The sequence below is a fragment of the Salmo trutta genome, chromosome 15 (genome assembly GCF_901001165.1).
Source record: "Salmo trutta chromosome 15, fSalTru1.1, whole genome shotgun sequence".
Classification (NCBI taxonomy): Eukaryota; Metazoa; Chordata; class Actinopteri; order Salmoniformes; family Salmonidae; genus Salmo; species Salmo trutta.
The window spans coordinates 25,747,399-25,856,917 of record NC_042971.1 but is presented as its reverse complement, the minus strand read 5'-3'; the positions used below and the strand labels follow the sequence as shown (position 1 = coordinate 25,856,917).

General features: G+C 41.3%; 3 protein-coding genes across 5 annotated transcripts; 2 read left to right on the top strand and 1 right to left on the bottom strand.

The window, feature by feature from the left end:
- The first annotated feature begins 692 nt into the window (after positions 1-692).
- Positions 693-9,877, top strand: LOC115148687 (vacuolar protein sorting-associated protein 26B-like). 2 transcript variants are annotated; one of them, XM_029690792.1, is made up of 7 exons: positions 693-1,453; positions 4,094-4,250; positions 6,890-7,054; positions 7,497-7,672; positions 7,956-8,098; positions 8,571-8,745; positions 9,245-9,873. In XM_029690792.1, exons 1-6 carry the CDS (start codon positions 1,231-1,233, stop codon positions 8,703-8,705), a joined length of 999 nt encoding a protein of 332 aa, XP_029546652.1. In that variant the 5' UTR covers positions 693-1,230; the 3' UTR covers positions 8,706-8,745; positions 9,245-9,873. The 2 variants fall into 2 exon arrangements, with proteins under 2 accessions (XP_029546652.1, XP_029546651.1); XM_029690791.1 differs by having other exon boundaries at positions 8,571-9,877.
- A 10,122-nt stretch (positions 9,878-19,999) lies between these two features.
- fez1 (fasciculation and elongation protein zeta 1 (zygin I)) lies at positions 20,000-44,260 on the top strand. 2 transcript variants are annotated; one of them, XM_029690790.1, is made up of 10 exons: positions 20,000-20,387; positions 26,328-26,708; positions 31,417-31,468; positions 32,639-32,725; positions 35,785-35,953; positions 40,478-40,803; positions 41,699-41,779; positions 41,900-41,975; positions 42,278-42,343; positions 43,255-44,260. In XM_029690790.1, exons 2-10 carry the CDS (start codon positions 26,371-26,373, stop codon positions 43,269-43,271), a joined length of 1,212 nt encoding a protein of 403 aa, XP_029546650.1. In that variant the 5' UTR covers positions 20,000-20,387; positions 26,328-26,370; the 3' UTR covers positions 43,272-44,260. The 2 variants fall into 2 exon arrangements, with proteins under 2 accessions (XP_029546650.1, XP_029546649.1); XM_029690789.1 differs by having other exon boundaries at positions 20,003-20,387; positions 31,369-31,468.
- A 6,259-nt stretch (positions 44,261-50,519) lies between these two features.
- Positions 50,520-109,077, bottom strand: esama (endothelial cell adhesion molecule a). Its single transcript, XM_029690788.1, has 7 exons — positions 108,564-109,077; positions 59,181-59,326; positions 57,664-57,865; positions 54,073-54,228; positions 52,952-53,074; positions 52,052-52,181; positions 50,520-51,931 (listed from the first exon to the last, which is right to left on the bottom strand). Exons 1-7 carry the CDS (start codon positions 108,628-108,630, stop codon positions 51,409-51,411), a joined length of 1,347 nt encoding a protein of 448 aa, XP_029546648.1. The 5' UTR covers positions 108,631-109,077; the 3' UTR covers positions 50,520-51,408.
- Positions 109,078-109,519: the final 442 nt, after the last annotated feature.

Below are 109,519 nucleotides of genomic sequence, written 5' to 3'. Positions count from 1 at the left end.
AATTACCTCGACACCAGTGCCCCCGCACATTGACTCTGTACCAGTACCCCATGTATATAGCCGCTCTATTGTTATTTTACTGCTGCTGTTTAATTATTTGTTATTCTTTTATTTTACTTGTTATTCTTACTTTTTTGTATTTTCTTAAAACTGCATTGTTAGTTAAGGGCTTGTAAGTAAGCATTTCACTGTAAGGTCTAGCTAGACCTGTTGTATTCAGCGCATGTGACAAATAACATTTTATTTTATTTTGGGAGAAGGTTGAAGAAGATTTTGGCCTTCATTCTGCAAATTGTCTCATCATGAAACATTTGATCTCAATACAGTTTTATGTTCCCAAAACTAGAATCTGTTATGAACTGAGTGGACTATGTTCTTTAGACTTTAGCCTTCGTCAGTTTTTAAAAATCGCGTTGTTTAGGAGTGCAAAGTTGATTGAGTTATTGCACACGTGTATTTCACAGTATGCGTTCCCTAACGGAAATATGCAAATATGCTAGAACGGACCAATAGGATCTCGCTAGCTCGTATTTGGCTCTGCCCACTTCCTTGCTTGTTCTGCCCACTATGCCTCATATGTTCCCATTGGAAACGACAGGCTGTGGTTTATCTTGAATTAGTTATAAAAAATCTGTGACCCAACTCTGCAGGCGCGGCGCGCCTGTTTTATGTCATCAGCGGTTGTTTTCGCACCAGAAATGTTCGGTTGAAATGGCGCAGAATCTGACGCTAACAGCAAAGATATTGGATAAATGAAAATGTCCCACTCAGGCCGTTTACCGTTGATTCCGCTCTACTTAAGAGGTGGCTCTCTCGATAGAAGCGGGGACTTGTCTACTAAGTGCGTTAACTGTATATGACCCAGTATATGACTATTTTAACCACTTAATCACTTCTTCGGTCTCTGCTGACAGCTTTGGCTGAAGCTGACATATCTCTTGTTTCATTTATTTAGAATATCATAATTTTCTGGAATAGGTGATTTCTCTTTTCTATCTGAATATCTGTTTTTCTAACGCACCCTGCACTTACACGCATGCGCATTTAAAGAGGACACTCAACATTGCTTCATCAACAGTTGCGCTATTTAGTTTAGGTAGTTGCATAGTACAGCACAATCTAAATTTCGGAAGAAATCACTCGCTACTGTAGCAAGGATTTGAAATACAGTAACGTAGGATTTTTGTTGTAAATGCAGAATCTACAAAGGCTCTGAAACAAGGTGCAGTGATGAGCTTTTTTAGTTTAGGTCAAAGTGCACAAATCGATATAGTTTTGAATGACGCTGAGACAAGAAAGAAAGCCGAACATAAGACCGAAGATGGGAAAAAGGACAAATATTTTCTGTTTTATGATGGCGATACAGTATCTGGAAAAGTCAACATAACAGTGAAGAATCCAGGGAAAAGACTCGATCATCAAGGCATCAAAATCGAGTTTATTGGGCAAATTGGTAAGTGTGACAGACCCATCTTTGTGTTGTCTCTACCAAACTAACTAAATAAGCTACACAATTATCCATGGTGCAAAACATTAACAAGTCTCTGTTCATGAGATTGTCATCCTAATTAATTGCCAGGCTGATCAAATTAGCCATCTGTGTCCATTGATTGAACAGTGACGCAACACGTAGCCATGCCATGCTCATTCACTGCATGCAACTTGGGCACGGGTTAAAGCATCGTGACCTGTGGTGGGCTGCGTGATATACTGTAAGTGATCAACAGAAGAACCATTGTGCCGCAGAAACTCTCCTAAAGTAGACTCCGCCTGGTCAGAAGTTCAAAAATGTGTGAGAATCATGAGGCTAACTTAACCAGTCAGAAGTTCAGATGTGCAAATCATGAGACTAACTTCACCTGTCAGTTACACTTGGTCTGTATCATGTCCTTTATAGTTAGGCCTACATTGTAATAAACTTTCTCAGTATCCGCAGACAGGAATAAAGAACTCTCCGGTGGAAATGCTATAACCAACCCCCAGCCACATCTAGCTAAGTGGATGGTCACTATTCTCTAGACATGTACACATGTTCATTAAATACAATAGATGGCCGTAATCACCCCCAGACATACCTGACTAATTTGATGGGTCATTTACTAATCCGGCCGAAGTGGAGTCTTTTGTGGTAGTGGTAATCCCGTGTGGCTCAATTGGTAGAGCATGGTGTTTGCAACGCCAGGGTTGTGGATTCGATTCCCACGGGGGACCGGTACGGAAGGAAGAAAATGTATGAAAATGTATGCACTCACTACTGTAAGTCGCTATGGATAAGAGCGTCTGCTAAATGACTAAAATGTAAACGTAATGTTTTGTTTAGACATGTAGCTAGCTAAACAATGGACCGGCATAATCCCAACTCCTTCTACTACCACCAATGCAATTATCATTGCTGTAGTATGAATCTGCAGGTAGCTAAAGCTAACAAATTAGGTTCAATGTTAGCTAGCTAACATAAGGCTATAACCAGCAATACAAATGGGTTTCTGATTCAAATAATATTACTACACAGATCATACACGTAACATTAGCTAATGAGCCAGCTAGCTAACAGTACGCTTTAACTTACAATGAAAGTGACTTTCTGACAAAATTAGTAACTTATATCTGAAACTATAGCTAGACTCTTACCCGTATACATGGATGAATGCTTCACGTCAGACTGGAACTATTTAACTCCGCTTTGTTTGTAGCTACATCTTGTTGGCCAGTGTTGTTTCAAGTCACTCTGGTTCACACTGACCGTGGCGTGTGCAGAAAGTAGCCCATCATTTTTTTTCAACTGATCTGTCAATAACGCCTGTTAAATTCAGGGCATCAATGTTGTTGAGAAGTTGCAACTTTTGTAGTTCTTGATGGCTAATGTTATATCTTTCAAAAATGGCGCGGCAGACCAATCCAAACTCATCTCCCGGCATGTCCAGCCCATCCATTATCTCAGCCAATCATGGCTAGCGGGAAGGTTCCTGTTTTTTTCCCATGGCTAAACCAACTAAACTCAGCAAAAAAAGAAACGTCCCTTTTTCAGGACCCTGTCTTTCAAAGATAATTCGTAAAAATCAAATAACTTCACAGACCTTCATTGTAAAGGGTTTAAACACTGTTTCCCATGCTTGTTCAAAGACCCATAAACAATTAATGAACATGCACCTGTGGAATGATCGTTAAGACACTAACAGCTTACAGATGGTAGGCAATTAAGGTCACAGTTATGAAAACTTAGGACACTAAATAGGCCTTTCTACTGACTCTGAAAAACACCAAAAGAAAGATGTCCAGGGTCCCTGCTCATCTGCGTGAACATGTGGCCAGGGCAATAAATTGCAATGTCTGTAGTGTGAGATGCCCAAGACAGCGCTACAGGGAGACAGGATGGACAGCTGATTGTCCTCGCAGTGGCAGACCACGTGTAACAACACCTGCACAGGATCGGTACATCCGAACATCATACCTGCGGAACAGGTACAGGATGGCAACAACAACTGCCTGAGTTACACCAGGAACACACAATCCCTTCATCAGTGCTCAGACTGTCCACAGTAGGCTGAGAGAGGCTGGACTGAGGGCTTGTAGGCCTGTTGTAAGGCAGGTCCTCACCAGACATCACCGGCAACAACATCGCCTATGGGCACAAACCCACCGTCGCTGGACCAGACAGGACTGGCAAAAAGTGCTCTTCACTGACGAGTCGTGGTTTTGTCTCACCAGGGGTGATGGTCAGATTCACGTTTATCGTCGAAGGAATGAGCGTTACACCGAGGCCTGTACTCTAGAGCGGGATCGATTTGGTCTGCGGCGGTGTGTCACAGCATCATCGGACTGAGCTTTTACTTTTAGATTTGTCTGAATTGTTAGATACTACTAGATAACTTGTTAGATAAGTATTTTGCTACACCCGCAATAACATCTGCTAAATATGTGTTTGTGACTAATAACATAAAAAATGTACACCCTTGTAAGATGCAGTAACCAGTAGTAATTTTGTTGCATTACCTTGAATCTCTTTCTATAGTACATGTAAGGCCTTTTAAAGGGATAGATTAGCAAGTAATCTGTAAACTGGTGATACCAACAACCATTTCTCTCTTGTCAGAGCTGTATTACGACAGGGGAAACAACTTTGAGTTTGTGTCTCTGGTTAAAGACTTGGCCCAACCAGGAGAGCTAATGCAGTCCCGGACCTTCGACTTTGAGTTCACAAATGTGGAGAAACCATACGAGGCCTACACGGGCCAGAATGTCAAATTACGGTAAGCAACAGTAAGCATCTGGCAAGACTAAACAAACCATGCATGAAACATTTTCACAGCACAATAGGACTGCGTTACATACATTGGCGATTTTAGAATGTAAATCTTGGTGGGGCAAAAAATAAGGTTGAATCATGATGACATCATTGATCTTCAGGTCGTAGCTCTAGAAAGAGGCTGGATTCACAGTTGGATGACCGTTCAAAATGTATTTTCCCAGTCGGAGCTTGTTTATTCCTGACTTCCCAGTTGACTTCAGAGAGTTCAAGACAAGTTTTTGCAGTTCCGAGTTAAGTTGTTTTGAGCGTGGCACAAATCATGCTTCATTGATAGCATGGCCTATGTTGAATGTTTATTATTTCAAACTTGGAAAAGTGCCCCTTAATCCCAGATTTGTGACCACAAAGCCACTGTCACTGATTCCTTCCAAACCACTCATTGTTGAATTTGCGATTTCCAATTTGTTGTGTAATGTTTATGTCCAATGGCCGATGAGCACCGATACGTTTTATCTATAATTTCTCTTCATATGAAAAGGATTTGCCAGTAGCTTGTTGACTTGATTCATGATGATGAATGCTAGCTTGCTAGCTATGATTTTGAAAGTATGATGTTGACATGATCAGTCAATGAAAGCTAGAGTAGATATAACGTGATTTTACGTCATTTTATCTGTGACCGATGACCTTCAGCCTTCTTGGATGGGCACTTCTAATGTAACTTTATGGCAGTACCCAAGGGGCTCAAATTTGAGGTCTACCCTTTGATATGGTGGTGACGTAGTGTCAGAACACTGAGCCAATCACGGCCCAATGCTCCTTATTTTCTGTTTGCTTGCCCCACACCACAGAAAGCACTGAGCTAGGCTGAAACACCAACATTTTGGAGCTGCCTTACTCAAGAAAACAAGGAGACCATGTTTGTATGCAGCTTTATTAACTCAATTATATATATTTTTAAATGGTTTGCAAACTGATGTGACACGTATTAATGCCAAAATAACATGCAAAACAGGCAAGCCCCCTAAAAATGTGGGGCTCAAAACAGGGGGGCTTGAGTTCCAAATGCGATTTCACTGTTATTTCTATCGCCTAATAATAGTGCATTCTAGTTGTTGTCTTTGGTAACAGGTAATTGTTAATTGATTGCATGCGATTCTAGGCCATTTAGTTAAATGTAACCATTTGAAGAATCGTAAAGCTGATTGTCTGTGGTAAAAATGCCTGGGTCTGAATGGATTCACCTCCAGAGTGCCATTTTAAGAGTTTTGGATTCAACAAAACAGAATTGTTGCCTTGACAAATAGAAACAGAAATAATAGAAACTGAAAATAGAGACAGACTAGACTAGAGTCTAGAGAGTTGCCACTTCCCATGTCTCCAGGACAGTGCATATCTACAGTATCTTAACTTCTGTAAATATGTTAACTCTAGAGAATCATTTGTCTTTTAAGTGAAGTGCATATTTATTCTTTTTATTTATTTGTCAGGGACCATGTACAACATTCCATTGCATCAGATTTAAATAGATGGCTCATTTTCATCTGTAGTCCCTGGGCAGAAAACAATGAACATCAATACAATGCTACAATATAACACACTATTAAAATATCTATATGTAAAAAATATACAGTGCCTTCAGAAAGTATTCAAACCCCTTGACTGAAGCTACATTTTGTTGTTGCAGCCTGAATTTAGTGTATTGATACGCCATCCAAAGCCTAATAATAACTTCACAATGCTCAAAGGGATATTCAGCGTCTGCTTTTTTATTTTGACATGTTTACTAATCGGTGACCTTTTTTGCGAGGCATTGAAAAACCTCCCTGGTCTTTTATAGTTGAATCTGTGCTAGAAATTCACTACTCTATTGAGGGACCGTACAGATAATTGTATTGTGTGGGGTACAGAGATGTGGTAGTTATTCAAAAATCATGTTAACCATTATTCTTGAACACGGAATGAGTCCATGCAACTTATTATTCGATATGTTAAGCACATTTTTACTCCTGAACTTATTTAGGCTTGCCATGACAAAGGGGTTAAATAATAATTGACTCAAGACATTTCAACTTTCATTTTTTTTTATTAAGAAAAAAAAAACATCTAAACAAAATTCCGCTTTGACATTATTTGGTATTGTGTGTAGATCAGTGACATGATCTCAAATGAATTAATTATAAATACCGGCTGTAACAACAACAACAACAACAACATTTGAAAAAAGCTATTTAACAGTCTTATGGCCAGGGGATAGAAACTGTTTTTAAAGGGATCCTAATTAGCATTGGCTCATGAAGCTATCTCTAAACTTCCTTCGTACTGGACACAGAGACATAAAAATGGTATCCACGAGTTCATATGACCCTGGGAATGTAGATAAAGGGCCTTATTGCCAAAATCCCGATGTATCCCTTTAAGAGTCTGTTGGTCTTTGCCTTGATATTACTGTATATGCATCATGGCTCAGACTTCACTTGATTTCTACTATGTCTCACCAACTATTTGTGGTCTTTATGGAGAGAATGTGACTCCTATCAGCGTTATTGGAGACCTTCTGAATAGTTTTTTGTGCATCCTGTATTATTACCCAATATATTAGTTGATATTCTGACTCTTTTTTAAATTTTTATATTGCAGCTACTTTCTGCGGGTAACTGTAAGCCGGAGACTGAACGACATCAGTAAAGAAATGGAAATTGTTGTGCACACGCTCAGTATGTGCCCAGAACTCAACTCGTCTATCAAGATGGAAGTGGGAATCAAAGACTGCCTGCACATCGAGTTTGAGTACAACAAGTCTAAGTATGACTCTGTTACCATGGTTTATCATATACATTGATTGGAAGGCTTGCGATATTCTTGTTTTTGAATGGCAGGCGAGATAGCAGAGCTTTAGTGAAACTTCAGTCTCCCTGGCTGAACTTCCCTAAACTCCCATGATAATAGCGTTTTTATATCATATGATTTGTGAGGGAAAAACCACCTGAACAAAGTAGAACATTTGAAGTAGCTTTTGTCGCAATTCTATATAAACACTGACCGGTTTGAGGGGAGTGAAACATTGTCGTAGTTCTCGTTATTATGACAACTTCTGTCAGTACTGTTTATTAGCATTTGATGGAAGTGACTAGTTAAACAAAACCAGTTTGGTTTTCAGTCTCTCCTTGTCCATAGACCACTCTCAAGGTAAGGAAACCAATACCTAAATATGTAATTTTTGCTGTAAACTGTAATTTTAACACAGGTACCACCTAAAAGATGTCATCGTGGGGAAGATTTACTTCCTGTTGGTACGGATCAAGCTCAGACACATGGAGATTAATATCATCAAGCGAGAGATGACTGGCACGGGTACAAACGTGTACCATGAGAACGACACTATAGCCAAGTACGAGATTATGGATGGAGCACCAGTGAGAGGTGAGTGGCATTGACAACCAGTGGAGGCTGGTAGAAGGGGAAATCGGAGGACGGGCTCATTGTAATGGCTGGAATGGAACTGTATGTTTTGATCATTTTCCATTCACTTCATTCCAGCTATTACAATGACCCCATCCTCCGATTTCCCCTTCTGCCAACCTGCACAGTTGACAAGGCTGGATTTACACGCTGGGCATGGGACGTGGACAGAAAGCGTCTAAACAACGTTTTGGGATTTTACAGTGAACTATCACTTTAATAATATGGGTTTTGTCTCTTTCAGGGGAGTCCATCCCTATTCGACTTTTTCTGGCTGGCTATGAGATCACTCCTACGGTGAGGGACATCAACAAGAAGTACTCTGTGCGATACTACCTCAATCTGGTGCTCATAGACGAGGAGGAGAGGTGTTACTTCAAACAGCAGGTACATGCAGACACACGATAGAGACAGTACAAACACTAGACCCGTGGTAGAGACAGAATAGAAGATGGGTAGGTATTGGTTCATAATGCTCTACGCTGTTGTTCTATTTGGTATAATTTGTGGTACATCTCAATAGTCAAGGTCAGCACATTGTTCATTTCAACTCTGTGCATGAGTGCTGTGCAACAGTACGGCTTTAACAATACATTGATTTTGTATAATGGATGTAACAAAAGGAAACCAAATAGAGGTCTTATCATACCTGTATCACACCATGCTGAATCGTAACATGAGGTGTACACCACTATATACTAGTTGGCTGTGTGTTACCTGGGATGTGTTGATTAGCGCAACAGAAAAGTAATATTGAACATTTTTACTGGACAAGTCCAGGTAGTCTCTCCCTGTTTCCTTCTGTTTTTGTCCATTTGGTGCCTCATTAACGCTACCCTGTTTTGTTGCGTTGTTTTAGGAGATCACTCTGTGGAGGAGGGGGGACGTAGTGAGGAAGAGCATGTTCCACCAAGCGGCCATCGCCTCACAGCGCTTCGAGTGCTCGTCCAGTGACGACAAAGCCCTAGCTCATGCCCAGGCTACGGAACAGTAGCTAAGCCCCAGCATAGCCTACAATCCATCGCTTCGAAAAGGTGCGTGTGTGTGTGTGTGTGTGTGTGTGTGGAGCACTATGTTTTGCACATGTCTGTGAATCTACGACTGTGAGAAAGAATGCATGTGTGTTGACTGCATCTATGAATGTGTGCGTGCTCGTCAGGTCATATCTATGACAGAGCATGTGCGTGTGTGATGTACAAAATTATGTGAACGGCAGCCATTTTAGGCATATATTTATAACCTCGCCCCTTTCAACGTCGTCATCTCATCAACAACACTGATGTCACTTTCTCCAACAACTGCAGCTGAAAAGGGATGAAAGATGTCACTTTATAATTCAATGTTTGAAGAAATAAGGTGTTCTCATGGTATATTTTATGAGCTTTTAGCCAGGTTTTTCTGCTGTACTGATTATCGTAATGTCTTTTTTCTGCCCTTTGAATTAGTGATGTTTCTTACCTCAAATCAAGGGTATAAACAGCTGCTGTTGAGAAACCTTTTAGGCATCTCTTAATGAGTGCTTGTCTTTGGCAGTTGGACTCAATGGACATGAAGACCTCTTAAGGCCTGGTTACACCTTGCATTAACATGTGGGCGTCATCCAATCAAGACGATCAGATCACTATCTGATCAAGGTTTGTGGTGTACACACATGGTATTAAAATTAGTCTCTTATCTGTCCACTGTATACGCCCAGTGTCCGCATGTTAGCGCAAGGTATAAACGTGGCTTTAAAATCAGAATGTGAAATGTCAACTTTAGATGCACACCAGCTTAGGGAAAATTACATTTGAATTGTCAAACAAATTATTTGTATAAAACATTGCATTCCATTTGAATTCCACTCTATCATCAAAAATAACATTACAAACTTTGTCATTATCAGTAGATGCAAACGTATATTTTTTATGTATTTGATATTTTATCAGCATTATACATGTTCTGGCTTTGTCTAGTTGACTTATGTCCATTAACATTGGGCGAGTTAGTTTTGCATGGCCCAGTGTGGTACACTAATGGTTTCTCGGAACTGATGGCTTCTACGGTTGCTTTAGGGTAGTTAAAGTAGTAGGTTAAGATAATTAACGTTACAGGTTAGGATAACTGATGTAACAGGTTAGGATAACTAATGTAACAGGTTAGGATAACTAATGCAACAGGTTAGGATAATTAACGTTACAGGTTAGGATAATTAACGTGGCAGGTTAGGATAATTAACGTTACAGGTTAGGATAATTAATGTGGCAGGTTAGGATAACTAATGTAACAGGTTAGGATAATTAATGTTACAGGTTAGGATAATTAATGTGGCAGGTTAGGATAATTAACGTTACGGGCTAGGATAATTAATGCGGCAGGTAGCCTAGAGGCTAAGAATGTTGGCACTGTAACTGAAAGGTCAGTGGTTCGAATCCCCGAGCGACTAGGTGAAACATCTGCCGACGTGCCCTTGAGCAAGGCATTTCACTCTAATTGCTCCTGTAAGTTGCTCTGGATAAGAGCGTCTGCTAAATTACTAAACCTAAGTGTCCTAACATTTCACATTTAAGGTTAGGAAAAGGGTTAGGCTGTGCAAAAATGCGCTACTCCATCCTACCGTAGAAACCATCAGTATCACCACACCGGTTCCCCGGGTAGGCAGAGTTTTCTCATTTTAGACCATTCCATTGGTCCTGATGAAACCACTACCCACACAAACTCCCCCCACTGCTACTGCTGTTAATACAAGAGTGGCAGATTTTGGTGTAACCTTTCCAACGTATGAACTGAATATATGATAAATTTAATATATTTTTTTTATTTGCACAAGATCCACAGTTTTCTGTCTGTAATTGGTTTGAAAAGTACCTAGAAAACATTACCAGCACTGGTTAACTTTTTTCCTTATGGTTAATTGCCAAATGGTTCTAGTTCAATTCTAGAAACATCACAGCTTATTTATTCTGTCATCGCCAACCATTTTACACCAGTTACATGACTTCCGGTGTGAATGCACTGAAGTCCTCATAACGTGTACCGGCACTGTAGTATTGAATGGAAGTAATATGAAGAAACAAAGAATGTGTTAGTCTTTTAGAATGGTGTTTTGTATTATGCTCTAACTAGACTTCAGGCTAGATTTAATCAGGTTCACGCTAGCCGACTCCCTCGTAGCTGTTGTTTTGAAGGTGTCAGAGGTGGAACTGGGTTAGAGCTGTCAAATCCACAAGGGTCTCCCGGGATTATACCTTTCGTGAACATTGGCTGCACATAGTCGCATTAGTATAAATCCCATGCAGCCGTACATTCTCATTCTGAACTTCTAGCGTGAGTAGGGTGGGTGTGGTTTCGTGACAATGAACACACGAGCAGTTGGTCACCGACTGACATATTGCTTAAATAAAAACAAAGATCTGCCTTGTGTGTACTGGTTAACGCTGAAGTGAATTCATCTAGGCCTTCATGGAGTTTACAGCCCTTTTTGGGCACCTGATAAATGAACTGAAACTGTATTGTCCATAGACATGTGGGTTCATTAAATCCTATGGGCTGCAAGTGTCTTTAAAAGTCCCATGTATTATAATTATTACTGCGGTTTCTCAATGCGGGCTTTATTTGTAGCTAGATTTACTTGATAGTGGCCCTGAGTCTGAAGGGTAAACACTATGGATGGGTCCCAAATGGCACGCTATTCCCTATGTAGTGCACTACTTTTGACCAGGGCCCATAGGACAGTGCACTATTACCTATTTAGAGTGTCATTTGGGACACATCCCTATGACTCTGTAAAGACTTTTTAAAGGGGCACTTCTCTACTTTTTATCAGCATACTGTATTCGGGTTAAAAAGTGGTGAAGTGTCCCCTTTAACCTTCCATGACCTGGCTTGTCGCTTTTGGTGTAAAACACCCATAAGAAGATATTGCAAATTATCACTGTGTATTATTTTAGAGATGAACACTTTGCTTTGCAATAGGTTCGATTTCCGAATATGCTTTATCAATGCTAAACAAATGTTCTTAAACATATTAGAGAATGGCGGATGTAATTCAAAATGACTCAAATGTACATAGATCAAACATAAATATGTTAACAAAGTCATCATACCAACCTTTTAAAAGTACAATCTGCAATTGGAAAAACTACAAAATGTCCATCCTGCCACTTATTTTAGTATACTGCCAAGCGATGGGAAAATATAACCCCACTTGAATGCATAGACAGCGCTCCAGATGCAAGGACTGACAGTTTTGAGGCTATAAATTGTTTGTTTACGATGTCATTGTTTACAAACAATTGAATACAACAAGCGCATGGGTTGTATTCTTCAAGAATCAATGCCTTCAGAAAGTGTTCACACCCCTTGACTTTCTCCACATTTTGTTGTGTTACAGCCTTCATTTTAAATTGATTAAATTGAGATGTTTTGGTCACTGGCCTACACACAATACCCCTTAATGTCAAAGTGGAATTATGTTTTTTGAAAAATGGACTAATTAAATGAAAAGCTGAAATGTCTTGAGTCTGAGTATTCAACCCGTTTGTTATGGCAAGCCTAAATAACTTCCTGGAGGAAACATTTGCTTAACAAGTCACAATATGTTGCATTGTCTCACTCTATGTGCAATAATAGTGTTGAACATTTTTGAATGACTGTCTCATCTCTATACCCCACACATACAATTATCTGTAAGGCTTCTCAGTCGAGCAGTGAATTAAAACATTTTAAAAGCAGACATTGCATATCCCTTTGAGTATGGTGAAGTTATTAATTACACTTTGGATGGTGTATCAATAGACCCAGTCACTACAAAGATACAGGTGTCCTTCCTAACTCAGTTGACGGAGAGGAAGGAGACCGGTCAGGAAGTTCACCATGAGGCCAATGGTGACTTTAAAACAGTTTGAGTTTAATGGCTGTGATAGGAGATAACTGAGGATGGATCAACTATTGTAGTTACTCCACAAAACTAACTTAATTAACCTGTACAGAATAAAATATATTCCAAAACATGTGTCCTGTTTGCAACACGGCACTAAAGTAATACTGCAAAAATTGGGGCAAAGCAATTCAGTTTTTGTACTGAATACAAAGTGTTATGTTTGGGGCAAATCCAATCCAATACATTACTGAGTACCACTCAATATTTTCAAGCATGGTGGTGGATGCATCATGTTATGGGTATGCTTGTAATCGTTAAGGACTGGGGAGTTTTTCAGGATAAAAAAATAAACAGAATGGAGTTAAGCCCAGCAAAATCCTAGAGGATAACCTGGTTCAGTCTGCTTTCCACCAGACCCCGGGACGTTAATTCACCTTTCAGCAGGAGAATAACTTAAAACCCAAGGACAAATCTACACGAGTTTCTTACCAAGAAGACAGTGAATGTTCCTGAGTGGCCGAGTTACAGCTTTGACAAAATTGTCTTGAAAATCTATGGCAAGACTTCAAAATGGCTGTCTAACAATGATCAACAACGAACTTGACAGAGCTTGAGGAATGAAAAAAAAAAAGTATAAATGTGCAAATATTGTACAATCCAGATGTACAAATCTCTTAGACTTACCCAGAATAACTCACAGCTGTAGTTGCTGCCAAAGGTGATTCTAATATGTATTGACTCAGGTGTGTGAATACTTGAGTAAATTAAATATTTCTGTATTTCATTTTCAATAAATTTTGCGAAAATGTCAAAAAACATGTTTTCACTTTGCCATTATGGGGTATTGTGTGTAGATGGGTGAGGGGAAAAAAATAGGTTTAACTCATTTTGAATTCCGGCTGTAACACAACAAAATTTAGAATAAGTCAAGGGCTGTGAATACTTTCTGAAGGGATGTCCCTATCTTGTTTAGACAACAGTGTACAAAAGAATACATTAACGCCCTATATAGTAAGTGGTTAAAAAAGCCAAAGCAAGAAGTATTGCAAGACTATATTTTAATATTATCCACAGCCAATATGACAGAGCTTGAAGAATTTTAAAAAATAATTATGGCCAAATGTTGCAAAACCCAGGTGTGGAAAGCTCTTAGAGAGAGACTCACAGCTGTAATCGCTGCCAAAGGTGGTTCTTACTGTATCTTGTCAAGCTATATTAGTATTTTTTTACAAGTGTTAGAATTTTTCTTCCACTTTGACATTACAGAGTATTTAGTGTAGATTTAAAAAATGACAATTGAATCCATTTTAATTCCACTTTGTAACACAACAAAATTTGGAAAAAGTCAAGGGATGTGAATACTTTCTGAAGGCACTGTATAATTCTTTAAAAGACAAAAAGTGGATGTACCAATCCCAGACTGTAGCTTTAAGTGTATTTACAGAAATGTAGGTATATTTTATCCTAAAATAAATGTAATGTATCTTTCATAGCAAGCTATAAGGTACTAGCCCATTTGTGAAAGGGAATGTTAGTATACAAACAAGAGCTGTAGGCTAAATGGCATACAGGATACAAGTACACAAAGTTACATTTTCCCTTTTAATAGTTGTATTTTGTGTTTCTGTATTTGAAAATAGTTTTTAATCAAATTTCTCTGATTTAAAAGAGAGACTAAAATGGTCATGTTTTTATTAAATGCCTGGCTTGCTCCTCTCATGATGTGAAGCACAAACATGATCACTAGGGGGCAAGCTTGCATGCACTCCTGGTTAGATATACCTTACTCCCATCTTTTTCTGTAATATCTTTCAACCCATTCAAACACAGAGGATGCAAGTAGTCTCGGTTGCTCCCTCTCATCTCCTTCATCTGTAATGAAAGCTAATTCCTGATAGGCATCCACAATATTTCCACCTATCCTGTGACTCCAAATGAGTGTAAAGGAGATAAGGAAAGGAAGCCACTGTAGACTATTAAGATACACCCTAAAGTAGATGCATTACACTGTAAGTGAGCGTCCTTAGTACTGACAGAGGCTGGTTGCTAGAGGAGATGGATAGTTTATTCTAAAAGGTTGCTGATAGAATGCTGCCACTGACTGACTAGTGTTCTAACTCCTCCATGCTTAGGCTATTGGTATTGATTGAGCAGCAAATGCTGCTGACTGATGTATTTTTATCAGTTGAGGAATGAAGTCATGGGGAAAAAGTGTGCTGTGTTCTTCAGTATTGATTATTTTCAGGTAAAGCCCACTTATCCACTGGGCCTGTTGAGCTACACACTATTAGACTACGTTGCACCCCAGAAACTTGAACGGCAGCCACATTGACACATTCTTAACGTTGGAAACCAACAGTGGAAGTGTATGGTCTTCCCTGTGTTTGATTTCACATTATGGTTCTCCCTATTCAATCAAAACTGCTATCCAGGTGTTGCTGGTAATGTACACAGAAAGGATTTGCTCAACTAGAAAGGCCCACAAAAAAAGGCCCATAGAAATAGTTGGCCTATTTGTTTAATCATGATGTCCTTTATGTATGTGACCTTGCATCACCTATTGGGGTCACATTAAAGGTAATGCATTTCTAGATGGTAAAGCTCCTTGAGTTTTATGGTTTGTTTGATTCTTACGTTATGCAGCTGACACATTTTAGAGGAACTGTGGCTCCCTCGTCTCGCAACCACGGCAACCACCTCTAGTGCAAAGTTCAGCTGTGCGAGCCAGGTTTCCATGGTAACGGGGGCCTCTGTCGGAAGTGCGTTTTCATTTTTGTATTTTTACTGTTGGTGCGGGGTGGGGGGGGTGTGGCTTATAATGCAGAGTTATTAGATTGTTGGTCAGTGTTGATTCCAGAAATACATTCTTACAACATGAGGACCATGAATCAAATATCATCGAAAAATGAGGTGTGTGTGAGCTGAATCCTGGACAATGAACATAGAACCATCCTATCACATCAATAATGCAACAGCTGGATATTTCATAATGACAGAAGACACTATCCACTCCACAGTTAATCCTGTAAAATCCTAATTTTACCAAAGATTGGTAATATATTGACAGTAATAGACATTTTCTCACACGAAATAGACTTATCTTGCCCCTCAAACTGATTAATGGAAAAATAACACGATTTAAACGTGTAATGAGTCTGTCTGATATCGTGCCTCATCCCTTTCTACTGCAGCAGGTGGGCACAGCGCCTCTTGAGTGATGTCATTTCTGCCATTGAGCTTGGCAGAGTTCCCACTCTCTCTCTTACACTCTGTTCTACATGATTCCAACCACTCACACCCTTTTGCGCCTTCTCTTCTTTGCTCGCTCTCTCCCCCCCCCCCCCCTCTCTCTCATGGTTCCTTTATCACACTCATTTACACTCGCAAATCCGCTCTCTTCACTCAACAGTTGTCGAGGGTTAATTTAGTGCCACTCACGCTGAGTTTCCATCTATCGAAATGGCCATCATTTTGAAACGCTAAATACAGTGGGTATCATAAGTATTCACCCACCTTGGATTTTTTCACATTTTGTTGCGTTGCAAAGTGGGATTGAAATATATGTAATTGTGATTTATTTTGTCAGTGATCTGCACTAAATACTACATAATGTCAAAGTGAAATAGTTTTTTTTACAAATTAATATATTTTTTTTATAACTAAAATATACTTGTATAAGTATTCATCCCCTTTGTTTAGGTAAGCCTAAAGTAGTTCTGGAGTAAAATGTGGCTTTACAAATCACCTAATACAGTAAGTTACATGGACTAATAGGGGTTGACATGATTTTTTTATGACTACCCTTTCCTCTGTCCCCCATACATACATCTGTAAGGTTCCTCAGTCAAGTATAACATTTCAAGCCCAGATTCAACTACAAACACCAGGGACCTTTTCGAAAGCCTCATAAATAAGGGCAGTGATTGGTAACAATAACAAATCAGACATTGAATATCTCTTTAAGCATGGTCAAGTTAATAATTATGCTGTGTGTGAAGTATTAAACCACCCATACACACCAAAGATAGTCATCCTTCTGAACTGAGCTGCAGGACAGGAAGGAAACTGCTCAGGGATGTCACCATGAAGCCATTGGTGAGTTAAATAGCTATGATGGGAGAAAACTGAGGATGGATCAACAACATTGTGGTGATTCCAAAATAATGACCTAAATGACAGAGTGAAAGGAAGAATACAGATGTACAGAATAAAAAGATTCCAAAGCATGCATCCTGTATGCAATAAAGCACTAAAGTAATACTGCAAAAAAACAAGGCAAAGGAATATACTTTTTTATCTAAATGCAAAGCCTTATGTTTGAGGCAAATACACCACATCTCTGAATAACGGCATCCTTATTTTCAAGCATGGTGGTGGCTGCATCATGGGATGGGTACAGTATGCTTGACATTGGCAAAGACTGGGGTGTTGTTCAGGATACCAAGAAATGGGAAGGAGCCCAGCACAAGCTAAATCCTAGAGGAAAACCTACTTCAGTCTGCTTTACACCAGACACTGGGGGAGGAATTCACCTTTTGAGCAGGACAATAAGCTACAACACATGTTGAAATTTACATTGGACGTGCATACCAAGAAGACAGTGAATGTTCCTGAGTGGCCAAGTTACAGTTTTGACTTAAATCTGCTTGAAAATCTATGGCAAGACTTGAAAATAGCTGTCCAGCCATGAATCCCCAACACCTTGACAGACTGAAGAATTTTGAAAAGAATAATGGGGAAATATTGCATAATCCATGTCTACAAAACTCTTAGAGATTTACCCAGAAATACTCACATCTGTAATCACTGCCAAATGTGTTTGACATTGTTTTATTTTTCCTAAATCTTTTTTGGTGAGTATTTTTCCTTCCAGACTCATATTAAGCGTCTTCAATCCAAAATGAAATCTAGAATCGGCTTCCTATTTCACATCAAAGCCTCCTTCACTAATGCTGCTAAACATACCCTCGTAAAACTGACTATCTTACCGATCCCTGACTTCAGTGATGTCATTTACAAAATAGCCTCCAACACTCTACTCAGCAAATTAGATGTAGTCTATCACAGAGCCATCCGTTTTGTCACCAAAGCCCCATATACTACCCACAACTGCGACCTGTATGCTCTCGTTGGCTGGCCCTCGCTTCATATTCGTCACCAAACCCACTGGCTCCAGGTCATCTATACGTCTTTGCTAGGTAAATCCCGCCTTATCTCAGCTCACTGGTCACCATAGCAACACCCTCCCGTAGCACGCGCTCCAGCAGGTATATTTCACTGGTCATCTCCAAAGCCAACTCCCCCTTTGGCTGCCTTTCCTTCCAGTTCTCTGCTGCCAATGACTGGAACAAATTGTAAAAGTCACTGAAGCTGGAGACTTATCTCCCTCACTAACTTTAAGCATCAGCTGTCAGAGCAGCTTACCAATCACTGCACCTGTACACAGCCCATCTGTAAATAGCCCACCAAACTACCTCATCCCCATATTGTTATTTATTTTTGCTCTTTTGCACCCCAGTATCCCTACTTGCACATCATCATCTGCACATCTATCACTCCAGTGTTAATGCTAAATTGTAATTATTTCGCCACTATGGCCTATTTATTGCCTTACCTCCCTAATCTTACTACATTTGCACACACTGTATATAGATTTTTCTATTGTGTTATTGACTGTACGTTTGTTTTATCCCATGTGTAACTCTGTGTTGTTTTTGTCGCACTGCTTTGCTTTATGTTGGCCAGGTCGCAGTTGTAAATGAGAACTTGTTCTCAACTGGCATACCTAGTTAAATAAAGGTAAAATCAAATAAATATGGTGACCACTTATCGGTTTCCGGGTCACGGAGAAGAGGAGGATGGAGGAGTCTAGGGGAGGACGGACCTTTGCCCAATTGAGAGAAGGCCATAATCTTCAGTTTAATTTTGTATTGATGCTTGGGTGTCAGTTTGGAAATCTATTTGAACTTTCCTTCTTTTTGAAACAAGAAGTATATTTATCATGTTCTGGGGTGTATTCATTATTGCACACCATAGCAAAATGTTTTGCAATGAAAATGAGTTTCTTTTAGGTCCCCTTTCGTTTCGGCCTGTTAATTTCAGTTTGGTTCCTAGTAAATACACCCCCAGTTTAGATCAGTGAAAAAACAAAGCGCATGAAATGTTGGTTTAAATTATTATAATTTTTTCTCATATTTGTCTAGTGTTACATAAGCACACTGAGTCAGTCACACAATATAAGCTCATTGTCACTTGTATGACTTTGCCACAGTGGGTAGGGGAACATTGGAACTGTGTAATCTAAGCACTGGGTGACCATAACCATGTTCTGATCGGTAAATTACGGTGATGCTGTTACGGCTTAGACACTCAGCTCCAAAACATTACATCAACAGTCATCTACAAGACACACTGCATTAGCCCCATAACAGACTGCCTCTAATCTGATATGCTAAACCAGTTAGTGCGGCTAGCAGAAGAGTATAGCCCTAATGTACCAAGGAGAGATCATGGCATGGCCATATGTGTCTGCATCACTCTGTGCACCACAGTGTTAAAATAGTGTGTAAAACCGTAACACGAGCAAATGGGTTTCAATTCCTATGAGGCTTCCAAAGGGATTTCATCTCCACCACAGAATCAGATTAAATCCAGTCAGGGATTAGGGACAGGGAACAGGCCAGGGATTGACAAGGAGCTGAGTGGGTTTATATTGTGGAAGTGTGTGTGCGGGGTGGTGGGGATGTGTTGGTGTGTGTGTATGACGTAGTGTGTGTAAAGCCATCTGTAACTCACATGGTGACAAAAACCAAGTTGACAGAAGTGCCTCTACAACAACCGTCTTTGTCTTCTGGCATGGTGGACTGCTGCCTGTTTGGCATTCTCTCAATCTTTCACTGCCTTTCTGTCTCTCTCTCTTTCACTCTCACTCACTCACAGTCACACACACTCACAGGATCACCAATATATACAGGTACAGTAAAAATAAAAGGGCAGGTTTCTTTGACGTCATCACAGATTCTTACCATACTCCCTCTGCTTACCGCTCTCATTGAGGTGGGACCAACAATTACAACCTTCTTCCTTCCCAAGCTAGCTAGCAAACTAAACTAACCGTCGACCCCCTAGTCTCAGGGCCCTTCCTTTCAGCTTTGTTTCCGCACCAGCAGCACTCTGTCCCTGTCAAAAGCATATTCACAGGCATGGTGCTAGCTGGCTCAGTTGAATTAAGCTAGCTTCCCTGCAATTCTACCCATAGAATGATAAGTAGCAGGTTCCGGGAAAATATAATAATGCAGCCATGGCAGACAGTCTGCGTGGTCTCTACAGTACACACAGGGTGCAGCTGCCTCTCCCTTCTCCTCATTAATATTGAGGGTTTGAGCCTTGGAGGAGGGAGGTGTGGACAAAGGGAGAGGGGGAGAAGGAGGAGGAGAGAGGGGGATGATGATTCCGCAGGCAGGCTGTAGAGAGCCAGCGAGCGACGCACAGGCTCTCTCTCTCCAGTAAGGTTGAGGCTGAGGTTGCGTATTGTTTGGAAAACAACGTGCAGCTGCAGCCAGCGGAGAGAGATAAGCAAGGGGGCTGTGGGCTACTGGAGGAGAACGGACAGACAGAACAGCACCGGCCATTGTCTTTTTTTTTCTTTCTTTCTCTCTGTTTCTTTTCTCTCCAGTCTCTGGAATGACTGTGATTGCTGTTGGTTGGCCAGTGTTGGGATTTACAGAGGAAGGTGGCGTATTGCAGATCTGCCTTGCCTAGGAGGGACTGTCTCTCTGTTTCTAAGCCATATTACAGGAGGCACGGTTACTGCAGGTAATCTATCGTTCTATCTATCCTTCTCTACCTCCACCTCCCCCCTCCGTCTCCCTCATATGTAACCATGGTCTTGTCTTCCATCTCTTCGTCCTCTCATCCTCTCCTTCTCTCCCTCCCCCTCCTGTTTTTCACCCTAAGAAGCACTGATGACATATACAGTCAGTGCTTGGTGTCCATTTTTATTATAGCAGTATGCCTGCTGAACACGCATTGATTTTTGTTATATCAATGCAAAAGATGCTGTGTAAATTATATGCCGGTATGAATGTTGGAATAAAGTAGCTTTCAATTTTGTTATACATCTTAGCCAAAACCATCTTCTTCCACAATGGGACTGACAAGGATGTTCTCATGAAGCCAATGGTAGTAAAAGATGTAAACATATTCATGTTCACCCCAGGAGAGGCTTCGGTAGGCAGCCACACAGCCATATGAATATGAATAGCAAAGGACATGGGTTTGTATTGTTCTGAGATAAATGCAACCATATGATCCACCCATCACTGTTTCAATTTAATTCAAATCACCCAAATATGTTTAAAAAAATCAACAATATAAAAAATGGGCTTGATTTATTTTATTCAATTATGGCAATAGATTTGGCATAGCAACAAATATTGATTTGTTGTCCAGTCAGTGGGCTGGCAGTTATTTTTTTCCAGTATATTATGGGGACAGCCATTTATTTCTCTTTGTAACTTTTTGGGCGACCAGACCCAATTCATATAGAAATGTGAGTTATAAATCTGTCATTATCTTTGAAAGCAAGTCTAAGAAGTGGTAGATCCATTCTATGTGCTCTATTTCTATGTGTCCAGTTCTTAAGTTTCGTTTTTGCGTCTTTTACTTTCGGTTTTGTACACCAGCTTCAAACAGCTAAAAATACAATATTTTTGTTTCTGGAAAAAATATTTCACAGCGGTCTAGATTGTACAATGATTCTCTACACTATACTTGCTTGTTTTGTTACATAAACTGAAATTAACTATTATTATTAAACTATTATTATTTTTTGCAATCAGGAAATGGCGGAGCAATTTCTGCATAGTGTATCTTTAAATTACCTCTGATGAGGTTCTATGATTGGTTGTTTTTTGTGTTTTTGGCCTCTGGCAGGGAGCGAAACAGTTGGAGGGTAACACAGCCATACACCTGGGTCCATTGGTTAAGGTGAAGGTCAAACGTCACACACATGAGTGCATACACTCATGCACATACAGTACATTCACATACACACACACACACACACACACACACACACACACACACACACACACATCCATATTGTCACTCAGCCTGCTGTCATGATTTCACTTGTTTACTAGAACAAAAGGATGTTCTCCTGTTTTCAGTATTTTCTTTGTATCCACCTGCAAGATGTCCGTTAGCATATGGTCTAGGAACAAACAAAAGCTAAAAGCTTCTTATGTAGCCATAAAAAGCTGCAAATATCTTTAACAACATGACTAAGATTACATTGACACTTAATTTTAGTTGCCTAATAATTAATTTGAAGGAACAATAATACACATGCAATGTGCCAGAGCGCATGTCACATTGCCATACATGCATTGTATGTTTTCAAATGCCAGTTGTCAGTCACATAATGGAGACGGGATGATTCATCGTCGTCTCTGTTGGAAGGGATTGTGGGACTTGTAGTCATTTCCTGGACTGTGCATTTCATGTCAATTAGACATGATCAGCGCCCATTTTTACAAAGCATCTCAGAGGAGGAGTGCTGAGGATCGGATCCCCTCTGTCCATATAATCTCATTCATTATGATATAAAAGGCCAAACTGATCCTATATCAGCACTCATACTCTGGGATGCTATATGAATACAAACCCAGAGGCTTCTCTGCAGAAAATAAGGGCGGGTATGATGGAAATAAGAGACAAATAGAGAGAGAGGAGAGGCTGAAGAATAATATCTGGCTTTTGATGAAGCGGCACTTTGCTGAGTAATGTGATGGAGAGAGAGGAAGACGCTTACACAAGCTTGTTTTAAATTGGTTTCTCTCCACTCCACTCCCTGGATACAGGCGAAGATCCAGGAAAAGCGTTAGTACATCTAGCCCTCACTCTTGTAATTGCACTGCGTCAGAACTTGGACTCAAACACAACTTTTATCCAACAGTTCTTGCTTCATTATCTATTATCTACAAGAATTCATTATATACAGGAATCAATAGTTCTTGGCAATTTCATACAGATCACTCTGTACTTTCCAGAATAGTTATTAAGAACAAGAATTACATAGAGTAATTCACCATTGGGGATGACTGATTTATTATTGCAACAGTCAGTGGTGTAAATTACGTAAGTAAAAATACTTTAAACTACTACTTAAGTAGTTTTTTTGGGTATCTGTACTTTACTTTACTACTTATATTTTTGACAACTTTTACTTCATCACATTCCTAATGAGAATGTACTTTTTACTCCTTACATTTTCCCTGACTCCCAAAAGTACTAGATACATTTTGAATCAAATCAAATTGTATTGGTCACACACACATGGTTAGTAGATGTTAATGCGAGTGTAGCGAAATGCTTGTGCTTCTAGTTCCGAAAATACAGTAATATCTAACAAGCAATCTAACAAATTCACAACATCTACCTTATACACACAAATGTAAAGGGATGAATAAGAATATGTACATATAAATATATGGATGAGCGATGGCCGTGCGGGATAGGCAAGATGCAGTAGATGGTATAGAATACAGTATATATATATGAGATGAGTAATGTAGGATATGTAAACATTATTAACGTGGCGTTATTTAAAGTGACTAGTGATACCTTTATTAAGTCAATTTATTAAAGTGGCCAGAGATGTGAGTCTGTATGTTGGCAGCAGCCACTCTATGTTCGTTTTTTATTTGATTTATTTTTATTTCACCTTTATTTAACCAGGTAGGCTAGTTGAGAACAAGTTCTCATTTGCAACTGCGACCTGGCCAAGATAAAGCAAAGCAGTTCGACACATACAACAACACAGAGTTACACATGGAATAAACAAACATACAATCAATAATACAGTAGAAAAATCTATATACAGCATACAGTGATGGCTGTTTAACAGTCTGATGGTCTTGAGATAGAAGCTGTTTTTCAGTCTCGGTCCCAGCTTTGATGCACCTGTACTGACCTCGCCTTCTGGATGATAGTGGGGTGAACAGGCAGTGGCTCGGTTGGTTGTTGTCCTTGATAATCTTTTTGGCCTGCCTGTGACATCGGGTGCTGTAGGTGTCCTGGAGGGCACGTAGTTTGCCCCCGGGGATGCGTTGTGCAGACCGCACTACCCTCTGGAGAGTCTTGCGGTTGAGGGCGGTGCAGTTGCCGTACCAGGCGGTGATACAGCCCGACAGGATGCTCTCAATTGTGCATCTGTAAAAGTTTGAGTATTTTAGGTGACAAGCCAAATTTCTTCAGCCTCCTGAAGTTGAAGAGGCGCTGTTGCGCCTTCTTCACCACGCTGTCTGTGTGGGTGGACCATTTCAGTTTGTCCGTGATGTGTATGCTGAGGAACTTAAAACTTTCCACCTTCTCCACTACTGTCCCATTGATGTGGATAGGGGGGTGCTTCCTCTGCTGTTTCCTGAAGTCCACGATCATCTCCTTTGTTTTGTTGACGTTGAGTGAGGTTATTTTCTTGACACCACACTCCAAGGGCCCTCACCTCCTCCCTGTAGGCCGTCTTGTCGTTGTTGGTAATCAAGCCTATCACTGTAGTGTCGTCTGCAAACTTGATGATTGAGTTAGAAGCGTGCATGGCCACGCAGTCATGGGTGAACAGGGAGTAGTGTTGAGGATCAGCAGGGTGGATATGTTGTTTCCAGCTGGTCTGTGCATGCTCTGAGGATGCGGCTAGGGATGCCGTCTGGGCCGGCAGCCTTGTGAGGGTTAACACGTTTAAATGTTTTACTCACTTTGGCTACGGAGAAGGAGAGCCCGCAGGCTTTGGTAGCGGGCTGTGTCAGTGGCACTGTATTGTCCTCAAAGCGAGCAAAGAAGTTGTTTAAAATGTCTGGGAACAAGACGTCGATGTCCGCGACGGGGCTGGTTTTCTTTTTGTAATCCGTGATTGACTGTAGACATACCTCTCGTGTCTGAGCCGTTGAATTGCGACTCTACTTTGTCTCTATACTGACGTTTTGCTTGTTTGATTGCCTTGTGGAGGGAATAGCTGCACTGTTTGTATTCGGTCATGTTCCCAGTGGCCTTGCCATGATTAAAAGCTGTGGTTCGCGCTTTCAGTTTTGTGCGAATGCTGCCGTCAATCCACGGTTTCTGGTTAGGAAAGGTTTAAATAGTCACAGTGAGTACGACATCTCCAATACACTTGCTAATAAACTCGCTCACCGAGTTAGAGTATACATCCATATTATTGTCTGAGGCTATCTGGAACATATCCCAGTCCACCTGATCGAAGCAATCTTGAAGCGTGGAATCCTCTTGGTCAGACCAGCGTTGGATAGACCTGAGCATGGGCGTTTCCTGTTTTAGTTTCTGTCTATAGGCTGGGAGCAACAAAATAGAGTCATGGTCAGATTTGACAAAGGCAGGGCGGGAGGGCTTTGTATGCATCACGGAATCCAGAATGCAACCAGCTCGTGTCGCGCATTCGATATGCTGATAGAATTTAGGAAGTCTTGTTCTCAGGTTAGCTTTGTTAAAATCCCTTAGCTACAATAAATGCAGCCTCAGGATGTATGCTTAGCAGGACAGGAAAATTGTCTAATTCACACATCAAGAGAACATCCCTGGCCATCCCTACTGCCTCTAATTTGGCAGACTCACTAAACACAAATGCTTCATTTGTAAATTATGTCTAAGTGTTGAAGTGTGCCCCTGGCTATCCGTACATTTAAAAAACATTAAAATCATGCCGTCTGGTTTGCTTAATATAAGGAATTTGTAATTATTTATACTTGTACTTTTACTTTTGGTACTTAAGTATATTTTAGCGATTACATTTACTTTTGATACTTAAGTACATTTTAAACCACATACTTTTAGACTTTTACTTAAGTAGTATTTTACTGGGTGACTTTCACTTTTACTTGAGTCATTTTCTATTATGGTATATTTACTTTGTATGACAATTGGGTACTTTTTCCACCACTGGCTACAGTATATGACCTCATATAGGTTTAAGTTTTTAGGATTTGTGCTAAATTTGGTAAGTGTCCGACTTGAACAATGTTCACCAAGTTTGATGGTGCTTAGTACCATTTTGTTGTGACACAGAATTTGCCACAGAGATAAATCTATAATTAGCACATTATCAAAATGTAGGGCTAGCTAAGCTATTTCTTTTGTTGAGTGTCGAGACAAGTTAGAAAACATAATGGGTGGCCACAGTACTGTCTTTATAATGACTGTCTGTCCCTGAATCCCTTTCCTCATCAATTAAATCCCACCAGTATTGCTTAGTTAACTACAGTTAACCAGGAATCTCAACTACCATTTTGTCTTCCTGTGGGACTGGTTCTTTCCTCTTTTTTGGGAGGGACTTTGCCATTATAGAGTTGCTGCCACATAAATGTCAAATTGAAATTACTCAAGATACCTGAGATGCCATAAAAATATATTATGTGTAAATTTAGCATGTAATCAAGTATTTTTACTCTAGCCCAGAACCTGATTCAACTAATCACCAAGCCTTTGTTTTTTTTAATCACGTGCGAGTGCTGATGTAGCAGATACCCGAATTAGCATCACTACTGCCTTCCTGAAACCTGAAATACTGGTGCCTGGGCTGGGACCCAGACATGCTTTGTCTTTTCTGGGTCACTGGTATTGACAGTGTTTAATGTGTACCTCTTTGGGATGGATGACAAAACCCTGATCTAATGACGTGAATTGAAAAAAGCAGCCCCCTGTAAAGTCCATGTTTTCTAATTTTCCTTCCCTTCCCTCTCTTAGGGCTCCTTTCTCTGTCGTTGACTTGTGACTGGAAACACCCACCATGGAGGCTCCCCTTGTGTGCCTGGATGAGGAGTTCGAAGACCTCCGGCCCTGCCGGGTAGAGGACATGGATCGGGCTGTGCCCCTCAGCCGACCCCCTTACAGCACCATCCCCCTGGCCCCAATGGCCCCCCTGGCTCCCATCACCCGCGAGGACTTCTCCGAACTGGAGAACTTCTCGGAGATGATGAGCTTCAAGTCCATGGAGGACCTGGTCAATGAGTTTGACGAGAAGCTGAATGTCTGTTTCCACAACTACAACACCAAGACGGAGGGCCTGGCCCCTGTGCGCAACCAGTCCCACACCGAGGAGGACGAGGAGCGGCTGCAGGATGAGGAGTGAGTGTCGGCCACCACCTTTGTGTTTTTGAAGCTTAAGTCTGACTTCAGCATAAAGAGTGTGCTTTTGAGATACGAGCTAAAGATACAAACGGTGTATCACACGGGAGTGATTATTTTTTTCTTCAGCTGCTTTCCTTTTGGGTTGTACAATGCACCCCTGTATTATTTTTGATAACATGGCACATCCATTGCAGCAATCTTCTGAGCAAATTGCATACTTTTGTGGCTATACAGTCCCATTCGTAAGGCACACCATTTACTGCAATCAGAGCATGTAAATTCTGGGTTTGGTGTGAAACGAGCAGCTATGAACACTACACCTATGCATTCATAGCAGTTCAGATAGAATCCCACAAGGCATCACAGCTATCAGTTAAACAGAGCATTGGCTGATACTACAGTGAGCTCAGAAAGTATTGGGACAGTGACACATTTTTTGTTGTTTTGGTTCTGTACTACAACACTTTTGGGTTTGAAATGATACAATGACTATGCGGTTAGAGTGCAGACTTAATTTGAGGGTATTTTCATCCATATCGGGTGAACCATTTAGAAATTACAGCACATTTTGTACATAGTCCCTGAATTTTACGGGACCAAAAGTAATGGTACAAATTCACTTATGTGTATTAAAGTAGTCAAAAGATTAGTATTTGTTCCCATATTCCTAGCACACAATCATTACATCAAGGTTGTCACTCTACAAACTTGTTGGATGCATTTGCTGTTTGTTTTGGTTGTGTTTCAGATTTCAGAATTTTGTGCCACTAGAAATTTGTGGTAAATAATACACTGCTCAAAAAAATAAAGGGAACATTTAAACAACACAATGTAACTCCAAGTCAATCACACTTCTGTGAAATCAAACTGTCCACTTAGGAAGCAACACTGATTGACAATAAATTTCACATGCTGTTGTGCAAATGGAATAGACAACAGGTGGAAATTATAGGCAATTAGCAAGACACCCCCAATAAAGGAGTGGTTCTGCAGGTGGGGACCGCAGACCACTTCTCAGTTCCTATGCTTCCTGGCTGATGTTTTGGTCACTTTTGAATGCCGGCGGTGCTTTCACTGTAGTGGTAGCATGAGACGGAGTCTACAACCCACACAAGTGGCTCAGGTAGTGCAGCTCATCCAGGATGGCACATCAATGCGAGCTGTGGCAAGAAGGTTTGCTGTGTCTGTCAGCGTAGTGTCCAGAGCATGGAGGCGCTACCAGGAGACAGGCCAGTACATCAGGAGACGTGGAGGAGGCCGTAGGAGGGCAACAACCCAGCAGCAGGACCGCTACCTCCGCCTTTGTACAAGGAGGAGCAGGAGAAGCACTGCCAGAGCCCTGCAAAATGACCTCCAGCAAGCCACAAATGTGCATGTGTCTGCTCAAACGTTCTGAAACAGACTCCATGAGGGTGGTATGAGGGCCCGACGTCCACAGGTGGGGGTTGTGCTTACAGCCCAACACCGTGCAGGACGTTTGGCATTTGCCAGAGAACACCAAGATTTGCAAATTCGCCACTGGCGCCCTGTGCTCTTCACAGATGAAAGCAGGTTCACACAGAGCACGTGACAGACGTGACAGCGTCTGGAGACGCCGTGGAGAACGTTCTGCTGCCTGCATCATCCTCCAGCATGACCGGTTTGGCGGTGGGTCAGCCATGGTGTGGGGTGACATTTCTTTGGGGGGCCGCACAGCCCTCCATGTGCTCGCCAGAGGTAGCCTGACTGCCATTAGGTACCGAGATGAGATCCTCAGACCCCTTGTGAGACCATATGCTGGTGCGGTTGGCCCTGGGTTCCTCCTAATGCAAGACAATGCTAGACCTCATGTGGCTGGAGTGTGTCAGCAGTTCCTGCAAGAGGAAGGCATTGATGCTATGGACTGGCCCGCCCGTTCCCCAGACCTGAATCCAATTGAGCACATCTGGGACATCATGTCTCGCTCCATCCACCAACGCCACGTTGCACCACAGACTGTCCAGGAGTTGGCGGATGCTTTAGTCCAGGTCTGGGAGGAGATCCCTCAGGAGACCATCCGCCACCTCATCAGGAGCATGCCCAGGCATTGTAGGGAGGTCATACAGGCACATGGAGGCCACACACACTACTGAGCCTCATTTTGACTTGTTTTAAGGACATTACATCAAAGTTGGATCAGCCTGTAGTGTGGTTTTCCACTTTAATTTTGAGTGTGACTCTAAATCCAGACCTCCATGGGTTGATAAATTGGATTTCCACTCATTATTTTTGTGTGATTTTGTTGTCAGAACATTCAACTATGTAAAGAAAAAACTATTTAATAAGATTATTTCTTTCATTCAGATCTAGGATGTGTTGTTTAAGTGTTCCCTTTATTTTTTTGAGCAGTATACATTAATGTGAATTCTACCATGATTATGGATAGTCCTGAATGAATCGTGAATAATGATGAATGAGAAAGTTAGACGCACAAATCTCTCACCATTACAGTAATAGAGGAGGTTATCATTTTTTGTGGGGGTATGATATTTGAGTGTCTAACTTTCTCACTCATCATTATTCACAATTCATTCAGGACTATCCATAATCATGGTAGAATTCACATGAATGTAGAAGTGTTTAGGAACATATGTTATTCTTATTTACAATAAAAATTATTCCAAATGACACAATACATTATTTACCATTAATTTGTATGGGACACAAAATTATTTATTATCAAGTTTTATAGAGTCACATACGTGATGCAGTCATTGCGTGCTAAGAATATGGAACCAAATACTTAACTTTTGACTACTTTAATACACATATAAGTGAATTTGTCCCAACACCTTTGGTCGCCTAAAATGGGAAGACTATGTACAAACAGTGCTGTAATTTCTAAAGGGTTCAACCAATATGGATGAAAATACCCTCAAATTAAAGCGGAGAGTCTGCACCTCAACCTCTTTGTGTCATTTCAAATCCAGTGTGTCACCAATACCTTCGGAGCTCACTGTATGTCATTATTTAACATTGCTCAAACAATACCACTGCATATCTCATGACCCAACTCTCAGATCCTATGATGACCAACGGTGAAGCTGTTACTCAGCCTACCTCACAGCGACCAAATCGCCCACCAGCAAAATCCACAACGCACCCCAGCAGTCCACAGTCGGGATAGGCCTTGAATTATTCAATGTATTTTTGTACTCTCTTGTTCCTCTGTTGGTCTGTCTACTGCCTCTACCAGCAGGCAACCAGAACTCCCATTCGCCAACAGCCTCTGAAGAGAAAACGCAGATATTCTCACATCGGGTGGAAATAAACCCTCTTGCTAAGAATAGCTTTGTTATATGTGACCTTGGCTATGCCTATTGATTCATATTCAGAAATCATTATGATATAATATTACAATGGCATACAAAGATGCATGTTGGGGATGCTATTGTTAGCATGTGGGTGTACCTGAATGGCGTTTTACTTATCTATTCTACAGTACACCACAGAGTTAGAAACCGCATCATATGATGTTTCTGATTTGAATGTTTTGAAATTGGTTACCCCATCACTATCCATGTAGTGACGCAAGGAACATGGACACATTTATCTGTTGTAAGCTTGATAGATCCTTTATGTTATGCGACACAGTTGGTGGAATGATTGGTTAAATCTAAATTCCAGATTAACTAAAGGTTTGCAAAATATACGGGACGGTGCTGTACCAGTTAGTTCCTGTTTGGCAGATGGAGAGGTGTGTATGTGTGTGTGTTGTGGACAACACAACAGGCATGACCTGTGAGGTCATGAGTCCCGATGAATGGCTGCTTGTTTCCTGTTTGGCGCATGGCTGGGCAGTGCCACTAAGAGGAGGGTAGGGTGTGGGTGCCATGCCAAGCTGCTGGGAAAACAAAGAAAGCGGAAACAAAGGGAGAGTTCTACTCTGGTCATTTTCACAAGGCTGCAGCCTTGATTGGACCAAGGTGCTTATAGTTCGAGGAGGACCTGCACAATGCTGTAAGGGGCTGTTTTTATCTATACTTCTTCACATTGGACACCTTTAAAAAATGTGTAAACTGTGGGCTTTTCTTTAATTGTTAGTTGACAGTGTGCATTGCAGCCTGGAGTGCAATACAGAGGATTATGATGTGCATTTTGATGTTATTTATTATGTTGGCAAGATGAGGGACAGAATTGGGAACAAAGCACAATTATGTCATGTGAACATCTCTTCCTCTGAATTCACTGTCTGCAAATGGTCAACGGAACACTAATAGAAGGAAATGGCTGCAGATATACAATTGATCATTTCTATCAAATATGACTTGGGTAGAGGAGGGTCATCTAGAGAGGAAGAGAAGGATGGTCCTCTTATGTAATCCATCCTCCTCCTCAATTCTTTAAATCACAAACCGGCACTGGATTTGGGATTAGGCTGCTGTGCCAAACAAAAAGCCTATTTCCAAATAGTTTCAGCCTTGAGGACTGATAGTGTATTGTGCTTTGTTGTGAATGTCCTGATCATTCCAGCGTTGGTGGCTGTGTGTTCGTCTTGTGTTGCAGTGTATGAGATGACCTGTTACAATGTTGGTGGTTGTGCGTTTGCATCTGTTTTTTGTTTTTTTGTTGCATTTTTACTGTGTACTTCTGTTGTGTTGCAGTGACTGAATGTGTGTTTGTGTTGTCCATGTTTCAGTGTGTGGGATGCGCTGACGGATAACTACGTCCCTTCCTCTGTCTCCAGCTGGGACGACCCCAACTCAGAGGGATTCAACGGCAACCTCTCCGATCAGGAGGTAACACTTTCTAATATACTTCATTAACATGTAAGGTCATGGGAAGAATCATCTTTCTCTCCCTTCTCACCTGGAAAGACCTGAAACATTTTGAGACAAGAGTTTGAAAGGCTATCTTGGAATTGCATTTTTCTTTAAGACTTTTAGGCTTATTTGAATGGATTTCAGAACAATTGGATTTCAGATTTGTATTATCAATTGGATTCTAGTGCAAGGAATGGGCTTTTCTGCTCAAAACCTCACCTCTTTCATGTGTGACTGACTAGTGTGTTCTGTAGGGAGGCAATGTGGGAGGACGTGCTGTAACTGAGCAACGTCTTAGAAAGAATGCTAGCTAGAGTGTGCTGGCTGGCTGGCTGGCTGACTGGCTGGCTGGCTGGATGTCATTCATGCCTTGTGGTTGTGGCGCTGACGTCACCTGACCTGACACCAAAAATCAAGGCTGAGCTGCCTTGACTGCCTGCTACTCAGTATCAGTCAACCACCCTCCTCCTCCTACACCCTCTCGCCCTCTCCTCCCCTAATCTGCTCTCACATGCAACTGCAGGCACTCAAAGAGTCAGGGCCAAGGCTCAGGGCTGGGTCAGGGCCAATACGCAGACACACAGTCTCCAGCAGAAGCTATAAGAGACTCTACAGACAGTGAAAAAGCAGTCCATCAGCATTTAGTCTTCTATGCCCCTGGTTTAGTTTATTGCTGATTGATATCCTTGCAGGGATTAACTTGGTTGAGGCCAATGGCATAAGAACAATGAGTATCAAAAGCAATATTTTTTTTAGAGGGAAGTAGAAAATAAACAGTCAATAGATAGAATTATGGCAATTTGAATGCGACTAAGTACAACCCAAACACTTTCAAGATGGCTTCCAAACTCGAGGGGCAGAAATGGTCTTTTCAGATGAAGAGCAGAGAAGGGAATGATGGGGTCAAATTTGGGGAATGTTCATTAGCTCCCCAAACGCCAATGCTAATATGCTAAAGCTAAATTCAATATGGGTGAATGGCTTTTCTGTAATCGTATTTTTCTAATGCTAAGATGCTAACGCTAACACCAGTGGAGGTAAACCTTGTTTCCATGGTTTCTATTTCTAATACTAAGAAGCTAAGATTCCACTAATGTGGCTGAAGGGGTTTCCATGGTTTCATTCGTTGTCTCTCGCATTCTCCAGATTCATGAAAAAGAGGAGGAGGAGATGAACGAGAAGAATGACAATGCCAATTGCCTAAGTGAGGAGCCTCTTATCACTGCTGATCAGGTGACTAAAGACACACGTACTTTCTGTTATACAAACAACTTGGTAGTACTTCCAGATACAGTGCCTTCAGAAAGTATTGACACCCCTTGACTTTTTCCACATTTTGTTGTGTTACAGTCTGGCCTTCACACAATATCCCATAATGTTCAAGTGGAATAATGTTTTTAACAAATTATTATAAATGTATAAAAAATGAAACACTATATTGTAAAAATCTGCTTAACTAGTTACATACGTTTCATGGACTCGCTCTGTGTGCATTAATAGTGTTTAACATGATTTTTGAATGACTACCTCATCTCTGTACTCCACACATACAAATATCTGAACGGTCTCTCAGCTGAGCAGTGAATTTCAAACACAGATTTAACCACAAAGACCAGGGAGGTTTTACAATGCCTCGCAAAGAAGGACACCTATTGGTAGATGGGTAAAAAAACAAAAAGCAGACATTGAATATCCCTTTGAGCATGGTGAAGTTATTAATTACACTTTGGATGGTGTATCAATACACCCAGTCACTGCAAAGATACAGGCCTAACTCAGTTGCCAGAGAGGAAGGAAACCACTCAGGGATTTCACCATGAGGCCAATGGTGACTTTAAAACAGTTAGAGAGTTGAATGGCTGTGATAGGAGAAAACTGAGGATGGATCAACAACACTGTAGTTACTCCACAATACTAACCTAAATGACAGAGTGAAAAGAAGGAAGCCTGTACAGAATACAAATATTCCAAAACATGCATCCTGTTTGCAATAAGGCACTAAAGTAAAACTGCAAAAATATGGCAAAGAAATTACATTTATGTCCTGAGTACAAAGCGTTATGTTTGGGGCAAATCTAACACAACACATCACTGAGTACCACTCTTCATATTTTCAAGCATGGTGGTGGCTGCTTCATGTTAGGGGTACGCTTATCATCTTCATTTTTGGGGGGGCTAAAAAGAAACAGAATAGAGCTAAGCATAGGCAAAATCCTAGAGGAAAACCTGGTTCTGTCTGCTTTCCAACAGACACTGGCAGCAAATTCACCTTTCAGCAGGACAATAACCTAAAACACAATGCCAAATCTACACTGGAGTTGCTTACCAAGACAACATTGAATGTTCCTGAGTGGCCTAGTTACAGTTTTGACATAAATCGGCTTGAAAATCTATGGCAAGATTTGAAAATGGCTGTCTAGCAATGATCAACAATCAACTTGACAGAGCTTAAAGAATTATTTAAATAGTAAATGTGCAACTATGGTACAATCCAGGTGTGCAAATCTCTTAGAGACTTCCCCAGAAAGACTCACAGATGTAATCACTGCTAAAGGTGATTCTAATATGTATTGACTCAGGTGTGTGAATACTTATGTAAATGAGATATTTCCATATTTCATTTTCAATAAATTTGCTTACATTTCTAAAAAACATGTTTTCATTATGGTGTAGTGTGTAGATGGGTGAGAGAGAACCTATATTTAATCAATTTTGAATTCAGGCTGTAACACAACAAAATGTGGAATAAGTCAAGGGATATGAATACTTTCTGAAGGGCTGTATGTATATTCCTAGCTTATTTAGACAGTTTAAAAAATATATACGAAAGTAGAATACATTAAAGCCCCATATAATAACAGTGGTTAAAAAAGCCAAGGCGAAAAGTATTGCAAGACTATACTCTATATATTCAAAAGTACGTGGACACCCCTTCAAATTAGTGGATTCGGCTATTTCAGCCACACCCGTTGCTGACAAATCGAACACACAGCCATGCAATCTCCATAGACAAACATTGGCAGTAGAATGGCTTTCAACGTGGCACCGTCATAGGATGCCACCTTTCCAACAAGTCAGTTCGTCAAATTTCTGCTCTGCTAGAACTGCCCTGGTCAACTGTACGTGCTGTTATTGTGAAGTGGAAACATCTAGGAGCAACAATGGTTCAGCCGCGAAGTGGTAGGCCACACAAGCTCACAGAACGGGACCACTGAACGGGACCACGGGAGTGCTGAAGTGTGTAGCGGGTAAAAAACGTCTGTCCTCGATTGCAACACTCATTACTGAGTTCCAACCTGCCTCTGGAAGCAACGTCAGCACAATAACTTTTCGCCGGGAGCTTCAAGAAATGAGTTTCCATGGCCAAGCAGCCACACACAAACCTAAAATTAACATCCACAATGCCAAGCGTTGGCTGGAGGGGTGTAAATCTCACTGCCATTGGACTCTGGTGCAGTGGAAACACGTTCTCTAGATTGATGAGTCATGCTTCAATATCTGGCAGTCCGACGGACGAATCTGGGTTTGGCGGATACCAGAAGAACGCTACCTGCCCCAATGCATAGTGCCAACTGTAAAGTTTGGTGGAGAAGGAATAATGGTCTGTGGCTGTTTTTCATGGTTCGGGCTAGGCCCCTTAGTTCCAGTGAAGGGAAGTCTTAATGCTACACCATTCAATGACATTCTAGACGATTCTGTGCTTCCAATTTTGTGGCAACAGTTTGGGGAAGGCCCTTTCCTGTTTCAGCATGACAATGCCCCTGTGCACAATGCGAGGTTGATACAGAAATGGTTTGTCGAGATCGATATGGAAGAACTTGACTGGCCTGTGCAGAGCCCTGACCTCAACCCCATCAAACACCTTTGGGATAAATTGAAACACCGACTGCGAGCCAGGTGTAATCGCCCAACATCAGTGCCCGACCTCACTAATGCTCTTGTGTCTGAATCGAAGCAAGTAACCGTAGCAATGTTCCAACATCTAGTGAAAGCCTTCCCAGAAGAGTGGAGGCTGTTATAGCAGCAAAAGGGGGACCAAAACCATATTAATGCGAATTATTTTGGAATTAGATGTTTGACTAGCAGGTGTCCACATACTTTTGATCATGTAGTGTATGTCAAGTAGCTCCATTCTGCATTACCTCATGGACTACTGCACATGAATAATGAATGTCTGAAGACCATGAATGTTTACCTATTGGTGATGCATAGATTCTTTAAGTGCTATTTGTGAAAGTGTATGTATTCATCTACCTTCCCTCAATCCCTTACTCGATCACTCTCTCTCCAAGGTCATTGAGGAGATAGTTGAGATGATGGAGAACTCTCCGGACCCTGGTGAGACCGAGGAGGAGGACGAGGAAGAGAGTGGACACTCCTCATCCAAGACCAGCCCATCCCTTCTGGAGGAGATTAGACAGCTGTCAGAGGCCTCCAATAACAACATGCCCTCCTATGAAGGTAAGTGTACAGAAACTAATGTTGCCTGAACGGTTAAACACCAAGTCACATAAACCAAGGAGTTGGATAAACAGAAGAGTGCCAATTTAAGCAATTCAACATCCAATTAACATTGTCATTGGCGACACCTTTTCCCAAAATCTATTTCCTGTCCATACAATACTGTGTACAAATAAAGTGACCTTTGATCTCATAGTGGTTAAGTATGTGCTCATATAGCAGAGCTGGCTCTATGAGCATTGATTGTGAAATAAATAACCTTGTAAGAGACATATGTAAACTTGTTTGAGTTCATGCCTAGGCTTTAGCTCAGCAGGCTATTGCACTGCTTGTAGGACTTTGATTGTGTGAGGGGTCATAGATCAGACAATATGGAAGTGTTGTCAGTTTACCTGAGTAAACATCTGGATATTTCATCAGTCTTCAGCCTCTATGGTGAATGTAGTGCAAAAAGGATAAATAACTGGATAAAGCTGCAGCAGGCATTTTTTTAAATGAGTCTCATCGTTTCAGAGGGCCAAGGCACGCACTCAATATGGTTCCCTGTGGAAAGACATATGGTGTGACCATGTGGCTCCCCTGCATGAGAGACACGTTTCCTGCTTAGTGTGTGTGTGTGTGTGTTTATGGAAGCACATTTGGGTATATGTCTGTGAATCCATATGTCTGTGTGTAGATGCACTGCATGTGTTTGAGTATTTCTTTGTATTTGGAATTGGGTGTGTCATCTTAAATATGTTTTACGCAAAGTCGGTTTACTTCCAAAAATATAAGTAATATTAGACAGCATCCACAGTCACAGAAACAGTCAAAGGCTAGTTACTCTACTCAGAATTTAATATCAAGGTAATGAAAAATGTAAATGGATGATGTACAAGTGATATCATCCCACTTATGTCATCTATCCCTATATTGTATGTACTGTATACAGCAGGACTATTTAATTCCTGCCCCTTGAGGCCTGAAGTGGTACTTGGCCAATATTCATAAAGTATCTCAAAGAAGGAGTGATGATCTAGGATCCATATTGCCTTTAAAAAAATTAAAAAATAATTCACCAAGTACTGTGCATTCAGAATGTATTCCGACCTCTTCACTTTTTTTCACATTGTGCTACGTTACAGCGTTATTCTAAAATGGATTTGAAACACACAATACCCCATAATGACAAAGCAAAAACAGGTTTTTATAAATTAGTGCAAATTTATAAAAATAAAAAAACAGAAATATTACATTTACATACGTATTCAGACCCTTTACTCAGTACTTTGTTGAAGCACCTTTGGCAGTGATTACAGCCTTTAGTCTTCTTGGGTATGACGCTACAAGCTTGGCACACCTGTATTTGGGGAGTTTCTCCCATTCTTCTCTGCAGATCCTCTCAAGCTCTGTCAGGTTGGATAGGGATCGTTGCTGCACACCTATTTTCAGGTCTCTCCAGAGATGTTCAATCGGGTTCAAGTCCGGGCTGTGACTGGGCCACTCAAGGACATTCAGAGACTTGTCCCAAATCCACTCCTACGTTGTCTTGGCTGTGTGCTTAGGGTTGTTGTCCTGTTCGCCCCAGTCTGAGGTCCTGAGCGCTCTGGAGCAGGTTTTCATCAAGGATCTCTCTGCACTTTGCTTCGTTCATCTTTCCCTCGATCCTGACTAGTCTCCCAGTCCCTGCCACGGATAAACATCCCAACAGCATGAGGCTGCCACCAACATGCTTCACCGTAGGGATGGTATTGGCCAGGTGATGAGCAGTGCCAGGTTTCCTCCAGAGGTGACGCTTGGCATTCAGTTCAATCTTGGTTTCATCAGACTGGAAAATCTTGTTTCTCATGGTCTGAGAGTCCTTTAGGTGCCTTTTGGCAAACTCCAAGCGGCCTGTCATGTGCCTTTTACTGAGGAGTGGCTTCCGTCTGGCCACTACCATAAAGGCCTGATTGGTGGAGTGCTGCAGAGATGGTTGGCTTTCTGGAAGGTTCTCCCATCTCCACAGAGTAGCTCTGGAGATCTGTCAGAGTGACCATTGGGTTCTTGGTCACCTCCCTGACCAAGGCCCTTCTCCCCTGATTGCTCAGTTTGGCCGGGCGGCCAGGTCTAGGAAGAGTCTTGGTGGTTCCAAACTTCTTCCATTTAAGAATGATGAAGGCCACTGTGTTCTTGGGGACATTCAATGCTGCAGAACTGTTTTGGTACCCTTCCGAAGATCTGTGCCTCGACACAATTCTGCCTCGGAGGTCCAAGGACAATTCCTTCAACCTCATAGCTTTGTTTTTGTTTTCAAATGCACTGTCAACTGTGGGACCTTATATAGATAGGTGTGCACCTTTCCAAATCATGTCCAATCATTTGAATTTACCACAGGTGGACTCTAAGTTGTAGAAACATCTCCGGGATGATCGTATGGAAACAGGATGCACCTGAGCTCAATTTCGAGTCTCATAGCAAAGGGTCTGAATACTTTTGTAAATAAGTTATTTATGCTTTTTTAATATGTGAAAAAATGTCTATGGTCATTATGGGGTATTGTGTGTAGATTGATGATATTTTTTTATTTATTTAATCCATTTTAGAATAAGGCTGTTACGTAACAAAATGTGGAAAAAGTGAAGGGGTCTGAATAGTTTCCAAATGCACTATGGTATATTTTCACAACGCTTAGTACAAGACTCAAAACCGATAATCAAAAAGGCAGTTGTTTCAAAACTCTAAGCATATGTTTAATTAAGTACAACATACACAATCATAAAGTCACTTTTTCACCAAACTTAATCATTGTTTCATCTAGAAATACATGTTTCACATTGCTCATGTTCATATGAAGTTATTGCTTTTCACAATACAGTGCTCACATTACTTTTGACATAATTGTCTTCTCATTTGTTAAAATACATTTTACTCTTACTTAATTGATAACAACTTAACCGTTTAGTAAACCTATAGGTTTTAAACTGGTTTGTCTACTACAGGTCTACTACAAAGAACTACATAATGAACATGTATGTTTGTAAAGTATAAAACTTGATATACTGTAATGTACTATAATTTTGATTTGACTTTACAGTAAGTTTTAGAGATGTACTGTATGTAACAAATGCATCCCCTAAATAGCTAAAAAGATGAAGCTGCTGGGGTCTTTTTAATGGGGGATTATCACACTGCTTTACAACAATTGCATTGGCCAATACAGTACTGTAATATCGTAATATATGCCATTTAATATACATGGGAATAGAATCCATAACTCTGGTGTTGCTAGTGCCATGCTCTTACTAACTAAGCCACAAAGGACCACTACAATACATAAGTACAATACAATACTGTAAAATACAATACATTATGAAAATACAAGTCAAAGGTGTATGATTGTATCACCATGAGTGTACCATCCTCCTTCAGGCTATAGATGAGGCATGCAATGACATCAATCCAGACCTATTTCAGCCTTGGATTTGTCATGCCAAACGTTTTTTCCCCAGGTGCATGAACAATGAAGACCTTTGCTGTGATGTCGATGAGAACCTACCAACTGTTCAAGACAGGCTTGATGCAAACTAGTTCCTGCTAAACATTGTTTCTTTCATTCATTTCATTTGATTACAGTACACCTACAGTGTAATTATATCTGAACAATACATGTCTTTTTTGCGTCAATGATTGTGGAACATTTCTTCAATAATTCCAACTTTAATCACACATGGGATACAGATTATGGAAATGTGAGTTTCAGTAAATTTTGATGGGTAGTGCAGGTGTATTGCCTAATGTGAAAACAATGTTATGTACTGTAATTTACAGTACTGTATCATACAACATTCAAAGTTTTGAAAGCTGTATCTTGCATTTTTTTTGCTATTGGATTAACAGTTGTTTTTTTATAACTACTGTTCATGCAGAAAATACTCTCATTAGGTTTTGGTGATTAAATCGATTTTCGCTTGCTGTTTCACAGTAAACATATATTTTTGATCAATGGTTGTGTGGTGAAAGATGTCTCCAAACCAAATGAATGCACAATGAAAGGTTTTGAATATAAGACTTACAAGTGTTACCAGTTCGGAGAATTGTACTAAGAGTTTAGAAAATTCACCACATACAGTACTTGTGAAAATAGCACCAAAGCGATTGAAAAGAAAACTGTGATTTCTGATCTTTCTGATCTTAAATCAACACTCCTACTCCTATCAGCACTCCAGCACTCCTGCTTTATGAATACGGGACCAGGTTTTATTTTTTACCTTGAAGTTTGTCATTGTTTGGCGAGAGAGTGCACTTCGTCCTGATGCACCAGGTCTGAGTCAATCCCTGATAATAATGATAACCAGCAATGCTTTGGCCCTCGAGGGAAGCAATTTGATACAGTATATAATATTATGAATATTGAATCTCGGTTCACCTCTATGTACAGTTAGCCTGGTCCCAGATCTGTTAGTGACAACGACTGTAGGAGTTGGCTATACAGGACAAACAGATCTGGGCTCCAGGCTAAGGTATAGTAGCTCCATACCAGACCATGCCTCTCTCTCTCTCCAGGCCTAAGTCTGATGCCCAGCTCAGCCCTGGTGGAGCTGCTGTGCCGGGTGGAGTCGGCCATCATGGAGTACTCCGAGGAGCTGGTCACCCAGCTGGCGCGCCGTGACGAGCTGGAGTTTGAGAAGGAGGTGAAGAACACGTTCATCACGGCCCTCATGGATGTGCAGAACCGCCAGAAGGAGCAACGGGACACGGGCAAGCGCCGGCGCCGGAGCGATAAGGGCCTGAGTCTGCAGGGTAACGCGGTAACCACGACCGTGGTTGGTGGTACTACTACTACAACCAATGCCCCGACGGACTCCAAGCCCGCCTCTATGCCTATGAAGGTAAGCACTGAGGGAGGGAGATACATGAGCGGGGGGGTATGTTTGTATGGGAAATGGTATTAGTGTATAGGCTGATGGTGGTGTGTGTGTCTGTCTGTCACACACATACACGCACGCACACACCCACACACACACAAGCATGAGTGTCTGTGTGTTAATGTCCATACGGATGCATTTCCAAGCCAGACAGCGCTCTTTCACTCTCTCTGCCTCACACATCGTCATGGATAATGGACATAGAGGCCATTAGGCCCTAACTAACTGCACAATTATTATTTTTTGTTATTATAAACTGCACTTACGGGAAGAAAAACCAACAGAGTACTCACAGAGGAATTGACCATAGGTTCTTATACAGTAAAAGCATAGACCAGCCTGTCCATATCCAGGAACAAATTAACAACACTTAACAGCCCCTCTTTACTCATAGCAAAGGACACGCTTGTGTTTACCTGTCCAATACCATGGTAGTTTTATCTGTTTAGTAATGACAATGCAGGAATGGAGTCAATTACTGTAGCCCTGATCATGATGTACAACCAGTCTATATACAATTGACGTGGTCATGTCTGATTGTAATGTCACAAGCACAAGTGTACAGCACTTTGAGATATCAGCTGATGTACGAAGGGCTATATAAATAAATTTGATTTGATTCATAACAGCTCCTTTTAAATTAACAGCCTTTATAAATGCTGTTAGGTTACATGCATTATAAAACACACTGTTATGCATACTATATTCATAAAAGCTCCTCATAAGCTTTAGAAATGCATAGATAACTGATAACTGCATTTAGAATGCATCACAAGACAGCTGTCTCATAGAAAGTGTTACTGTGTTGTGGTGACAGAGGGTCGTTGTCACTCACAGCTGGTGATTGTCTGTGTTCCAGCGTTTTAGCATGGAGGGCCTCTCCAACATCCTGCAGACGGGCATCAGACAGACGTTTGGCAGCACAGGGACAGACAAACAGGTGAGACACTTAAGCATTTATAGCTCCTATCCACCAAGTATGTTCAATGTGTTAAATCTACAATGATTCAACACTGCTACGTCGCTTCCCTAACTGTCTCTCGTTGTCTTCGTTGTTCAGTATCTAAACACGGTAATTCCATATGAGAAGAAAGCAACTCCTCCAACTGTGGACGACCTTCAGATGATCACCAATAGTAAGTAGGCGGGATAATGTAATTGAATGCTAAGCTAATGGGTCGTTGTCCTAGTTTGGGTTAGCTGATCATACAACCACATCCCCAAATGTTCAACTCCGTTTACATTTTCATTGGATAGACACACAAATTGACCCTCAAAATGTTGTTTTGCTCAGTTAGCCCGGCACAAACATCATTTTCAATTTGATTAGTCTCTGTCCCACATAACAGCTATACAAGTAGCATAGCTCAGAAATGTGCCAATGCCCAGTACTACACTCAGTGCTAAGAACCGCCTTGTTTTGATTTTCTCCCCACAGTTCTTTACGCCATGAAGGAGGACAGTGAGAAGGTGCCTACACTGCTAACTGACTACATATTAAAAGGTAACTGATGCTTGATTAGGTTTAGAAACACTTAACATTACATAGGTATTACTCCAAGTGTAAGGGAATAACTAATTGAATACAATTATATTATCCAAGTAAAGATAACAAAAGTGGAAAGTACAGCATCTACTTACTAGCCTGATACATGGTACCTAAAGGGGCTATTCCACTGGTATAATAGTTAAGTGAAGCCTGTTCCGATGGGAAACTCGAGTGTTTGCATATCGAATGTTTCATAGAATCAGCTGAGATTGCACCAATCGGATTCAAACAACACGTCCTACCCTAATATGGCTATTTAAATTGACCAGATCTGCACACACATCATCTGCTGCTGCGTTGCGGCTCCACTATAATAATAGAAATATATGCCATTTTTAGCAGCCGCTTTTATCCAAAGTGACTTAGTCAAGCATGCATACATTTTACGTATGAGTGGTCCCAGGAATCAAACCCACTACCCTGGCATTTCCTGCGCCATGCTATACCAAAGGACCAAGCTAAGCTGTATGCTTGGCATGTCTTTGCTGCTTAATGTTGCTGCTGCAACTATTGCTGCCACCTGCTATGCGTTGTCTGTTTTCTGCTAGTCCACCACCACCCCAGCCTCCACCCGTTTGGTTTTGTTACCATCAGGGGCATTGGAATATCTCTCTCACTGCCTGTAGTTTATTATAATGGTAATGAGTTGTCTTCTATTTTCTAATAAATGGTTAGATAAATGGGAATTTCCTGTCTGAACTTATTTAATTTGAAATGTGCCTGTAAGAAAAAAAAGGCTCATTATAATGTTTTTTTAGCTAATTTGATTAGCACAGTTGACGAAGACTAGGTGATGACATTATGATGATAATTATTATAACGATGATTGAAGTATTCCTAATTATCAATCTATTTTTCTTCTCCAGTGCTGTGTCCTACTTAAAGAATTCAAGCCATGGGCTGCTCTCTGACGGAGACTTCGGAGAGGGCTCTCCAATCTGGTAACCCTCCACCCCTCCTCCAGTCCAAGCTGCATGAGCTCCCCCCTGTTTCATAATCAGCCATGGATCATTACCATCTAAATCATTGTACCTAACTCATGTAATAAAACTACTGCCTTTTGCTGAGCTCACCTTGTCCTTCCTGCACACTAAGATCCGTCCAGAGCCAAAATGGCAGCCGCCTGAATACTAGTGTATGGGGCCACTGTACCCCCGTTGAAGAACTGACTTACTGATCTCTTTTCAGAGCATGATAAGCTAATACTGACCACACAGTTATACAGGGATTCGTTTTTAGTTTTATTTTCTATTTTTTACAGAGATTATTTGATATCAGCTATTCACATGGCTATGTTTTACTTCACTGTACCTCAGGCCTAAAAGGGGTTTGGTTCTTATGCCATTTTGTCTGTCTACCCATATGTCACCTTGTACAGATTATTGAGGATTGATGGGTTCAACTTAAATGTAGGAAATCTGGACTGAACATTTCTCTCATTATTCGAGGACAATAACCTGTAAACTTAACAAATTTGAATAAAAAAGCCATTTACCTTTTCTGCCATGCTAGTACTGTAGCTTAATATTACGGGTGCAGTATATTTGAATGTTTTTGTTATTGCAACCAATAATGTTTGAATATTCAGTGCTCTTCAGACTTTTGATAATTTCTTTTTACTGTGATCTAATATTTCATATAGGCCATCATGTACTGTTGTTTTGTTTATTTTATACTTTTATTTAATGAATAATCAGAGTATGTGTCACCCCATTCTGTCCCATGGAGTTTTATCATTGAGTTTTCATTGTCACTGATGACATGGGCTCATTTGAATACGGTATAGGCCTACTTATTTATGAATTCCTGTGAGCCACGTAGGAGAATACTACATTGCTAATCGCAAGTTCAAATAAACATGCTACCCTAAAACTGTGTGCCAGACGTGTTTTTTTGCCCCTTCTCTCTCTGCTGACTGAATCAAGGCAACACAACCCACTGGGAACAACCTCAACGTTGTTTTAACATAATTTGTCAACGTATTGTGACATGGAATCTACGTGGAAAAGACATTGGATTTGAAAAAAGTAATCAACATAAACGGTTGTTTTAAGGGTGAAATCTCAACCACAGGACTAGGTCGACATGGTAACTAAATTTCAACATCGAGAAACCTTGTTAAAAATATGTTGAACTTGTATCTTTAAAACAACATCAGATCTTCAACGTTATATCCACTATCAGAAAGTGTGGGCAGCACTTCCTACTGGAGAATTGAACTATCTACAGCTCCCCTTTGGTCTACCATCCAGGGTTTTAACCAAGTCCAGCGCTGTTTAGCTATGATATTTGTCACTGACTATTACCAATGTGCTATTGTGAGAATGATTGCTGAAAGACCTCTACCTAAAAACGAAATAGATTCACTGTTGATAATTCATTCCAAAGAGCAAATGAAATGTGACACATTTATCATCAATTAGGCTTTTAAGCCTATATAGCATTTGCAGTCATCAACAGTTGTTTAAATTCAACCCAGAATTCAACTAAAAATAGACAATACAATAGGCCTAGGGTTTCAAGCTCGTTGATTTCAAATGTAATGATATTTAGTGACATTGAATTGTGTTCAGTGACATTGACATTAGTGACATAGTCAACGTAGTGTGTGTGTGCACCTATCAGTTACACATACATTTTAGTACTTACAACAAATAGGTCACATGGGGTAAAGGTGTAGTTACTTGAGGTGTAGCTTTATTTGTTTTTTGAAACAAGGTTTGCTGTTCACTTGCGCTATATAAGATGGGAGTTCCATGCACTCATGACGGTATAATACCCTACGTTTCCTTGAATTTGTTCTGGACATGGGGACGGTGAAAAGACCCCTGGTGGCAGGTCTGGTGGGGCGTGTGTGTCAGTGCTGTATGTAAGTTGGCTTAACTTGGCTATGCAAACAATTTGGAATTTCCAACAATGTTTCTTATAAAAACAAGACGTGGAAACGTGTTCAATAACCAGCCTCCTGTGATCTCTAGTGAAGAGCAACATTGTATCAAATCAATCAACTGGGTCCGGCCTGAAGCTGTCTCTAGAAAACTTGCAACTGTATCAACGAGCCTATTCTGGGCTGTCAAGTCCCCCACCAGTGAGCTTGAGGCAGACAGCTGTTTTGTGTAACGTTTCCACTGGATATCTGGGATCATCACTCATATTTTGCAATTTCACACCGAGGCTTGGTGATTGGCGAAGTCGGGAGAGTGTCAGATTATTTTTTTTTTAAACTGTGAGGAACTACTGTGAGGAACTATTATCATTCGCAATAGATGTTAAAAAAAAACAGAGTTCATTGCCTTACTGTGTGAGACAAAGAAAAAATGACTGAGGAGCTCAGTTTATTGGTGATAGACATGGTGAGTTAAGACAATCAGAAATCAGACTTCTCCAAATGGACACTTTCCTACATTTGCCTGCAGCAGACCAGGTACTTGTATGTGTGCGTACTCCCTCAAAATGACTAGGACAGAGAACCCAGACGACAGGGCCAAACAGGCAGGATATAACCCCGCCCACTTTGCCAAAGCACAGCCCCCACACCACTAGAGGGATATCTTCAACCACCAACTTACCATCCTGAGACAAGGCCGAGTATAGCCCACGAAGATCTCCACCACGGCACAACCCAAGGGGGGGCGCCAACCCGGACAGGAAGATCACGTCACTGACTCAACCCACTCAAGTGACGCACCCCTCCTAGGGATGGCATGGAAGAGCACCAGTAAGCCAGTGACTCAGCCCCTGTAATAGGGTTAGAGGCAGAGAATCCCAGTGGAGAGAGGGGAACCGGCCAGGCAGAGACAGAAAGGGCGGTTCGTTGCTCCAGTGCTTTTCCATTTATCTTCACACTCCTGGGCCAGACTACGCTCAATCATAGGACCTACTGAAGGGATGTCTTCAATAAAGACTTAAAGGTTGAGTCCGAGGCTGCGTCTCTCACATGGATAGGCAGACCATTCCATAAAAATTGAGCTCTATAGGTGAAAGCCCTGCCTCCAGCTGTTTGCTTAGAAATTCTAGGGTCAATAAGGAGGCCTGCGTCTTGTGACCGTATCGTATGTGTAGGTATGTACGGCAGGACCAAATCGGAAAGATAGGTAGGAGAAAGCCCATGTAATGCTTTGTAGGTTAGCAGTAAAACCTTGAAATCAGCCCTTGCCTTAACAGGAAACCAGTGTAGAGAGGCTAGCACGGGAGTAATATGATCAAATATGATCAAAGACAAGAGTAATTATATCAATTTGGTAAAACATCAATTTACTTCAGGGAAAGCCAGCATCTGAACCGTGGACTCGCCCACTTTCCTTTCCAATTTGCAAATGGCTGAAACCAGAGATCTGTATATAATGACGAGATGCTCATGTCTCTGCCCGAACAATGGGAGTAGTTGCCCCGAAGGCGGGAAGTCAGGCGACAAGTTTAGGTCTGCGTATTAAGCCCATAGAAATGCATTGGGCTTATTCTGGACAGATTTTGGCTAGTGAGCCCTCTGTCACCTCTTTCTCTCTGCTGAAACTCTCTCACCGGAGAAAGCATCTGAGCGAGTAATACATGGCTCCTCTGTTTTACTATATCTAGCCCATGGATCTGATGCTGTCTGGACAGAAATAGTATGAGATGCCATATTTTTTTTGTCCAGACAGCATCAGATACATGGTCTACCCATGCTGAGACAGAGTGGAGCGGTTTCTATCGCTCCGATGCTTTATCTGAGATTTATGAGTGTCGGCACACGTCTCGCTCAAATAAATGATCAACATTTCAATACCTTATTTGGATGGGCAAGGTTTTGGTAGGGCGAGCCAGGCCCCCTAAATCCCATCCGTAACGCAGACCTGGCCGCAGGTTTGTGGAGAACTTCACAATTGCGGTAATAATCTGCGCAGAATGTCATTGAGCACTTGCACCATGTACTTTCATGTAATCTCAACTGCAATGCAGGTCATTTGATGAAGTACAGTGATGACACATTTATCTGCTGTATAAACAAACATCTGACATCGTATTCCCATTTGAATTTTGCTGTGCTTTAAAATGGTTGAAGGCACAGGGATAGACATTTGGGTGACAATTAAACCAAAACTATGACATTGTTTTTTTCAATTGGAATTTAGTTCTGCGTTTAGATGGTTGAAAGCATTGCTATAACACTTTGAAAATTCAACAAACTTTTGTCTTTCTTTTGGAGTGGGTGAATATAGGTTGTAATGTTATTGATCAACGTCTCAATATTACCTAAATATCCACATTGAAATGACTTGGTGTGCCCAGTGAGAAGGGTCAGTCTCCCAGACAGATTAGTCCTGGACTAGAAAACTCTTCCAACTGAGAAAACTGGTCTTGAGTGTTATATTTGGATCCATTTCAGCACATTTTCATATCTTGTAATTCCGCACTTAATCTTGGAATCCATATACTGCATGTCTTTCCCCCATTTTTGTATGCAATAATCTTCACAACCCATAGACGGCAGGAGTGAATGCAAACTGCAATGTTATATTTAGGCCACAGGGTGGTGACAAATCTAAACCTTTTTCTTCTCTTTCCATGAACAAAATCATGCACTGATGACAAGTTCATTTAAGATATGGCTCATAATGTTGTAGGCCTTCACACATTCATTGTTACTCATCCGGTCTGAGATATTGGATCATACAGGTGTAATGCTTTCTCCAGGTGGTAAAATAAATAATACACCTTTACAACCATTCATCTTTTAATTAAAAATATTGATAGAGTATTTTCAATATACATACAAGTTGAAGAAACTTAAACACTGTACATAGTTGTCTATGGTTGAGCATATATACATACATTTGCACAACAGCCATCAGTGTGTGTCTTCTTACGTTCCATTATCAGTTATAACTAATCGATTACTAGTATTTATAAGATGTTCTGTGATATTCAATGTTATCATTTTGTGTTTCTGTTTTGTAATTCTATCCCTGTACTACATAATGCATATACATTACAGTATCACAAAAGGCCAGTCTTGAACATTGTTTCATATTTTTCTATCTTTAAAAAACAGCAAAAGCATTTGCCATTGAATACCACTACACATACAAGTATGTCACATACTATATGTTATTTTGAGTCTGAGCTAGTCTCCATACAACAAAAAATTGTCACACATCCTCTGCGATGTCGTGGCTAATCCTTTTTAGCATTTGGCTTTTCTTCCGGTCTGACCTTCTGTGCGCATAAAAACGGACATAAGACGGTGTCTTACATCAAATCAAATAACATTTTATTGGTCGCATTCACATGTTTATCAGATGTTATTGCAGGTGTAGCGAAATGCTTGTGTTCCTAGCTCCAACAGTGTCTCTCTGCTCCAGTGTACTGGCAATAGCTATTCTCCAGTGATAGAGGTTGAGGATCGGCTTAGAAGGAAAACCTACATGCTTCATTTAAGCTGTTCTATTCATTTAACTCCAGCCATTAATATGAACCAGTCCTCGGATTTAAAGTGACACAAACCTCCACTTCAGATTTAATGGATAGTCTTGTGTGCCACGCTTTGTTTCTTGGATCTACTACAAGTATCTTGTTCATAACCTAGTGGAACAATATTACCTTGCTACACACAGACATGTCTGAATAGAGCAATCAAGACTAAGGGTAAAAATTGGACAGTAGAGTTTTGCCAAAGTAAATGCTATCAAAGAAGTCCAGATTGACTCAAGGGTAGTTTGATCAGTGACATAGCCAATATCACTTTGAAATTGTTTTATGCCTTGTATCTTTTATGCCTCATCTTAGGCTCATTTGATGTGACACCTTTTGGGTCTATTAACCATTAATATATTTGTCATCAGCTTGGGATGTTGACAAGTTGAAACCTCTTTGGTTTTGTATCCAGTCCGTCACATACGATTCAACGAATAGCCTCAAATACAATCGAAAGAAAAATAGTAAATATCTTATTTACAATTTCCTTGTGGAGAGCAACCAAAAATTATTACAACTCAATGGTGGAACCATATATAACCACTATCTTAGTCGATAAATTCAAATGTAAATTGACAAAATGTGTCAAATTGCATTTTATACTATAAGCTATTCCTATGCAGTAAAATAGTAACGTTTTAAGCGCTGTGTCTAAAGAGCATTGGCATGAAGTTTTATACAAGGTACATGAAAAGGCAACGATTACCTAGGATTTAGAAAATGTTGCAGAAAAAGTCATTCTAGTATGCCCAGTCTTTTTTTTCCTTTCTTAACTGCATGTGGCTAGACAGGTATTCAGCAGTAGTCCAATCTAGAAAAAAGAAACGCACACCTATAAAGGCGAGGTGCTGGCCAGCGGAGCAGAAAACTAGAAAATAAGGGAAAGCCGCACACTAAGAGCTCAGATGCAAAAATGTGATAACCTAATAACCAACGTTTCGACAGCAAAGCTGTCTTCATCAGGGTATCATCACAAACACTGCGAGATGAGTCATTTATATAGTGTCAGAAGACACACAGGTGTCTGCAATCATGGCCAAACGTGGCCTAATATCATTGGCCAACCCAAATATTTAAAAAAATGGCATACAAAGAACATACAAAAAGACAAACAAATGGATAGCATACGATCATAGCATTTGTAGTCTAAAATGTATCTAACAAACAATTACAATGGCAAAATTACAAGAATGGCTTCAGATCAAAGTCCACGTTGAGACCGCGTTATATTGGCATCGAACATGTCACCCTCCCTAGGAGAGGGGGTGACCTTGATAATTTTTTGTTAAAACGAGAGGCTGCCTGGATCTTTAATTTGGGGACCCTTGCTCCCTTCGGTCTCAACGTAGACTTTGATCTGAAGCCATTCTTGTAATTTTGCCATTGTAATTGTTTGTTAGATACATTTTAGACTACAAATGCTATGATCGTATGCTATCCATTTGTTTGTCTTTTTGTATGCCATTTTTTTTAATATTTGGGTTGGCCAATGATATTAGGCCACGTTTGGCCATGATTGCAGACACCTGTGTGTCTTCTGACACTATATAAATGACTCATCTCGCAGTGTTTGTGATGATACCCTGATGAAGACAGCTTTGCTGTCTAAACGTTGGTTATTAGGTTATCACATTTTTGCATCTGAGCTCTTAGAGTGTGCGGCTTTCCCTTATTTTCTAGTATTCAGCAGTAGTCCACCATATTTGAAAATAAAATTAATAATATATGCAAATTTGGTTTGAAGCACAGGGCAGCAGGTAGCCTAGCGCTTAAAGCGTTTGAATACCCCAGCCAACAAGGTAAAAATCTGTCAATGTGCCCTTGAGCAAGGCACATAACCCTAATTTGCTCCAGGGGTGCAGCACTACTATTACTGACTCTGTAAAACACATTTCACTGCACCTATCCGTGTATGTGACAATTAAACATATATATTTATTTTATTTGGTCCTAATCTACAGTTGTCATACATACATCGATACAATCTGCACGGAATGCATAAAGTAAAACATCAGTGGGATCCACGCATTGACTGTTCTTGCTGTAATACACAGGCACACACACACACATACGCATTGACCAGTGGGTGTCATGACATCTTGTCCCCATTTTTAAAGTGATGTCATAGAATGGCCTTCATAGGACATGGTAGATAGAGTAAATACAATCTCGAAAAAAGTTGCATTGGAAAACTTTGTAAAAAATACATTGATTGATAGTACAATAATAATTTAAAAAAAAGATACTGCACAAATGTATGAAATCCAGATCTATGCATCCTTAGCACACAAACTGAGTATAAAAAGTGTAAAAAAAAAAGTACTTCCATATACTTAAATAAAACTGCCTTATGTAGCAACACAGTCCATCTCTTTTAATAAGGTCTTACGACTGATGTCACTGCATTTTGACCGGGTCAAATGCCCCAGCTTCTCGAAGGCCAATTCAAGCTTTAATGCTCGAGTTAGACATATCTTACTGGCAGTTGAATCTTTTCCTTTTGAAAATCTACGTGAGTAAGTACAGCGTTGAAGGGTAAAGGGACAACGCACGATGGCAGACTGGCGTTACACCAGCGAGCCAGCCTGGTTCTGAGCTGGCACCATGATGGGCACCCCTCCCATGCGGGAGATGTTGGACGCAGTCACAACGGTGGGCAGAGGTGGTGGGCGCGGGGAAGCAGGTACTGCCTGTGGCTGGGTATAGGACTGTGGGTGCTTGGTTCTGGGCATGGGGCTACCGTTGGCACTGGATGCTGCAGAATTAGCCAGTTGACCGCGGGGCAGGGGTGTAGCCATGTTGTAGCCGTAGTCCGGCACGGCGTGGGTGGAGGCTCCATGGCGTGGTCCAGCTCGGTAGCCAGAGACGCTGCCTGTGGCTGTGATGATGGAGGCTGTGTCAGAGGGAGGGCGTTGGGGATAATGCTGGAGGTGGTGGTTGTGGTGGTGGTGCTGGGACGAGGGCTCCCTCTGGTGGGGCCTGTTGGCAGTGGTGGTGATGGAGGAGAGTGTGCCGTTCTTGGAGACCACGTCCGATCCTGAGCCGGCGCTCTTGGCCCACGAGATGCGCTTGGGCGCCTGAGCATCTTCCCTGGGGATGAAGAGGGGGGAAAGAGAGAGGGAGCAAGGGAGAAGGGGTGAGAGACTGGCTGACACGCATTTGGGGACGTGAACGCATGCAACACATCAATATTGTGAAAGGGAGTCTAACTTGATGTCGTTGGCCCGGTCCTCTTCATAGTCTCTCTTTCGCCTCAGAAGGTAGATGAGGAAGAGGATGATGAATATGAAGACCAACACAGAGCCCACCGTGGCTCCAGCAATCATCCCTGCATTAGTCGCTGGGGAAACACACATACACATTTGCACCAGAGATCTGTGGAATAGTACCTTCACTCTCCAGGGTAAATAACAACTTCAGCCGGATCAAGAGCCTTTGTGGTTGAAACGATAATCAAACTACGGTAGTGTCGTGTTTTTGTACATTAGTCCTGTTTTTACATGAACTCTACTCAGCTCTCTTCCCCCAACAGTGCAGAACAGCAGCCTGTGACTGTTCGGTGTTTTTAAAGGACTAGGCAGAGTTGACTTTTTTGTGGACGCGTAAAGACACAAAGAACGTACATACAAAAAAGGCTATTAAACCTCATTAAATTTCGATGAATTTATTTAAACAGAACAGCATCCCTGCATGGCCTTTCCACCAAATTGATGTTTCCTTTAAAAAAAAGCTTTCTTGCATCTAATTTAGAGTCTACCAGACCACGTTTTGAGGAAATAAACTTTAGTGGGTCCTAGATGAGAGAGAGAGATGACTTAGCTACCTAGTGCAGGAATTTCAACAAAACAAATTAATATATAAAACATTTTTTTTTAAATAAACGTGAAATGTGCATTACACCCTTTTTAGAGGAATGCACATTTAAGTGAAGGGCAGTGCATCAGTCCCGATTAAAATTCATTCTTAATTACTTGCTCTGGATATCTGCATGCTCTGGTTTTCTAAGCCATTTCACGTACCAGGAGTTAACAATATTAGGAAGCACATTTCTCTACATTCTGACTGGTCCATATAGTGTATAGTGAGTCATGTGGGTACTTCAGTACGTACAGGTAATGACCTCCAGGTTGATGTAGCAGCTGTCATTGCCAGCTGTGTTGCTGGCCGTACAAACGTACTTCCCAGACATGCTGCTGCTCAAGTTGCTCAGCTTCAGCGTGCCTGTTTTTTCATCTGTAACGCACACACACACACACACACACACACACACACACACACACACACACACACACACACACACACACATAAACTTATACAGTGTCCATATTAGGACAGCATTGTCAGTCCTACTGAGGCCGTGGCTGTCCTTATATGGACACCGCGTATTCGTCATATGAAATTCCTCATCATTAAATCCCTACTAACCAGAAAATAAAATGTACCAAACAACGTGGGATACCTATCTAATTATTGCATACCATAAAGAAGAGGAAATAATTGATCTAACTATGGGAACACTGACTATGCGTTTGGAAGAGAGGTTCAAACGAGTGCATTTGAGGCGAGTCAAATGAGGATTCAACCTCATCTGTGCTTTAATCTTGTTCCAAACAGCCGCTAAATCTCCAAGTCAAAACCAAAACGGAACAGAACAATGACACAGGCATACCAAAAGAAAGTCAGATGTGTTTATTCACCATCCTTGTGATTGCCTGTGCCATTTTACATTGTGTCCTTAAATCCACATAGATACATGGTAGCCACATACGCATGTAGTGCATTACTAAGTACAGATTGAAATAACACTCACAATTGTTATACCTGGATGTGGTTACACTGTCATTACCTAGCGCCTGTAACTTTAGGACACATCATGTAAAGTGAGACCTGATTGTCTCAATTCACATTTCACTTTCCAAAACCCTTTGCCACTGGCAAAGTTATACCCTCTGCTTTGTCATTACATGTGCTTATTGTAGATACAGTACGTTTCTAATCCAGAGCAACTCACATTAGGTGCTTACAACAACTTGGCTGAACTACATACTATTACAGTACTCTCAATGTTCTTATTCTCATCAAATTGTAGAAATAGAGCACGCTCTAGCTGAAATATAGGACAACTACAATAAATACACTATTTCATAGTAAGACCCCAAAAATTATTAGGATGTTGGTTAATAAAGCTAGGCCACCATGTTCCAGATGTCACACAGCAGGTAGTTACTCACTGAGCATGGGAGAAAAGAAGACCTCGGACGGGGGGCTGGTCTTCTTCCACTTGTACATTGGGATGGGCTTTCCTGACTTGGACTTGCAGCTCAGTGTGACGTTGCCCTTCAGAACAGGCTTCCCTGACAGAGAGCACTCTGGGACAGCAGGAGGGACTGAGACATAGGAGAGAGGTTTAAGAGATAGTTAGTTGACCATTTGTGATGAGATGCTGAGTTAGAGACAGTATTTGAATAACAACTGATAAAATAATGTTTAGGATTTAGGGTAGTGGCAAACTGACAAACTATTGTATTAAGATACCTGTACACACGTTCCTGTATGTGGTGCGCATGTACTATATATGTGGGTATAACTGCAAGTACAGCACATCTGTAAGTGTGCGTGCACCTGTGTGCACCCCTTCCCTTTTCCACATGTTACAGCCTTATTCTAAAATAGAAAGAAGAAAAAAAAATACATTTCTCAATCTACATACACACTATCCCAAAATCGTAAAGTTAAACAGGTTTTTCGAGAAAACCCACCCAGAAATACCTTATTTACATACAGTACCGGTCAAAATTTGGACACACCTACTCATTCCAGGGTTTTTCTTTATGCTTTACTATTGTCTACATTGTAGAATAATAGTGACGACATCAAAACTATGAAATAACACATATGGAATCATGAAGTAACCAATCATGTAGTAATCAAAATATATTTTATATTTGCGATACTTAAAAAGTAGCCACCCTTTGCCTTGATGACATCTTTGCACACTCTTGACATTCTCTCAACCAGCTTCATTAGGTAGTCACCTGGAATGCATTTCAATTAGCAGGTGTGCCTTGTTAAAAGTTAATTTGCGGAATTTCTTTCCTTCTTAATGCGTTTGAGCAAATCAGTTGTGTTGTGACAAAGTAGGGGGGTATACAGAAGATAGACCTATTTGGTAAAAGACCAACTCCATATTATGGCAAGAACAGCTCAAATAAGCAGAGAAACGACAGTCCATTATTTTAAGACATGAAGGTCAGTCAATCAGGAAAATGTCAAGAATTTTGAAAGTTTCTTCACATGCAGATGCAAAAAACATCATGCGCTATGATGAAACTGTCTCATGAGGACCGCCACAGGAAAGGATGACCCAGAGTTACCTCTGCTGCAGAGGATAAGTTCATTAGAGTTACCAGCCTCAGAAATTGCAGCCAAAGTAAATGCTTACCAGAGTACAAGTAACAGACACATCAACTGTTCAGAGGAGACTGTGTGAATCAGGCCTACATGGTCGAATTGTTGCAAAGAAACCACTACTAAAGGACACCAATTAGAAGAAGAGACTTGCTTGGGCCAAGAATCATGAGCAATGGACATTAGACCGGTGGAAATCTCTCCTTTGGTCTGATGAGTCTAAACTTGAGATTTTTGTTTCCAACCACCGGTTTGTGAGAGGCAAAGTATATTAACAGATATTCTCCTCATGTGTGGTTCCCACCGTGAAACATGGGGAAGGAAGTGTGATGGTGTGGGGGTGCTTTGCTGGTGACACTGTCTGATTTATTTAGAATTCAAGGCCCACTTGGCTACCAAAGCATTCTGCAGCAACACGCCATCCCATCTGGTTTGCGCTTAGTGGGACTATCATTTGTTTTTCAACAGGACAATGACCCAAAACACACCCCCAGGCTGAGTAAGTGCCATTTGACCAAGGAGGAGAGTTATGGAGTGCTGCATCAGATGACCTGGCCTCCACAATCACCCAACCTCAACCCAATTGAGATGGTTTGGGATAAGATGGACTGCAGAGTGAAGGATAAGCAGCCAACAAGTGCTTAACATTTGTGAGAACTCCTTGACTGTTGGAAAAGCATAAGCTGGTTGAGAGAATGCCAAGTGTCTGCAAATATATTTTGGTTACTACATGATTCAAAATGTGTTATTTCATAGTTTGGATGTCTTCCACTATTATTCTACAACGTAGAAATTAGTCAAAATAACGAAAAACAGCTGAATGAGTAGGTGTCCAAACTTTTGACTGGTACTTTAAGTATTCAGACACTGCTATGAAACTCAAAATTGAGCTCAGGTGCATCCTGTTTCCATTGATCATTCTTGAGATGTTTCTCAAACTTGGAGTCCACCTTTGGTAAATTCAATTGATTGAACATGATTTGGAAAGGCACACACCTGTCTATATATGGTCCCACAGTTGACAGTGCATGTCAAAGTAAAAACCACAAAATGAGGTCGAAAGAACTGTCTGTAGAGCTCCGAGACAGGATTGTGGAGAAGCACCGATCTGGGGAAGGGTACCAATAAAATGTCTGCAGCATTGAAGGTCCTCAGGAACAAAGTGGCCTCCATCATTCTTAAATGGAAGAAGCTTGTAACCACCAAGACTCTTCCTAGAGCTGGCCGCCAGGCCAAACTGAGCAATCGGGGAGAAGGGCTTTGGTCATGGAGGTGACCAAGAACCCGGTGGTGACTGACAGAGCTCCAGAGTTCCTCTGTGGAGATGGGATAACTTTCCAGAAGGACAACCATCCCTGCAGCACTCCACCAATCAGGCCATTATGGTATAGTGGCCAGACGGAACCGACTCCTGAGTAAAAGGTACGACAGCGTGCTTCGAGTGTGCCAAAATGCACTTAAAATACTCTGACCATGAGAAACAAGATTCTCTGGTCTGATGAAACCAAAATGTAAATCTTTGGCCTGAATTCCAAGCGTCACATCTGGAGGAAACCTGGCACCATCCCTATGGTGAAGCATGGTGGTGGATGTTTTTCAGTGGTAGGGACTGGGAGACTAGTCAGGATAGAGAGAAAGATGGACGGAAAAAAGTACAGAGGGATCCTTGATGAAGTCCTGAGCACTCTGGAGCAGGTTTTCAGACTGACTTGACGGTTCACCTTCCAACAGGACAACAACCCGTAGCACACAGCCAAGACAATGCAGGAGTGGCTTTGGGACAAGTCTCTGAATGTCCTTGAGTGGCCCAGCCCTTTGGCAGTGATTACAGCCACAAGTCTTCTTGGGTATGACGCTACAAGCTTGGTACACCTCTATTTGGGGAGTTTCCCCCATTCTTCTCTCACAGAACCTGATGAAACATCTTTGGAGAGACCTGAAAATAGCTGTGTAGCGACGCTCCCATTCAACCTGACAGAGCTTGAGAGGATCTGCAGAGAAGAATGGGAGAAACTCCCCAAATACAGGTGTGGTAAGCTTGTAGCGTCATACTCAAGGCTGTAATCGCTGCTGTAAGGTGCTTCAACAAAGTACTGAGTAAAGGGTCTGAATACTTAAATAAAGTGAAATATCACATTTACATATTTCGCAAAAAAGTCTAAAAAAACAGTTTTTGCTATGTCATTATGGGGTATTGTGTGTAGATTGATGATGTTTTTATTTAATCCATTTTAGAGTAAGGCTGTAACTTAACAAAATGTGGAAAAAGTACAACGGTCTGAATACTTTCAGAATGCACTGTATGTACATGATTGCCTCATTCTTCATATACAGCTCTTATAAGAATACACAGATGGCATGCTGTATGACTACATAAACTACAAGAACTGCATAAGGGGTCTCCTTGTCCTTACCATTGACGTTGAGGCTAAGTTCTCCAGTCAGGCCCATTGCCCCGGGAATGATGACCTGGCAGAGGTAGCGTCCTGAGTCCGACTCCAACGTGTTGTTGATGTACAGGGACAGGTTGGTTGAGGGCATGGTGGCCGTGAAGCCCACACGCTCCCCGAACTGGGGGCTGCCAAAACTGATCGAGTCTGGGGTGTACGAGATGATCTGTGTGGGGTGGATGGTGGGGACAAGAGCCATGAAGATTGTTGCAAAGCTCCCTCGAAAATACTGTCCTTTTCTTAATTTTACACCATCTGCCATTGCCAAGATGTTCTCTTAGCTTATGTTATGTTCTTAATAGAGCCATGAAAAGTACATTGAGTAGGAATATAATTAGAGTACTTTAAAATATGACAAAGAGATTAGAAGATAATAACAAAACCACATTCTTTCAACTCATATAGACCTTTATGCAAACAAGTGAAACAGAGTTGAGATAAGGGTTCTCTAGTTATGTCAGACTACCACCCCATGACTGGGCCTTTAGCCAAAGCAGCTTGCCATCTCAAGGCCAACAACTGCAATCTCCCAATCAACTGCTGGTGAATGCTACTGTAGTGGACTTGTTGTGTTTGCTTGATCCCCTTTGGGACTTGGTCCGTCTGTATACTATGGTAGGATAATCTGGAATAAGCAAACATACAGTATAAACCCACATAGGTCATTAGATAACATTGTCTGTGGATGTAAGTTTTGGGGAAAAAGTCATGACAGTTATGGCCCACTTACACCAGCTTAATTTGTTTTTGTTTTGTAAAGGGTTAAACCCAACCTTACCCCAAAATCACAACTCTGTTCAGTGGTTTAGCGTTGTTTCACTTGATGGCCTAATTTTCAGAAATGTTACATTTTAAATTTATGCATTTTCAAGCAAGGGTAAAATACAGTGGATAGATGCAATGTTAAGGCTTTTATTTGATTCATTTAGGAGGGTTTCCAAAGGAAGAGCGTTGCCAGATTAACAGTAGTCAAACATCCTTCATGATAATAATCCTCCACGTTACAGCCACAGATGGCCAAGCAAGTCAGATTTTCAGTTTTCATTGGAAGCTTTTGAGCAAAAACTGAACAGAACATAAACATATTTTTCTGAATACTCAGACAAATTATGTGAAGCGTCACAGAAGTCAGAGTTTAACATTAAAACAAAACCTAACAAAATAGAATACATTCATCATTTCAAGTTGACTTAAAAAAAAGGCAATATTACAGATGAGTTTAATTTTTACACCAAAAAACCTTTCCATGTACAAAGTACTTCTGACAGGGAAGTATGTAACTTGTATGCAGAGCTAATGCAGGTACATTTTATTGTAGAATTATGATATGTCACAGCAAATATGCCTTTGCCTTAATGTTTGGTGCAAAAGTTCAAGTTACTGTACGCATCTCAAGTGAGGACAGCCCTTAAATCGTCAGACGATCAGCACAGATGCTAAAGGCGCCACACACAACAAAACAGATCCGAAAACACACTCACCAGTTGGGTGTTATTGGCCACAAAGTTCCAGAGAACGGTGTTCTTGCCAGTGAGGGAGCTGGTGCTGTACCAAGCCTGCAGCACCACTTTCTGACCCTCGATCACTTCCATGGTCTTCTGCGGCATCTGGATCTGGGCCAGCACACCTGGAGTTGGGAGAGGGGTACTTTACTTATACTTTGGATATCACTTTTCAACAAAGAGTTATAAAATAATTATATTATTCATACACATATACATGCATGCATACAGTTGAAGTCAGAAGTATACATACACTTTAGCCAAATACATTTAAACTCAGTTTCACAATTCCTCAGTTTCACAAATCCTAGTAAAAATTCCCTCTTAGGTCAGTTAGGATCACCACTTTATTTTAAGAATGTGGAATGTCAGAATAATAGTACAGAATGATTTATTTGAGCTTTTATTTCTTAAATCACATTCCCAGTGGGTCAGACGTTTACATACAGTCAATTAGTATTTGGTAGCAATTTGGTAGCATTGCCTTCAAATTGTTTAACTTGGGTCAAACATTTGGGGTAGCCCATTCCTTCTGACAGAGCTGGTGTAACTAAATCAGGTTTGTAGGCCTCCTTGCTCGCACACGCTTTTCAGTTCTGCCCACAAATTTTCTATGGGATTGAGGTCAGGGCTGTGTGATGGCCACTCCAATACCTTGACAGTGTTTTCCTTAAGCCATTTTGCCACAACTTTGGAAGTATGCTTGGGGTCATTGTCCATTTGGAAGACCCATTTGCAACCAACCTTTAACTTCCTGACTGATGTCTTGAGATGTTGCGTCAATATATCAACATAATGTTCCTTCCTCATGATGCCATCTATTTTGTGAATTGCACCAGTCCCTCCTGCAGCAAAGCACACACACAACATGATGCTGCCACCCCCGTGTTTCACGGTTGGGATGGTGTTCTTTGGCTTGCAAGCCCCTTTATCCTCCAAACATAACGATGGTCATTATGGCCAAACAGTTCTATTTTTGTTTCATCAGACTAGAGGACATTTCTCCAAAAAGTACGATCTTTGTCCCCATGTACAGTTGCAAACCGTAGTCTGGCTTTTTTTAATTGCGGTTTTGGAGCAGTGGCTTCTTCCTTGCTGAGCGGCCTTTCAGGTTATGTTGGTATAGGATTCGTTTTACTGTGGATATAGATACTTTTGTATCCGTTTCCTCCAGCATCTTCGCAAGGTCCTTTGCTGTTGTTCTGGGATTGATTTGCACTTTTCGCACCAAAGTATGTTCATCTCTAGGAGAGAGAACGTGTCTCCTTCCTGAGAGGTATGACGGCTGCGTGGTCCCATGGTGTTTATACTTGCGTACTATTGTTTGTACAGATGAACGTGGTACCTTCAGGCGTTTGGAAATTGCTCCCAAGGATGAACCAGACTTGTGGAGGTCTACCATTTTTTTCTGAGGTCTTGGCTGATTTCTTTTGATTTTCCCATGATGTCAAGCAAAGAGGCACCTTGTTTGAAGGTAGGCCTTGAAATACATCCACAGGTACACCTCCAATTGACTCAAATGATGCCAATTAGCCAATCAAAAGCTTCCAAGACATCATTTTCTGTAATTTTCCTAGCCGTTTAAAGGCGCAGTCAACTTAGTGCATGTACATTTCTGACCAACTGGAATTGTGATACAGTGAATTATAAGTGAAATAATCAGTCTGTAAACAATTGTTGGAAAAATTACTTGTGTCATGTAAAGTAGATGTCCTAACCGACTTGCCAAAACTATATAGTTTGTTAACAAGAAATTTGTGCAGTGGTTGAAAAATAAGTTGACTCCAACCTAAGTGTATGTAAACTTCCGACTTCAACTGTGTGTGTGTGTGTGTGTGTGTGTGTGTGTGTGTGTGTGTGTGTGTGTGTGTGCGTGCGCGTGCGCGTGCGTGTATTTATTAATTAGCTGGAGAACGTCTTTAAAAAGGACCCACCCCCAGAGGAAGTTGCCGCCACAATTTTGATGTAATTTCCTGTCCTAGAAAGGCAATGCACATGTAGGTTCCACCTCCGAAGAATATCAATGACTACTTATACATATTCATGAATTGGGTGTGTGAATTTCCATGTGGAGTTGCTAAACTAAAATCGGGCACTAGCAGCTGTCAGTGTTGCTAGCTACCTAGGTCTTGCTAACCTTATCTTGCTATCTAATGTTATTTGTTGTTTCTTTTTTTACACCGTATTCAAAACATTAGCCAGATGGCTCTATGACTGGTTCCGGAGATGGATTTGTCATAAGCATCGATTTATGGAAAACTTTGCCACAAATGGAAACCGGCCTCTCTTTGACTTCGCCCTCTTTTGTCAACTCCAAAGTTTTGGCATCTTCCATAAATTGCAGCCATAGAAATAGTTCAAAAGAATAAGCTGATGCTCCAGTAATATGGGTAACTATTGAAAGATACAATGTAGAAAAACACATCTACAGTAAATGGACACGTGCATCCTTTGGTAGGTCGGCTGCTGGCAGGCTGAGGCACAGCAAAGCCAAGTCAGCCTATGCTCATGGTTTTCACAGGGGAAGTGAAATGATAGGCGACAATGACTTTGCTCATGATCATGTACACTGCAAATGACATGCAACTATAAGTTCCTTGAATTTCCTTCACAGGTGCTTTTCATTATCTGAAGACACTTCTAGCTAACGTTACACAAATCAAAGCAGTGGAGCAGAACTTTAGTGGTCAAAACCATTCATCTTGGGGCGACGGGGGAAGCGGGTTTGCAAAATGCTATCATGTCACACAATTATACTCTTAATACAGACTAGCTAAAAAGTGTGAAAATTGTCAAATTATCCAATGTATTATCTGATCAAGCTGATCCTAACTGTTAGAGGCCAATTTCTATTTTGCTCTGCATATCAAGTGTTGGAAAAACTAGTCAATAATCAACTGACTGGCTTTCTTGATGTCTGTAGTATTCTCTCTGGTATGCAATCTGGTTTCCACATAGGTTATGGATGTGTCACTGCATGGTCCTAAATGATGTCACCATTGCCCTTGATTCTAAGCAATGTTGTGCTGCTATTTTTATTGACTTGGCTAAAGCTTTTGATACTGTAGACCATTCTATTCTTGTGGGCCAGCTAAGGAATATTGGAGTCTCAGAGGTCTTTGGCCTGGTTTGCTAACGCTCTCAAAGAGTGCAGTGTATAAAGTCCTTACATCTGCTGTTTCACCCACTGCCTGTCACCAAGGGAGTACCCCAAGGCTCGATCCTAGGCCCCACGCTCTTCTCAATTTACATCAACATAGCTCAGGGAGTAGGAAGCTCTCATCCATTTATATGCAGATGATAGTCTTATACACAGCTGGCCCTTCTCTGGATTTTGTGTTAAACACTCTAGAACAAAGCTTTCTTAGTGTCCAACAAGTTTCTCTGCCCTTTACATTTGTTTTGGAGGTGTTCAGAACAAGGTTATGTAGTTTGATAAGAAGAATGCCCCTCTCTCCCACAGGTGTGATTACTACTTCTGAGGGTTTAGAGCTTGAGGTAGTCACCTCATACAAGTACTTAGGAGTATGGCTAGATGGTACACTGTCGTTCTCTCAGCACATATCAAAGCTGCAGGCTAAGGATAAATGTAGATTTGGTTTCGTCTACTGTAATCGCTCCTCTTTACCCCAGCTGCCAAACTAACCCTGATTCAGATGACAATCCTACACATGCTAGATTATGGAGACGTAATTTATAGATTGACAGGTAAGGGTGCTCTCGAGTAGCTAGATGTTCTTTACCATTCGGCCATCAGATTTGCCACCAATGCTCCTTATAGGACACATCACTGCACTCTATACTCCTCTAAACGGGTCATCTCTGTATACCCATCGCAAGACCCACTGGTTGATGCTTATTTATAAAACCCTCTTAGGCCTCACTTCCTATCTGAGACCTACTGCAGCCCTCATCCTCCACATACAACACGCGTTCTGCCATTCACATTCTGTTAAAGGTCCCCAAAGCACACACATCCATGGGTTGCTCCTCTTTTCAGTTCGCTGCAGCTAGTGACTGGAACTGCAACAAAAAAAAAAACTCACTGGACAGTTCTCTATCGCTTCATTCAAAGACTCAATCATGGACACTCTTACTGACAGTTGTGGCTGCTTTGCGTAATGTATTGTTGTCTCGACTTTCTTGCCCTTTGTGCTGTTGTCTGTGCCCAAAATTTTTTGTACCATGTTGTGCTGCTGCCATGTTGTTGTCATGCGTTTCTACCATGCTGTGTTATGTGTTGCTGTCATGCTGTTGTCGTCGTCGGTCTCTCATCGTGATGTGTGTTTATCCTATATATTCAAATTTTATCCCAGCCCCTCGTCCCCGCAGGAGGCCTTTTGGTAGGCCATCATTGTAAATAAGAATTTGTTCTTAACTGACTTGCCTAGTTAAAACATTTTACACTTTACTGGTGCAAAAACAAGTTTACACCCACCATTTTAATTTGCTCAATTGCTCAGGCGGCAACAAGGCTGTTTGGCTCATCTCAGTCACAAAGAGGAATAACTTTTCAGCTGTTTTTGATTAATAAACAAATCCATGCTGGTGGGTGCTAACATTCAAATGAAACACAGCCCTGAAACAAAACATAGGCTTAACATGATTTGTATGTCATGTCATAGGAAAAGACACCACATTCATACGGATTTGTACAAAGTGGGCAGTTCAGATTAGTCACTTCAAGCCCAAATATATCATACTTTGACAAAAACGATGACATATTGACTTAAATCGTCGTGCAACATCATGAGTAAGCTCTGGCCATCATCGTTCAGCTCGAAGGCTAGTGGATTTTTACTGGTGCGGGTGTTTATGGAAACTGTCTGAGTGTGGTTGTGACCATCTGGCTGAATAGATTGCAAAATGCATGGGGCCTTAATCAAAAACAGTTGCGTGTTTCTGGTAGAAAGGGAAAATGCACTTTGTCGTCAGTGCAACACTTGTCACCCTTCAAGAAATGATCCTCCTACTTCATGAGATCTCACATACTGTAAAAAAAAATTAAAAGACCATGCTTAGTAAGCCAACACAGGGGATTAATTTGCTAACAAAATACTTACTCTTTCTCTCCCAGAGCTATTGGAACCAATGATAAGTCATCACAGTCTTGCCAACAACAGTTCATTGCCACAACCACTTTGCCCACAATACATAACACCATAAAACAATTGTTCCTACCAACCAAAGACAGAAAGATATCCAAACAGGCAAGCACTTTTCTTCATAACTCTTCATGACCACAAGCTCTTCATTACCACAAACACAGCGCTAGATGGTTACTTGGTCCCAATAAGTCATAGCGACTGACACACAGAGCCCCTTCAAAAAATACATCTTATGATGTAATTGAAGCAGAGGGGAAGAAATGGACTCCAGACAGCACTCCCCGTTGAAAGTGGATCAACTGTACATTTTTAAAAAAAAAACTTGTGAATGAAAATGAAATAAAGAAAGTGGATGAATCTCTACCCGCCTGGTTCGCCAGCTTGGCCACTTAATGGGTCAGTCAGGTTTGTCCATGGTCCACTCAGGGCACTCCCCACCCACCCACACTATCCACTCAGGCACTTCTATTCCCTTCTTTATCCACAGCGAATCGTGTTTACCATGTTCTATTGAGCTTTGGGAATTACACAGACCTCATCATGGCATAAAGCAATATAGCTAGCATAGGATCTTAACCTCTTACATTCCAGCTTTGGAGGCAGCCGAGCAGAGGCATTTCTTACAGAGCAGTTTGCTAGACATTAAGAATAGCGGTAGCTATATGCAGTGGTGGATATACTGTATTATGCTCTCCTGGCAATTCTCTGACTTCAGAGAGTTAAGTCACAATGTTTAATCGCTAAAAAGAGGATGGGTGGCTAGCTGTCTCAAAATTCCTGGAATGTTCAATAAATTACCTGGTTTTCCCTAAATCCCGGTTGGAGGATTAGTGGAATCAGGAGGGAATAAGCAAAAGTCTGGAATCCTCCAAGCAGGTTTTCTGGAAAACCAGGGAATTTATTGAAAGTTCCAGGAATTTTGCAGCCCTACTCAGTCTCCAGCTGGTTTAGGTTATACAAGTTATGTTGCTTTATGGAAGGGATAATCAACGAGGGCTATGCGTTCTATGGAAAACAATGAATGACGTGGAAGGTGTGTTCCACGAAGCGCTAGCGGAGAGGAACTCACCTTGCACAGAGTTGCATTATTTTCCAGAGAAGGATGCATCCAGCCCTGAGTTGATTGTCCCTTTCATACCATGGCTATAATGTATTACATTTGCCACTAGAATTTTTTTTTATTTGCAGGTAGACATGTGTTCAACATCTACAGAAATAGCTAGCAAGTTACTAGATAGCTACAGTAGTTGCCTTGGTAACCAAACAGACTTGCTAGTTTAGCTAACCAAACTATCAGCTTGCGATTACGAAAGTCGAATTCAACAATGCCATTAATGGTTTTCAATTCAACTTTTGCTTTCAAAAGCAGCTCAAACATCTAACATGTAAGAATTGATTAATAGCCATTGAATTCTACCGTGCTGACATGCTGTGCGTTACAGGGAATTATACAACATGTGGGTCTAATCCTGAATGCTGATTGGTTATACCGCATTCCAGCCAGTGTCTATTCCACCAGTTACCACCGGCTAAATCTATGACGTTAAAATGTCCATTTAATCTGTTCCATCAGACTGCGCAATCCACTGTCATCAGCCAAGCCAGGCAATTTATAAACTTGATCTTCACTATAAAAAGCATCTAGAGATTCTCACATTTCTTTGAGACTAACATTTAGTTTTCAACAGCGAAGCTCTGAATAAACCTTGCTGTCTGTCTCTCCGACATTTGCAACATTGTTTCAATATTCAAATTCGATCTCCGGCTGTCCCATAGTGATGAACGTGTCGGTAGTTGGGATGAGACAGACAGGCATGAAGCTTTTCTCAGCCAGTCGAAATCATGAATCAGCATCATTTTTATGGATACAGCGAGGGAAAAAGTATTTGATCCCCTGCTGATTTTGTAAGTTTGCCCACTGACAAAGAAATGATCAGTCTATAAATTTAATGGTAGGTTTATTTGAACAGTGAGAGACAGAAAAACAACAATCAAATCCAGAAAAAAGCATGTCAAAAATGTTATAAATTGATTTGCATTAAAACAAGTTAGCTGTAGTTGGCTAGCTAGCAAGCAAGGGATAAGAACGTTGCCAGCTAGTATGCCAATAGAACGAACGACTAGGCCGCATCTCTGGCAACCGAACCGATAGAACAAACGACCAGCTGGCTTGGGTAGCAACCATAGATGTGTGTCAGGACTATATCTTGTGGAAGGATAAAATGGTATGAATAAATTAATCAAAATAACTTTGAATGAAAATATGTAAATCATTATTTGAATATGTTGGTAACCCGTTGTATAAAAGTGATAATGGCCTGGAAGCCGGTGTCGACTTCGTCTCGGGCCTAACAACACCCGTGCCAATACAGTTGAAGTCGGAAGTTTACATACACTTAGGTTGGAGTCATTAAAACTCGTTTTTCAACCACTCCACAAATTTCGTGTTAACAAACTATAGTTTTGGCAAGTCAGTTAGGGCATCTACTTTGTGGATGACAAGTAATTTTTCCAACAATTGTTTAGACAGATTATTTAACTTATAACTCACTATGACAATTCCAGTAAGTCAGAAGTTTACATACACTAAGTTGACTGCGCCTTTAAACAACATGGAAAATTCCAGAAAATTATGGCATAGCCTTAGAAGCTTCTGATAGGCCAAGTGACATTTGAGTCAATTTCAAAAGAAATCAGCCAAGACCTCTACAAGTCTGGTTCATCCTTGGGAGCAATTTCGGTCTCCTAGAGATGAACATACTTTGGTGCAAAAAGTGCAAATCAATCCCAGAACAGCAGCAAAGGACCTTGTGAAGATGCTGGAGGAAACAGGTACAAAAGTATCTATATCCACAGTAAAACGAGTCCTATATCGACATAACCTGAAAGGCGGCTCAGCAAGGAAGAAGCCACTGCTCAAAAACCTCCATTAAAAAGCCAGACTACGGTTTGCAACTGCACACGGGGACAAAGATCGTACTTTTTGTAGAAATGTCCTCTGGTCTGATGAAACAAAAATAGAACTGTTTGGCCATAATGACCATCATATTGCTTAGAGGAAAAAGGGGGAGGCTTGCAAGCCAAAGAACACAATCCCAACCGTGAAGCACGGGTTGGCAGCAAGGAGGCCTATAAACCTGACTCAGTTACACCAGCTCTGTCAGGAGGAATGGACCAAAATTCACCCTACTTATTGTGGGAAGCTTGTGGAAGGCTACCCGAAACATTTGACTCAAGTTAAACAAGTTAAAGGCAATGCTACCAAATACTAATTGAGTGTATGTAAACATCTGACCCACTGGGAATGTGATGAAAGAAATAAAAGCTGAAATAAATCACTCTACTATTATGACATTTCACATTCTTAAAATAAAGTGGTGATCCTAACTGACCTAAGACAGGGAATTTCTACTAGCATTAAATGTCAGAAATTGTGAAAAACTGAGTTTAAATGTATTTGGCTAAGGTGTAAGTAAACTTCCGACTTCAATTGTATATCCTCCAAACACCAGATTCTCAGGCATTAAATAATGCACGCTATAAAATGCCCTTCAAGCCAATCAGAAACAACTATTCAACAATGCCATGGTATGAAGTCATGTTGCTCCGATTTCCTGTATGGGTCAATAATAATAATAATAATGTGCTAAAATAATCACATTTATATGAGATGGAAGAGATGCCCTTCAATGTCATTTGTTGTTTCTTTTGGGTAATCATGTAATATCCTTGTCTTTCAATAAAATTACATTTCCAATTTTAAAGAGCTGTGTATAATCTTCCTTCATCTCTCAATCCAGTCCATCACTGCATGCCGTGTGTTTGTGATTGCGTGCATTTTGCGTCTGCTAGTGTGTGTAACTATCACATGGAGTGTGTAAGCTTGTCAGGGTGCGTCTGTGTCATATGAAATGTGACGTGTGTATAGGTCTTGTCTGATGTTCCATGTTCCCACTCCCAAGTTATTTAAATAAATGTGTTATTTTAGCCCTACTCTAAATTATTTGCCCAATGTTATCAGAACACATGAGGATACCGGTAGGTCATTTCTGATATTTTGATTATTCATTAGAATAAACCCCTAACTTTAATCTCACGAACATGCATGCACACACGCTTACAAGCATACATTCACAACTGCACACACACACACATTTTTAAAAGAAGCCATCTTTCAGATAACTGACATGATAAAAATACCTTGAAAACACCTTGAAGGTTAGTTGTTGTAAGATGCCCAATCCCCAATCACCCAAGCAGGACCCGATCACCATCACAGTCATCCTAACCTAATGTAGCAGGTGTAAAAGAAACACCTGAGCGGTGTTCCCAAATCTAGTTCTCACCAGAAAAGGAAGCTAGGTTGAAGATAGCTGTATCCCTAAAAAACGGATGCATCCAGTTGTTGGCAAAGCCACTAAGGATGTCATCACCCCAATCCACTGCCTGTTCTGATTGAGTGGAGATTTACTCAATAAAAACCACATGGCCAGAGAGACTGCAATGTGTCCAAATAACCAGGTGGGGGAAGCAGATAACCAGCACCTGCCACTGAGCACCAATGAGCTGAAACAACAGTGATAGAAGATCAGTACATTCATGCAAATATAATTTGAATCTCTATTCCACAGTAGTATAGTTTAACATACCCATCAGAGGTAATCTTCCTGGGTTCATATACAAACACAATACAACCAGGGATGTAGTGGTAAAAACATAGGTGAATAAACCCTGAGCACTATGGGTATAAAGGTGGGTAGGTAATGCAAAATAACATGAATGTACAGTAGCATAATAGGTGGTTAAACCCTATTCACTAACTAAAAAGAGGATGGTAAACTGAGTTCTCTCCAGAAACAATATAAAAGGGTCTTAGAATGTAAAGGATTAATAGAGAGGATCCTTTAAAACAAACCATTCACTAACGATAATGCTAAACTTTCATTGCTTTCACAGATGAAAAAAAACGCATCAAGGGTTGAACTGTGAGAAGCAAAGGCGCTCTCTGAGTGGAGTCAGTGTGTTTACATTCATGATTACAGGGTGTATGTGTGTTTAATGCATGTTTACTATAATTAGCAGAGCTGACAGTCTAATGAATGCCATTTGCCCCCTCTTGTGAGGCGGTGTGTGTGTCTCTGAGTCATTAGGCAACAAGCTCCCCTCTCCGGTCTCATCCCTCCATCCTTGCTAAGACGCCTCAGTAAGGGGGGAATAATCCAGCAGAGGGATGTGCAAAAGGGGGGGGGGGGTGGACCAGAGTCTACAGCGGCCCGCTGTCATTAAGTAGAGAAGCTCTCCTCCGTCCCATTTTTAAGTCACCTCTCTCCGCTCATGTAGCCTCTCTCACTGCCTACCCCAACAAGGGTCTTAGCTGGCCTAATGCCTTTCTTCTTTGAGACAAATCTACCCCCCCCCCCACACCGCGCTGCTGAACCGTCACACAGGTGATGGTTGGGGGTAGGGCTCCTGGCCTTAGAAACTACATGTTCAGAAGCCAGTGTGCGTGTCTGCATGTGCTGGTCTATGACACAGCTCCCTGGTTAAGGCAAGCTGCTTTGCAGTGATAATGATGAAAGGTGAGAGGTCCTGCTACTTGCTGCTGCTTAGACAGAGACTGGAGTCCGGTGTCAGACACCCAGCGGGGTGCATTCTCCGACAAAACTACTGTATCTAACACACCATTCCTCTAATTTACTACAAGCTTTCACTCTTCACATTACTGCTACCTTGGTCATATTCAAGATGTAGCAAAACAAATGAAAACAAGTGTGTCTTATTGGACTAGTTCAAGTAGTATCTTTGTTTCAGTCAATTTTCTACCATGTGGTGTATATGGAATACAACCTTGCTGGCTTCTTAAACAGTAAGCATTGGATGCATTTTAAAATGACCCAACTGGATGTAATAAATGGAGGATAGTAAAAATTGGAGGATAGTAAATCAGAGAGAAAATGAAAAAACGAAAGAGCGTGCGAACAAGAGAGAAACCGGAATAAAGCGTGAGAGACGGGGAAAGAGAGACAGAGGATAGTAAATCAGAGTGAAATTAAGACAGGTGAAGATAAGGCGAAGTTGAGAAGCTCACCAGAGAAAGATCAAGAAAAATCTTGATCGTCTATGGATACTCGACTGCCTGCACCCCCTCTCGAGATTTCAGTCAGTCAATCTTTCTCCAACAACGTTCTCGTTGAGAAGCTATAGCCTTCTTGATCAAGGATGAATCAATGGATAGATGGTAGTACAGTGTCTATTTTAGTACAGCCTCAGTCTCAGTCGATTTGCTCCAACAACTATGTAACTGAAGCTATAGTCTCCTTGACCACAGAAGTGTGGGATGAATGGATAATGAATTGAAGTAGAATGGTGTCCATATCAGGACAGCCTTAGTCTAGGGGCAGCTTTACAGCAGTGAAGATTAATCTTGCCCAGGACAGTAATGCCCCGCCATAGTCTCATTCGAGGCTGTCCTAAAATGGACACCGTAGGAGTAGGGATACTAGGGGCAGCTTTGCATTGTGAAGAGTTATCTAGCCCAAGACAGGTTGACGTTTGCCCCTGGGGGGGGACCTACACCTCAACACTGAAAAAAATGTACAGTGAAATTGAAATCATTTAAACGCTTACAAACAGGGTTGTCAAACTGTTTTCTAATAAAAAGTATGTTTTTATCCTTAATCATCAATTATCTAAAAACGCTTAAAACGCCAATGTTTTTTTCATATTCACATATGTTGTAGCTTAGACCTTATTTTACATCTGAGGTTTTTGTATTGTGACTGCCATCAGTTGAGACAGAACATGCTCTTGAATACAGGGTGGGTGTCATGTTTTGGCTGATAAATGTACTAAAATGAAAACGTCGACATTCAAATGGTACCACAAAGATGGATGGATGTCCACACATCAGAGAATGTTGACTTGAATGGAAATGTTTTAAATTATACTATCAATCCTCCATAGGAAACCTATTGAAAACATCAAAATATATAGAACAGACATGATCATTTAAGTTGACATTCGACGGTGGGTGGACCAGAAGCCTTCTTTGTGGTAGTAATTAGAAGTTAAAATGTCAATTCAATTTAAATGTCAAAAGGTGTACCAGCTAAATTGCAGTGGTCTGAAGGGATAGGTCAATTCTATTTCTATGATTGAAATGACACCCAGCCTGCATTCAAGACCATGCTATGTCTCAACCAATGGTGGGCACAACACAAACAACTCGGATGATGTAAAATAGGGTCTAAGCTACAACATTGGCGAATATGAAAAAAATTGGAGTTGATGTGTTTAGATAATTGAAGTTAAAAGGTAATATAATTTTTATACATAAAAAATATTTTCTCAAGAAATGTAAAAAAAAGAAAGTGTCAGTTTTGAAATGATATCAAACTCAACCACTTATCTTTTTCAGTGATGAAGAAATGGATGTCTCATGGTATGGTTGGGTATACAAAAATGGGTCAACTTTGAGCACCTCCATCTCCTGAATGTTTGGTCGCTTTCTGACCATTTCTTCCATGGGCAAGTACTGCATGTATAGACAGTTTTGTTTAAATCAAAAAAGGATGCTGTCAAAAAGTTATTGAATTCATATGGGTTACTCATCTGTGTTCGAAGTTCTTTAATCCACTCACATTCCTAGATGGATCGGCTTATAATATTGCGTTATAACTGACGGCGGCAAGATTGAATATCAGTCAGTGTGGATGAAAAAAATGATTTACGTGAAATGTGATATGACACGTGTGTGGGGAGGGAAGTAACAGAGTCTGACTTAACAAATCATTAATTTCAGCTCCTTGTGGCTGCGAGGGGTTATCATCGTCATCATCCATCTCCACAGAAAGTCTGGGTAATTAGTATGAATCGAGCACTTGCAGTTACACAGAGGCTTACAGTAGTACTGTAGTTGATACAGTTGAAGTCGGAAGTTTACATACACCTTAGCCAAATACATTTAAACTCAGTTTCACAATTCCTGACATTCAATCCTAGTAAAAATTCCCAGTCTTAGGTTAGTTAGGATCACCACTTTACTTTAAGAATGTGAAATGTCAGAATAATAGTGGAGAGAATGATTTATTTCAGGTTTTATTTCTTTCATCACATTCCCAGTGGGTCAGACGTTTACATACACTCAATTAGTATTTGGTAGCATTGCCTTTAAATTGTTTAACTTGGGTCAAATGTTTCGGGAATCCTTCCACAAGCTTCCCACAATAAGTAGGGTGAATTTTGGCCCATTCAACCTGACAGAGCTGGTGTAACTGAGTCAGGTTTGTAGGCCTCCTTGCTCGCACACGCTTTTTCAGTTCTGCTCACAAATTTTCTATAGGATTGAGGTCAGGGCTTTGTGATGGCCACTCCAATACCTTGACTTTGTTGTCCTTAAGCCATTTTGCCACAACTTTGGAAGTATGCTTGGGGTCATTGTCCATTTGGAAGACCCATTCGCGACCAAGCTCTAACTTCCTGACTGATCTCTTGAGATTAGAGGTCGACCGATTAATCGGAATGGCCGATTAATAAGGGCCGATTTCAAGTTTTTCATAACAATTATTTGCATTTTTTATTTCACACCTTTATTTAACTAGGCAAGTCAGTTAAGAACACATTCTTATTTTCAATGACGGCCTAGGAACGGTGGGTGAACTGCCTTGTTCAGGGGCAGAACGACAGATTTTTACCTTGTCAGCTCAGGGATTCAATCTTGCAACCTTACGGTTAACTAGTCCAACGCTCTAACCATCTGCCTTACATTGCACTCCACGAGGAGCCTGCCTGTTACGCAAATGCAGTAAGAAGCCAAGGTAAGTTGCTAGCTAGCATTAAACTTATCTTATAAAAAACAATCAATCATAAATCAGTAGTTAACTACACATGGTTGATGATATTACTAGTTTATCTAGCATGTCCTGCGTTGCATATAATCGATGCGGTGCGCATTCGCGAAAAAGGACTGTCGTTGCTCCAACGTGTACCTAACCATAAACATCAATGCCTTTCTTAAAATCAATACACAAGTATATATTTTTAAACCCGCATATTTAGTTAATATTGCCTGCTAACATGAATTTCTTTTAACTAGGAAAATTGTGTCACTTCTCTTGCAACAGAGTCAGGGTATATGCAGCAGTTTGGGCAGCCTGGCTCATTGCGAACTGTGTGAAGACTATTTCTTCCTAACAAAGACAGCCAACTTCACCAAACGGGGGATGATTTAACGCATTTGCGAATAAAGCACAATCGTTGCACGACTGTACCTAACCATAAACATCAATGCCTTTCTTAAAATCAATACACAGAAGTATATATTTTTAAACCTGCATATTTAGCTAAAAGAAATCCAGGTTAGCAGGCAATATTAACCAGGTGAAATTGTGTCACTTCTCTTGCGTTCATTGCACGCAGAGTCAGGGTATATGCAACAGGACATTTCTCCATGTGCAGTTGCAAACTGTAGTCTGGCTTCTTAATGGCGGTTTTGGAGCAGTGGCTTCTTCCTTGCTGAGCGGCCTTTCAGGTTATGTCGATATAGTACTCATTTTACTGTGGATATAGATACTTTTGTACCCGTTTCCTCCAGCATCTTCACAAGGTCCTTTACTGTTGTTCTGGGATTGATTTGCACTTTTCGCACCAAAGTACGTTCATCTCTAGGAGACAGAACGCCTCTCCTTCCTGAGCGGTATGACGGCTGCGTGGTCCCATGGTGTTTATACTTGCGTACTATTGTTTGTACAGATGAACGTGGTACCTTCAGGCATTTGGAAATTGCTCCCAAGGATGAACCAGACTTGTGGAGGTCTACAATTGATTTATTTTGATTTTCCCATGATGTCAAGCAAAGAGGCACTGAGTTTGAAGGTAGGCCTTGAAATACATCCACAGGTACACCTCCAATTGACTCAAATTATGTCAATTAGCCTAACAGAAGCTTCTAAAGCCATGACATCATTTTCTGGAATTGTCCAAGCTGTTTAAAGGTACAGTCAAAGGTACAGTCAACTTAGTGTATATGTAAACTTCTGACCCACTGGAATTGTGATATAGTGAATTATAAGTGAAATAATCTGTCTTAACAATTGTTGGAAAAATTACTTGTGTCATGCACAAAGTAGATATCCTAACTGACTTGCCAAAACTTGGCATACTGAGCCTGTCTGCTCCCTTCGGGACAGCAGAGTGCATCTGTGTCCAACTCATGTAAGCATGCCTAATTTACAGGAAGGGCTGTAGCTTGGCCTGGTTTACTCCCTCCCAAATCCTACCAGTAGATAAAGCTGTAGCTAGCTCTTTGATGGAGGTGCTGGTTTATATAGTGTCCCTTCAAGCTAAAGCTAAGTGAAGGGAGGCACCCATTTCACTTCCTCACCCGCCTCATCAACAGCTCAAAGTTAAGAGAGGGAGTCACATTGTAGGAATGTCCCATCCATGTCTCTGTAAGATGATGATGATGATGATGATAACTGGAGGAAGTTATTTTAGAGCCTGTATGAAATATGAAAGCCCTAAGTGCTAGTGTTCGACGAGAAGAAAAGTACTTTCAAAAGATCTAATCTTATGCCGGTCATCGAGATTACAATTGTCCCCAATTGCAGGGGAATATCGATAGAAATCAAAGCAAAAGATGAATGCACACACACATCAGAGAGGAAAAAAGGGGGATAGAGTCAAAGTACTTAAATCTTCTGAAGACGATTCAATGCACTACAAAGAGAGAGGTGCACATCGACCCATGACGATGGGCGTAGTATTGCAACTCCCAATTGCACGAAAGAGGCTCCAGGGAAAAGTCACCCAGTCACACCGGGGTCATATTTATTAGGCACCAAACAGAAGGAAATTAACAGAAGGAAATTGACAGAAAAAGGGAGGTGCTACCTGGACTTATCCAATAAGAAATATACATTTTATTTTTCATTGCAAAATGTTTTCCATTGCATGCCCTAATGACTACGCCCCAGATAGAGGATCACGGTGTAGAAATCAAAGCACTCAGGGCTGAAACATAAAACTCACTGGCACCAAAATATTATCTGTACATATTGTCTGAGCAACTTTGTGGAACGGTCTACATTTTTATCAGAATCTGGGAATCCAAGCGAAGATTAATGGCACAAGGACTGACAGACTGGTGGAGTGATGGAATTTTGGGGTGATGCTAAACCATGCAGAAGTGAGAGCAGCAATCCATATACAGTACCCCGTACAAACACTTTACTCTGACTCACGCACACCACCTCATCAACCAAGTGTGAGATGACTGGAATTTTGGAGCCGCACAGACAGAGCTCTCGGCAACAGACAGTGAAGAAGACTTGCTCATCATCTGATAAGCCTCTGTCGTTCCCAGCCCCGTCTTCCAGTATAATGAAAAGAAACAGCGGACTTGAGAAAAACGTGCCGGCCCTATCTCGCCGAAACAGTTTCTCCTCCTGCTCCTCCTTGGCTCATCTATATAGCCGAGAGAGAGAGAGAGAAGAAAAAAACATTTCAGTTTAATTGCAGGGGTGAGGACATTGTGTGTGTGTGCTTCTTGCATGTGTCTGCTAGTGTGTGTACAAATGTAAGTGTGTTTGTGCGTAGTGTGAGAGTGTGTCTACATTTAAGTGCGGGTGTGTGGGTGTACACTTCTGTGTGATTACGTGCACGTGTTCATATCGGCGTGTGTTCGTAGTGTGTATGTGTAGTGGGCCTGGGCCATGGTGGTGATGTGCGGGGCTGATAAAGACCGAGAGAGGCTGAGCCTGGAGGAGCTCGGAGCACAGAGAGGTTGAGATTAATTGAAGTGGTAATGACAGCTTTGAGTTGGATCTGATTGGGGTGGTCTTTAGGGGGACTGACAGTGAGACACAGGGTATTACTAAGCGCTTGTAATGATGTGTATTGGCGGAGGGAAATCAAGAATAGACTACCGAAGCATAAGGGTCTTTTTATAGAGATGGCTATGAAGGCTTTTTGTTATCTAATAGGGTATATTCATCTGATGACAGTAACAAGCATGATGGTGTGGAAGCAACACCTTTCCATTCCAATAGAAGACCACACAGTACACCTTTTCACATGATCGTGTCACTAAATAGTAACATTTTCAAGAAACATTGCTTTTGCTAAGACCTGATAGAAGAGTATTAAGTTCAGAGAAGTGTTTTGAGTGCTACAGATCTACTGCAAAGCACAGATTCAGCATCCTCTACACAGGGCCAAAATCAAAGAAACACCCCCCTCCACCCCACACACTTCCTTTACATTGTGCAGACAGGAAAAACCTGGGCCTGCTGATAGAGCTCAGGATCGGGCGGTGCTCCAGAATTAGCGGGGTCTGGCACAGAAGCACAGGTCAAACAGGAAGTGACAGACAGGAAGTCAGCTAGAGTCACATACCGCCGTGGACACCTGGCTTCAAAAACAGGCATTCTGGAATTAGACAAACTCGAGACCTCCGGTAACTTACTTCAAATTTACTCTACAATCACAGCCTGTGATGTCATACTGTACCATGACAGGTCAAATGTATCTTGCACTGATTCTTGTAGGAACTGGGGGAGATGGTAGCATTGTAAAGGTATAATAAATATTATGGTACATGAATATAATAATGAAATGCCGGCTCGGCACACTACTTATAGAACTAATCCATATTTGACCTGTAACTACTTTTTGATTGGATTTGTTGTAAAGAACCTACAATATCTATAGACTAAAAACCTGCGGCTTACTCAAAATGTAAATAACAGAACACAATACACACTCATGTCGAACACTATAGTGCATAATCCAGCCATTCATAACACACAAGGTAGGCAGACAACCTAAACTATACCCCATGAGGCCTATGTGCTTTATCTTGAGACAAGTCGCCAGTATATGGTGATGAAAAGTGACCTGGTGTCGTAAGGTGATGGATTGGAGCGTCACCACAGCACCATCTGATCTGCCCAGGGATCCCGTCTGACAGACAGCTGGGAAAATCAATCTGCATAATACTGAAAGGTGGCAGTTGACACAATCCTCCTAGGACACGTTGGATTACAGCCATGACGAATTCTCCCCTCCCCCTCAGATTATTTCTCTCCCCCCTGCCCTTGTCTGATAGGAAGGAGGCACCACATGAACATGTCTCTGAGCCGTGACATATTAACCCGCCTGCCTTCAATATCTGATTCTAGTGAGAGAGCGAGGTGTGTGTAAGAGAGAAAGCGCGTGTCTGCGTGAGAGACTTGTGTGTGTGTGTGTGTGTGTGTGTGTGTGTGTGTGTGTGTGTGTGTGTGTGTGTGTGTACACCTTTCCATGTGTGCGCATATGTGTCTGGGTGACTGATCATTTTTCAATTCTTATCAAACTCTGGCTGGCATCATCTGGCAGGTGTAGTCAGGGCTGTTATGGTTCTTTGTTGTAGTTTGGTGTCGGGATCAAAGCAGTCACTAGGAAAGCTGATTGTGTCTTGATGTGTGATGGTGATAGAGGACTTATGGGGGAGAGGAGGAGGGTTAAGGTGGGGATGGAAAGGGTTACATTTGGTAGGGATGCAGTAGAATGTTTCATTTGTATTATGTTCGAGGGAAAGGGGCTGTTCAGTTGTGCAACTGAATATATTCAACTAAATGTGTCTTCCACATTTGTGTCAATGTAGATGTGGTTACTGAAAGCCTACCATTTAAATGGAGTTCCACCAAGGTCAGCCCAAAATCTCAATCCAACCTCTGGTTAGAAGTGTCCAGTGAGAGTTCAGTAGTGGGTAGAGAGGGACAGCGGAGAGAAGTCTTTAGAGAGTGGGGACTATCGTGATAAAAATGGCCAGCAGCAGAAGACAGAGTCTTCGATTGGTGTGAGAGAGGTTGGCGTGTGCTAGGGGTTGGCAGGGAGGACCACTGAAACAGACCTCAGAGAGGGGGCTCATCTGAGTCCTGTGACTGCCAGAACAGAGCTCAAAGCAGGCAGGAATGTGTGAGGATTGTCCCACTGGCCTGACATCAGCATAATCACAGGTTGACCTTCAACAATTTACACTGGGACAATTCTATAATAACAGATTTATGCTGAGACTCATATTTTTCTCTTTAAAATGTATGTTAAACAGAATTTGGCAAACATTTCAAAGTTTAACAAACCATACAACTGCACAAGGACTACTTTGAACAATTTAAACACAATTTCACAAAAACATTTACTGGATGAACTGTGCTGATATAAAGCTTGGAAACATAATTACGGTAAAATGTATGCGACAACGTTTTCCAAAAATTAATTATGTGCTCTGAATTAAGATTCAAAGATGTCTGCAGAAAAATGAGGTGTCAGCTATGACATGACACCTTGAATTTGAAAAAATCTATTTTGGTTATTTAACTATAGTAAGTGAAGTGGATTTACACCCGGCAACAGAATTACGGTATGGGTCCCTGATCTGTACTACACAGAAGTGCATTATTATGGATATGAATGTCATTCTCTTCATGGTGATGTATCCTGAATAGGTACACAAAAGGTAGAAATATGGGATATCATCCTTTGCATATATGGGTATTATTCTACACACACTGGCTAATATTCTAATGACCTCTGCCCCCAAATAAGACAAAATTTGGTTGGTCCGGACCAGACTAAATCTGAACCAATCATAGACGCCCATGTTCCACAAGATTAGACATCACAGTAGACTACAGCACAGTAGAGTATAGTACATTATACTGTACTCTGTGTGTCCTTTACTTTACTGTACTCTGTTTCACTGTACTGTGCTGTCCAAACTTGTGACACAGACGTTTATGATTGGGCCAGATCTGAACCAATCACCAATCATGGCTGTCTATGTTTGGGCCAAATCAAGGCTGGCTCGGAGCAAAAAACAATCATGGCCAGAGTGGACTGTCCAAATTCCAACTACTTTTAACTGGAGAGAGAGAAGAGGCAGAGAGAGAAGAGCAAGAGAGAACAGAGAGAGGGGGGTGTCCAGACTGTTTCCCCACTCACTTTGACCCCCAGACAACAGACTGAAAGAAAACAGTTATGAGCTGAACATGCCAGTATACCAGTGGAAGTGTGGACAGTAGCAGGTGACCGAACCGTAGTTCCCACTACTGACTACTATGATTTCCCATTGTATCCAGTTGAACTGCAGTGATTCGGTAACAGAATTACGAGTTTTAATCCCTTAATTCACATACAAAAAAATGTATATCAGTGAAAACACTCACTAATTGGTAGGTGTACCTTTAATATCTTAAAGATATGGGTTTTTGGTGGCTGAATTACAAGGCAATTTTTTTTTACTTACAGAAGGCAAATTATTTCTCCAAAACTAAATACAAGTGTTGATATGAGTTGGCAAGGGTCTTTACTTCAACATTAGTGTTGATGCATTTCTAATACCTGTTAAATACTTATTCTAGTAGATGTTTTCCAAGACGCTTTTTCCATCAGTTTGACCAGAAGCAAATCAAAGCCATTACCTAAGCCTAATTTGTAAGATGGAAATGGTTGAACATTTTATTTATGCTAAAAATATAGACTCTTTGCTTTCATTTGACACCCAATTCTATTCATTTCACATTGGTGCGCATGGGTCATTTTATATGGAAATGACCACTGCTATACTCTTGACAGCGTCATACCTTGATTAACTCTTAAAGAAACATTAAGAATTCTGATGAGGTGTTTAATATTTAAAGAGGCTTGACTTACACACCCTTGAGAAGGCGGGAGAGGGGAGATTCAATATCAAAGATAAGGGGGAGTGAGGCATTAATCTTGTTTTGACATGAACACTGATAACGGCTCACTTGAATGGCAGCAAGGACGCGGGCCTGGTGTACCAATACTAATTGAGGCTGTTCAAAATGCTAATAACACCCATAGATGCCATCTGTGTCAGTGAAGAAACCCAGATTACAAAGTTGCAATGACACTGGATATGTTTTCATATGAAGCCTAGGAAAAAAAAAGAGGGGGAAAGTGACTCACAATTATGAGGCTAAATATAGACGGGCTATGGTTGTTACGATCAACCAAAATTTGAAACACCACAATCTACAGTGCAACTGAGACAGGCAGCGAATCATCATTGGGGCTGGATTACATTACACTCTCTCTGAGGACTTAGCCGTTTTCCCACACCCTGTCAGATCGGTTTAGTGACACTTTCTGTAAACATACCGGCCCGGATTTCACAGAGGGATCCAAACTCTTAGCCCTGGCTTACTCCAGCCTACTACAACATACAACGTATACCACACACACACAGAAAGATTGGTCTAATAAAAACAAACACACAATAATTGGCAGGGGAACTGAAAATGTAAGTTACAGTTGTAATGTGTTTACCAAGCCTATGAACATCTGAGGGACCACTTGTGTAATAATACCATATTTGGAACTAAACGGTCATCCTTGATAAGGTCTGGTCTCTTCCTGCCATGAAGGCGTATCTTGGAGCCTAATTGGAGAGATTGTGAGTGCCCTTGAAGAGGTCATCAGAAACAAACAGATGCATGGAGGCTGCTTGTCCTGTCGCACGTCTTTAGAGAGACAACTCACTTCCTGGAAACTCTGGTCATGTTTCCTCTCCCAAAAGGTCATGTCCCACAAACTGGGAACTCTCCTTGTCATCCTCTATGACTGCTGCCCCCGAAACTGGCTGAGTAGGAAATTAAAACAAAAAAACTACGTTTTAAGTGAAAAGTAAGCATTGGTCTGAAGCCGAAAAAGAAAATTCACATGAGCACCAGAATGCCTACTCCACCCATGCTCTACCAAGGTTTTCCAGCACACAGCTTTGACCTACTACAGTAACTATGTTGGTCTATTGTACTTGAAACAATATGTAGGTAGGTTGCTTAGGATTCAAACCTTCTCCAAACACACCGCCACAGTTTACACCTGAAGGTGATTAACCAACATTACAGCATAAAACTGCAATACAAGTCAAATACACAATAATGACAAAATAAATAATGTAGCTATTAGTATTTATGTAATATTAACTGCTGACTTAACAGAGGGAAGTGAAAGCCAGAAAGCCAAGCCAATATGGAGTAAACTGGAAAACTGTTACCAAGACAATTGAGAAAGCTCCTGGAAAATACACACATATTAAACATGTTACTTTACATTTTACTGAAAAAAGGCCTACTAGTACATTACCTGTAAACAAAGTGAGTTGTAACAAAATATATATTTTTTCCCCAAACGTACATTAATCAAATAGTAACATTTGTACATAGTGCCTTCAGAAAGTATTCACACCCATTGCCTTTTTCCACATGTTGTGTTTCAGCCGGAATTTAAAATTGATTAAATTGTTTTTTTTAGTCACTGGCCAACACAACATACCCCATAATGTCAAAGTGAAATTATGTTAAGACATTTTTACAACTTAATAAAAATATATAAAACTAAAGTTATTGACTTAAGTATTTAACCCCTTTGTTATGGCAGGCACAGACAAGCTAAATCAGCTTTTACGCACCATGTTCCGTCCCTAATTGTACCCATCTGCTAAACTGCCACGTAGACAAAATAAGTTGTACTTTTTCTATAAGAGAGAGACAACTCTGTTCATGGTGCCTTCAACTCTGACTATTCTTAGTGATGGTTGTTTGATTTTTTGCAAAACGTATAAAATTGTTGTTTGAAAGAATCTGCAGTCTCTTCCCTTTGATTAAAATGTCTATGACAGTCCACAATATTAACGTAATTGACAGAGTGAAAAAGGGAAGCCTGTACAGAAAAACATATTCCAAAACATGCATACTGTTCACAACAAGGCACAAGTCTCTAAGAGTTTTCCACACCTTGAAAAAAAATGTTTTCAAGCTCTGTCAAGTTGGTTTTTGATCATTGCTAGACAGCCAATTTCAAGTCTTGACATTTTAAAGCCAATTTAATTGAAAACTGTAACTAGGCCACTCAGGAACATTCAATGTCATCTTGGTAAGCAACTCCAGTGTATATTTGTCCTTGTGTTTTAGGTTATTGTCCTGCTGAAAGGTGAATGTCTCCCAGTGTCTGTTGGAAAGCAGACAGAACCAGGTTTTCCCTCCAGGATTTTGCCTGTGCTTAGCTTCATTCTGTTTCTTTTTTTAGGATAAAAAAAAAAACTAGTCCTTGCCGATGACAAGCATACCCATAACATGATGCAGGCACCACTGTGCTTGGAAATATGAAGAGTGGTATTCCATAACGAGTTGCATTGGATTTGTCCCAAACATAACACTGTATTCAGAACAAAGTTCATTGCCAATTTTTTGGCAGTTTTACTTTACTGCCTTATTGCAAAACAGGATGCATGTTTTGGAATATTTTTATTCTGTACTGGCTTCCTTTTCACTCTGTCATTTAGATTAGTATTGTGGCATAACAATGTTGTTGATCCATCCTCCGTTCTCTCCAATCACAGCCATTCAACTCTATTTCAAAGTCACCGTAGGCCTCATGATGAAATCCACGAGAGGTTTCCTTCCTCTCCAGGAACTGAGTTGAGAAGGACACCTGTATCTTTGTAGTGACACACTATCCAAAGTGTAATGAATAACTTCAGATATTGAATATCCCTTGGAGCATTTTTTTTTTACCCATCTACCAATAGGTGCCCTTCTTTGTGAGGAATTGGATAACCTCCCTTGTTTTTATTGTTCTAATTCACTGCTCAACCTTACCAATAACTGTGTGGGGTACAGAGATGAGGTTGTCATTCAAAAATCATGTTGAACACTAGTATTGCACACAGAGTGAGTCCATACAACTTATTATGACTTGTTAAGCACATTTTTACTCCAGGAACTTATTTAGGCTTGTCATAACAAAGGGGTTGAATACTTATTGACTCAAGACAGTTCAGCTTTTCATTTTAAATGAATTTGTAAACATTTCTAAAAACAAAACTCCACTTTGACATTATGGGGTATTGTGTAGGCCAGTGACACAAAATAGCTATTTAAATCCATTTTAAATTCAGGCTAACACAACAAAATGTGGAGAAAGTCAAGGGGTGTGAATACTTTCTGAAGGTTGAATCCAGGCTGAATCACAAACGGCCGTGATTGGGAGTCCCAGGTTTGGCCATCATTGTAAATAAGAATTTGTTCTTAACCAACTTGCCTAGTTAAATAAATGTTAAATAATGGCCTAAGATTTGGTATGTAAAAATGTTCTCCATTTAGTATGATACAGTATTACGCCACATAAGCTATGTTATGAATGGAATAGCGGTCGTGCAATATCATATGAATTAGAGGATGTGTAGTATCATACGGCTTACTTGGTCGTACAATATCATACAAATTAGAGGACGTGTAGTATCATACGTTTTACTCGGTCGTACAATAGCATACAAATTGGATGATGCAACTTATCATACATTTTAGTCATTTAGCAGACACTCATCCAGAGCAACTTACAGGAGCTATTACAGTTAAGTGCCTTGCTCACAGGTACATCGACAGATTTTTTTACCTTGTCAGCTCAGGGATTCGAACCAGCAACCGTTCGGTTACTGGCCCAACACTCTTAACCGCAAGGCTATCTGCCACTTGGAGGACAAAGTATACTGCTTGTTGTGTCATAAAGGAGAATGACGAGGAGAATTTACATTGCTGGTTAGGAGAACTAACGACAAAAGTTTAGGAGAATTTACGGAGCGGGCTATGTGAATTAAGTTAAGGTTAGGAAAAGGGTTTATTTGTTGCATATACTTAACGGAGGTGCAAGGTGCACAAATGTACCTAAAATAGTCAACGTCTGTCCAGTGAGTCCAGTCTAAGCAAGTAGCCCTTTCCTTTGTCATGACCTCATGTCAGCCCTGTAATAGCAAATACTGTGAACATCTTCCACAACGAGTAGTAAAACAAAGACCGCAAACCTGACAAAATATATATATATATATATTTATTTTTTTATCCACTGTCAACAAGAACATTGGCCGATTATTAAAGAGCCTATAAAACAAATATGCTTCACATGCTCTGGACAACACATTTCCACTTGGGAGTCACGTCTACCTGCAAGGTTTTCGTTGTAGCAAGCGTTTTCCCTCTGAAAAAAGTCATTTGCACAGTAATATAGCTCCATCCTTGAGAAAGCTGGTGTATTGGGCTAAAATGCGTAGTCGTCCATTTACCGGCAAGCACACCGAGTCCTTAACCCTACTGAGGACTGTGTTAAAAGGGCTTAGCTTTTCATACACAACTCCACTGAACATTCAGAAAAAGACAAGCAAATCTGTCAAATGACTGGGATATTTTGGTCAGCATAGCTGCAGTCAGAAATGAAATGGCCTTACGATGACGGGGGGGGGGGGGGGGGCTAGGTTTTTGCACATGAAGTGTTTTAGAGATACCCAATGGGATAGATGACATGACACTAATCCCATCGAATAACACAGCTATATTGGCTCATTGTTATGGGGATTGTTCAAAGTTAACATTTTTTAGACGAGTTTACACAGGGGGGGGTTGAAATCTGCTCAGTACATACGGCTCATTAGGGGAACTATGCCTGTAATGAGTTGCTAGACCTCGGTATGGCTATGGGAGGTATGACTGGTCACTGCCATGTTCATATGCCTAGTCGGTCGGTTATCACGTCAGCCACCAGACATTGGAGGGTAAAATGAGGCGTCAGGCAACATTCTATTGTACTTTTCCAATGGTATATTCCACCTTCAAAACACTGACTACAGGACCCTTCAAACACATACACATCGATTTAACTAAGAATACAATGGCAGTCTGATGCTTGTGAAATAAGCTGGATCCAGCAGGGTTGATTACACACACGCAGTGTGAGTCGTCGTCTGCACCAGCAGGAGAGTGAGTAAGTGTTGGCGCAATACGATCCCGGCCTTGAGCTGCTGTAAGACGACACGTTCCACTGAGCCCTTCCACTAAGGGGTCAGTGTTACAGCAGAGAAGTGTTATCATAGCTGAGAATCAGGGGGAAAGAAGGGAAGCACTGGCTCAATGTGATACCTTGGACCAAATACCGAAAAAAGGAAATGCAGACGTCAATATCGACAGTGACAAAATCCTCCGCAAAGAATGCGTGATATATCAGCCGAAGAACAATCTCCATTACATCAAAGCCTGACTAGTCTGTCGAAACAGGCAATTCAATACATCAGTGGATGAAGCATCAGTGGATGGGGCTCAGTGGTCTAAGGCACTGCATCTCAGTGCTAGAGGCGTCACTACAGACCCTGGTTCGTTTCTAGGCTGTATCACAACCGGCCGTGATTAGGAGTCCCATAGGGCAGCGCACAATTGGCCCAGCGTCATCCGGGTTAGGGTTTAGCTGGGGTAGGCCGTCATTGTAAATAAGAATTTGTTCTTAACCGACTTGCCTAGTTAAATAAAGGTTACATAAAATAAAAAGCACTTGGTTGTCAAGCTTGTGTAATAATATGAATATGTAAGTGTCAGACAGTGGAGAGGTCGAAGGGAGCCAAGGCTGCATCAGGTACCCAGGTGAAAAGGTTATCATGGTTGAATCGTCAGAGGCGCCCCGCTGCTGTTGGGCTCACTGCAATCCGTCTCCGTTTCATGGTATGGAGGGACAGGAGGAGCTTTCGGCAGACGACTGGAAAGGAGGGTTGGCGAAGGAGGAGTGGAACGAGACAGGCACTCAGAAAACTGGAGACTTGGGATCACGTAAGGACGAACATAGGCCCCACTTCACTCCTCATGCACATACGCAAACCAAGATCCCTCAGACATATTTCCAGTGACAGTGTATGACACCCAGAGAAATCGGGGGAGCACAGAGGACGATATTGCTTCAGTGAAAGATGACTATATTCACCAAGCAAGATAAGGGGTGTGTGTGGACACGGGGATTGGTGACACAGCTTCCCCCTCCACCACTCTCCCTGAACCCAGTCCTGTTGCACTCTTGGAGACTGGGCGATATGAGGAGCGCTGTGACCCTGCTCGTCACACTCTAATCCTATCAGCTTTCAATGCCCTCCCTCTCGGAAGGTACGGCCCCCAAAGACAGGCGGATCTGGTGCCAGAGGGAGAACTTGACTTAGAGTGATGACTTTCAGGGAAAAAAAACACACACATGCATCCACACACTGACAAACACCCACACACATACAGAAGAATAAGCCAAATGACAGACAACATGCCCATAGAATGAACTCACAAGCAGCTAGCAATATTAACACCTGCCAGTTAAGACAGTGTTAGAGGTTGGCATAGCATGTACAGCGAGTGATTGCGTCGCTGGAATGTCAAAATTATTTTTGAAACAGATTAAAAGGAATTACGAGAGGTAGCTAAATGGTGAATGTTCACTATGCATCATTTCCATATAACCAGTGTTTCCCCTAGGATTTTTTTCAGCAAGCTAGCCAGCTAGTTACCTTGGCGGTTTCTCGGACGATCTGATGTTGTTGACATTAAAAGCGTGTCTCGGCAGAAATATATATATTTTAAAAGGGGCTTGCAGTGACGGCAACGATTTAGCAGCGGCGGTGCGCTGCTGCTAAATGAATATAGGGAAAACACTGAACCATGTAAATACAAGGAATTACAAGAGGTAGCTAAATGGTGAGGTTTGCTATGAGTCATTTCAGTATAACCAGGTAGGCCTACAGGCAACCCACAACTACATTAAAGTCATGTCAAACATGACATGTTCTTATAAAACTAAGGCCCGGAAGCAGATCGTACAGATCACTCCTCTCTCTGGCTGCACATATCCCTATGGGCCTCTCCATTTAAAAGATTCCTAAAAGCTAGGTTGTCTGATTTGGGAGCCAGATAGCCAGGGAGTAGTGTTGTGCTCGACTCCTATACAGGTAGAGCCCCTCCGTTTCTAAATGAGGCCATTGTGTCCAGACCCAGCTTCTAAGAGCCTGTGGCTGCTTGCCAAAAGGCACCCTATTACCTTAGTGTACTACTTTTGGGTCAAAAGTGGTGCACTATATAGGGAATAGGGTGACATTTGGGATGCAGGTTGTGTCAGTGGGACTTGTGCTGAATGGCGAGCACGGGCAGTCTTTCTCTGGTAACACCTAGCTCCCTTCCCAGAATCCCACAGGCCAATAGACAATGGAAGTAGGACTTGAGTCACCCCTGTCCCTCACCCCACTCAACCCAACTCCAACCCCCTCCCCCTGATCCATTCTCTCCAAAGGCTTCCCTCTTTTCTACCCCTCTCCACAGTAGTGTATCCGGTTGCAGGAAGGATGGGTGTGGTGTTCACATTTCCTTTTCAGGTCTGTGTGAAAGGAGTTTGACGGTGAAGGTTCTATAACTGACCAACAGAACAGACTGCCATTTGGTTTCATCATCCTTTGATAAACATCATGGCAGAATGATATCTCTTCACAGAATACCTAATCTACTAACAAATGTATTGTGGTATTCTCTACCAGAAAGGACTGGTGAGCTGTAGGAAATTAATTCAGAGCTGTAAGTGAATATTTAATTCCATTGCAAAACAGATAAAAGCTGAGTATTTAAAAAAAATAAACATTTAATCACTTTGCTGTAACGAAACAAAATGTGAAAAAAAGTCAAGGGGTCTGAATACCTTGATGGCACTGCACATACATACAGCTCATTCGGAAATTACTCAGACCCCTTGACTTTTCCACAATTTGTTGATGTTAACCTTATTCAAAAATAGATTAAATAAAAATATTCTCATCAATCTACACTCAATACCTCAATGACAAAGCGAAAACAGGTTTAGAAATGTTTACAAAATAAACAAATACCTTACTTACGTAAGTATTCAGACACTTTGCTATGAGACTCAAAATTGAGCTCAGGTGCATCCTGTTTCCATTGATCATCCTTGAGATGTTTCTACAACTTGATTGGAGTCCACCTGTGGTAAATTCAATTGACTGGAAATTATTTGGAAAGGCACACACCTGTCTATATAAGGTCCTACAGTTGACAGTGAATGTCAGAGCAAAAACCAAGCCATGAGGTCAAGAAAGTACTGAGTAAAGGTTCTCAATACTTATGTAAATGTGATATCAGTTTATTTTTAATAAATGTCCAAAAGTATCTAAAACTGATTTTGCTTTGTCATTACGTGGTAGTGTGTAGATTGATCTAGGAAGAAAAAAAAGTAATCAATTTTAGAATAAGGCTGTAATGTAACTAAAGGTGGATTTTTATTTTACCCTAATTGGTGTAAACTAATGGAAAACACTTAGGCTTCTACATTTTACAGTCAATGTATTTTGCAATAGTTATCTTTTGTTTGTTTTTAATCCCATCCTTCAGCTACCCTCAACCCCTCCAGTTTTGATTTCTATTTGGCATATTTTTAACTGTGCTGTTACACAAAAGTTCTGAACCTTTCTATTCTCATAGTTTCTACAGATTGTAAATTAAAGATCAACATTTTTGCAAAAAGTTTTATATACCATTGATCGATTGAATGACTTTTCAAATCACCCAGCAGTGCTATTTGCAGAGTTAACTCCAGGTAAATGTTGCCATTCCTGAACTTGCGACCAAAAAACAAGCTATATATAGACAGTACCAAACTAATGATTGTCTATTTGCAACAAAATATGCAGCGCTGGGATGGTTGTATCCTTCATATATAATATTCTATTGGTTGCAAGAATTTTGTATAATAATTTAAATTGAAAGATTCTACATTTTGAATCCGTCGTCATTTTGTGTATCAGTTCATAAACCATGTGCCGTGGAATTGGTACATCCAAAATCTCTTCCAACTATTTTGCAATCTATATGGCACAGCGATCCATTTTTTGGTCCTTAAATGAAACTGGTATACTTTATCACAATTTTCTTTAACCAATTTTGGTCTTTAATGCAGGGTCAATAGACAAGTTCTTACTTTTTCCCCCTTCCACTTGCCTTCTTCCATTTTTGCGGTAATGCTGCAATTAGTTGGCTGTAATTTTGGGTAGAGCAGACACTTCCATATTTGTGTTAGCTGCATGTGTGACAACTCCACCAGTCCTATTTATGATATAATTTAAAGATTTGACCTTTATTTTTTTATTCCAATGTTTTTGTATCAATTAGTATGTTTGAGTTTAACCATAATATTTGTTCTGTCTTTTCTGCTGGATTTATGCTTTTTTATTTTACTAGTGTTTGCTTAGTAGCCAGAACAATGCGCGTGTGGTCATGTGATCCTCAAAAGGTTCTACAGCTGCAACATCGAGAGCATCCTGACTGGTTGCATCACTGCCTGGTACAGCAACTATAGAAGGTATTGTGTACGGCCCAGTACATCATTGTGGCTAAGCTGCCTGCCATCCAGGACCTCTACACCAGGCAGTGTCAGAGGAAGTCCCTAAAAATTGGTATGGCAAGCGGAACCGGAGCGCCAAGTCTAGGACCAAAAGGCTTCTCAACAGCTTTTACCCCTAAGCCAATAGACTCCTGAACAGGTAATCAAATGGCTACCCGGACTATTTGCGTTGCTCTAGAGATATTTTGTCAGATATCTCTAGAGCTGTTGCCTAAGCTGAGAGTTAGAATTAAAAACATCAAATAAAACAAAATGTAATATACACTGAAATATTTTAAAGTAAAGTGAATTAATGGTTAACATGTTATAAGCAGTAATGGGCAGTCACTACCATCATGGGACTTGTATTAAGTGTTTGATTCTGTTATAGCATTCAATCCACATAATGCAGTGTATTTAATGTAAAGAAAGAAATCGAAACCACTTATTGTTTTCTAATCGAACAGACCTCAAAAAGCACTAATCGCTCAGCACTACATCACGTGACCCGCCTACCTTCAAAATTATTGGGCAATCATAATTTAATCGAAAAACAGTTTCCAACATAATTTGTCGCAATAAAGTGAGACAAAATAAAAATTCCATCCCGTTGAACGGATAAAAATTGTTTGAAAATGTCGCCTATATCTGCTGTTTCCATTACATGTCGCAATGATTTTTTTTGCCACATTGCTTTTGCCGAATAAACCTGAGTCAATGGAAACCTGCCAAGTGTAAGAAAAAGTTTGGTCAAAATTGGATGTTAGGCACTATATTTATTGAATATTTTATGAATCCTATAAATTAAAATGGCCAAACACTCACCCCTACAGGGCTGAGATGAGGACTTTATTTTTTACTTAACTAGGCAAGTCAGTTAAGAACAAATTCTTATTTACAATGAAGGCCTACACCGGCCAAACCCGGACGACGCTTGGCCAATTGTGCACCACCCTGTGGGATTCCCAATCACGGTCGGTTGTGATACAGCCTGGATACGAACCAGGGTGTCTGTAGTGACGCCTCAAGCACTGAGATGCAGTGCCTTAGACCACCGCGCCACTCAGGAGCCCGGAGGAAAGCGAAATGGGAACACATTTCTAGGGCCCCCAGTAAAAGCCTGAATGAGAAAAATGAAAAGTGCGTACACACACACCTCTCTCTGACACTGGCGTCTGTGGGGACGCCAGAGACAGAGACTAGAAAAGAATAGTGGAACAATATTAAACGTTATATATATATATATATATATATATATATATATATATTATATCTAATCTGTAGTCCAGGACCCTATAAATGTAGTGGCAGAGGGGTCTTATAGCCCTTCGCCTTCTATTAATACAACATAAGCGTAATCAATTATTATAATACATCAATCATTTGGTGCAGCCCCTATTGTGACCCCATCATTATGGTAATGAGGGAGAGGAGGTTGTGGTCCATTTTGGTGGCCTATTCTAACAGAAGTGGATCCTGGGGCCATGCCTTATAGTTATGCGGTGTTTTGCACTACACAGGAACGTCAGACCACTCAAGAGTACAAGAGGGCCATTTCAGGAGCCCATGCATTATTTCACAGGCATAGTGACAGCACCACACATGGCCACACGGGCACCGTGTGTGGTGCTGTCACTATGCCTGTGAAATAATGCATGGGCTCCTGAAATGGCACTCTTGTACTCTTGAGTGGTCTGACTTTCCTGTGTAGTGCAAAACACCGCATAACTATAAGGCATGGCCCCAGGATCCACTTCTGTTAGAATAGGCCACCAAAATGGACCACAACCTCCTCTCCCTCATTACCATAATGATGGGGTCACAATAGGGGCTGCACCAAATGATTTATGTATTATAATAATTGATTACGCTTATGTTGTATTAATAGAAGGCGAAGGGCTATAAGACCCCTCCGCCACTACATTTATAGGGTCCTGGACTACAGATTAGCAATAAATATATATGCATTATAACGTTTAATATTGTTCCACTATTCTTTTCTAGTCTCTGTCTCTTATAAGAAACGGTCTGAGAGATGTGTGAGTTATTGCAGTCAAAACAGGGTGTCTGAGAAAGCGCCTCAAGTCTTAAGAGATTAGACACAGAACCCTGCAGGGGAGTGAAAGAGACAAGTCAACATACCACTATATAGCAACTTGGGGAGTGGAAAATTACTGATGCTCCCTTAGAAAAGACTGGAACAATTGTTCTCTCCTGCAAGTTTGTATAACTGTATATGCATGGGCTTGGTCTCATGAGTAGAAGGTGTTGACGTAGGAAGTTACATCACTAGGGGTTGACTGCAAGCATATTAAAAGGAACTTGGACTTATTTTTTTTTTTTTTTCAGAACTCACGAGAGACATTTGTATGTTTGATCCTTGACTTCTGTCTACAGCTGTATTTTGATTAAAATTGATATGATTTATAATTTCACATTGAGTATTCATTATTAAATAGAAGCCCAAGAAAAAGAAGCACAACAATAACATGACCACAGAGAGGGCGATAGAAAGAGATAGAAGAGAATGTGAGACAGGTCTATAAAAAGGAGGGGTTTAAAATGATCACCAATAAAGCTATCTACTGAACAGATGACAACTACGCCAGACAGTGCATGTCATGAAAATAACAAATGCAATAAATAATGGCAGTTAGTTACTCGACTACATGCATAAACCGTCCATTTTGGACGTAACTATTGTGTCCTCTAAAAAAACTATTTTTTTCCCTCTTGATTCAAAGGGTCTTGATCGTTTAGCATGTTATAAACTATGGCCATCTTCTCTGAGCGAGAGAGAGCACCAAACTCTCATGTAGCCTACAGCAGGCAGGAGCCTCCATCGGGATTGAGCCTATAATTACTTGATAGGTGATAGCCATATCCTCCCTTCTCAGACGTGGGCAGTGGGAGTAGCATGGATCGGCCCTATTCGTCCCCTGGGGATGCCTTGCGCGCCTACACCCTGAACAAACAAATCACTAAATGGAGAGGGGATTAGTTGAACGTAGAGGGTCGAAAATGAAAATTTACACAGCCTAAAAGATACACCACGCCAACCCTTTTGAAAAACACCTTCAAAGTGATTCTATCCATTCAGCAGGCTACAGTTGAAGTCGGAAGTTTACATACACCTTAGCCAAATGCATTTAAACTCAGTTTCACAATTCCTGACATTTAATCCTAGTAAAGATTCCCTGTCTTAGGTCAGTTAGGATCACCACTTTGTTTTAAGAATGTGAAATGTCAGAATAATAGTAGAGAAAATGATTTATTTCAGCTTTTATTTCTTTCATCACATTCCCAGTGGGTCAGAAGTTTACATACACTCAATTAGTATTTGGTAGCATTGCCTTTAAATTGTTTAACTTGGGTCAAATGTTTCAGGTAGCCCATTCCTCATGACAGAGCTGGTGTAACTGAGTCAGGTTTGTAGGCCTCCTTGCTCACACACGCTTTTTCAGTTCTGCCTTCTGCCCACAAATTTTCTATAGGATTGAGGTCAGGGCTTTGTGATGGCCACTCCAATACCTTGATTGTTGTCCTTAAGCCATTTTGCCACAACTTTGGAAGTATGCTTGGGGTCATTGTCCATTTGGAAGACCCATTTGAGATCAAGCTTTAACTTCCTGACTGACGTCTTGAGATGTTGCTCCAATATATCCACATAATTTCCCTTCCTGATGATGCCATCTATTTTGTGAAGTGCACCAGTCCCTCCTGCAGCAAAGCAACCCCACAACATGACGCTGCCACCCCTGTGCTTCACGGTTGGGATAGTGTTCTTCAGCTTGCAAGTCTCCCCCTTTATCCTCCAAACATAATGATGGTCATTATGACCAAACAGTTCTATTTTTGTTTCATCAGACCACAGGACATTTCTCCAAAAAGTTTGATCTTTGTCCCCATGTGCAGTTGCAAACCGTAGTCTGGCTTTTTTATGGCGGTTTTGGAGCAGTGGCTTCTTCCTTGCTGAGCGGCCTTTCAGGTTATTTCGATATAGGACTTGTTTAACTGTGGATATCGATACTTTTGTACCCGTTTCCGTTAGCATCTTCACATGGTCCTTTGCTGTTGATTTCTTTAGATTTTCTCATGATGTGAAGCAAAGAGGCACTGAGTTTGAAGGTAGGCATTGAAATGCATCCACAGGTACACCTCCAATTGACTCAAATGATGTCAATTAGCCTATCAGAAGCTTCTAAAGCCATGACATCATTTTCTGGAATTGTCCATGCTGTTTAAAGGCACAGTCAGCGTAGTGAATGTAAACTTCTGACCCACTGGAATTGTAATAGTGAATTATAAGTGAAATAATCTGTAACAATAGTTGGAAGAATTACTTGTGTCATGCACAAAGTAGATGTCTTAACCGACTTGCCAAAACTATAGTTTGTTAACAAGAAATTTGTGGAGTGGTAGAAAAACAAGTTTTAATGACTCCAACCTAAGTGTATGTAAACTTCCCACTTCAACTATGTGAATAAATGTTCCCCACAATCCCTTAGGAAGTCCATTGGAAAACCAACGCATCCCATCAAAAAGCCTTAATATACAGCAAATAGATGAAATTATAGTCTTTGTGTTTTGGTTACATCATTTTTTAAATACTGTCCTTTGGTGTGCTAGTTAAGAGTTGTAATACGCTGGAGTGGCCAAATACCCAAAGGCCTCAGGTGCAGAGTGAAGCATGGCATGGAACAAGCGGAAAACGCACACACCTATTCCTCAGATTGGACCGTGATTCCAATGGACACACAGGGACAAAAAAAACAACTGGACGTGCTAGCTACGCTAAAACGTATGTTGTAAATGAGTGGTGTAAGCAACTTGCCTTCCCCTCTGCACATCTTTGAGAAATGAATGTGTCAGATGTTTGTCTTCTTTTTTTCCCCTCGCAAGGTGCACAGTCAGTCATTGTGAGAGATTTACCTTACATTATGCCACCAGAAATAGAAAAGTAGTGTGCTAGGGTACAAGGGGCTGACGGAGCCCCCTCCACCCTCCATGGGTGTGACTTATCTGCTCCAAGCAGGTGTCAGAGGGGCTGCGCTGGCTCCTGCTCACACTACTGGAACTATCTAAGCCAGTACTGAGAAGAGCCTATCCTTCACTTCAAATAGCAAAAAGAGGAGAAATAGATATGAGGTCATTTATGCAGCCGTTCGATTCTCTAAATGGTTTTCATGTGTTGCTGCTCAGGTGGTAAGAAGGCTTACCAGTCTCATTTTGTTCAATTTTCAGCTGTGATATCCATGGTGTTTTTAAAAAATGTTTTTACTGGTAATGTCCTACACATCTTTCACCGGGCTCTATGTCATTCTGTACTAGAGAGCCTTCCCGTATCTGTTTTTTAGAATGTGATATTTCACATTAGGTTTAATGAAATGCAACAGCTGTAAAATACTACATGGTTACATATTCTATCCCTTTGTCCTTTAGCCATTTAAATATAGTCAGCAAAAATTCAGACATCACTATTAGCACTGACTCCACACATCCAACTCTTAGATGCAAGCCCACACACACACACACACACACACACACACACACACACACACACACACACACACACACACACACAAGCACACACAAGCACACACTTGTGTACGTGACAAAAATGATTTGTTTTTAAAATCCTGCATTCTCAAAATAACAGGCTATAAACAGGGCCGGGCGAGTCAAAGGTGAGTCTGTGTCCGTCTGTCTCATCCACCCTCCACCATCATAAGATTAAATAGCAGACAATACCCATCCCCCTAATATTACTTCAATTCACACAGCAGCCACCACAACACACACCCTGTTCACTCGAGTGGCTGAGGCTTCGCCCGGTTCTTAGATTAAAGCCCAGCGAGCTAATTTGCAGATACTCCACAATTCCTGCATAATCCCAGTCTAATCCTCACAAGCTCGATCAAACAGGCAAATCTCCAGATCAGTATCTCCCTGTATCTTCTGTGCGCACACACACACACAGGCAGTATAATGAATACGTGGACACTCAGCAGGCCCTTCAGAAGCCATGTAAAAGTTAGTCTATACATCTCCAGGGTCTGAGCTAACTAAACATGACACACTAGTAGACTGATAAGAACAATCTGACACCATAACATGTGCGCGAACAACTATTTACATAACCGTGTACCCAACTTTGAAGTCTTCAGGTAAAACAGTGGTAACGCCGTAGAACTCGAGTTCTCTGTGAGGAATTTGAAAATGTGTGTTATTAACTGCGATGGGAGGTTATTATTTTCTGTAACAAATGCAACTGCTGAGGTGTGGAGTTGGGGAGAGACAGGCGAGTGATTAGGGAGGAGATGAAAAGGAACGGTATGAGAAAAGCCAGTCGTGTCACCCGAGAGGACCTGGGCAAAATGAATAGAGGGGCAAAATGAATAGAGGGACGAAATAAATGGAAACTGAGTCGCTGGTGGTGAAAGGTTTGCACAGGAATAGAAAATATTTGCAGGAGGATATGCGAAGAGCGTTAGGGAAATTGACTGATTGGGAGTTGGTCTCTGAATGTCAGTTGGAAGATTGCTGGGGGTTTGCTGGGGGTTTGCTGTCATAGTGTACTGCATTTCTATAGGGCCTTTTCATCATATGGATTTGTGAGAGACTGTATAGTTTGTGTGTGTGCACCCAGTTAAGTATAACAGTCAAAACCAAATCATCTTCTGGTGTGGTCTAACTCACCACTTGCTGCCAAGCATCACAGTGAAGCCTTTCTCATCTCAAAGTGAGGGCAATCCAGCAGCATTTCCCAAATGGAGGGTCAGAACCTACTGCCGAGTCTTCTGAGTAGAGGCTGAGACTACACTAAGTTCATATGCTGCATCTTGTCATTGGTATATTTCAGGGCAAAGAGTTAGTGTGGAAAAGCCAAACAAGACCAAAACTGAGTGCCCCACCCACCTAGCAAACTGTGCTTAATGCCAGGTTAATGGACATGACTCCCATGGATCGTAACTCCCTGTGAAATCAATGACTGTAATGAACAGTCACTAATGAAGTTTCAAAACATCAATGACCACTGAGGGAAAGCTTTCAATTGAGACTAACAAAATGGCAATGATGACCAGTTAAGCGTCATTTGTGGCTGTCTAAACCTACAGTGCCCATTTACCTACAGATCTTACACATATACTGCTCAAAAAAAAATAAAGGGAACACTAAAATAACACATCCTAGATCTGAATGAATGAAATCAATCTTATTAAATACTTTTCTCTTTACATAGTTGAATGTGCTGACAACAAAATCACAAAAATAAATCAATGGAAATCCAATTTATCAACCCATGGAGGTCTGGATTTGGAGTCACACTCAAAATTAAAGTGGAAAACCACACTACAGGCTGATCCAACTTTGATGTAATGTCCTTAAAACAAGTCAAAATGAGGCTCAGTAGTGTGTGTGGCCTCCACGTGCCTGTATGACCTCCCTACAACGCCTGGGCATGCTCCTGATGAGGTGGCGGATGGTCTCCTGAGGGATCTCCTCCCAGACCTGGACTAAAGCATCCGCCAACTCCTGGACAGTCTGTGGTGCAACGTGGCGTTGGTGGATGGAGCGAGACATGATGTCCCAGATGTGCTCAATTGGATTCAGGTCTGGGGAACGGGCGGGCCAGTCCATAGCATCAATGCCTTCCTCTTGCAGGAACTGCTGACACACTCCAGCCACATGAGGTCTAGCATTGTGTTGCATTAGGAGGAACCCAGGGCCAACCGCACCAGCATATGGTCTCACAAGGGGTCTGAGGATATCATCTCGGTACCTAATGGCAGTCAGGCTACCTCTGGCGAGCACATGGAGGGCTGTGCGGCCCCCCAAAGAAATGCCACCCCACACCATGACTGACCCACCGCCAAACCGGTCATGCTGGAGGATGTTGCAGGCAGCAGAACGTTCTCCACGGCGTCTCCAGACTCTGTCACGTTTGTCACATGTGCTCAGTGTGAACCTGCTTTCATCTGTGAAGAGCACAGGGCGCAAGTGGCGAATTTGCCAATCTTGGTGTTCTCTGGCAAATGCCAAACGTCCTGCACGGTGTTGGGCTGTAAGCACAACCCCCACCTGTGGACGTCGGGCCCTCATACCACCCTCATGGAGTCTGTTTCTGACCGTTTGAGCAGACACATGCACATTTGTGGCCTGCTGGAGGTCATTTTGCAGGGCTCTGGCAGTGCTTCTCCTTGCACAAAGGTGGAGGTAGCGGTCCTGCTGCTGGGTTGTTGCCCTCCTACGGCCTCCTCCACGTCTCCTGGTAGCGCCTCCATGCTCTGGACACTACGCTGACAGACACAGCAAACCTTCTTGCCACAGCTCACATTGATGTGCCATCCTGGATGAGCTGCACTACCTGAGCCACTTGTGTGGGTTGTAGACTCCATCTCATGCTACCACTAGAGTGAAAGCACCGCCAGCATTCAAAAGTGACCAAAACATCAGCCAGGAAGCATAGGAACTGAGAAGTGGTCTGTGGTTACCACCTGCAGAACCACTCCTTTATTGGGGGTGTCTTGCTAATTGCCTTTAATTTCCACCTGTTGTCACAACAGCATGTGAAATTTATTGTCAATCAGTGTTGCTTCCTAAGTGGGCAGTTTGATTTCACAGAAGTGTGATTGACTTGGAGTTACATTGTGTTGTTTAAGTGTTCCCTTTATTTTTTTTAGCAGTATAAAATATATTTTTTTAATATCTATTTTTTATTTAATTACATTTTTTGTTCCATATTGACCCCGGTCCGGATCCGGTCCGCCAGTTGAGCATGAGAGGTCTTGGGGTGTCTAATCAAAAATATATATCTTTCGACCAATAGGTAAAATAATGTTAATTGTGTAGATAATCCTCTAAAAGAACCATTCAAACTTATTGGTGTTTTTTTACCCTTGTAGGACGGTCAAAATTAGGGTGACTAAATCAGGCCAGATAAAAAAATAAGTATATTAAAAGAATTGTGAAATCTGGAAAATGGCATCCTGTCAGCTAGGCTGGATGCTATGCGAGAATTGAGGCTACCTGGCAGGCTTTTCGTTGAACTCGTCATCTTTCTTCTCAAATCCAGAGGCCATAAACCAATAATAGAGGTAAGATAGATTTTGATTTGAGACGTTTTAATATTTTAGTATACACTGTGAATATTAATGCAAAGTTGTTGTTTTTTCTCACAAACAAGCGTCTCTCTGAAATGCCAACAATTTTTTTTTTTTTTTTTTTTCAAAGCGTCTAACATTTTATTCAGCTCGTGCCATGCAAATTTTGCTATTTGCGACCTGCGGAAACAACTTGGAAGATGACCAAAATGTAAAACCCTCAAAGTTTGAGAGAAAACTGCAGAGCTCGGTGCTTATTATCGGATGCATTAGGTTACGAAATTCAACTTTTTTTTGAAGAATCGTATTTGTCCTCGTAAAATGTATTATAAAATAAGTGAAATGTCATCACCAAAGTGCGTTTTCACCAACTCAGGGCAGAGTGGGTGGACACCCTAGATATCTCCATTTCACAATTTCTGTCAGTCTCCCTCGTCGTCTGAGAATTATCATAATTAAATCATCCTTTTTCGCAGAAATAAAGATGGGGCCGCTAATCAAATTCAGAACCTCGAGTGGGTTGGTTGTTCCCAAAAACAGTTTCTCATTTGTCAAAAATAAGTGTACAATTTCTGTGACCCTTGCCAAAGGAAGTGCTTGATAGACTTTTGAGCCAAAAAAGCTTTTCTGCCATCACTCATAATTTACAATAGCCTAACAGCATTAAATGGCCACTAAAAGGCATTGATTTGAAAGAATATGCCTCTGGGGTTGACTTTCCCATCACTGTCCCCAGTTGTTCATAATCAACATTGCTATGGCCCATTTCAGTGTTGATTGGCCATTTGGGCTTCAGTAGCTTCCCTTGCTGTATATGTTTTGAAGTGAAGTAAGCACACTATTCTGTGTGTGAGAAAGAACAATGGAATATAAAAAGCATATCAGTCAGAGAAATGTGTTTTAAACTAATTGCAAACTATGCTATACAGTGGTTCCAAAACCTCCTTGAATATCCCTAGATGTTCCACTTATAGTAGTTGAACCATTCCAGTACTAGCACAGCTGATTTCAACTAATCAAGGGCTTAGTAATTAGTTGATCGGTTGAATCAGGTGTGCTAGTTATGGAATAGTACAAATAAATGAAACAGCGAGGGGTGCTCAAGTATAGGTTTGGAAAAAACTGCTTGACGCTAATACCACATGTTATTTCTCTCTCTCTGAACGTTTCCGCCTCCCCAATGTCCTTCTCTGCCTTTGGATTGTCCCTTTCTGCTGGCAATTGAGAAATTTCCTCTCGTGTGGTGGTTTCTCGCTTTTTCTGTGTGCATCTACAGTATAAAGGAACAGCACCGTACTGCAGGCAGAGAGCTTCCATAATCTCTCTGGATGTCTTTGAAGAGGTAGATGTTTTTAAACTGAATGCTAAACAGGATCTATCAGGATTAAGTCTGGATTTGAGGCAGTCTAGCTTAGCGTGACTTTAAAAAAAAAACTTGAGGGGTGGAATGAATATGTAAATACTACTATGTTAACCAATCTCTGTACAAATAATACATTTTCTTGAGGGAAACTCCACCTTGAGATTGGTGATTCGAATATACACTGCTCAAAAAAATAAAGGGAACACTTAAACAACACAATGTAACTCCAAGTCAATCACACCTCTGTGAAATCAAACTGTCCAATTAGGAAGCAACACTGATTGACAATACATTTCACATGCTGTTGTGCAAATGGAATAGACAACAGGTGGAAATTATAGGCAATTAGCAAGACACCCCCAATAAAGGAGTGGTTCTGCAGGTGGTGACCACAGACCATTTCTCAGTTCCTATGCTTCCTGGCTGATGTTTTGGTCACTTTTGAATGCTGGCGGTGCTTTCACTCTAGTGGTAGCATGAGACGGAGTCTACAACCCACACAAGTGGCTCAGGTAGTGCAGCTCATCCAGGATGGCACATCAATGCGAGCTGTGGCAAGAAGGTTTGCTGTGTCTGTCAGCGTAGTGTCCAGAGCATGGAGGCGCTACCAGGAGACAGGCCAGTACATAAGGAGACGTGGAGGAGGCCGTAGGAGGGCAACAACCCAGCAGCAGGACCGCTACCTCCACCTTTGTGCAAGGAGGAGCACTGCCAGAGCCCTGCAAAATGACCTCCAGCAGGCCACAAATGTGCATGTGTCTGCTCAAACGGTCAGAAACAGACTCCATGAGGGTGGTATGAGGGCCCGACGTCCACAGGTGGGGGTTGTGCTTACAGCCCAACACCGTGCAGGATGTTTGGCATTTGCCAGAGAACACCAAGATTGGCAAATTCGCCACTTGCGCCCTGTGCTCTTCACAGATGAAGCATGTTCACACTGAGCACAGGTGACAGAGTCTGGAGACGCCGTGAAGAACGTTCTGCTGCCTGCAACATCCTCCAGCATGACCGGTTTGGCGGTGGGTCAGTCATGGTGTGGGGTGGCATTTCTTTGGGGGGCCGCACAGCCCTCCATGTGCTCACCAGAGGTAGCCTGGCTGCCATTAGGTACCGAGATGAGATCCTCAGACCCCTTGTGAGACCATATGCTGGTGCGGTTGGCCCTGGGTTCCTCCTAATGCAAGACAATGCTAGACCTCATGTGGCTGGAGTGTGTCAGCAGTTCCTGCAAGAGGAAGGCATTGATGCTATGGACTGGCCCGCCCGTTCCCCAGACCTGAATCCAATTGAGCACATCTGGGACATCATGTCTCGCTCCAACCACCAATGCCACGTTGCACCACAGACTGTCCAGGAGTTGGCGGATGCTTTAGTCCAGGTCTGGGAGGAGATCCCTCAGGAGACCATCTGCCACCTCATCAGGAGCATGCCCAGGCGTTGTAGGGAGATCATACAGGCACGTGGAGGCCACACACACTACTGAGCCTAATTTTGACTTGTTTTATGGACATTACATCAAAGTTGGATCAGCCTGTAGTGTGGTTTTCCACTTTAATTTTGAGTGTGACTCCAAATCCAGACCTCCATGGGTTGATAAATTGGATTTCCATTGATTATTTTTGTGTGATTTTGTTGTCAGCACATTCAACTATGTAAAGAGAAAAGTATTTAATAAGATTGATTTCATTCATTCAGATCTAGGATGTGTTATTTTAGTGTTCCCTTTATTTTTTGAGCAGTATATATATATATATATATTAAATAAAAAATAAAAATCGGGCTTCGACCCATGGGATCATAAACACAAATAAGACATGGAAGAATGCATAGAATTGCAGGAAATTAGCTTTAAAATCAGCAAAGAAAATCTCTGCCCCATGCAAAATAAGTAAAATTGCAGGAAATTAGCTTTAAAACTGCAAATTCTCTCTTCACCAACAAGAGGGGTGTGAACAGTTTGGGGTCACATGAGTTGCGAGGTGGGAATGTTACTACGCTGATAAATTACATCATCCATCCGGACCTTTGCCACCTAGGAAATTTGTGACCGGATTTTCTCAGATAGTACTTGAGTAGCCCTGCCCTAAGATATCATGCAGAAATGTATGAAAGATGTTGAGTACATTATAAATGTGTACAGCACACTGACACTGAGGGATGCCTTTCATAAACAACAATTACAGTCTGAAGTGGGAAAGCTGCACCTCCATGATATCAAAATAATGACATCATATGACCGCAGAGCACGGTTGTGTGACCAAAAACACCCCTTTGGATGAAATCCTATAATTACACAGCACCATGGGAAGGCTGAGAGAGGATGATTGGAGGGAAGGTAAGAGCAAATAAAAAGGTTAAGGCCAACAAGTGAAGGCTCGCCTACAGATCTATATATAAAAAACAAGTACTGTAGACATACAAACCAACAGACCCACACAATACGTGCTTTCGCCTCCTTTCCAGGCTTGCTTTCAGTGTAATGAGTCCCCCTAGATCTAACCTCATGGTTGACCTGAGATGTGCTGATGAGACGCTTGAGCCCCAGCTCTCTGAAGAGAGGAGGGAGGGGGGCAGCAGGGGGAGGCTAGGCTGACAAGTTGACCTGTCCCCCCTGGGGGAAAGCTCTGCTGGGCAGGCAGAGGCTTGAGGGGCACGGACCTGCGAGAAACTACTGGCTATGGAGGTGCTGGACTGAGGAATGACTGTGTGTGTGTGTGTGTGTGTGTGTGTGTGTGTGTGTGTGTGTGTGTGTGTGTGTGTGGGGGGGGGGGGGGGGGGGGTGTATGATGGGAGACCTTTAGGGCGACTCCTAGCCCACGTTACCCAGTGCCTCTTGATCACTTGCTCCTCCCCTCACTAGGAAAGTGCAACATCCACTCTGCCCTGAAGGGCTTCACTTAATAGTGTGGATATAATGACTTTTTCCACAAGGCTGGCTGCTGCGTTGCTTCTACTGCATACACAATTGCTCTGGGTGGAATCGACAAAGTGTAATTATCAATTTGTTAAGAGTTGAGTAGTTTGGTTCTCTGGAAATACCTCTAATGTATATAACAAATAGGTGGTGCAAAGGCTGGAATGTGTGTGTGTGTATATGGACATTCACCAGGACTATTGCAATGCTATTCCTCCCTGCCTGAAAGGCTCTGGTGTAGCTAGCGGGTGCCTTTAAGACGTTGGCTGCATGCTGCAGTAGGGGGATTGGCTGATGGAGCCTGGGCCTTGACTTGCCGTATGGGATTACACTGGATTTCAGAGGACATTACACAGTCATTTTATAGCAGAGACAGAATCAGTGGGGTTTTGCCCATAAGGGAAATCCAAGCATAAGAAGGCACACTTGTCCAATTGCAATTAATCGACTCAGACACCTAGCGATATCACCTGCCCCAACCAGAATGACAAATAGGTGAGCAGGGATTTGTGATGAATACTGGTATCTTTCTTTCAATCATCAAAAATGTGTGTGAGGGGAGTTGGGGATTCAGATTGGGGGCAGACCTACGCAGAGGACAATATGACTGTATTATGACACCAATTGAATGGCTTTCATCATAGTAAACAGTACACAAACCACAATACCTGCAGGGAACCTAGTTCGCACATGAAAAGATAACTATCAAAATGTTATAGCAATTGCTCCAAAAAAATAAGGTCAATCTTAACAGAATGGTTAATCAATTACAATTGAGTGGATGTACACTACAGTATATAACACTTCTCCAGTAGCTCAAAGGCCTTCACATAGTTTGAGGAGAAATGTTAGACGCAACAATAGACCCCCCCCCCCCCCCCCCCCCCCCCCCCATCGTAGCTGGAATCTGACGGACAGCAACAACATTTCAATGTGTGTCATCTCAGTTGTTGACCTGTTAGTTCTTAGGCCGCATTGTAATTGCTTACTGTAATGCCTCCCAAAAGGCAGAGCGATGCAGGAGAGGTTTGACATCAGCAGCCTGTCGGGGTGCGTGAGCAGAGAGTCGCTAGCAAAGCAGCTTGACAGCCTGTCATGTCACCCGATAAGCTTGAAGGTTTGTAAATAGTAATTAGTAAGCAGATTGTCACTGACCGACTAGATTGTTTGAAATTATTCTGTGGGTTTGACATGCATGTCATTGTTATAGGCTTGACATGTAATTTTACAAGACATTTCGTTGTTATGATTTGGGACATCCCTTTCAAAACCAGTATAACCTGTCTATAAATATCTTCTGGCATTGGTTTGGTGTCTCCAGAGGGACATACAACGCCATACCGAGGGACAAATACATTGAGAGAAATAAAAACACAGCAGGAGACTCAAAATAACTCTCAGCCCTCCATATGCAAACAATATATAATGCAAATTATCTCAGGACATGTTCTTATAACATACAGCAGTCATGAATCACTCACTTACGGGGGAAATAATATGAGGACTCCAGTACACAGCCCTCTGCCCATTTGTCGAGCAGGCTCAGGCCATTTCCTCTTCCAGAAAGGAAGATGGGGAGAAACAGAAACACACACAGAGAGGGAGAGAGAGAGAGAGAATGTGTCTTTAAGGGAGTCCATAGGCCAGACACAGCGTGTTGGGACTTGGGAAAGTCACCCACTGCTTTTCTCATGACCCCTGGCCAGCTTGGAGTCTGCTGTAGCTTGTGGGACAGTGCATGCGGGGAGTCATGGAGCAGAGCAGCAGGAAAGTGCTGTCTGTCTGAGGCATTCGCCTGGGGGATGTCCTGTGTGGCAGAAGCCACTAGTTGAGCTGCGTTTCATTCCAAAAGGTTGCCCCCTCCCACTCTGCCCACATTCTCTCCCCTCTGTGGATCAGAGATCACTATAGGTAGGTCTAAACACAGCAGCTCTGCTTATTGTCTAATTGCTTTTCCTATTCGGTTTTATCAGAAACTGATAGAGCTATTTTCTGGGATTAAAGGCAGCCAAGGACAACTTTAACAAGGGGCGGAACTGCCGAGGACGCTTGCTAACGTTATCTTAGCACTAATGCTAGCTGTCCTCACATATCTGGACATAACTGTGTGAGAGGCAAAGCACACAACTCAGGTGAACTCATTTCAATCTCCCCAGAGGTCCAAGGATGCATCACAATGTGAGATACATGGCCAGAGGCAATACACAGGATTACAACTGCCCACAGTTCTCTTGGGCTCCAGATTGGACAACCCTCATTTTACCTTGTTAGAACTAGTGACATGGGTTGGTGTTCTTTCTGTCATTACATTTGTAACAATAGTCCAGATAAACCCACAATCCCCTGTAACAAATCAAAAGCATACCAGTTACTCGAGTCCCACACAAGGGACCAGCGACTTCAAATGTGGCCTGTAATCCAGGCTCTAAACACCGTTAGGCAAGCCTCCAGTCCATATTATTTTAAGAAATAAACAATTAGAGATAAGGCACAGTTGTTCTAACTTTGATAGATTGCATTCCAGAGGATGGGTGGGGGTGAACTCAACGCACTGCAGCAAATACAATGGAGGGAGGAAACCAACTGCGCCATACGATGAGGACACGCCAGGCAGAGTCGTGTTCATTAGGCACCAAACCAATGAAAACAGACAAACAGGGAGGGACTACCCGGACTTGTCCAATAAGAAACATTGCATGTCCTAATGATCACTACCTAGACTTTAAAGCATGTTGTATCTTGATGAGGGACAGACATGTTGCCAAAATAAAGTCCAGAACCTTCCTCACTATTAAAAAAACGACACTGAATTCTAGAGAGTAGGTGAAGTGGTACACATGACACTATTCCCCAGCCACACCTTTCCTCTCCTGGAGCTCAGAGGGATCTAGGAAGCCCATATGGGATGACCTTGTTAAATAAGTCAGTCCTTTGTAGAGCACACCTGGAAAACAAATGAAGATATTATCTTACCAGGGATGGTGTGTCTGGAATGAGTCAACTAGCGTGTTGTTTCCTCCATCTCATTTTAAACTTGGTCTAAGTATAGCATTTTGAATCCTTTATTGTCCATTAAAACAGTTATCAATTTGAGGAAGTTTAAGGTCATTAAAATTGGGTCTAATTATTCATTAAGGATTTTTTTCCATTAATTACAGGTCCAAATTATCCAGATAACCCTGAACCACCTCTTGCGATCCGACTGAAAGAGCAAAAAGCCTTCAATTGTAACAATACCGGTACAGCTTTCCTTTGACCCACCCCTACTCACTCCAGTAATTAGGAAAAACAAGTCCAGGCACATCAAGTAGCGAAACTTTTTATAAAAACACATTTCTTCAGTAATGAGATTCAGTAAAGTACTGGATACAATACAAGGTAACTAAACAATTACAACACATATGAGACTAATGGCATTCAAATGAGCAAAACCAAAATGACTAGGCTCAGACTTAACAATCCTAATTGATTTAGGGATCTCAGGACAATGTAACTAACAACATGCAATAGATGGTCCTATTAAAATATGATTACTGTATGTTCTATAGCGCCTGACATGACATGTACTGTTGGCTGCTGTGTCGAGAGGACAAAGAGCATGGCCAAGTAATTTTATTTTCCCTCCAAAAATTAAAACTGTAATTTCCATGTAAAACCACCCATGAGCAGTTTATAGGATCATATCAAATTTGGTCTTGTTGGTGGCGGACCGCATTAGAATAATAGCCAGTGTGTAGAATAATACCCAAACATGCAAAGCAGGATATTACATTTTTCTACCTTTGTGTACTTGTTCAGGATACATCCTCATGAAGAGAATGACATTCATATACGTAATTATGCATTTCTGTGTAGTACAGATTAAGGACCCATGATGTCATTCTGTTACTGTCATTCTGTTACCAGGTGTTGATCCACTTCACTTACTGTAGTTCAATAAACAAGAGATGTTCTCAAACTCAAAGTGTCATATCATAGCTCACACCCCATTCTTTCTGCAGACATCTTCGAATATTAATTTGGAGTAAATATTTAACAGTTCATGGAAATGTGCTCACATAAACTGTGGGAGATTTTACTGTCATTCTGCTACCAAACTTTTTTAGGAACATTTTCAGTGGCAATTGTTCAAAGTAGACTTCTGCATATAGGTGTATGGTTTGCTAAACGTTGCTTGACATACATTTTAAAATGTGAAAAGTGAGCATTACTCTGTTACAGTGGAATTGCCCAAACCTAGATTCTAGAAGGTCCAACTGAGCAAGAAGCTGCGATGAAAAGAAAAACAATTCTGGCTACTGGCTTAATGTCATCTTAATGGCATTGGGTGCCACACAGTTGCTGTGAAGCAGTGTGTTTACAATACATTAGTCTAATGTAGCCTACTTTAACTCCAGACTTCAGTTCCAAGACACTAGTTTTAACAACTTCACACACAAAACTAACCCCCGCATAACTCAAAAATGTGACTGAAAAGGCAACAAAACAAACACGAGTTATCCTGTTTTCAAAGGAAGACAAACCGTTTCTTATTATAACTAATTATGAAACAACACAGCCATGGGAATGAAAGCATACAAGTAGAACTAGCCATCTTCCTGTTGCAGAGACACTATTCACAACCATTTCCTCCCATGTCTTGGCCCCTACAACTTAGGGGACACACCTGCTGTAGACTGTTGGTGAGTCAAACAGATAACTAATATATAAATCAGATGGGTTATTGTTCAGCTACCGAACAGTATTTTCTGCACTTCATACTTAAGGTAAAAGTTTGAGAATGGATTGCACTAAACTTGTGTCAAGAAATGATTCCTTGGAATACACATTACTATTTGGCAATGCCACACCCTGATAAGGTGAAATGAGCTAGTGTGAGACTGCCAGCATCAGCACGAGATTGTTTTGGAAACAAAACACTTAAAAGGGCAGAGAATCCTAGGACAGATGTGGGAAAGAGAGATAGGAAGTTTCCACTACATCCCATGTCCAGTGAACACTTTGGTTCCTTTGAATTGTTTTACTCGGAAAGAATGCCACTAGTTAAAAATGCACATGTCTGAAAATTCTTTGTCAAAATCTAAAAACAAATGGCAAAATCTAAAAACAAATGGCATTGTTAAGACTATTTCTACATATGACATTGTCCATAAACGTTATATAAAACGTTGTTAAATTGTAAGAGAAATGTCATTACGACCAAAAAACTTGATGTTAGAACGCTTGATAGTGTGATATGAAACAAGACTTTGCTAAACAGTGTTAGCCCACTGTTCAGGCAGTGTCTGTCCATTTTATAATAAAGGGATTAATCCTCCCTGGCTAGAAGAATTATGTGTAACACACTTGTTTCAAATCCAATGGAAAACGAACAGGTGTTTCAGGTTAAATCTCCATGTCAAGTACGGGAATTTAATCGTCTACTACTCCACAACAAAATTATAAATTCCACTATTAGGTCAAGTTTTGTACTGTCATTTAGAGGCAGCTAGAACATTGTTTTATGTTGTCAGCTCGAAGAACACGTTGGTTACAAAACACCTTGCATCCACATATAGCCTACTAAACAATAAAACCACTACTTTTGAAATGATAAATTGCGTTATTTCAAACTCAAAATGACTATTGTCTTACCTGTAAAAAACAAGAAAAACGTGAACGACAGCAAGATGCAAAGTTTCCTCGAAGTAAACATCTCCATAGTTCAACATGCGCCTTCTGTTTGACCCACAGCCGCTGTTTCCTGTCTTAATGTATAGTCAGTCTCCCGTTATCTGTGCGCAATTTCGCACTTCCTCGAACCGCCAGAGCAAAGACTAGGGGTAGCGAGTTTACAGTGGGCAATGTGACATTATCCGGAGTTAAATCATCTCGTTCTCAGCAGCAGTTGACTTGAGAGTGATAAAGCCTCGCGTTCGCATTTAGCGTTGCGCGCAAATAATTATTCCAGCAGCCTACTTTGGCAAGTGTCCAGATCTTTTCTTACAAAAATGTCTTCGTCGACTTTCTCGTTCATGCTTCGGTCATCGTGAGAATGCTCTGCTCTGCCACCTCAACAACCGACACCTGTGCACATTAGCAACGTCACTCTTGAAATACTACGCACTTACAGGTGTAGTGGTTCTATTCCCAAAGAAACCGTGTGTAAAATAACTATTCCCAACTGGGTGGTTCGAGCCCAGAATGCTGATCGGCTGATAGCCGTGGTATATCAGACAGTATACCACGAGTATGACAAAACATTTATTTTTACTGCTCTAATTACGTTTGTAACCCATTTATAATAGTAACAAGGCACCTAGGGGGGTTGTGGTATATGGCCAATATACCACGGCTAAGGGCTGTATCCAGGCACTCCGCGCTGCGTCATAAAGAACAGTCCTTAGCCCAGCCCTACCACACCCCCTCGTGCGTTATTGCTTAAATAGGACCTTGGTACATTGATTACACATTATTTTTGTATATTGCACATATAGGATACATATGATATATGTTATTAGCTGATTAAGGGTATAACTAGGCTACTGTTGGAGGCTAGTGCAAAATGCCTTATTCAGTTCATAGACACATGCGTTATTTATTTAGCTAGC

Coding starts and splice junctions, on each gene's coding strand:
- esama (XM_029690788.1), bottom strand. CDS start 108,630: ATGGAGATGTTTACTTCGAGGAAACTTTGCATCTTGCTGTCGTTCACG. Junction 52,182..52,951: donor CAACCTGGAGGTCATTACCT/GTACGTACTGAA, acceptor GTGTTTCCCCAG/CGACTAATGCAGGGATGATT. Junction 51,932..52,051: donor GACCGGGCCAACGACATCAA/GTTAGACTCCCT, acceptor CTTCATCCCCAG/GGAAGATGCTCAGGCGCCCA.
- LOC115148687 (XM_029690791.1), top strand. CDS start 1,231: ATGAGCTTTTTTAGTTTAGGTCAAAGTGCACAAATCGATATAGTTTTG. Junction 7,055..7,496: donor TTTGAGTACAACAAGTCTAA/GTATGACTCTGT, acceptor ATTTTAACACAG/GTACCACCTAAAAGATGTCA. Junction 8,099..8,570: donor GGTGTTACTTCAAACAGCAG/GTACATGCAGAC, acceptor GCGTTGTTTTAG/GAGATCACTCTGTGGAGGAG.
- fez1 (XM_029690789.1), top strand. CDS start 26,371: ATGGAGGCTCCCCTTGTGTGCCTGGATGAGGAGTTCGAAGACCTCCGG. Junction 31,469..32,638: donor GCAACCTCTCCGATCAGGAG/GTAACACTTTCT, acceptor CGCATTCTCCAG/ATTCATGAAAAAGAGGAGGA. Junction 32,726..35,784: donor CTCTTATCACTGCTGATCAG/GTGACTAAAGAC, acceptor TCTCTCTCCAAG/GTCATTGAGGAGATAGTTGA.